This window comes from Culex quinquefasciatus, chromosome 2 (genome assembly GCF_015732765.1).
Source record: "Culex quinquefasciatus strain JHB chromosome 2, VPISU_Cqui_1.0_pri_paternal, whole genome shotgun sequence".
Classification (NCBI taxonomy): Eukaryota; Metazoa; Arthropoda; class Insecta; order Diptera; family Culicidae; genus Culex; species Culex quinquefasciatus.
In genome coordinates this window covers 92,816,362-92,927,730 of record NC_051862.1, presented here as the reverse complement: position 1 = coordinate 92,927,730, position 111,369 = coordinate 92,816,362, and the positions used below count along the sequence as shown (strand labels likewise).

Below are 111,369 nucleotides of genomic sequence, written 5' to 3'. Positions count from 1 at the left end.
TCACACATTTCTGGGTGCGCGCAGCGTTGAGTGTGTGTTAATATGTTAAAAATGTAATTAATAAAGACGACAGCACTCACAGCGCGGTTGTGGCCTGGCCTGGAATTGCGCGTCGCCCCGGTTCAAGTGGTTGTTATTAGCTATACGGCTGGGGCCAAGTTTGCTTACTAACGATAGTACTCTCCAGCTGAGCTCGTTTATCGAATATTTAAAGACGCTTTGAATAAGGAATGGGCTTTGGAGTGTTTACGTTATCACATTTTATGAGACATTTTTCAATTAATTATATTGATAAATCGTTAAGACTCTTTTTCATAACTACAATTTCGTTTGAGGGATGCTTAGTACAACGTATTGTGATCGCTAACATTAATTTTCAATTCTCGGATTGTTTCTGAATTAAAAATAATTTTAAAATAAAAAAAAATATTATGTGTAGCATGTTTAAAACGTTTGCTTGTTGTTTTGTTCAGAATTCTGTTACCGTGTAGAAAATTGAAGAGGAAAACCTACCTGAACTCGCTTAGATGCTGTTCTCCTACATACATTATTTAAATGTTTAAACCATACAATTATGTTAGGCTGGCATGAATTCGAGATTGAAATTGTTCTTTGAGTCATGGCATACGATAAAAAAAAACATTTTTAAATGACATTTTCAAAATTAAACAAAGTTTTTTTTTTTTTGATTCTCTAAGTTACTACAGTTTCATTTAAATTCTTTACAGATGTTTAAAATATTGCAAGTTTCGTATGAAAAAATATGTAAAAAAACAAACAAGTTACCTATTATAAAACTAGTCGCCGTCGTGCTAACTTGTCGCACGTGCATTTTGGGCCAAATTGAGTTAAGTACGCCATTTTGTGCACCTTTTGACCTTCACAGATCTCCAAAATTCGATTCCAATCAATAAAAACCGAAAAAACTCCGTGCATTTTTGTCGCTCTTCATATGAAACAAGTTTCAATCTTGTCGTGCTATCTTGTCACTCCCTGAAAATTGATGTAAGTGCGACAACTTGCCAAAGGGATTTCCGGTCAGAACGCGTTTGACGCACGTACAAGCCAGACTACCGTAAACATTTGTAATTATAACTCGGGACTCCAGCAACCAACTTCAATCAAACTGCGGGACAATGCACAGAATGGTCAGACAAACAAAACGTGTGTGTTGTTGTTTACATTGCGTGCTCTAGTTTTTGTTTATTCAAGGTCAAACATTGAAACGCGTTTTTCTCGGAACGCCGAAATGGCGGGTACGACAAGATAGCACGATGACGTCGAACTGATGTATTTTTTTTTATACAAATCATTTGAATTTGGTTCAAACTTCAGTAAGTTATCTTCAACTATGTTTAATTGCCCATTTACGAGAAACTAAACCCTCCAAATAATAGAAAGAAAAGTAATTAAATTCATATCTCTTTAGTATGGTCATCTAGAGACTAATGTTTGAAGGCTGTTAAAGACAAACTTAATAGAAAAAGCATAGTTCTTTTTCTATTAGCTTTCAACCAAATTAAAAACAAAACAAACACAAATGAAAAAAAAATTAAACTCAAATTATCATGCAAAAACAATTTTGCATTTGGCATTGCTTTTTATTTCGAGTTTTATTAACCCTTATTCTTAAAAAAAACCCAAAAAAAACCTGGGGGCACAAAAGTACAGTTCAGACTCGATTATCCGAAGGTCTTGGAGAAGAATTACTTCGGATAATTGAATTTCCGGATTATCGAATGACAAAAAAAAGTGTTCTTCGTTGTCTGATTCTTGACTGTCGAACTTAAGTATGTCACCTTAACTACGCTAAAGTGATTTAGAATGTTTTAATTCAAGATGGCGGCCAAAGTGTTGGGGTAAAACATTGAAAAAAATGCATTTTGTAATTTAATATGCAACCAACTATTCAAATTTGATTGACACAGAACCCGGGTTTAACATCAAAGTAAGAAAATGAAAAATACGATTTTTTGTTTATAGTTCGATTATTTTAAGTCCCATACAAACTTTCGGATAATCGAACTTCGAATAATCGAGTCTGGACTTTAAACACGAAAATCAAGATTTTCATTGAAAAACTTCCCGAGCAGACGGAAATAACTTGGGAAGGTCAGTTTTTGATATTGTGAGAAGATCAAAATCCGTTATTGGGATGATCGGATTAGTTGTTAAAATAACAAATTTCAATAACAAAGATTTGTTCGAAAAATAACTCAAATTGTTATTGCTCTGTTATTTCAATAACATACTAATAACATAGAATCCAGAACAATAGAATAACAAGATTAGTTATTCTGAGCGACGGATGGGGAGCACCCAAATAACAAAAATCGTTATTTATATGGATTGCTTGCATAACAAAAAGTGTTATTATTTTTTCACATGAAAAGCTATATCCCGAGCAGAAGTTTGTAACCGAAAAATAACATAATTAATGAAGCATAGCACTGTAACTCAGGCTGGTACAAATATGGGTCATATAAGAGTTGTAATAACAGAATTGTATAACAGAAATTACTCCAAGAGAAACAACCAAATATCTGAATCTGATAAAAAAAAATAACATAATTATAACAGCAAAGAAAAACTTAAAAATTCAGAAATAAAACTGATTTTGATTGGCATATTTATTGAGTGAAAACCTTCGGACTAATAGGTTCGAGCAGAAACTTGCAATAGAGACCACAAAAGAATTGAGTGTCGTTAATGTGGTTTGATTTTTTTTTGTTTGAGGGCAGACTGCTGGTTTACAAATCCACATCGGCCCATTTATATTTACTTTTTGGCTTAAATTAATCTGATTTTAAGTCGCATTAGCTATTCCGCTATTTTGACTTCTGACCGTGCTAAAAAAATACACCGATCTCTTCGTTAAAAATGCGTACGTAGTTCACCAAATAAAGTAAACTCTTTTTCCACTTTTGTTCGCACGTGTTACTAAAGGCAGATTTGGCCTGACTTGTAATTTGCTTAGCAGAAAGAAGCCATAACAATGAAGGCATATTTATTGTATAAAAATAACGTTTTTTAATGAATGAATGTTTAGTTTCAATAGTTTGATTTTAATTCTTCTAGCACGTTTTATGTTTTTTTCTGAAAAGTAGTATACTTTGTCTTAGATTGAAATGAATAAATTACTCACCCAAACCAATTTTTGATGTTCTGGTGGAAAGCCTAGTAGACAGCTAGATAATTTTGCTGCTGGCTGAGATATTATCCTCCGTTAAATATTAAATTATCTATAAAAGAAAAAAAATATATCACAAAGTGTCAAGTTCCTTTAAATACATACACTTATCTAAAAGCAAACTCCAACTTCTTCGGCTGCCGCTGTATTTTGTAATTATGATTACGAGCGACTTTGCGGAGCTTTCGAAAATACATGCGGCAGGAGAACATTTATGTTGTCGCTGGACAGTTCAAACTGCAGCTCGAGTTTGGCCGTAGAAAAGAGCTCCAGACTTCGTGCTGGCAAAAACCGTCTGCGTTGTCGACTGACCAAAAGTTCTGCATCCAGCTGACATGGCCGCATTCTGATCTAAAATCGAAAAAAATATTATAAAGATAGTTCGTTTCGTTCACTTTTCAGCAGCTTTGCCGTCGTGACAACTCACCATAAAATTCTTCTTCCTTCTTCGTAGTCGTTCCGCAGGTGGATGCCGCCCGCGAATTCTTTCCAAACAGCAATAAAATTACCTCCGGTGCCCCAAAAAGTTGATGCACTTGGTCCTAGATGTAATCGTCTTCTTCTTAATCGAAGCCTTCGTCCAATGCCAGCTGTCGTCATCGCCCAAAGGCGACTTTTTCAGATTGCGATCAGATTCATTTCATATCTGAAAATCAATTAGAAAAGGCGAAATCATAAACATAAACATTGCAACCAGCAATTTTTTCTGATTTCCGGAAGCGTTCCAGATGCTCAAGTAAACAAAGCTGAAAGAGCTGTAAACCCTTCAAAAAAAAAAAAAAAAGAAGAACCATTGTCTTTTGCAAGAAGAACATTTTCAAGCTTTTCGATACCCTCAGCAAACGTCAAATCAACACCAAATGTTGCCGGATCTCTCCCGGAAAAGATCCGGAAGCATTTTTGTATGGTCTGACGTTTGCGGAGGGTGCCGAAAAAGGTAAACAAATCGCTTCAGGCATCGGCCATTTCAAACTTGAAAGCAATGTTGCCGGAGCTTCCCGTAGAAATTCAAAACACTTGTTATCAAACCGAAAGGAACCTACCTTTAAGTTGAGCAACACCGGCCATCCTTGCAGTTGCCCTCGTCCGGGAAGATGTTCAGGTTTAGCTCGGTAACGTTCTCGGTGTACCGACTCTCCGTTTTCTTAGCCAAATTTATCCACCTGCAACAAATTGTTGATAATTTTTCACACCACTCGATATATTTTTTGTTTTCACTGAAAGTAAACACAAACACAATCGTAATGAAACTCGGTTCTGCACCCGCGATTCGCGACGAATCGAAAAAAAAATGCGACTGATGATAAACAAACCGCGACTCGATCCGCTCGATCGCATTTTCTGTTTTGTTGTGACCGTTTTGACGTTTCGCGCTGGAGAAGCGAATGAAAGAGAGATACTGCGAACAGTGTTGCGCGTTGCAAGCAAAATTATAATGCAGTAAATGTGATTTTATATTTAAAAAAAAATCTGTTATGAATATAATTTTATACAATCACCACTTCAATTCGGTCATAAATTTCAAAAGTTTTTTTTTTATTTAACATTTAAGCTCAATTTTAAGACGCAATCATAAATTACTCAAAATTGGGTAAATGTTTTGCCCATTATATAATATCTGTAGTAATTGTTTAGAAATCTGTAAAAAAAAAAGTTACCGAAATTGCTGAATGCCCTAAGGGAGCGTTCTTTTATTACGTAACGCAAATGGGGGGAGGGGGGGGGGGGGGGTCGATGGCCGTGCTACGCTCCATAAAATATTTATAAAAATTGTATGGAAATTTTGTTACGAGGGGGGGAGGGGGTCGAAAAATCCGATTTTTTGCGTTACGTAATAAAAGAACGCTCCCTAAAAGCATGACAGCGAAAATGTCAAGAAAAAAATAAGATCAAAACAATCCCAGCAGGCCATTCCGTGTTAGTGCTTGAAATTTTTGAGAAACTCGTCAGTGTTAGGTGGAATGTTGCTATTTTGGCTGCTGTCTGGGATAATTCGTGTCAAATGCTGCTGCAGATGCCAGAAGTGAGTTTTTTTTTGCAATGTTGATTTTACAATCACATCACTACATTTTCTACAGGAAAGAAGCCACTAGGTAAGGGTGCCCGGCCCGTGCCGGAGTGGTTCCGGATGGATTGACTGTTGGCGAATCAAAAGTACTGAACGATCCGCGTGCTTCATCCCGAGCGTACACTTCCGCCGGCAAGGTCGAGCTAGAAAAACGCAAACAAGAGCAGGCCAAGTTTGGGGTGTACTTTGACGAAGATTACAACTACCTGCAACATCTGGAATCCGGAAGGAACGTAGTCTACTGGGAACCTGTGCAGCCGGTGAAGACGGCCGGGCGGATAAGGTCAGCACCAAGCTGCCCAGCTCGGTGTTTGCGTCGGAGGTGGAGAGGTTGATGAAGAAGAAGGTACACAGGGCCTGGGCTGTGACCGGATTGGGATTCGGACGTGGTGGCTGGGCTGGACGAGGATTTTGACTTCGAGAACCTGGATAATGCGTTGTAAGATAACTTTATGGAACCTGCCATGGGAGGAAAGGTCTTCCGATTACTTCGGTGAAGGGGAGGAGGGCGAATACAGCGAGTAGATTCGAAAGAGGCCGGAACGTCCGACGAAGACGAGATTTTGACCGCATGCGTTTGACCGGAAGGAGACAAAGTCACGCTTCACGGAATACTCGATGAGTAGTAGCGTGATCTGGAGGAATGAGTTTCATACGAAGTGGCGCAACATCAATTCGAAAACCGGCCTGCCGATGAACGTGCTCGGTGTGACCGTCAGGGTCAAGTTGGGCCAGCACGAGAGTCCGTCGGAACCAGGCGGTCCCAAGTTACTGTGCAACAGCAGTGTAATCTCCACGCTGAGCTTGTCGATCCGGTCGAAAGACAAATCGCCCGAGGAGAAGTGCGAGCGCAAGAAACTGTTGAAGGATGGAGCGGCGGATAGAGCGCAAGGCCAACACGCTCATGTTCAAGGATGAGGAGAAGCAGCAGGAGAAGAGATAACTGAACAGCCGCGTCAACGCGGGAGTAAGGATCGAATTTGTGAAGGACACGAACACACACACAAACACACATACTAAATTGATGGAATACATTGTTAAATCAAACAAATGGTTTTTTACTTTTCTCTTGAAGAACTAATGGAGTGCTTTTGTACAAATTGATTCACCTTCAAAAAAAATCTTACGTAAGAACAAAATCCAAACGCAACGGCTACCGGAGGTAGGGTCCATCCATAAACCACGTGGATACCCTAAGCCCGCTCTCACGCACACTAGCACGCCATTTGTTTTGCTGGCGGGTACAAAATTTAACCTCAATCTTTTTCGTGTACGTACATGCGCACGTAGATAACTCTATTAGTATTCTGATCACGACACGATGTAACGCCACGTCCCTAATACATGTAAGAAATTGCAAAGAAATTGCTCATTTTTAATTTCGTATTTAATCTTTTATTCTTATCTTTTCTTAATCTTTTATTTAAAAATTTACAAGTAATAAGGAAAATGACAAACAAATTACAAAATATGATTTTGATTTAAAATAACAACTGAAGAAAATATTTTGATACTTCCTGATTTTTTTTTCTTAATTCAACAGATTCAGTATTTATGTTGTTACAAAAAAAAACTAAGTGTACCATTTTTTTTGTTAAGGATATGTTACGACGGGATATTCCCAATAAAATATCAAACCGATAACAGTTCCTGTCATTATACAATTAAGTGGAAAAACATAACTTAAACAGTTATTATCATCTTATTTCACATTTCCAATGGAATATCATACCAATAACAGTTCCTGTTATTATGGAATTAGATGCAAAAACATAACTGAAACTGTTATTATCATCTTATTTCACATTTCCAATGGAATATCAAACCAATAACAGTTTCTGTTATTATGGAATTAAATGGAAAATCATAACTTAAACTGTTATTATTATCTTATTCCACATTTCCAATTGAATATCGTCTTAATAACATTGTTTGTTAAAATAACAGAAACTGTTATTATTTTTTCTTCCAAAATTTATTTTCAAGAATATTCAATAACAGTTTCTGTTATTTTAACAAAATCTGTTATTGAAATGACATGAATTTTGTTATTACCGTCTGCCCGGGTTGTCCAATTTTTACATGTTTTTTTTTCAAAGGGCGCATATTGACTTTTTGGCAATTTGAATTTCAGGACCAGAAATCGTAAAAAATGTAGGCCATTGCAAATTTTATTTCAAGTTTCAAACAACTCTTACTAAAAGTTTGATTTTTCATTGAAAAAAACATGTGCAATCCATTGTAAACTGTTAAAGAAAGCTTTGAATACCGTTGATTTTTTTTAAATTTTTTATCAAATAGCAAGGCTTTTTACAAATTTGGAATATTAAAGCATAAAAAAGCACAACTCTTAAGAAAAACAATGTTTTCACGATGCCATTGATATTTTATTTTAAGCAATTTGTAATACTTTTTGCTTAAAAAAAATTAAAATAGGGTTGAAATATGACATTTTGACTTTGAAAAATGCTTTTTTCCAAGATCGATGGCCAAAACATTAAATAAAATTTGTACCATCCTACATTTTAAGAATCAAGTCGTAACGCTTTATGTCATTCAAAATAGTAGTTAGAGCATCGAATTCCTTAAAAATCAAAATTTAGCAATATTTAGACATCCAACAACTTTATGAAAAAAAATGTGTTCTTCGACATATTTGTTTTCAAAGATTTCCAAACAAACTTCATCAACGTGGATTTATAAGTTAATGTTGCCTGATATTGCTTATATTTGGCTCAGAGGCATAGAAAACCTTATAAAAAAATATTCAACTTCAATTTTTTGAATATTTTACCGATTATTATCATTACAGTGTTGGTATTATCGCGCTCTCGCGAGAAAAATTTCTCTCTCTCGAGTTCTCGCCGTGAGTCTCGAGCTGCCGAGAGAAACTCACCGATTGCCCGTGCTCTCCTCCGCTCGCGAACGGGCTTTCTCGCGAGCCAGAATTGCCCGTTCGAGAGAAGTTGAACGTGTTAGAAACGAACAAAAAACAACACAGCGATTGAAGTTACACCTTTATACCATCGGCTTTTCCGTATTCATAAGCCTGATAAACAAATTGCTAACTTGGGACGAACGGATAGCCAGAGGCGCTCGCGAGCGCTCGCGCCGAGAGCGAGAACGCGAACGAAAATGCGAGCGCGAGCGAGAAGAGAAAAGTACTACAAGTTCTCTCCCTCGTTCGCGAGCGAGAAATGCTTTCCTTCTTCTCGCTCGAATTCCAACACTGCGTGATTATTATGCGTCATTGTTTTTAGATTGCTTGCAGTCATTTATTATGATTAATGTTGACCAGGGGCACACCAGAAATGCTCGATTTGCTTTAAAATCAATCGTGTTTTTCCTAAATGTCCTATCTGCAAAGAAAATCCATAAAACATAGGTGGACATGAAAAAAATATCCAAAGATTCTAAATTAAATTCAAACTTATTTTTCTGAGCTCGTCCCTGACCAACCCAAAACCAGAACCGTTATAACAAAAAGAATGTCCCAAAACTTTAGTCAGCACCAGGAAATTCCATAGAAAGGCACACTTCCTAACTTAGAACATACACACTCACTCACGGCGGTACAGCATAACTGACCAGCATGACGCGCCGACGATGTTCGGAGCTCACCCAAAAGGAAGAAGAACAAGGGAATTGCTTCTTTTTTTCATGTGCTGGTGGCACGATTAAATTAAATGCCAAATAAGTCTACAACCGAGGAGACGAATCTGACTCATGTTCTGTTCCTCCTCTGTCTGTATGAATGCACACGTGCGATAGTGCTGTTGATGATAAAGAGAACATTGGGTTCGTGTTCGTTTTTGTGGAAGATCGCTTCTATTTCGCGGTGCATTCTTCCTAACGACGTATTCACACTGTATGAATGGGTGCATCCCAACGTAGTATGCGTGGATCGTTGCTTGAAAGAGTGTGTTTGTGTGCAAGCGGTATCATATTTGTATTGGTGTTGCATGCCACGATGAACGCTGCCGCACCCTTGTGTTGCTTAGCAACATTACGAATGCACCCAAATGAAAGATCTCGAACAGTCAATGAGAATAGTACATGTCACCCAAAAAGCAAAAACTGAAAATTGGTTTATTGGACCTTTAAAAAAAATCCAGATGTTTTTGCATTCATTGACTGCAATTTAACATTATGAATTTTGTTATTTGTGTTGCAACATTCACTATCAAATGCTATATCATTGCTATATCAATCTTGTCTAAGAATTTGCCCTTCTGCATTTGGGTGTACTGCAGTTCATTTCATTTGGAACAAACCCATTCGTATCAAATCGTATTCGTTTAAAATTTTACGCAGCTATAGAAAAATCTGTATTTAACAGACTTGTCATGCTAAGAAAACCACAAATATCTGTAACACAGATTGTTTTAGAGTGTTTATTTTTAAACAAATCGTTGTATTTTTCTTCAACAAACTTGTTTAGTCCCGTTCGAGTTCTAAGGTCTACAATTGGCGCAGAACGATTCTTGGTTTCCAGTTTCATGAACGCTTGTCTACGTTCCATACAAAAAAGATCTCTCTGAGGGTCTGAAATTTAAAAAAAAATGCTAAGGTGTTTAAAAATCAATTAGGAATTATAGTTGTATTGAATTTTTGATGTTTAAAATCTCGTTTTATTCAAAGAAAAGTATTTAAAATAATTCTAACCTTGTTCTTACAAGGTCTTTTAACTCCGACTTTAACATCTCACCTCTCCATATAGGCTCTCTAAAATCGTCATGTTCATGCTATCTTGTCGTTTTTTTACCTTTAATAAACTAAAATGAGGCTTTAACGGTCAAATCGACACTGTCGTGCTCACTTGTCGCACGTCGCTTTATGACGTTCGTTTTAATGTTTGACCTTGAATAAACAAAAAAACGAGAGCACGAAATGTAAACAATAACAAACATGTTTAGTAGAGGTGGCAAAAAAAGAGCGAGCCGCTCAAAGAGCCGGTTCATTAAAAAGAGTGAACGAACCACGGCTCACAAAAAAAGAACCGCGGTTCTTTTTTAAACTCCGGTCTTTGAAAGAACCGTTCCGTTTGATTGAATTTTCAACAAATTGTTGTGTTAAATTTGTTTTTGAGCATTGAAAATATAATTTCAAATATTTCAATACTAATAAAAAGTATCCCAACATTGTTCCTTGGTGTACTTTTTCGAGTACCGTCATCAGGGTCTTTGGGTCTGAAGGGTGCAATTGGGTCATACAAATTTCGACATTTTTGTATGACTCAATCTCACCCCCAGACCAAATGTCACCCCTGATGACGGTACTTTAGGATAAAAATCAGCAGGTTAAAGAGGGGCTATTTCCCGTCATTTTCAGAGCTGAATCGTCATATTTCATCGAAGGTCGATAACAACTTTCTTTTCAATATATAATTGAAGACTCTCAATAGCATTGAAGACAATATTTGAAAACAAGTGAATAGTTTTTAAGCTCATATTTTCAGCTTCCTATTTTTTTTTAAATTCCATTCTAATATATATTCTAAACAAAATGACGATACTTTTCATTTTACTTATCGTACATTAAAGTATTACCCAAATACTAATTTCAGCATTTCAAATAGCTTACCTTGTAAATTAATACCAAAAGTCTACTAAATAGCTTAGAAATTTTGGAAATAAACTAAATCCTCTTGCCCGAATAAACTCATAGACTTTGTAGTTCAAATCAGTAGAAAAAAGATAACAGATTTTTTTCTCTAAATAAAATATCAGCATTAGTTAAATTTTGGCAGAGATAAACGCAATTTTAAAATTAAAAGCAATTTCTCCAAATTTAATTTTGGATGCCATTCAATTATTCGAACGTTTAGGTTCGAGTAGAAATGTTGACAATGAGACCGTTAAGGCCTATGGTTTTCAAGGGCATCTTTTCGTTTTAGTTATTTTTGCCAAATTATTTATATTATTCCAATGTTAAATAGCTTTCAAATCGCACCATGCCTACAAAATTATCACTTTCATCCATATTTTGAAAAAGAGCGAAAGAGCCGTTCAAAAGAGCGGCTCTTTTTAATGAGCGAACGAAAATGAGCGGCTCCTAAAAAAGAACGGTTTTGCCCACCTCTAATGTTTAGTTTGGTTGACCATTCTGTGCATTGTCCTGAACTTTTTTTTTTTGAATTTGGATGCTGCAGTCCTGAGTTATAATTACAAATCGACATCGCGAACTTACATAAATTTTCAGGGTGTGTCAAGATAGCACGACAAGACTGAAACTTCTTTCATATGAAAAGTGACAAAAATGCACGGAGTTTTTTCGGTTTTTATTGAATATCTCAGGATTTAAATCGAATTTTGGTGATCTGTGAAGGTCAAAAGGTGGGGCATTGTGAGCTGCACAAAATGGGCTTCTCAACTAAATTTGTCTCAAAATGAACTTGCGACAAGATAGTAAAAGCCCGACGAAATGCAATTTATACTAATACTGTTCTAAAACAAACTTTAAAGTATCAAACTAAAAGTTGTCAAACCAGCGGGGTTACTTGTTGGTGTATAAGAAGCCAGTTCCAAATGACACCAACAAATGTACCGTTCAATGTATTAGTCCATTGATGATCATCGTATCGTTTCATTCATTCTCCCGCCACCTTATTCCTTCACCCACATACCACAATCAAACACACACACACTCTCACGCGCTCTACACGAGAAAGCTCGCTCTCGAATGAAACTCCCTCTACACAAAGCGGTTTCCCGCACACACACACACTCCCATTACCGCTCTCCGCGTTTTGGTAGTGGTAAAAGGACGCCGTTTCTCTGCCCGTGTGTTGAACGGACTGGCACGAAGCATAGCCAGGCAGAAGCATAGTCGCAGCCGCCTAGATCTGTATCGAGCCAACCGCCCCAGCGTTCACACACAGTGTTCCATTCCAGTTATCTCTCTCTTCTCTGTTGGTTGAGGATTAGTGCCCGCCGAGGAGCCTACTTTGGTCGTAGTGACATCCCCCCTCTTCGTTCGTTCATCGCGCGAAGATCATCGTTCATTCATCGCCGATCATCGACACTGTCTATCGCGGCTTTCTATCGCATCGCATCGCGTTTGGAGTTTCAAACCGCCGTCAAGGGGTGTGCAGTACAGTACCGTCGTTTAACCGTTTAACATCGTGTGTGTCTCTCGTTGTGTTCGTTAGTCTGCCAAGTGACGACCCTAGAGTGAGTGTCCTGAGCTGCCCTAGCCTAGCAACGCCTACCCGGATTTTTCGTCGTGTCCTTTCAGGAGAAAAGTTATTTTCTGAAAGAAATCCTTGGATTAAATCTCGGATAAGTGATTTTGATTGAATCGAAAGTGATTGACAAAAAAAGAAGGAAACCTTCCAAGTGATATTTCCGGCCCATTTTCAACAGGCCGAAATAAAAAAAGAGCGAAGAAGTGAACCCAAAAAGTGCGAAAATTTCAACCGCCGTAACGTTGTGTGCGTGAATTTTCTGCCAGATTTCTGCCCGAGTCCCGAAGAACACATCGCATCCCGAGAGATAAAATGGCCACAGAAGTCGAGAACAAGCCTCTGACCGCCGCCGCCGGCGAGGAGGAGAAGAAGACCGAGCAGCCAGCGGCTGTCGCGGCCGAAAAGAAGGCCGACGATGCTGCTGCGCCCACCGCCGCTGCCGCCGCCGCCACTGCCGAGGGTGGTGACAAAAAGGAGGGTGAGGCCGCGGCCGCCGGAGAAAATCACGCCGCCGGTGGCGGAGACGCTGGCGCGGGTGGCGATGGGGCGGCGGCCGGTTCCGGCACGGAGCAAGCCGCGGCCGCTGCTCCGGCCAAGAAGGAAAAGGAAGTGAAGCCCACCGTGCACAAGGCTAACTTCGAGAAGGACGTCGTGTACCTGTACCAGTTTACGCGCACGCCACTGCTGCCGTCGATGTCGCCGTACTGCCTGAAGGTGGAAACCTGGCTGCGGCTGGCCGGGCTCAAGTATGAGGTAGGTGACGGATGAGTTTGGAATCTTATTTATCAAAATGTATAGAAAGATTGATTTGAACATGATTCCTAATTAAGAAATAAGACCATTTTCAAATGTTATTTTCAATTTTATCGATGTCGTTTTGAAGCAAAATTAAAAGAAAGTTTTTGCCGTCAATTTAATTTTTGAACATTTTGACAACCTTTTTCATACAAACAATCGTTTTTTTCCTTTGAAAATTTATATATCTCGAGTTTTTTTTGAAAAGGTCCTATAAACAAAATTTTCACTTTTTGCTTTTTGGGTGTTTTTGAATACCCCTGACTCAAGGCGGTTCTAAAAACACCCAAAAAGCAAAAATTTAAAATTTTGTTTATAGGACCTTTTCAAAAAAAAACTCTAGATATGTTGAAGCTGATTTCCTTTAATTTTTTTAAATAAGTAAAGATTTTTTTAATTTTATAATCCAGCTTCAAAAAGCTCTGTTACAAAAAATTTTGAGCAGAATTTTGTGAAATTTTGCAGAATCATTATCAACTTAAGGGGTTACATACATGTAAATCGGCAAAAATGTCAGAGGTTTGTCTGAGCACACACTTCAACTTTTTCAAAATCTTTTTTAGGACATTAAATTATACATTTTCATCTATTAACAAAACAAGTTTGAAGACATTTGGTTGTATCATTACCGGGATATAGCTATTTGAAGTTAGCAGTTTCAGAAAACGGGTGCCACGATATCTCAACACTGCCTTGACCAAATCGGCTCAAAATTTTGTTAAAGACTCGTTAAACCGGTCCCGGGTGCATAACGAAGGCCGATTTTCAAAAAGTTTATTTTAAAAAAAGATAAAAATATTTTTGTGTTTTTCGTATAAAAAATCGTCAGTTTTTGATTTTTGTATTTTTTGAAAATTCAAAATTTCAAAATCGGGCTTCGTCATGCACACGGGATATGTCTTTGGGAGTCTTCACCCAAAATTTCAGCCAATTTGGTCCGTCCCATCTCGAGATATCGTGGCACCCGTAAATCAACTCAGTGTTAAGAGAAAAACGCTTACAAAGTTTGACAGTTTGCTTTGCGTATGGCAAAATTCTGAGCTTAAATCGTCTCTAACTCAGTTAAATCATGTAATATCTTCATGAAACTTTCAGGAGTGATTGAAATTTATCTTTTGAATGGATTGAATACATTTTCTGTAATATGAAATTTTGTAATTTTCTACATGTACCCCTTAATTCACGAAGTAAAATGAGAAATATTAATTTTGAAATTTGAGTACAGTGAAACCTCTTTTTACGCGGTGCGTTACGCTTTTCTAATTTGTCGATTTCTCTGGAACGATGCAACATTTTTAAAATCTTTTAAAAGCAATTTGTAGGTTTTGTTCAGATCTACAAAATGCTTTTTGAAGCTTGCAAAAATATTGTATGGTTTTAGAGAAATCAACGAAATAAAAAGCGTAACGCCACAACGTAAAAAGAGGTTTCTCTGTATGTACTTCAAAATAGATTAGGCAAATTTAGAATCAAAGCTTTACAAATCATTCATTATTTATAAGCTAAATGTTATAATATGTTTTTCTTTTCATTTTCCGCATGTTATAATAAATTTCTTTATTTATTTTGAAGAACTTAACAGAGATTTCAAAATAAAATGGCTCACACTGCTTTACGATTTCTTTCATTCAAGCCTTGAATAAAGTTCATTTACATTCAAAATGTTCTTCATGTAGAATAACATGTTTTAAACTTCACATTGTATTGCACAAGATTTGGTTGTGAATGTACAATAAATTATTTTTTGTAAACAACATCTTTAAAACTGATATTATTTGTTTCCTTTAATTCCAACGAAAATTACTTTTATAAATTTTGAAGAATGCTTGCATTTAAAAATATATGTTCAAATGCAATGATGTGCAATTTGACACTAAATTATTTCAAATTACGCGGCATTTCGTGGTATTTTTAATAAAAATTTCATGGCCGAGGGCGAATTCCACGGATAATTTAAAATTTCAAGCCTGGTTGAATAAAGTATCACAATATTCATTTTAACACAGTTATGCTACTGTCACAAATTTGCAAAACATCAACGAATTTATAAAAAAAATCCGATCTGTAGTCCTGAAACAAAAAAAAAATTCAAAGGTTCAAAAAGCATTTATAAGATTGAAATTGTATAATCAATGTTTTCTAATCAGTTTTTTTTAATCAATTGTTTTTCAAAAGTTTTTTTCAATGCAAAACTTAATTCTCATTTTGTTGTGTTTTCCATTCTTTGGCAGACTATTATCAAGCTGACAGCTCTTAGAAAAATCGAACTGGCGCAAAGTTCTGCGTTTGATGGACAATTTTGTTCCACACTTAATAAATCTAGAGTTTTTTTGTTCTAAAAGGTCCTATAAGCTATTCTCTTTCATATGTTTATAGGACCTATTAAAAAAAACTCTTGAAATATTGTTGAGCGATCCACGTAGGTAAATCTTTATAAATTTTTCGGTTTTTATGAAATTCAGATTTGAACATCTGGAGCAAAATTAATTCTAATTATTAAAAAAAATATTTTTCTGGTCAATCTTCAAATCTGGTGGTACCTTAAAATCAATAAGTTTTGGAAATAAATATTGAAAGTTAAATAAAAATTAAGTCTGCCACATCTTTTTAACAGCCTTTTTCAGATCACAAAAAATCTTTGAATTTGAATTTGAAAATCGCTTTGCTAATGCTGTTGTTCTTTCCAAAACCAATGAAACATATCAAAATATAGTGCCAACATGGTTTAAAAGGCTCTTCCAATTTGTCCCGATTCGCCCAAGTAGATGGTAGTCATAATCTAAAAATACATGATTTCGTGCAGCAATTCTGTTGAGTGTAATTCCGTGTATTCCTCGAGCAAATTTTGAATCATCCCTTCAAATCCGTCGTGATGATTCACATCCACAGTACATGTTTGCATTTGTTAACAAAAGAAATAAACATGTCGCATGAATAAACATGTATCGATTTTCCCGTCCTCGCTGGCGATTCAATCCTTTCTTCTAACTCAATTCAGCCAGGATCTGGTTCGGCCTAACTTCGCACCCCATGCTGGCTCAAATAATCTCTGCTGATAAAAGTAGCAGCATATCAGATTTATCCACTTTTCCCCCCATCGAATCTCTTTCACTCTCTCTCTATCGATGTACCACCGACCGAACCGAGACGTGTGGGAGTCTGAGTTGCTGCCGCCGCCGCCGGAAAGCTCGTGTCCTCCCACGCACGCATGTCCCACAGCTTGCCCCAATGTAGTGTCGTCTCGATTTCCAGTTCAGGCAGTTCTTCTTTTAACCCCTCAGAACCGGTCCTTTTTCGAAGCCCCAAAGATGGTCTCTCCGGGAAGACTGCGGCCAGGTAGGGTGTGGTGGCGCGAGGTCGAAAACTGCAACGATCATGTGCAAAAGTGTCCCACACTCTCTATCTCTCTCGATTTCTCGTGTCGCTCTCCGAGTCTCCTGTCCCACCCGAATCCTTCCAGTTCGGTTTCACCGCGGAGTAGTTGTGAGGGTGCAAACTCACCGCGCACCAACACAACAAGGACACCACTCGGACGGTTGTGTTGGTGATGTCCTCGGGCGTACTCCCGCGCCAAAGGACGGTGATGATGATGATGACGGTTGTCCCGACACGTCACCAATACCGATGTCCTGGAACGCGTACGTGTGTACGGACACGTGTACGACATGCTGAAGTGGTCATGTCTCAAAGTGCGTGTGTGTAGGCTTCATGGTGGACGGAGATTCGTGCCTAAAACCGTACACCTGGACTGGAGAGATTGCTCCGACACACACAGCAGATGAGACAAAGGAGAACCCACCAGAGTGACGATAACATAATGAATATGGTGGTTCAAACGGGGGGAACTCCCCGACTATGGAGCGTGACATGCATAAAAGTGCAGTTTCCAGATAAGAACTATTGAATGAGCTTATTGTTCAGGAAAGGATCATGTCTCGATATAACGTTACTTCGAATAGCGTGATTGAAGCATCTAATCATTTCTTGATTTTATATTTTAAAAACTGTTTTAAAATTAAATTGATTTTTTTAATTTAACTGACGCTCTTAAAATATCACTAGAAAGGGTTTTTTTTAAGGACAAGTCATCTGAAAACAATGAAACTGGCAACACGGAACTCAAATTTGGCAAGAAACTCGCAACACTGCTGCTGTCAAAGCATGTAGTAAATACAAACACAATTCGTTGTTGTTGTGCTATCTTGTCGCACTTGCATTCTGGACCAAAGTGAGTTAAGAAAGCCATTTTTGCGGCTCACAATGCCTCACCTTTTGACCTTTACGGAGGCCCAACATTCAATATAAATCCGTGCATTGTTGTCACTCTTCAAGTTTCAATCTTGTCGTGCAATTTTGACACAACCTGAAAACTGATGTAAGTGCAACAACTGGTCAAAGGGACTTCAGGTCAGAACGCGTTTGACACACGTACTTGCCCGACTACCGTAAAGTATTGTAATTATAACTTGGGACTGCGACAACAGGTTTAGCCAAACTTCGGTGGTCAAACAAACAAAAAGTGTTTGTTATTGTTTACATTTCGTGCTCTATGTTTCGTTTATTCAAGGTCAAACATTAAAACGCTTTTTTCTCGAAACGAAAAATTATTGTTTTTGTTTTTAGGGAGCGTTCTTTTATTACGTAACGCAGTAGGGGAGAGGGGTCGGAGTTTGATTAATTATTTATGAAAATAATGTTTTTCATAAAATATATTGAAAACAAGTTAAGTGAATTCAAAGTTGAATCATCACATGCACGCAATTCATAAGATTTTCAGAGAGTTTTTGACACTTGAAGTGTTCAACTTTAACTAAGGATAATGGCACTCAAAAATCTGATTATCTCTTCAAAGATTATCACCATTTAAAACATTGTAATGACTTTGAAACCATAATGGCAAACCCTCCACACACTTGCCTTCCCAACTCCATTAGTCCCACAACGACCCAATTAACCAAAGCCCATGAAAGGACAATTCCGGCGAATATCGCAATCGCGACACCTTCTCACCCATAAATGTGTGGCGAGACATTATCGGGTTCTGAAAATTGCGAATTCCGCTTTCGACGACGATGATGTCATCCGGAAGGACTAACCCCCAACAGGTAATCCCTTCGGTCGGTTCCAGACAGTAACCATTATGAAAATTTAACGACCCCTATAAATTTGCAAGCTAAACGCGGTCGCAAAACCCACCGATTTCATCAGCGTTCCGTCCTCGTCGCGACCGTAAATTGCCGCAAGACGTACGCATCGATTCAACAATCGTCAAAAAACACGAAATGACAAAACGAGAAGAAGAACTAGTTCTCCGGGGGATGGCTCGCAGACAGGTTCTACCTGTTGTTGGCGCGCGTCAGGAAGGTCGTTGTCTGTGGACAAGTCGCGACGCTGGGTCGTATTACAACGAGTTTGCCTTCTTTACACCCTCGAATGATGGCGCGACAAAGTCGCGAGACTAAACTGTTCGTCAAGGACCATGGCTAGATCTTGAACAGGGAACGCCAAAGGCGACAACCAAATTAGCGCGAATTTGTAATGGTTGTAATCTTCTTGATCATTCCACAGATGAAGCCTACTGCAAGGACTAGGGGAAATATACCCTTTCTAATCAAACACCTATCTTCGTCATATAAAGAGTTTGATGCTCGATTAAAGCTCCAAAAATACTATTTAGGCTATAAACTTACCAGCAACAGCACCGCCTCAAGTAAGCACGCAAATTTCACTTGCGCTTACGTTTTCAAAGCGCTTAAGGTACAAAATGGCTTCCAACTACCGTCAACATGTTCTTTTGCACATTAGTTAGTCACTCACTTGAAAAATAATCCCGAAACATGTAAATAATCGGCAAGCGCCATCAAAAAAAAAACAAACGCGCCACGTCTTTTGACGTTTAGTTTTTGACTACCCATTCCAATCGAAGGCTGAAGAAAACCGAGCGAGAAGCGAAGGCAAATAAAGAACAAATGGTGGCCACCAACACCAACAGCAGCGCCTGTTGGAGTGAGCCAGTGATGCCAGGAAATTTTCTCTATAAATGCTACTTTTCGTGAGTGTTCGCTTTAAATTTCATCAATTTTGGCAGCACTAAGCAGACCCAAAAGAGCGCTGGAAGAAAAAAGAACTAAGCTGAAAATAGGAAAATGGGCGTGGCCCAATACATTCGACTGATTAGAATGCATTTGGGAAATATTTTTTTTAAATGCTTGTAAAAGGAATAGCATAACTTTTAATAAAAGTGAAAATAAACAGAAATGTTCACAAAAAGTTGCTCTCCTCGTTGGTGTACTTGGTTTTAGTAAATTTCAAGGAACACTCCAGATTATCCAGCATCATTCAAACACGACCGCTTATTAGGCTTGAAATGGGTATATTTCCCCTAGTTTAATCAAAATGTGGTTTCATATGAAAATTTGATTTAAGAGAAGCTAGAAAGAACTTGTTCTACACGTGTTTTTTCCGTCAGATTTATGAATAGCTACTTATTCTGAAGGGGGTGATTCATGACAACGTTTGAAGTTTGATTGATTCCTTCCGGAAGTTGGCAACTTTCTCGATTGAATCGTTCACATATGCTCAAATATGGACACCCCCAGGGGAAAGAAAATGCCACTTCCCTTTACCAAAATAAAAAGTAGCAATCGGGCGCGATACTCCCCAAAAAATAAACAACAATCCATCAATCAGTGTCGATTTGATTTGGTAGCTCGCACACACATTCGCACAGCAATTAGACAGTGAAATTTCAGCTACCCTGGCTGGAAGTCCTCCTTTACGGCGGCAGTTTATAGCACCCCGGGTTGAATACCGGTGCTAATTGGACCCCGTATTGGAAAGTCTAGCATCTCTCACTGCTCCTCTCCGCGCAATGATAATTTATTTCCTAATTGCTAATTACCTCGGCGGCTGTGATTCGCACTCACCAATGATGGTAAAACACCACCCAATTGTGTGTGTGTGTCTCGTTGTTTATCTCGACTTTTTTTTCGCAATCATCTAAAGATTGCCATCAACTAGCTTAGGCGCTACAGGTTGCTGGGTTTCACCGCCAAGTCCGGACCAGATTTGGAGATAATCATCAACGGGGTTGACCCCGGAGACGGGAGAAATTTGAGGCCTCGGATGATGATCTTCTCGGCACGAGTGTCCAAAATCGGCTTCAATTGGACTCCCGTGGTGGTAATAGGGTTGAGAGCAATTGGAGGGTGACTCCCCTCAGGGTTCGAGGAATGAACTTGTAGTTGCTCGAGTTCATGATTGCTTTTAACAAGAAGTCAGGGAATTCTGAGTTTTTTTTTGCCAGGAATCCAACTGAGAGCAGAGTTCTCTCAATCTCTCAACAGAGTGAGCGAACTGAGAGGATTTTACAGACAAAACAATCAAAAGCGCGAATCGATCCCCCAACCTTTGACCTGTCAAGTCCGTGCTTCTACAGTATCGGCCATCATGACTCGACTAGAAGATTCTCTTCGCCATTAAACTACCAGCTACTGAACAGATGAACTTGGTGTCAGCAGCATTCTCACAACACAAATCGAGATCATTTTACTCTTGGTTTAGGATATTCAATGAAGTTAAAGCTTGCTTTGTCCAAATAAATCGAACTCGCGGGTTAACCCTTCAATCAATCGTTTGGATTCGAATCCTACAAAAGGGTCACTGTCAGCTGACAGCTATGAAAAATAACCATGTGTATCAGTAACGTAATGCACGTCTATCAAAAAAGGAGTCATGCTGGTGGGGTGGGCCGGCCCGGCTCAATTGGATCAATTGAATAATTGAGTAAATTGTATTAGCCCCGGCAGCCAGCCAAATGTTACTCGATATGAGTGGATGCCACTGAAGTTGAAGCCCGCGCTCCCTCGATTTTTCGATACTGTCATTCAATTGAATTAACCGTTCGATATGGGTTTTCAATCGCTGTGAAAAAAGGGTGGCATTTAGCTTGGAATGCTGGTATTAAATCTAGCTTCTCAGCACTAATAGCCATGACGGAATCACAGTTCGGCTGACTTTCTTCGGTGCAATCATCCCGCTCCCGACCACAATTCTCAATGTAATAAATTCATAAAAATATCCCGTTCCGAGGGAGTGCATTCCTTAATTTAAATAATTATCGCGCTCTCGCTAGATTAGACGGGTTCAGCTTTTTCGTCCCAAACACATCACACACAATGTATGAAACTGGCGCGATTGTAACAATTTATAGTGGCCATTAAAGAGCTGGCTGGTGTCATCGTGTCGTGTGGGTTGGCCTTATCAACCCCGGAGACCCAGCGGCAGTGGGACCAATTATGACAGAATGTCACGAGGGTGACCAGATGATGATAGACTGCGACGACCGAGGGGGGAGATAGAGTCGTTGGGACGGACGGTCATCTTCTGGCTATGTTCGGAAATTGGGCCCGGGTCATAAAATTTGTCTTTGCATGCACTAACAAATTAGTGCAGATGAAGGAGTGAGGTCACTTTGGGAGGGTTTGATTGGGTGGAAGGGGCGATGAGAGCTTTGGGGTGAGCGATAAGTATTAATTGGAACGTATTAGCCATGGCGGTGTTTGGATATCATACAGGTCGTCCATAGCCACGTGGTACAAGCGGTACAAACTACTCCATCAAATTCAAAGATTCAAAGATTCAAAGATTCAAAGATTCAAAGATTCAAAGATTCAAAGATTCAAAGATTCAAAGATTCAAAGATTCAAAGATTCAAAGATTCAAAGATTCAAAGATTCAAAGATTCAAAGATTCAAAGATTCAAAGATTCAAAGATTCAAAGATTCAAAGATTCAAAGATTCAAAGATTCAAAGATTCAAAGATTCAAAGATTCAAAGATTCAAAGATTCAAAGATTCAAAGATTCAAAGATTCAAAGATTCAAAGATTCAAAGATTCAAAGATTCAAAGATTCAAAGATTCAAAGATTCAAAGATTCAAAGATTCAAAGATTCAAAGATTCAAAGATTCAAAGATTCAAAGATTCAAAGATTCAAAGATTCAAAGATTCAAAGATTCAAAGATTCAAAGATTCAAAGATTCAAAGATTCAAAGATTCAAAGATTCAAAGATTCAAAGATTCAAAGATTCAAAGATTCAAAGATTCAAAGATTCAAAGATTCAAAGATTCAAAGATTCAAAGATTCAAAGATTCAAAGATTCAAAGATTCAAAGATTCAAAGATTCAAAGATTCAAAGATTCAAAGATTCAAAGATTCAAAGATTCAAAGATTCAAAGATTCAAAGATTCAAAGATTCAAAGATTCAAAGATTCAAAATTCAAAGATTCAAAGATTCAAAGATTCAAAGATTCAAAGATTCAAAGATTCAAAGATTCAAAGATTCAAAGATTCAAAGATTCAAAGATTCAAAGATTCAAAGATTCAAAGATTCAAAGATTCAAAGATTCAAAGATTCAAAGATTCAAAGATTCAAAGATTCAAAGATTCAAAGATTCAAAGATTCAAAAATTCAAAGATTCAAAGATTCAAAAATGTTAAGCTTCAAAGCTTCAATGATTCAAAGATTAAAATATCTAACTAAATTTAAAGATTCTGAGAACGGATCACTTTCACAGAATCTACAGGGTAGGAGAGATGCGTGGACATACCGTAAAAAACGCTTCTAAAATTGATTTAAAGATTCAATGCTTCAAAGATTCAAACGTTCAAATATTCGAAGAGTTCATAAATTCGAGATATTTTGAGATTCAAGATTAACGCTCGATCGTTTTGTTCAAGTGAAAGTTCAACGTTACACGCTGTGAGCAAGTTTTGCACTGTTTCGACACATTATATTATGCATGTTACGTTAGGTCACCACCGCGTCCGCTACAGTTCGCTGAGGAAGCGCGCGCGTTGCATCAACTCCGTCATGACCATTACCCCTGGTTGGAGCACGCCGGACGAAAGCATCAATCCGTCCGTCCAAACGCTCCGCCAAGTTGAGAGTTGGAGTGTGGTATAATAAAACTTTTTTTTTTCCTCTCTGCCTTCAAAGAAAACGAGCGAGCGCGAGCTTGCGAAGGCTTAATTATCAAATTCAATATTAAGGTCGATGAACTGTACTTGGTTCGCTGCTGTTTGGAAGTTGTGCTTGTGTTTTGCTCTGCGTGGATGATGATCTCGATCTCGCGGGGAAGACTCGCGCGAGCTTTCGAGTGTTGGAATTGGCATTTTCTATTTTTCCTCTCGCAAAAGCAACAGCAGCACCCCTAAACACGGCGTGGCCACCGCGCCTCAACTGTCCGTAATCGTTATTATTATCGCCCCGCCAGCATCTCTCTCCGAATCTCTGAAGATGAAGAAGCCGGGCTCGCGCGCGATCGCACGAACTCGTGAAAATTAAGCTTAAGTGCAAACGCGTCTCTCGTCCGTCCGTCATCTTCGACATCCCTTGGACACTCCAAGCTGGACATTCCCAAACCAGCAGCTGCAGCTGATGCAATTTCTGTCTGTGTATTAATCTTCTCATTGAAAAGTGCCGGCGACAAAATTGGGCGAAATGTTCACCGCCCGGAGATCGCGAGTTGGCGCGAGCGAATGAACACCGCGAAAAAAGATTCGGGGGTGCATTGGGGTTAAATGATCATTTCGTCATTCGGTGTAATTAAAAAATAATTATTTTTTCGTAAATATCGTTACTTTGATGCGATGTAATTCATTTTTACAGTAAATTAGGCATTGTTACATCAAATTTGACCTTTCAAACGCACTAGAATGGCCAAATTTTAAAACATCAATGTTTGCCAATTTGACCGTTTTACCCCAATTCCCTTGTAGAACAAAAGAAAAGTTCATCCGCGGTCTGTCAGCAGCGCGCTGTTTTGTTTGCTGGATCAACATTTGGAAATGTCGAACGTTGAAGGAAATCGCTCAAAAAATGGAAATTAATCGATTTCAAATGTTATGGCTGCAAATGAAAGGTAAGGGTGGCTAATTTTTGATTCCGATCTGTAAAACTAGTTCTAGCGAGGGTTCTGGGCACTGCGGCAATCGATTTTACCGGCGGGTTGCTTCCGGTTGCATTTGATTTGAGGAGAAGGTTTTTCAATCCACCAGGGGCTTGTTCGGGGGCAACAGTTTCGGTCATCCGGAACTTCCGGTAAGTTTCATATTTGCAGTGTTTAGCATGAAAAACAAACTTAGACCAATCTTTCAAATGTGCGCTCTTTTTGAGGAGGGGGCGCAAACCGAAGAAGAGCGCAACTCTGGGGAGCGTTATTTCGGGGTTTGAGCGCAAATCGAAGGAGCGTTATTGCAGGGTTTTGGCGGAAAATGAGATTTTCTTTTTTAATTTTATTTACAATTAAACGAAACATTTATATAAGGGGTCATCCACAAAACACTGATAATGGGCCATCCTCAAATCTGGGTATCCAAGAACTCCCGGATGTCATGGCCTAGAAAGCTACCTGATCAACGGAGGTCTCGACGGAGGTCTTTATGGGTGAATTAACCATCTTTATACACTCAAACCCCGATGGTTGGTCACTTTTTCGTTGGACACTTTTTTAGTTTGTACCCCGTTGGTTGGTCAAAGTCAAACTAAAAAGTGACGAACTGTCACTTTTTACACGGCGCTCACGCACACTATCAAAACACACGTTTGGTAGTGTGCGTGAACTCCGTGTAAAAGGGGTGTCAAACTAAAAAGTGACCCCGTTCGTCTGACAACAGTTTGTGTCAAACCATCGGGGTTTGAGTGTAGCTTCAGTGAGCAACGATGGAGACACTGGGGTACGTTGGATTGTTATAAGTCTTCTAAGAACCATGTTGGATTATTATGGGTCCTCCAGGAACTCCCGGGAGTTATGACCTGATGACCCAAGGCTGTATATCATAGGTACTCACGATCTTGCTTTGCATTAGTGTGAGTGCATGACTCCGTGCCACTAAAACCAAAACAATAACAAACGAACAATGAACCGTGCCAGGAAAAGCAAGACATAAACAATGTCAGTGGCAGTGGAGTGAGAGAGTCAGATATAACGATTTTGACAACCGCACTACTACACACTCGCGAGTACCTAAGGTAGAAAGCCATGCTGATGATCTACCTAATCAACGGGGGTCTATATGCACCCAAAGTTAAAGAACGAGGGGAAAGTCCTCCCGAAAATAAACGTGAGGAAAGTACTATTTTGCGTGAGTAAAGACCTCTCGCGAGTTCATTCGTTCATTGACGAGTTCATCCAATTGAGTGGCTTATATGGACAAATGACCACCACTTAGTCACCGAACCATGGTGACCTATACGGCAAAGGCACGGTTCAATAAGCCGAAGGTCTTGGGTTCGAATCTCGGTACCGGTACTTTTTTTTTGATAGATGAACTTTTTTGGAAAATGAACCCATGAGTAAAGTACTCACGGCAATTTCGGGATTTATCCTCTCCGTCCGCATACAGTAGCATTTTACTACCGAATCGTGCTCTTTATCCTCTCGTATACCGATGCTCAGTTCTGGGTGTGGGTGTATTAACCATTGTAACTATAATCTTTTTTAGACTAAAAAAAGTTTTTAATTCAATCCTGGTCATAACTTAAAACTTTGCCAATGGTTGATATTCAGAAAATCTTATCTCAAGATACAGATTTGCGAAAACATTCACAGCACTTGTGTATTTTGTATGAAGAATATGAGGCAATAGTGCACAATAACTATTTTGGTCATAAAAAAACATCAATGGACAAGGTTTCATACAAATCTGAAAATGCAATCAAAAGTCGATTTGCAATAACGAAAGGAATTAAATACTTTGTTGAATCCAAATTAGCGCCTCATTTCTCTGTTTGTTTGTTGTTGTGCAGGTTTGGTTTCAAATATTTCGTTTGATATGTTTGTTTCAATTGGGCCCAAAGGTGAAGCTTACATTTGTGATATTATTGTTCACAACGATAAAGCTTATTTTTCTGAGTACAATGACACTTTGTACGACCGAGAAGGATTTAAAATCGATTTTAAATCAATTTAAAAAAAAATCACAGCTCGTTCTAAGTGGATCTAAGTTGATTCATCAAAAAAATGTTGTCCTGTCCTATTTTTTGCATTTAAATGAAAAAAAAATTATCAAAAATGGGTTTTAATCTTTTTTTTACCGTTGAACATAACAATTGACTCAGGGCTTTAGGACCCTATTGTCTATATGGGTGAATTGATCATCGGTGTGGCTTCAGGTAGCTTCAGTGAACAACGATAGATACTCTGGGGTACGTTGTTATCGATCATCCAAGAATTCTGGGAAGTGATGACCTGATGATCTACCTGATCAACGCGAAACTATACTGCCCATGATCGCATAAATGTCCCATATGCATTTTCGTCACTTTTGAGTTATTGATGCAGTTTGGTTCAAAATCGTGTGCTCTTTCAAAAGAGCCTATAACATCCAATACTTTGTTCTAGAAATCAGGAGGAAATCCAGTTTTTTCGTGAAAACTTAACACGTAGCCTTATGTGTGGGACAAACTTGTTTAGCGTTTTTCTCAGCTTGCTGTTTTTGCATATGGGACATTTATGCGAACATGGGCAGTATATGGGTATATCAACCATCGGTATCGCTTCAAGAAGCTTCAGTGGACCATGATAGACACTTTGCACCATGCTTGATTGTTATGGGTTTCCCAGGAACTCTCGGAAGTCAGGTAAATCATCAGGTCATAACTCCCGGGAGTTCCTGGAGGACCCATAATAATCCAACATGGCGAAGAGTATCCATCGTGGTTCACTAAAGCTATCTGAAGCTATACCGATGGTTAATTCACCCATATAGACCTCCGTTGATCAGGTAGCTATCTAGGCCATGACATCCGGGAGTTCTTGGACACCCAGATTTGAGGATGGCCCATTATCAGTGTTTTGTGGATGACCCCTTATATAAATGTTTCGTTTAATTGTAAATAAAATTAAAAAAGAAAATCCCATTTTACGCCAAAACCCTGCAATAACGCTCCTTCGATTTGCGCTCAAACCCCGAAATAACGCTCCCCCGAGTTGCGCTCTTCTTCGGATGCGCCCCCTCCTCAAAAAGAGCGCACACTTGAAAAATTGGTCTAAGTTTGTTTTTCATGCTAAACACTGCAAATATGAAACTTACCGGAAGTTCCGGATGACCGAAACTGTTGCCCCCGAACAAGCCCCTGGTGGATTGAAAAACCTTCTCCTCAAATCAAATGCAACCGGAAGCAACCCGCCGGTAAAATCGATTGCCGCAGTGCCCAGAACCCTCGCCAGAACTAGTTTTACAGATCGGAATAAAAAATTAGCCACCCTTACCTTTCATTTGCGGCCATAACATTTGAAATCGATTAATTTCCATTTTTTGAGCGATTTCCTTCAACGTTCGACATTTCCAAATGTTGATCCAGCAAACAAAACAGCGCGCTGCTGACAGACCGCGGATGAACTTTTCTTTTGTTCTACAAGGGGAATTGGGGGTAAAACGGTCAAATTGGCAAACATTGATGTTTTAAAATTTGGCCATTCTAGTGCGTTTGAAAGGTCAAATTTGATGTAACAATGCCTAATTTACTGTAAAAATGAATTACATCGCATCAAAGTAGCGATATTTACGAAAAAATAATTATTGTTTAATTAAACCGAATGACGAAATGATCACTTAACCCCAATGCACCCCCGAATCTTTTTTCGCGGTGTTCATTCGCTCGCGCCAACTCGCGATCTCCGGGCGGTGAACTTTTCGCCCAATTTTGTCGCCGGCATCTTTCAATGAGAAGATTAATATTACGATTCATTGTACTAAATTGCGAATTTATCACATCTCCAAGTTTCGCAGAGCAGCGGCGTTACGACCCGCTGTCAACCGATTCAGCTCAACTCATCACTCTCGCCCGGGGCTGCAATTTCTTGTGTCGTGCTTGTGCTCAAGCGGTCACTGATCGGAGGGGGAACCGCACTCGAGAACCACAAAGGATTACTCGGCCTGTAAAGTGGAGGCTGGAGTGCTAAGTGCAGTCGTCTCGCAGAGCTAATCCCCCTAGTGGGGTTCGATGAGCTTCTAGAACCAACCTCTTGAGACGACCAAAACTGCAAGGCAATTACAGCACTATTTTTCGCAAAAAGAATTATGCCAAGAATACGTCTGACAACCTATAACTAATGAGTTATGAGAGCTCGAGGGAAATTTTGCTCGGTTTCACGTCCAAAGTCAACCCGGCATTAAACTCAATTTACAAGTTGTGGTGCGTGGGGGAACCAGCAGTTTGTGCAGATGTCGTCGTTTTATGCTTGGAGGATTGAAAATCTTCTTCGTATAGAATCATGTATACGAGCATTCATCGAGAGCGTCTCTCGATTGTAGTACATCAAATCGAAGTTGTGACGACGTGACTCAGGTCACTGAACCGTGACTTGGTTAGAGGGTTCTAAGTTCGTCATAGTTCAACTGAGTTTAATGATTGAATCATTGAAGAATTGATTTTGGAATCATATAATCTACATTTCGTGATAATTAATTGTAACTTCAAAAAAACTTGTCATAGTATCGATAGAATCATAAAGTTTTCCAAACCTCAAATCTCAACATTTGTGAACTTTTGAATCTTTGTTCATTTCTGAATCATTCCATCTTCGAATCCCTCCATACTTCCATACTTTCACTCTTTGAATCTTTGAATCTTAAAATTTTTGAATCTTTGCATCTTTGAATTTTTAATTTTTGCATCTATGCATTTTGAGTTAAGAATTTTTGAATCAATCTTTAGATTTTTTGGTACGGTATGTCCACGCATCCGTCCTCTCCTAGAGATTTTGTGAAATGTGATCCATTCCGGGAGTTCTCTCTGCGTAAAACACAACTCAATAGGGCTGGCCGCTTTAATTTTAGTTATACATTGTCGGTTATTCTCGGATGTTTTCCGCAATTAATCTAATCCTAAAACTTTCCATCATGATTTCATTATGCGTCTGTATTAAATTAGATTTGAATCGTGGAATCTTGAATCTTTGAATCTTGAAATCTTTAAATCTTGAAATCTTTAAATCTCTAAATCCTAAAATCTTTTAATCTTTTAATTCGTGTATCTTGAAAAACCTTCCAAATCAATGATAGAAACCTATCACTTTACACCAACCTTTCAAGCGAAACCGTTAACCGTGTGCTCAACTCAACAACAACAACAACAACTGTCAAAGCTTTCACAGATGAACGAGCAAAACTTTTTCTCGCCGCCAAAGGAAAGCAAACTCTCCGCGAATAGTTGTGTTTCACGTGGAAACCGATCGGCGCAGACGAAAAATTTGCAAGCTTTTCCCCGCCATTTCCAATGTTTACCAATCTTCACTAAACATGCACTGAAACAAAAAAAAAACGCCACCATGTCTGAAGTTTCCAACTGTGTTTCGAACAGAAAAAAAAGATAAATGTGTATGACAACTAACCGAGCAACACCCACAAACAAACGCACACACACATACGTGTTAACAAATACGCCGGAGATTCGTCCGGGTTATCAGAGCGTGAAAAAGCGAGGGATGAAAAAAACGCTGAACGCATTTTTCCAGTGCAGCTCTGTCTACACATACATGCTCTAGACCAGGTTTTGGATTTGGACAACAACGACAGCGATTCGAGTCGTGTTCGTGAGTTAGTATCCCAAGTAATGCTCGGATTTGATTGATTGATACACGGAGAAAAAAGCGTTCCGAAAATCGTGAACAATGTGCCACGAAATCTGGAACAAGGTGATATTCCACGGTACGAAAACGTACCATGAACAATTTCCATGAACAAAAAGCAAATCGTGAACAGGTGTTCACGAAAAATCGTAACGCCAGCAGCATAACGCTTAGCTTGTTATCGAAATCATGAACACTGTTCACGATTTCAGGGAACAACGTGGGAATGTGTTCACGATTTAAAGAACTCTTTTTAAATGTGAAAAAAAAATATTTGGAGCTGATAAAAATGTTAAGTTTTCTGGATTGTGTGTTGAAAGTTTTAAGCATATCGAACAGCCGTAGTGGGCAAAATACAGTTTTTAACTAATAATGTTGGTAAGAAGCCGTTACTCACTGTGACGGCGGCTTAGGGATTGGCCTTTATTTTTTTTTAGAGAACCCCATATTTAAATGGCTGTACAACCTGCACAATAATAAGATTATTATGTTTAAAAACGTAACGTAACGCTTCTTTACAATCGTGAACTTTAGTTCATGATTTTTATCATTTCTGTTCATGAAAACGTAGTTTTTTGTTCATACAATCGTGCACGAGTTCACGATTACATGAACAAATATTTTACGCAAAAACATGCACATTTGTTCACGATTTTCGGAACGCTTTTTTCTCCGTGTAGCTCTCAAAAGATCATCAAAGAGTAATAGTAGTTTATGCAACAAGTTGCAAAATGAGGATTTTTTCAGCACGAGTCGTACATTTATCCAACGAGGTTCACCGAGTTGGATAAATACGAAGAGTGCTGAAAAAAACAAGTTTTGCAACGAGTTCCATACAACATTTTTTACAATTCCGAAAAACACCCATTGAGTGAAATTTCAAGTGAAATTTTCATGTATTTCGTCAATAAATCGTTTAAATCAAAAATTTTTTGAAAAGTGTTACTTTTCGAAACAAGTGCTGAAAAGTTCAACTTTTCAGCACCCATTTCAGTGCTGAAAAGTAGAACTTTTCAGCATTTATTTTGAAAAGTGTTGCTATTCGATTCTGTTATGTTTTGTACAGAAAAGTAGGCTATTTCGTCGTTCAAGAATGACAGGAAAAGTAAGTAGTTTCACGACGGAATTGCAAAAATGATATTTTTATGATTATCTTGATTTTTTTCGGCATTCATTTAACAGATATTTTGTGCAAGGGAACAGAGCTAGTTTGCTTCGGTAAATGAACCCTTCATTACGGAAATTGCAGGCTAAAACCTGCAAAACTGCCTACTTCGACGTTTGCGTTTTGACGTTTTTTTTACCATTTTACAAGCAAAAAGTTCACTAAAAACACCAAAATCTACGCGGATGTTCGGCGTGGGCAACCCTTCCCATAGCCTAAGCCATCGCCACTTTTCGCGTATGTAATAAATAAATAAAAATCAACACACAGTTAAAAGTGGGCCAACTTTCGCCTTCAAGAATGATCCGCTCGGCGCGGCAAAAAGAAAGTTTTTTTTTCCTTCTCTATCTCTCTGCCCGGCCAACTCCAAGTAGGCGGCGCGGAAAAACCTCAAGAAAAGCCTACACGCCTGCTCTGTGCAGCAAGTCTCCGCTGAGCTGACTCATCAGCCGATTGCCACTGGTGGTGGCACAAATTGAGGCTGTAATGAAACAAATCGCTGACGATGCTGCTGCTATCTCGACGAGTGATATTTTCCTCTTCATTGCACAAATATGGAGGATGGAAGTCGTCGTCGTCGGATTCAGCGACAACGCAGTGGCACGTTTCTTCGTAATACTGTAATGCCCTGAAACGGGGTGCTGGACTATTATAGACATCGGCCGGACCCGATGCCGGTTCTTGCTTCTTGACTGGTTGAGCTATTTAGGCGTAAAAGGGAACGATTTAGTGGCACTTCACCTGCCTGCCTGGGGGAGACGGGGAATTGAGGGCTCTGTTGCACCCAGCAAGTACCCGTTGTTGAATCGATACCCTATCAACTTGGTGCGCAAGTTGATGGTTATTGTTCGCAACTGGTAGAGAAAAGTGCGAAACGTGCTCGATAGGATTCTGAAGCGAACTTACTTCTGGCCTCAATTATGTCCACACGAAAAACTATTTGTTTTAGATTTGCAAAAAGAACTTGAAAAATAATCAAAGAACGAATTTTAAAAATGCTCAATGTTTGATCTGGAGTTTTTTTTTAAAGCATTTTGAATATCTTAAAGCAAGTTTTCATTACCGAATTTATGACCGATCATATCTTAAAACCTGCAACCTGCAAAAACCTTGACGTCGCAAATGAACACAGAGAACTCAGTGTTCATTTTGTGAGTGACTTTGGGTGGTTTGACAGCAGACATTGCCGCTGTCATTGAAATCTTTTTCCGGAAAAAGTTTTTTCTTGTTTCTCAGCAACCAGTGTGATAATTTGCACAGATTGTGTACAGAGGAGAAAATCGTGACGTCAGAAATGAACTCAAATCACTCAAAGTTCATTTTGTGTGTGACTTTAACAGTTTGGCCTAGTTTGACAGCTACATTGTCCCCAGTTTTCTGTGGGAGAGAAAAGGAGGCGAATACACTCAAACCCCGATGGTTTGACACCAACTGTTGTCAAACGAACGGGGTCACTTTTTAGTTTGACACCCCATTTACACGGAGTTCACACGCACTACCAAACGTTTGTTTGATAGTGTGCGTGAGCACCGTGTAAAAAGTGACAGTTCGTCACTTTTTAGTTTGACTTTGACCAACCAACGGGGTACAAACTAAAAAAGTGTCAAACGAAAAAGTGACCAATTACCGGGGGTTGAGTGTACTTTATGAAAATAATACCTGTCGAAATTCCTAGCCTCAAAATTTTGTCGTGAGTTGCTTTTCTCTTCTATCGGAAGAGAGAATTTTGTTGCGAATTGTTTTGGAATTCTTTTTATGGAAAACGTTTTTTTTCGTATATTCCAACAAAACATGTGATAATTTACACAAACCGTGTGACGGAAGTGTTGCTGGTTCTATGATTGTATTAAAATAAATCCGGTTTTGTAAACTTGATTTAAGATTTTTTAGTTACCTCGAAAAATCTAACAAAAATTAGAAATACCAAAATTTCTAACCCACAAATTTTGTTGCGAGGTGGTTTTTCTTTGACTGAAATATAATTCAGAAGTTTTTTTTTGAGTTTCTAACGACCAGGTAAAGGTCTGAGTGCTGAATAGTGGTTCGAAAAACGGCCTCAATTTTGAACTGTCAAAGTTGAACCAATTAACTGTTCGCCAAATGTAGATAGTATTGTTATCGATTATTAAAAATTGTTTTTTTTTTGCAAGAATGAAAAATGTGTGGCTTTTGTGGACCTGGAGTTGAAGTCAATAAATCTTAAGAAAGTTGAAAACGAGATCGTATTTTTTTATAATTATGAACGGAAGTTGTTCGTTCTTCGTCACCCGTATAAAAGAAAAATCTCTTCTAACCGATCGAAACGCGACAATTTTCTAGCAATTGCGACCAGTGCGACAATTTAACAAAATGTAAAAGTTGCTTACAAAATGAACTTTGTGTTGTTTTAGCTTATTTCTTACGTCACGATTTTCTTGCTTATTAGTCATTATTTTTTTTCGAGTTTTGTAAACTCGTTAAAAAGTTTTGCCAATATTTTTTTTCTAAGAAGGGTCTTTTAAAAACCCCTTTTCAATTACGGAAAAAATTAAAAGTGGAATTTATTTTTTCAGCGAAACAAAAAAGCTGGTTGCTATAAATTCTCATAAAAATCCCTAAAAGATTTTCATTTCTGAACAACCTCATGACTCATAAAGTTTAATAACTTGGCAACACTGCCATAAAGTACAGACTCTGATTGGAATTTATAAATAATTGTTGAGGCTGAATGTTTTTTTTTATTTTGATGAAAACACTATCAAAATCATCTTAATTTGGTGGAAAGGTTTGAAAATTTTGTTTTAAAAATGTTTGAGATCATTCTTTTTGTAATCCCGAAAAAAGCAAATAATGACTCTGAACTTGCGAACCTTTTAAGCTAAAGACCATAAAATCAATTCAATCTAGAATTTCAACGAAAAAAAAAAATCCCCAGGTAATCAACAAGTCAACCCAAGTACACTCATTATAATTACAATTGATTAACCTCTCCGTAATGGTGTACGCGACTCGTAATGGCCATAGCTATCCAGTCGTCTTAAGGTACCCCCTATTCGAATTAAGGCATGGGGCCCCCTCCCCGTATGCGGGGTGGAGACATTAGTGACCGCTTGACACGCCACTGACTGGCAGCACTGGTGCGCTCCAACTTGGTTAGTTGGACGGCTAATTTTGATGAGCGTAAATAAACTTTTGTTCGCCACTTCCTCTGTTGGCTGATGGCTTTGTATGCATATTATGATGGCGCGAAGGTGTGTGATTATTGTATTAAGTAATCTGAGAGTTCGTAAACCGGAGGATTGTTGCATACGCGGAGGATCGTTAGTGGAGGTAATGACGCGTGTTGGCTGATGGTTTATGAGAAATGTGATGTATGAATAAGAACAATTACTAACTTTGATTTTTTCTTCTTTGTTTTCTTTCAGGTAAGCAACGCATTTTTCAAAACGAATTCTTCTGTGGTAAAAGGTAAAATAGAAAAGTGACATCTTTTGTCGCTTCGGACAAGTTGTTAGTAAGGACATTCACCAGCAGGTTCGATTTACACTGCAGAAAAACGAACCAGATAGTATTGTTGGAAAAATATTAGATCTATAATCTAAATTTGTTTTCGTTATCATCGAATAACTCACGACATCTTGCCCTCAAGATGTCAACACATTTCTCGGTTCAATTGCTTCTCCGCTTCTTATTCGGCTATTTATAGTCACACAAACGCGCAATAAACCCTCGGATGCGTTCTGAACCTGAACCACCCTCGTAGCGCAGAAGGTTCTTCACCACTGACCCCGAAAATTGAACTGCTTCCCCGAACATCACTCAATCAGTGGCGGGGCGGGAGAACCGTTCAATCTTTATCGCCGCCCACCCGGAGCGGATATGGTCACTGGCCAACTCAACTTCCCTTCGTTGGCCAAGTACACGATAAACAACCGCTGCTGCTCCGTGGCCAATGGCGTTTCCAGCAATCGTCCGGGCGATTGAGATAAGGACGAAAAGCGAACGGAACGAAAAAAAAAAACAGCTCGGAAAATCCCTTCCAGCTGTTGGTCCGGGACCGCTTGGGTTGTTGGGTAGTTGACTTTGAGTGCCTCGGAAGCTATTTTTGGCTCTATCATAAGGTACTTATTTTGATTGATAACCAAACTTTACCGTGCTGCCCCGGCTGCTGCCCTTTGGTTCAACGGCCATGTTGGGAGGGTAAGGTAAAAGGTTTTGAACTTGGAATTTTGCAGTTTTTATAGTCGTTTTTCAATCTACACGGAGAAAAAAGCGTTCCGAAAATCGTGAACAATGTGCCACGAAATCTGGAACAAGGTGATATTCCACGGTACGAAAACGTACCATGAACAATTTCCATGAACAAAAAGCAAATCGTGAACAGGTGTTCACGAAAAATCGTAACGCCAGCAGCATAACGCTTAGCTTGTTATCGAAATCATGAACACTGTTCACGATTTCAGGGAACAACGTGGGAATGTGTTCACGATTTAAAGAACTCTTTTAAATGTGAAAAAAATATTTGGAGCTGATAAAAATGTTAAGTTTTCTGGATTGTGTGTTGAAAGTTTTAAGCATATCGAACAGCCGTAGTGGGCAAAATACAGTTTTTAACTAATAATGTTGGTAAGAAGCCGTTACTCACTGTGACGGCGGCTTAGGGATTGGCCTTTATTTTTTTTTAGAGAACCCCATATTTAAATGGCTGTACAACCTGCACAATAATAAGATTATTATGTTTAAAAACGTAACGTAACGCTTCTTTACAATCGTGAACTTTAGTTCATGATTTTTATCATTTCTGTTCATGAAAACGTAGTTTTTTGTTCATACAATCGTGCACGAGTTCACGATTACATGAACAAATATTTTACGCAAAAACATGCACATTTGTTCACGATTTTCGGAACGCTTTTTTCTCCGTGTATCACATAATCTGTACATGGACAACAATTTCGAATTAGGCCAGTTTTTATTTAGTTAGTTATTAAGTTTTACTAATTATTTTAAATTTTAAATATTAATTGAAAGCGTTTCGCTTAGAATTGTTGTATTTTATTTAATACTGAAATCAGAGCAAAAAGATTGATTCTAGGGGAAAGTGGGGCAAGTGTAACAAGCTAAGGAAATGATCGTTGTAACCCATTAAAAACGTTAAAAATCTGTCGGATTTTATAATAATCATCTTATTCCAGGTCTCGACTAAGACTTTGATAGAACAAGTTTTCAAAAAATCATGTTTTTTAATGCAAAAAAATGATTTTAATTTTTTTTATTTTCCGTATGTTCTACTCAACTAGTGGGGCAAGACGAACAACCCGTTGGGGCAAGAGGAACAATGCATGAAAAAACATGTTAATTTGCTGACAATTGAACTGTTATCACTTAGATACATCAGATTAGGATGTATTTGAAACGTTTCATTCATTTTTAGATTAAAGAGAATATTATTTTACTAAAAATTTGATAGTTTTTACGAAAAAGATTATTACTTAGATGAAAAAAAAGGAAATTTTCATAATATCACTATATTTTGTATGGACATTTTTTTAAACAATTGTTTATCAGTTATTAAGTACGTTTATGTATTTATTTCCCAATAAAATATGTTGCTGCAGCAATTCGTATTTTTTTTTCATACTAAAAATCCATATGGTACACTTGCCCCACCTGAACATTTTTTTTCAAAAGCTCTCAACAAATATAACCAAAAGCCTTAAAACGAACCCAAAGTCTTATTTTGTACTTTCCAAATATTATAAGAAAACAAAGGTTTCGGAAAAAACTTCATTAAATCTTATGCCCCGTGGCGTTTACGTCATTTTGGCGGTTATGGGGTAGTAGAATCAGCTAATTGCATTGCTAGCAACATTTCCTCATACTGGAAATAATCAAAATTGTAAAAATTACGGCCGTACGAGCGATTGTACCTCTTGCCCCATATGGTCGTCTTGCCCCACCTTCCCCTATAAGAAAATGAATACTTTACAATTTTGTTAGATGGTTAAAATCGGTACAACTTGATTTGACTTTGAAAATGCATTTTTGTAAGTAAATAAGTTTCAATAATTTCAACTTCAAGTATCAATGGGTCAATCTTTACTGAATTTGGCATAATTTGGCACACTGAATATTTCTTAAGTATTTTTTCTTTAATTTGTTGTATTTTATTGCATATTTTATTATTTTATTTCGTAAGTTTGAAAATGTCAATACAGAGCAAAAAGATCGACTCTTACAGGAAATTCAATTCTATCAAATTTTGTGTTACTAAAACGGCATTTTTGAATGGAAAAAAATTGTTCACTAAATTCAAATTCAATCACAGTATAAATAAGTTAACTTGTATTGAATTTGCCAAGGAGTTTACTCACATTTAGTCAAAATTAACCGAAATTCAAATACAAAGTGGATTGGTGATAAAAAAAATGATACGAAAAATATTAAAAATGCCATAGACTGTTCGTACGAATTATAAACAAGTATTTTCTTGCAGAAGGCTTAAAAGTAGAAAAGCAGGGTGTATAATAGGGTGCCCAGAAAAAATGACCCCCTGCTCCACAAACGGAAAACGGTTTATTGGGTTATTTTAAGCATCTGTGCAAATTTTGAGCGAAATTGGTGGAGATTAACCCATTGATACCCGAGCCTGAAGTTGGTGAAAAAATGGTTTTTCATACAAAAATGACATTATTGAATCGCTAATAACTTTTCAGGATCGAGTTTCACAGATTTGGTATGTTCTACAAAGTTGTAGAGCGTTAAATTTCCAATAAGAATCTCACTTTAGAGACTATTTGGATGGAAATAGCGCTCCATCCAGACCAAACAACAACAAAATTGTTTTTTTCATACATTTTTTCGATTTTTTCCATACAAACTTCACCCCCGAGTATCAATGGGTAAATGTTGACCAATTTTGCTCATATTTGGCTCAGAGTCCTAAAATAGCTCAAGGAACAATATTCAGCTTGTGGAGCGAGGTTTTGAGAAAAAGTCCCATATTCTGGGCACCCTAGTGTATAATAATCAGAAAAATGATGACTATTTGTTGAAATTCGATTAACTACAAATATAAAAATATCTCAGAATTATTGAACAAACTTTCAAGAAATCACGTAAGTTTATTCAAATTTGCCTAAAAGTTTTTAAAATAAACATTTTTAACATTTTTTTTTCCAATTTTGATATGATTGATTTTTTTGAATCTACTTTATGAAATATGATAAAATAAGAATTAAGGAATGTTTAATTTTTTCAAAAAGTTTAGAAATTCCATTTGTATCAGTTATAATAACTTTTGTTCTGGATTTCGAAAAATAATTTCAAAATCCATCATCACCAAAATACCAAATATTTCTTGTATTTTACTAGCGTTCTAGGAAAAACATTCAACACATTACTTCAACAAGTTTAATTTGTATCAGTTTTTGTAACTTTTGTTCTAGATTCCAGAAAATAATTTCATGATAAATTGAAATAAAGTTCCGTTAACACCAAAATACCAAATCTTCTTGTAACGTCATGATTCGAAATCCGGACACTTAGTAGCATATCATTTTTGTTATAGCTGGCAAAAAATCATGTAATAAGTTGGAAATGTAGAAATATCATCAGGATGTAGTATAAACAGTCAGTTTCAAGAAAATGCATGCAAAATATGTAATTTCTAACAATATTTCATCAGAATTTTAAAATTAAAATGACTTGTTGTGCTTCGAATCCCGGACACTGATAAAAGCTGATTCGAAATCCGGACACTTTTGCTTCGAATTCCGGACACTCGATTTTACTTATGAATCGCACAAATTTGGACTGAAATGTTAGTGAAAGGCATTCTTTAGGTCTAATAAGCTGTTAACATCAAAACAATCGATAGTTAATATAAAAATTTGCTAGAATTTAAGGAAATCAAAACCATAAATTTCTGCTTTGCCTTCCCGGTGCTTCGAACGCCTATGAAATATTTCAAGTGAAATGTTTCGCATTTTTGGTAAACTTATAATTTTATTGTATTTAATTGTTTGGCATTAACTACAGCGTTCAAACAAACTTTAAATGAAAGTTGATGTTGGAATTCATCAAATAACACAGTTTTGACATCCGTAATGCGAACTTATATCCAAATAATTGATAAAACAAGATGAAGTGTCCGGGTTTCGAAGCGTCCGGGAATTCGAATCATGACGTTATTTTCCTCACGTTCTATGAAACATGTTCAACGCATAATAATTATTTTAACATAGAGATTTGTTATTAAAATAACTCCAGCTGCTGTGTTTTGCGTTTTCTTTCATTCGAATGACGTTTTTTCACAACCTTTTGGATTTTTTTTTGTAATGAAGCAAATTTGCCGATCAAATTTCAAACAATATTGCAAAGTATCACTTTTCTATACAAGTGCTGAAAAATTCATCTTTTCAGTGCCCATTTCAGTGCTTAAAAGTGTAACTTTTATCGACCCGTATTAATTTCCGATTTTTTTTATTCAAAAAAATATTGAAAAAAAATACTTTTTGATACATGTGTTGAAAAATTTAACTTTTCAGTTTTGAAAAGTATAACTTTCTAGCCCATGTATGGAAAAGTCTTACTTTTCGATTCTTTTAATTTTGGCAGCGAAAAGTAGGCCGTTTCGTCGTTCGAGAGTTGCAGGAAATATAAGTAGTTTCACGACGGAATTGGATTTTTTTTCTTTATATTTATGTATTATCAAATCATCAAAAAGCATGAAGCATGATTTATCAATCTCAAAAAATCTATCTGAGTCTAAAAAATCGATTTATGCTGCAGATTCTTACTTTTTTTCCTAATAATTCTGATCTGAACTGTTCTCACCCAGCATTGCTTGCAGATTAAGGGCACCGATAACTCCAATTTCGACACTCCCACCCTATCAAGCCACGGGCGGCAACGCCGGTCACCCTCCCCCTCGAGCTCATCTGCTTCGATTTCGAAAGATGATAATGTTTTCACTTTCTATTTTCCAACGAGTGCTCAACGGTGGAGGAGGGGTGTTGTTTTGCTTTCCAGCAGACTGATTTTCACAACTTTTTCCCCTCTCCTCACTTTTGGGTGTTGTTGTTCCAACCACCCATACACCACTCGGGGCCGATGTCCAGCGAGATCGCCTTTTTTCGGGGCTTTTCCTCTCCACCATCATCATCATCAGCGAACATCGTCGAAGCGTTTCGAAACATTTGCAATTCATAAAGTTTAGCCACCGGCGCCCAGCCCAACAGCAGATTCGGGCAACTGTTGCGTTGTCTGTACGTGCTTGAAATGCCTGGGGGGAAGTTTTTCGGGCAAGTCAGTGGCCAGCGAAAAAAGTCGAGCTTTTCTTTTGTGGGGGGTAAGATTGGTGGGGTGACTTTTCCTACGTGACTCCGGGGTGGAAATCTCGGAGCGCGGGGTCATTGGCGGGGGTTGGTTGGACAGGGCGAGTGATATAAGTAAGATTAATTTGACAGCTAATGTGGCGTGAATATTTTGAAATATTGTTGCTTTTATTTGGCTGCGGAACTTTGATTTGGAGATTAATCTATTTGTGTTAGAAGATTAATCATTCAACATTGAAAAGAGATCGATTTATTATAAATTATAGCAAGACATTTGGGACTGAAATAACCTTTGTCAGCATACTCCAAGTCTGATAAAAATTATACTTTCTCATAATTTCGCTGCCGGCCATCAAATCTTTGAATCGATTTAGGAAAACGAGATCGAGAATTCAATTTTGAATTTTATGATTCAACAAGTACTTTCCATTTAACTTTGACTACACATCAAATTTAAATCCTTCTTATGTAAGAGACTTGTAAGAGACGTGCCTATTTCGCGCGTGGTTTAACCCCCCAAATTAAGACCCTTTCTCGGACAACCACGTGCAACCTCCAACGGTCAGCGCGCAACGAACACGTCTCAATTATTTCCGAACAAGTTGGAGGAGGAAGCACACCCCTCCAGTAATGATCAGTTTCAAGCGGACATGGTGCAAGCAAAAAAGTGCTCACACTTTTGGCGCGCTGAAAGAACCTCTATTGAAACATTTATTTACACTTGTTTATTTGTCACCGTCTTCGGCATTATGCCGCACAGACTGTATATACTTATAAACTAAACGTATAAACAGATATACTGCCCATGATCGCATAAATGTCCCATATGCATTTTCAACGATTTCGAGTTATTGATGCAGTTTGGTTCAAAATTGTGTGCTCTTTCAAAAGAGCCTATAACATCCAGTACTTTGTTCTAGAAATCAGGAGGAAATCCAGTTTTTCCGCGAAAACTTAACCCGTAGCCTTATGTATGGGACAAACTTCAAATGCGTTTTTCTCAGCTTGCTGTTTTTGCATATGGGACATTTATGCGAACATGGGCAGTATAAAACATTAAAAACATAAAGGTACGTCACAACACGTTTCTAATTTTAGTTTTAAATAGTTCTTTTGTCATGTCGAAATTAAAAAAGCACCAAACTGGGTTGAAATAACGGCAGCAGCGATCGATCGGGTGGTTTTGTCCGTAAACGGTAGTGTGCCTAGCGATCCTAAACGGCAGGTAGGTTCTCAGCGCACGTTGGGGCTCGTGAAGGCTCATTTTCTGACGGATCTCCGGGCAGTCTACTCGGTTTGTAAGAACGTCAAACACAAACAGACGTTGCAGGAAAATCCGGCGATGTTCTAGAGATTCTAATTGTAGTAATCTTCGGCGGTCATCGTAACTTGTTAGGTACGCAGGGTTCCTCCAGGGCAGGCGACGTAGAGCGTATAGTGTAAAGCTTTTCTGCACTTTCTCCAAGCGGTCACACAGAACTGCGTAATGCGGTGCCCAGACTTGCACAGCATACTCGAGAATACTTCGTACCAGAGAGATGTACAGCGTTTTAAGTGCCCGAATGTTCTCGAAGTCCACCGTGTTACGTCGAAGGAATCCCAGCGTTGCAAAGGCCTTAGCGGAAGTGACAGCGACATGCTTGTCGAAGGTGAGCTTGTGGTCCATCATTACGCCGAGGTCTTTGATGCAGTCGACACGAGTTAACAAGTGTGAATTCATCTCATATCGGTAGTGAATCGTGTCCTGTTTCTTAGAGAAGCTGATGACGTTGCATTTCTCTTCATTCACCTTCATCCCGTTCCTAACACACCATTCGTTAATAGCGCAGATATCCTGCTGCAGGGCGACGCAATCGATGGCAGAGGAAACGACACGAAACACTTTGAGGTCATCTGCATACAGCAACTTTTGGGATTTGAGGTGAGTGCAAATGTCGTTGACGAACAGTAAAAGATCAATGGGCCGAGGTGGCTTCCTGCGGCACTCCGGATGTCACGGCAAACTGGAGCGATCGTGAGCTTCCTATGCGAACAAACCCTGTTCTGCCGGTCAGATAGGAAGAGAGCCATACCGTGAGCCAGCGAGGGAATCCCATACGTCTCAGCTTTTCAATTGCCAAGTTATGAGGCACCTTATCAAAGGCTTTGGCAAAGTCCACGTACACGGAATCAACCTGGCACCGTTTCTCAAGGCTGGAATTTATCGAGCTAACGTACAGCATCAAGTTCGAGACTGTGGATCGTTTCTTCACGAACCCATGCTGAAACTCCGATATGATGGGGACTGCGGCAGCGTACATTCTTTTGTGAATCAGTTGTTCTAGAACTTTTGGCAGGTAGGATAGTATTGAGATCGGTCTGTAGTTTTGAACATCTTTCCTTCGTCCAGATTTATGAATTGGCGTAATGGCAGCAACTTTCCACACATCTGGGAACTGACCATTTGTAAGCGATCGGTTGAAGACTAAGCTTACAGGGTGTGCCAACGATCCAGCGCACATTTTAATGAAAGAAGGTGGCAGCTTATCAGGACCAGGGCCTTTTGAAGAGTCAACTGCAGCCAAAGCTTCTAGAACTTCTGCTTCAGAAAGAACCGGAAATGGCATGTCAATGTTGTGGGAGGGAATTTCGTCGAGATAATCTGCTGGAGCGGTGTGCAAGCCATGGTTGAACACGCCTTTGAAAAAGTCGGCAAATAAATTAGCTGCTTCTTCAGGACTGTTTGAGCTACGATCACCCGAATCGACCACGGAAGGAATGCCATCAGTTCGCTTCCTGCTCTTAACGTAACTCCAAAACGACGAAGGGTCATCCGTTAAGCGGGTTTGAATGTTGTCGAGGTACTCACGGTACAGTGTTTCGTTCAGCAGCTCGTACTCCGTTTCCAGTCGCTCGACACAAACGTTATCCTCCGGTGATTTCGACCGAAACAGTCGTTTCCTTGCTTTGCGCAGAATGTTCCGCTTATGCCGTAACTCAGCATTCCACCATGGTTGTTTGATTGATCGATCTCTTGCTATCCGTTTCCTCGGCACGAGCTGTTGAATCACGTCAAATACTACGCTGTAGAACTGTGATGCTTGAGTGTTGGCGTCTTCCGAGTTCAGCACGTTGTCCCAGTCGATTTGATTCAATGCATCCGTAACAGCAACATGGTCACATCGGTTGAAGTCAAAATCAGCAACGTCAGCAGAGTGTTGGCTAACTTGGTCGGGATTGTGGTGGATGTCAACCTTCAGTACAAACTGTTTGTGATGTCGGTCGGGTTTGAGAATAGCCGACGGAGGTTCGATCAGGTCAACTCTATCTGCGTCGTTCACGAAAGCTAGGTCAAGTATGTTGCCTCTAGCATTGGAGAGATTACAAACCTGCTGCATTCCGGACGTCAGTAAGGATTCCATAAGGTCAAGTTCAATTTCGGTCGAGGCATTGTTGGGAATGAATGCGTTCACGTCGTCGTCAAACGTCCAGCGCAGACCAGGCAAGTTGTAGTCTCCAACTACAATCACTAAGTCGTTTACGCCAGCTTTCGATAACACTTCACGGACAGCTGCGTAGTGCGAAAGGTAGATATCGTTCGGGCTGTTCGGTCTTATGTAGATGCAGCACAAAAATACATTTTGCCGCCGAACTTTGACACGAATTATGGTCTGCTCCAGATGATCATAGCCGGCGAGTTTCACAAGAGTTGCGTCGAGTCCATTCTTCACGGCAACAAGGCAACCACCTCCTCGCCTCAGTTCACTCGTAGCAGGACTACGATCTTTTCGAAAAATTGATAGTTGGATGAGAGCTCTGAATCCAGAATACCATCACGAAGCCACGTTTCAGACACCGCTATCACATGGTAATCGCTGCTGGCTAGGGCCAAGTTAAACTGGTTAGTTTTGGTTCGAATACCACCTGCGTTCTGGTAATAAACGAGGAGACTGGAAGGGACAAGCTTTCGATTCGGTCGGCGTTGGCGTCGAGGTAATAACACTGAATGAGTCGGTTGAGTTGAAGCAGCAATTTGTGGAGAGTTGGATGTGGCAGCAGTTTCTACTCGGTAGTCTCCATTGCGACATCGGCCGGAGTTGGATGGTTGGCAGGTGAAACGGTCTGTTGTACAGGCACCGTCAGCGTCTGGGTCTGCACGGGATCCAACGGCTGCTGCTCTTCGATCATCTGGGACTGCTCTGTAGCTGGCGCCTGAGGTCTGTCCGGATCGAACCCCGACTGCGAGTTATAGTCCTCGAACTCACGGCACAAAATCAGCGAAGGCCAAGTGTCTTTGCAGAGGGCTACGTCCTTCAGGTCAACCGGCAAACCCACTTTGAAAGACACAAACGAGAGTTCGCTCACGTCTCTGCCTTTGGGTACCAGTTTTCGAACTTTGATGTCGCTGGTTCCGAGCTTTGACTGAACCCATTCAGAAACCCTCTCAGGGGTGATGTTCGGACGGAAACCTCTCATGTACAACCAAAAAACGGGAGAACCGCTGGCTGCGAACGTAGAGTCTGTCGGGAACAAATCTGCCTCATTTTCTGCTTGCTGTGCTGTGCCACGCACGTTGATGGCAGCTTTCTTCAGGGCGCTCGCATAGCTTGAGTCGTTACTCTCATCTTCACGCGCACGTTTGGATGAGCTGACTTGCGAGGATGCTGCCTTGCACGTTTTGAACCCTTCCCGGATTTCCTTCCGTATTTCTGTTCTTATTTCCGCCAGAATACTGTCTTTGATCTCCGTTTTGAGGGAATCCGTGACAGTCATGTTGGCGGTGTCGACAGAAACCAACGAATTCGAGAATCGAGCCTTGTTGACGAGGCCTTTGCACGCGGTGCAGATCCATATGCAGTGGGCACTTCCCCGTATTACGGACAGCATTGCAGCGGACATACCCGAGCATCTCAGGCAAACTTCCGCCGAGCAGAACGCGCCACAGCGGATTACTTCGCCCTTGACCTCGTTTGCACATTTCACACAAATGCCTTGAACCATTTTGGACAACTCAGCAGTGGTCACGCGAGGGTTCAAAATTAGGCTTCTGGTGTGAGAATGGAGATGGCGCTGTACGAAACGAAGTTGATGTGGGGTGCTGTGTCGGTTTCCAACAACTGTTCCACACTATTATCGAATCGTACTTACACAAAGCGCAATCGCAGCTGTCTCTGTTCTTCTAACACGTAGGCGTAGACTGGACCACGAAGATGATGATTGGTGGAAAGAGACAGATGTTGTCGAACGGGGCAGTACTGGATTCGGATGATGCGCAGCGGCAAATAAAAACAACAGCAGGCGACGTTTCGTTTATTGGGTCCTTCAGCGAGTTTACAATGATTGTACAGGTGTTATCAAGTAAACTAGGCTGTTGATTTTGTGTGGCGGGTTGAATTATGATGACGTGGCGGTTTGGGAGGTTGTTGCAGCAAGGACACGAACCATGGAAGGAGGAGGGAATTGGCGAGGTGGGTAGCGCAGGTGGGCGGCCTGCGACCTTCCACAATCGGGCCGGATAAATTTTCAACGGCGATTTTCCTGTCCTACCTTCAGATGGTTGCTGGATAACAGGTGTCGATGATGCAGGTGGCGATTATGGGCGGATTGGTGCGAAATTTGGGCGGGTTTTGTGGTTTTTGCAGCGGTAATTAGCTAAAAGTATTGGCTTAGAAGTGGACACAATGTAAACAATCACAAAGGTACACGGAAAAAAAAAGCCACGCCAAAACGAGCTTGGCTCAAATCCAGCCTCAAGCGAAGGAGGATTCCTGCTTTCCTTTCTCGAGTGTTGCGCCGGGTGATCTCTGCTATGCTCATTAGTGGATGGTACTTTCTCAGTGGCACAACACAACTAACACAGTTTATGTTGAAATTCAGACAACAGTTTCGAGATGCGAAATGGCTTTTTCCTTAACCCTCAACAGAGGAACCACAAATTTCAACGTTTAAAAGGTTTTTTTTTTGCAATTCCGTGCTTATCGCCACACGGAGAAAAAAGAGTTCCCAAAATCGGTAACAAGCGTTCAAGAAAATGGGAACCACGAACAAAGTGTTTGAATTCCATGGTACGTTTTTCAAAATCGTACTATCAGATTTGAATACTTTGTTCGTGGTTCCCAATTTCATGAACGCTTGTTCACGATTTTGGGAACTCTTTTTTTCCGTGCACTAGAACTAACAATGCTGAAAAGTTCACTTTTCAACACTTGTTTCGAAAGGTAATACTTTTCACCACTGTTTTTGGTTTTCAGTTCCCCACCTAAAAATATATATTAATTTTTTTCGGAATTCAAAAAAAAAAAAGATTTATGCTATTCGTTACAAGCATGATCTACTCCTGAATTTCAATCAAAGAAGACAATAAGTTAAGAATCAAAAAAGTTTCAGGCAGAAAGACCGCAAAAGTTATCCAGTTAAGGGTTAACACACAATGCCTTGTGCTGAAAATTGACATCACACGCTGGTACATTCGCTGCTGCTGTTGATGTTTCTGTTGTAATTTTCTGTTTTTGTGGACCACATTTCAAAACTCCTCCCAAAGTGCTTTCCTTTTTTTTGCTGCTTCTACCATCAACATCATCTTCTTCTCTCTGTCTCCACATGGACCCCTTTCGGTGCTGATCTCCTTCACATTCATCATCTCCTTCTTCTTGGTTTTTCCTCCCCTCTTAACTCTCGATGTGTCGGTTAGATAATTTATTTCTTCTTTTATTTTATCATCATTGCCATCCTCATCGTCGCCGTTCGTCATCAACCAACCATTCATTACTTTCATCCGCGGGCATTTCCCCACAAAATCACACACACACACACACACACACTCTGCTACTAATTTTTATTATTTATTTATTTCGATTCGAATTGCCTGGCTTATGTTACGCGTTTTTTTCTCTCTCCAGTTTTTAACCGCCACAGCTGCAGAGCTCTATTTTGGCTGATCTCTCAATTTTGGGTTGATTTTAAACTCTGCTCAATTTGGAGATCTTTCACTGCCGGGGTAATTTTTGCGGCACCGCTCGTGCGATATTTTAAATTGTTATTGCAGCAGATTGGATTGACTTATTTGCCAGCTTTATTATGACAGCTCACATAGTTGGAGATTATTGAGGTTTTTGATTAGTGAAATTAATAGTTATATGATTTTATTCATTGCTGAAGCAGTGCTATCTTTTCTAGAACGTGACTAAAATTTTAAGGCACGTCAAGTTAAACTTTTAGATATTATTTTAAAAGCGTACACAGTAAAAAATTGTGTTAATTTGGAAGGTGTAAATTTGGAAGGTTTATTCTTTTATTATGTAATTTGATCTCAATTTAGACTGAAAAAGTGACATTACACCAGAAAAGTGGTAAAATTACACATTTTCAGAGGTAAAATTTCACAGTTTTTTTAACAGAAAAGATGTACCCCTTCCCAGATGTAATATTACCATGATTTTTTTTTACTGTGTACACAGTAGTACTGTGTACTGAATAATTGAACTTATCAGCACTCTTATTTAGGGTGATGAAAAGCAAGCCGTTTCCTTTTATCAGAAGGCAGCAAAAATTAGTGTTTTTCACAATGCAATTGCGAAAAGTTAGATAGAAAATCGTCGCCATCGTGCTAACTTGTCGTACGTGCATTTTGGGCCAAATTTAGTTAAGAACGCCATTTTGTGCAGCTCACAATGCCTCACCTTTTGACCTTCACAGATCCCCAAAATTCGATTTCAATCTTGAGATATTCAACAAAAACCGAAAAAACTCCGTGCATTTTTGTCACTTTATATATGAAAGTAGTTTCAATCTTGTCGTGCTATTTTGTCACTCCCTGAAAATTGATGTAAGTGCGACAATTGGCCAAAGGGATTTCAGGTCAGAACGCGTTTGACGCACGTACAAGTTAGACTACCGTAAACATTTGTAATTATAACTCGGGACTCCAGCAACCAATTTCCAAACTTCGAGACAATGCACAGAATGGTCAGCCAAACAAAACGTGTTTGTTATTGTTTACATTGCGTGCTCTAGTTTTCGTTTATTCAAGGTCAAACATTAAAACGCGTTTTTTTCGAAACGTTGAAATGGCGGGTGCGACAAGATAGCACGACGACGTCGAAACGAGTTTTTTTTCATGTACTTATTTTTCTGAACATATTTATCGATGATACCAATCAATCAGACCAACCAATCAGAAAATTGCTTCTCAATACAACAATTTTTCATCTTAATATAATAAAAAATACAAAGAAAAATATTGTTTATCCTAGAAAATAACAATGCTAGAGCTAAATAGGTTGTTTTGATTAGTTTTCTACTAATTTTTCACAGAACAATGATACATAATAGGAAACCTAACAAAGGGTTATCAAAGATTATTTTTAATTGACCCTCTTCAAGTCGGCGTGCCAACCAAGTAATTATACTATGGAGTGGGCTTGATCCACATCTTAACATTACATGGTATTTTGAAAAGCTACCAATTAGAGGATAACGAGTCAAATAATGTTACAATATATTACTCTGCAGCTCATTCGGTTACTGTTATTGTGCATCATTTCAGATCAATTTGTGATGTTCATCAAAAGTTCATAAGAGTCACTCTAGAAAAGATTTTTGTCCTTCACTGGAATCAAAACCCCAAACTAACCCTCAATCAACGAGTCCAAAAAAGTCGCCGAAATCAAACTCAAACACAATCGGCTGTAAATAATATCTTCCCAAAGAGTAGTTTTCCCCTTCTCGTTCGCGGTCACATCCATTACCAAACAAAAAAGGGAACCATTTCCGGTGACACAAACAAACAAACAAAAAAATATCGTTGATGGACTGTAATAAGCCGTCTTCAACTTCAGCTGTCCTCTCCGGAGACCCCTCCGTGAACCCTCCAGAGGCCGGGAACGGGGCGTCATCGCCGAATGTCGTCGTCGTCGCATGTCTCTAGAATTTTGATATGTAGACACGCAACATCGGGTCCCGCCTCTTCCTCCTCTTCGTTGACGTCGTCTTCAAGACGCGAATCACGCAACTCTCCGGGTTCTGAACCCCAATCTCTTTCGGCAAGGCCGGCCAGGGCGTGCTAAAGACAGTTTATCGTCGAAATGAGCAGTTTCCCCCCTCCCCGGCAACATGAAATCATAAATATTTCATTGTTGGGTTAAATCGTCTCGAGAACCCTGCCTTGAAGTGCTTTGGAGGGAGTTCTATCTCAATCTCTACATGGTGAGGAATAATTTCAGATAATACCAGACTCCGAAGAACCATGCGAGACCTCAAGTGCGCGCTCGGAAACGGGAATCGATAAAGATGCGTGAAGAAGTCCGGGTTGGTCCGTAATCACCCAACTTGACACAAGTCGCGTTTGTTTCACCCCAAGTCTCGCGGAGGCCGCGGGTTATCTCGAGCGGTGGCAATTAAAGCGATTAAATCCTATAGGAGAAAAAAAGAGATTAATTTCCTGACGCTTTCCACGTCTGTCGACTGAGCCCCGTTGTTGTAGGACAAAGTTGCTCCAAATTTGTTCATTTTTTTTCGAGCTGTTGTCTTCCGAGGAAGGATGGGCCCCAATTAAGGGGCTAGAGATGACCCTCCTCGGCCGGCGGCGACTAGTCGGGGCTGATTGCATTTTTGGCACACCGCGGGAAGCTCCGTGACAAATTGGAAGAGAGCTTTGATTAATTTGGTATTCTGTTGGGTTCGGCTGGTGACTAATACAGGAAGCGACGTGATTCATTTTCGTTTGGTGACTACGAATCGGTACTTGGAAGTGGGGTATTGAAAAGACGTTGAGATAACATTGACTGGAATTCGATGATCTTGAGTATGTCGTGTAGAGCGCTTCCATGTGTTTCAATAAGTCACATAATTAAGTTCTGAATTTGCTATGCAGAGTGTTCAGTTTCAACATGTGAAATACATTCTTTTTATGATGTGAGCTCATTACGGAACTGATGATAAACGTATGGCAGTTGATGATTCGATAACACTTAATGGTTGCTATTAACGTGTCACTTATCACATGGAAAGTCATTTGATGTTCAGTTGCTGCACTGTATGAAACATAAGAACCTGTAAACAAAGCTATTTGTTGACTGAACTGAAAAAAACAAGCTGAAAATTAATCAGTCAAAGGCGAAAAAATTCCTCAAAATTTTATCTTGAATATTTTAAAATGTTCAATTTCATAAGAGTCATTATCAAATGGATTTCACTGAGCCTGCACGAATTATCGATGATTTTAAATTTTAGTAGTATTGGAATCTCATAACTTCAATATTGACCTCTCGAAAATGATTTCTTCTCGTGAAACCGTTATGCTCAACAATCGTCATTATGTTATACAACAGAGAACTTTTGAATCCCCTTCGCAGTTTGCTCGATGAAGAATTTGTATCAATTTTTTCAAGTGTTTTTGTCAAGTGGCGGATCTTTCAACTCGCCTAGCAAGGTCAATCTTTAGAGTGTGTTCTCACGAGATGTCTTCAAGTGTTATGTTGAGATGGGAATATTTTGAACGTCATTGAAATCAGCTGCACGTTAATTTTGGAAAACAGTACAAGTTGTCCAATTCAAGAAAACAAATTGCTTCAAACCCCATGTCCAATCCCATCTATTACCACAAAAACAATTAAAGATAGCGGAAAGGAGAGCCGAGAAAAACTAATAATCATGAATAATAACACAGTGCTGCCCAACCAACGACCACGAACCGCCCGCCGCCGTATATCAATAACATCGTTTCCGAACGCGGGTTTGTTCGGAACCCTTTCAATTTCATAGACACACGTTACGCCTCCCAACTTTCTCCGTCCGAACGTAATATATGACGGTCAGTCAGCCCTCCGTTGGTGCTCTCCGGGGCATGGAACTGCAGACGTTGACATTCAATTCAGTCCGATTCGCTGCGGCACGCCGGGGTCTTACAATCGTCAATTGACCTCGCACTGTTAAACCCCCTTTGGGACGCCACGCCGGTCTTCACAGCAATTGACGCAATTCTCCCATGGTCCAAAGGCTGGGGACACTGACCGCGGCGAGATAAAACTGAAGGAATTTATCGTAGCGTTTCGTGACGTATTTTAAAAGGCCGAAGAGATACTCCAAACTATTCTCAATTAGCCAACTTTGCGCCACGAAAGTTTAGCTATAAACCGCTCAATTTCATGGCTCGTGTGCCACATCTGCGCCGTTCCAGATTCCCCCCAAGATAATAAATCGTTTAACAAGCAAAGTTCTTCGTTCTTCAAATCTCGTTATACACAAGGAGAAACTTTTCCCAGCCCCAAAAACTTTCCACAACAATATGACCGTGAACGGTACTGACAGGTACCGAACCAACTCTTCGGAGTCCGGAATGCTGCTGCTGGTCATATGTAGTTCAGTGGGGACTCTACCCAGAATCCCAAACTTTGTCAGACTCTGTCTAGAGTAAACTTTTTTTTCTCTATCAACTCAACTTTTCTAACTGAAAAATTCAAAAGTTTTCTTTACTGGAATTCCTCTTTCTTTTATCCTTAAAAATCTCTTTTTGTTGGAATTTGAAATGTGTTTTAGGTATCGATTTTGGATGATTTAGTGTCGCTACGAAGTCCAGTCCTGTTTCTTGTTACCTTATCCACGGTAAGAAGTGATTTATTATCATTTTTTGTTGTTTTCTAAGGTTTACTCTGCGACAACGATGCCACCTTAATCTTGATCATAATCTTAGCTTAAAAGATGCAAAGCATTGAATGCTCCAAACAATTCTTTATGAAATATTCTATAGAATTCCTTTCAAATATATGGCTTAAATTTGAAAAAAAAATATTTCAAGATACTCTTGTTAACCAAGCTCGTAAATGTAATATAAAGTGGTATTCCCTCAAGGTGCTAATAAATTTTCCCACGATCTGTATTCTTTGTTGCGCTCTCGAACAAAGAACAACACACAACGTAAAATACTTTATTTACCATGTGCAAATAAGTATACTTATCTCGCTGAATTGCTCCATTTACGTGACTCATAAAACCCACAGTGACTGTACGCAAATAAGACTTGTTAAATTAAGTGTTGATAATGTTGATTCAGATGTAGAGCAGTTTTTTTTTGTTTAAAAATTATGAGTTTTTTCAACTTGGTCATCTCGCTCAACCCAGCAAGCAATTACTCTCCATTTCTAATCGCTAATCCCCTTCGGAACTAGAATAATCAAAGCGCGCCAAGACGATCGTAGCAGGCCGCGGTGAGTCACGTACATCGATCATGCCGCCGCAGATGTGTCGACTTCCCGGCGATCAACGTGCTGAATTACACGTTATCAGCTGGTGCTGTCTCAAGAAATTACTATTTAGTTGCAATGTTTTTTCGCTTTCCGCACCACTGAGCAAATCCGACGTTTGCAATTAGAATATGATTACCGGTTATTCATAGCCGTTCGATCGAGGGAATCGATTTATATGTAAAATAAAGCCATGTTTACTGTTTCGAACTGCTCTCCTGTGATAGCTGGTGGAGCGCAAACGCGGGAACGAGAGCGAATGAACATTCCATTCCTGACCTTTCCACTGGACCTGAACGCTGACTGCAATCGCCAAGAATAAACGAATTAGGCGGCTGGCAGATAACAATCCCAGTAGCCGTACCGTTGAATAATTGTATGAAATGGTCGCGGAATTTGTCGTCGAGACGACGCTTGCTGTGACCACTCAGGGGGACTGACCTGCGGTGTCCGCGGCGACGGCGTCCAGATATCTATCTCGGGAGGCTAATTGCTTCGGAGTTGTAGATCAGCAGCGCGGTGTCACCCCCGATCTCCGTTGAAATAGGCCAGATAATTGGTGAGGTTAGGTGAGATAGCATGGTATTTTGGACCAAATTGTGCGTGGGTTGAACATTCAGGGACAGCTGCGCGCCCTGTCATAATTACTTTAATTGGTGCCAATTTCACTGAAATTTGAAGAATGAAGATCACCCCGATTAGAACCAATTACGACCCATTTGTCATAGATCGCGATCCAGTTTGGTCAAAGTCGCGGCAACCTTCCAGCTCGCAGAGTTCAGTCACCCTTTCATCCCGAACGGCAAGTGAAAGTGAAATATTACCATTCCCCTGTCCAGCTGTCACGTTCTCCCCTCCTTGTGCCATCTGTTCTAGAACTAGCACCGAGGATTGGTTTCAAAATTTACGAACCGCGAGCGCGCGCGCGCTCAGCATGACCGCACAATCTCTCGACATGTCGTGAAACATTCCAGGATTCCGGCGGTCGACGACTGGGACTAGGCCTCTGTAGATTCTGGCGAGAGTAGAAATATGATCGGGTGATCCCCAGGCCGGGTCGTATGCTTAGAGAGGATTTGGGGATTACCGTGAAGATGATTGAGATTGATCGTTGATTTACGGTTCAAAGATTCTAGAAATTGCGGTATGCGTGATTTTTCTTTGGGATTTAATCATTCTGAATTCAGTGCAAAAATATATAAATATTCCATGAATTCAAGGATTCTGGGATTTAATTTAAAGATCAATGTTCAAGCTTGATATATTCAGTGATAGATGATTTCAAAGATTTAAGGTTTAAAAAGGATTATATAAATCAGAGATTTGATATATATTCCATATTTTCAAGGGATTGTAAATTTTTAAAGATGTTTGGTATTCAAGGAACTCCGTAATTCAAAGATTTAAGGGATTCAAGGTATTCATGGATTCAAAACCATAAAGTCTGAAGTATCTAAATCAACTCCACCTCACGGTACCTCTACTCCAGGGACCGCTCGACCACTCAAGTGGTCTCCCACTTTTCAGAACCGCACGCGTATTTCGGCAGGTTTTCCGCAAACCCAGAACACAGAGGGGTGTTCCCGAAGGGAACCCGCGATGATCTTTACACGCGCTTAGTCATTATCACGCACCAGAGCTGACGCAGTCAGCAGCGGTGTGGTCTTCCAGTCTTTCCACTCTAGAAGAAGAAATCTTAAAAATAGACTCTTTTCAAGGTTGGAGAAGCGGTTGTTTGGAGTTTGGAGTGTTTAGTTGCCAGGCACGGTCAGGGTTCAAGTGTGTGGTGAAGATGAGTAATCGGATATCGCGCAGTTCGAAAGCTGAGAAAAGTTTCACTTTCGTTTGATCCTCTTGGTAACGGTTTTTCTTTTTTCGGGGGTTTTGTAGAGGGAAGGTACACTCGTACGGAGAATGAATGGCTTGTTGTTATCTTGCTATGTCTCGTGATGAACGATCGCGGACCAACGGTTTTGAAGTGGTTTTATGGTGAAGGGGGTGGCTTGCGTTGATTTCATAAACTGATTTATTGGTAACATAAGTTTATGAGTGTTGTGTGAAACTTGATCTATACAAAGTTGTTGGTTTTTCTTATAAATTATGTTATACAGTAAGCTACATTTGCATTTTTAATCGCTCAAAACTAATCAATATTTATTTTTCTTCTATTTTTCAGGTAAGCAACAAACAACAGGATCACTTATTATTAGATAAGAAAATCTGACTGTTTTCAGTAAGTACATGCAAATTTGTTTAAAAGTATTTGAAATTTAAAGGAATTATTATTGAAATTCAACTTTTTCTAAATATTCAATTTCTTTTCAACGTCCCCAATGTCTTTTTTAAACACTTTTCCCAATCAAACGCAAAACTACCACGCTAGGAAAATTTATAGCAAAAAGGGGTCCCCACATTTCTTGGAAACCAAATCGAAACTGGGTTTGTGTTCTTTCATTTATGTATGCTAGCTTGTCGTAAAAAGCTGTGACAAGAGTCCCTACCATTTGCACACACTCCCACCCAAGATCTTGATTCTGATGGTCGCTTTGAAAGCCCACATCACTGCCCTCCCCCCTCTAATAAAAAAAATCGCCCCTTCAATGTCACTGGTTGGTCGGTTGCGACTTCCAAGAACGAATAAAAGGAATCAATTATTAAAACCTCCTCGGTAAGAACCCCGGAGTGACTGTTAATGGGGGAGGCAAGTCTTTCGCTGCGTTTGGCACTTAACGAACCGGGAAATGCTCCGATGAAAATGTTGCTCCCTACTTGACAGCGAAAAATCGAGCTCTCTGAATGAAGTGGCTCAGACCGCAATGAATGGAAACGGTTTGTAAAACGCAGCTTTTCGAAACGAAGAATTTCCGGACGACCGCGGCGGAGAACAACGATCGGCATTCATTCAGCTCAAACTGCATCGTACGTGCGTACCAACGCTCACTTTACAAATTGGAGAAAGGACTGCGTTGAGTGCAGGGCACAAACCCATATTTCATTCCTAATAACTCATTAGACGTTCGAACTTTTACGCGTTCAGTAAATCTCCACTTGAGAGTGCGCGATTCGTTGCATTTGCTGGGGATTTGAGTGCGGTACAAACTGCGACATACTCGTCGGAGCGATGCGGTTGGGACTTGAGAGGAGGAGGGAGGGCACAAGTCGCGATCGACAATTAAACGATGGAATGTGAATATAATGATCGAGTCTGGTCATGCAGCACAACAAACCAGCCAGCAACACACACTCGTACATCTTCATTAATACTGATTAAAGAATTCATTCGCAAGAGTCGTAAATTAATTGAATGTATCAACCATGCAAAAGTGTGCGAGCGTGTGTTTGTGAAAGAGTGTATTTGTAAGAGTGTCTTTTTTACTCACACGGGATATATGGTCAATTACGTATGTTGCATTCTGTAAAATGCAGTTTTTTTTCGCTGCTTCCTCTCATTTAGAGCGTAACTCGGGATTGCTATAGGGCATCAGACCTTTGCGATCGCGTTGAGGTTATTGATTCATAATAGTGATATGGACCCAGAGTATCTCTCCCAGACATTTTATTTTTTTTATTGCTTTAAACTTCAACAATTCGGGAAAAAGGGGCGCAGATTGTCACATTTCAACACTAAAAATTGTTTTTAGCTCAAAAATTATTTTAATTTTTGATGTGTTTTAGGGAAAAAGGATGCAAGTTGGAATTGTTAAAAAACGTTACATTATTCATATTTAGATGACTGGTGCCTTTTTGTCACGAAAATACAGAAACCACCTTTGAAGAAAAACTACACGGTTTTTTCGTGGCGGTTATTTGAGGTTATGTTGAAAATCATCCTTTTTGAAGTCTTCTAAAAAGTTTTTTATCATAACTTGTAAACGACTTACCCCTCTACTGCCCAAATTTTTTTTCGAAAATATTTATTTTTCCCGTATTCAGGAGGTCATTTTGAGCAATTTTGTTCTACGAAAAACTTTACTTCTCTTGTTTTATATTTTTCTTGTTTTATTTTTAGTATTTTAATTTGCATTTATCTTGTTTAGTTTATGTTTGTTTTTAGTAGTATTTGGCCTATTCTACCACCTAATATAATTACATTTTGCCAATCTAATTTTTACACGTTTTTACAGTCACTTTTTTCAATTTTTTGCATGTATTTCACATTTTCAGATATAGAATGGCACCATCATCATTTAGATTGCAAAAAAAAATGCGTAGAGGCATAGTCTGGGACACTAGAAAAATTACTGCATACTGTTTTTTACTGAAAATATAGGAAATATAGGAAATGTTGGTAAGGGAGTTTTCCGTGCATACGAAACGGGTCGGTTTGCTCGTTTAGAGCTCTTTATTTCGATTCGATTTTTTCAATGTTTTCGAGACATTGCAGTATTATTTTAGTGTTTAGCTTTGAGTTTGTGATTCATACTTTATGAATCAAGTGAAGTTTTTGCCCAGTATTACGATTAATCCTAAGAATAAGTGGTTTTTTGGTGAATGTTTTCATTTTAATTTTCATTCTTTTGACATTCGATGCGGTGGCGTTTCAGTTTCCCTCGTTCCAAATACAATTTTTTCAATGGGCATGAGTTGCACAGAAGTTTTTGTCATAACTTGGATGCAAGTTGAAGCGACGCGATCTTGTTTCGGTACAGGGGGTCGCTATTCCTGTTTTTTTTTGTGAAATTCGATAGGTTGAATGTTTTGCAATCAATAGAAAAGCGTGAGAAATAACGAAGCTTAGCACTGTTGAGCTAATTTCTCGGTGGTGCAACATAGTGCTCAGTATCATTGAAGGATCATCATCATGGAACTCGGTGAGGACTTTCCAATTACATATTTTTATATTATATTATATATTTTATTTATTGTATTATTATATATCATCACACTTGACACATTCTACACAACTAATGCAATCATAAATTGGAGCGTTTGGTACGGTATGTCCACGCATCCTTCCTCCCCTGTAGATTCTGTGAAATGTGATCCGTTCTCAGAATCCTCTCTGCGGTAAACACAACGCAGTAGGGCTGGCCGCTTTAATTTTTGCAATACATTTTCGGGTGTTCTCGGATGTACTGCAATTATTAATACTGACAAGAAAAGTGCTTGGGGCGTAATCTAATCGCAAGACTTTCCAGCATGCTTTCATCGGACTGGCTGCGTTTGTGTTAGATTAGATTAGATTAGATTAGAAAATATAGGAAATGTTGGTAAAAAACACAGCCAAAGTTGACTCCTAAAAAAATTACATATTTAAAAACATTGGCAAAGTCACATAAAACAAGTTACACTTCCAACCCTTAAATTTTCTAAAATTTCAAGAGTTCTTCTTTCCAATGCTTTTTTAAAGATCAAAAATCGGTTGAAAAATTGATTTTTGGCGATTTTTTTAGATCGAAGCCCGTCTTAAGGCGGGGTTAGGTTGCAGAGGGTTAATAAAATTTTACAATTTTCAATATCAAGCTGTGGGACCTAAAACTGGACCGTAAAGACCAATTGATTCGTTTTATCCCCAAAATTGCCCAAGTTAAAAACATTTTTTTTGAAAAGTTAAAAAAATCTCTAAATTTGTCTAAGAAATTTTGAAGATTTCTTAATATGTTGGGTTTCTATGTGAAATTATCATATGAACCTGAAATATGATCAACAATCGATATTTTGACACTTAGGCTCAATTCTGAAGGCAGATTCGGATTCAGCGGACAAAATTACTCATATCTGGACAAATTTTGAATTTCGTTAGGGTGGTCCCATACACTTTTCCCTTGAAAATTAGACATTTTCAAACGAAGATATCTCGAGAAAAAAAACCCTGCATTTTTTTCAGCGTTTGCAGTGGTAGTTCTACTCTTTTGAATGCAACTCTCTTTTGAATGGCGCTTAAAATTTTACCTGCGCCTTTTTCGAGATATTTGAGTTTAAAATTTGCATCTTGTTAACCTAAAAATGGCGCTAACTTTTGACCCTTAAGTCCAAATCGACTTGTCAAAAAATGAAAATGTTTGATTTGTAGAGCTCTAAACGTGCCTCAAACATCACTTTTCTCTTAAACTTAACCCTGAATTCTACGTCCAAAAAACTGATTTTTGAAGGTTTGCTCAGATGCTTTTTATAAATTTGATATAAGAAGGCGTAGATTGCGAGATAAAATGTTGGTATCTTGGACAAAATTGCTTGGATTGGCAAGCCTAACAACTTTCTAGAAGACTAAAAAATCCCAAAATATTCCTAAAAAGTAAGATGTTTAGAATCACCCTAATCGTGAACCATCCTTATCTTTTTTATGTTATTTATATTTCAAACTGTCTAGAAGAAGTCAACTCGCTACGACGTTAGACTTTTTTGATAAATAAACAAAACATTTTTTTTCATAAACACGCTTACCTAAATTACAAAAATGGCACAACCCCCCCCCCCCCCCCTTATTGTTGCCAGCGCTTTTCTGCACTTTTGGTGCAATAAAAAAAACATACCTAGCAACAATGCCAGGCGATTCGAAGAAGAAGATCAACAGTAACAAAACGCGCAGTATGGGATTTGACAGCGCGCATTTGCCTAAATTGCGGTGCGTCGTTTCGAGGCTGGTTTCGCCGCGTGTCTTTTTCGGGAATACGCGCAATATAATGATTTGCCAAATTTACACAAACACACCACACTTAACTGATTCGGAGCGGTATGTCCACGCATCCTTCCTCCCCTGTTGATTCTGTGAGATGTGGCCCGTTCACAGAATCTGTCTCTGCGGTTAATTTTTATTTTTTTATTTGGTTACCAAGCTTCATCATCAGCATAATTTGCTTATGTGCTATCATCTAGTTATGAACCTTTTTTATTGATTCATATAAAATTACTACTAAACGTTAAGATCTCGATCGAGGGGAAAGCTGCCATCAGAGAGCACTTTCAAGGCCGTAAAACGGCGCCATATAAACAATATCCCATTAGCGATTGATTACCTCCGGATCGATCGGATCGATCCAAGGGAGTCCAACCTCCAAGCGAGAGATGATCGATTTTATTAGGTCATTCCAAAACCACAACTCTGCGTATATTTAATATAGAATTACTCGCTTGAAGACGTAGTGTAATCGAATTTCACTTGAGCTGTCTCGTGGAGTTAAGCTGGATTCGATTAGCCGGAAGCTGTCATTAAACTCGACGATCGTGTTGAAATTAATATTTGAAATGTTCAACGATTGCTGCGCGCCGGAAGCGATCTAAATCGACGTTGCTTCTCTCTCGCTGACCTCGCAATTAATGTTTAATTTGTTAATCGAAAGTCCCTCTTTTGCGTAAAAGCAGCCATTCCGGCACGTTTCCAAGAAAAAGGAGCGAAAGTTTCCCACCTAATTACAATCTTGTCTCGTTCGGCACGTCCTCCCCAAAAACAGATCCATTCAGTCAGTCAGTCAGTCCCCGAGAGGAATTACTTCTAATGAGATTGAGGCTCTTGCGAGGCTGTTCTTTCTTATTAGCAAAAAATCTCAAATGAATGCAAATTTATTTTGTGAGTGACTTTTTTCTGTGTGAAAATTTTGAAAATCCTTTATGGATCTTTCATTTCAGTGATATTTTTCGAAGGAGTAAAGAGTGATTCGTTTTCTTTCGATTTTTCGTGAATTTTATTTCAAAAATAGCTTCTTGCTCATCTAATCTAATCTTTCACAATCGCAGCCAGTTCGATGAAAGCAAGCTGGATAGTCTTGTGAGAGAGGGAACACCCAAAAATGTATTACAAAAATTAAAGCGGCCAGCCCTACTGCGTTGTGTTTACCGCAGAGAGGATTCTATGAACGGATCTCATTTCACAGATTCTACAGGGAAGGAGGGATGCGTGGACATACCGTAACACACGAAACAAACGAAATTCATTCTAAAATTAATATTGTGAAGGAAAAACTAGATAGTTTTGGGCGCTGGAACTGGCCACCTGAAGTAGCTGTTTTGTCAAAAACTGTCAAAGTTTATAAATTTATCGTTTGATCGTGCCCCTGAGTGTACAATCAAAAATATCTCACCGGTGTTCAAGCCGCCGAAAGGAGCCAACCTCTTCGGGGTCTTTCCCATTCAACAAGGGGCCTCACCGCGTCGTATAATTAAGGCTGATGAGGTTTTTTTTGAGTTACACTTTTTCCCATTTCTTCCAACCCGCCAGCAAACCCCTCAGATGTTAACACCAAGAGAGGGGTATGTGTTTAGCATAGATTTGAATAAATTAGTGAGTGATTGAAAGATTTATTAGTTTGCGAACCTCGGGCCTGTCAACAGCGGTTGATCCGAATCGGCGGATGAAGCTTCCGAAAATCGACCCCCTGACGGTTGAGGTTATGTCGCGCGACATTGTGAAAAGAAGGCAAACTACTAATTTCTCAGACTTGATTATAGTCGGTGAACACCTTCCAGCACATTCAATTGAGTTTTAAGTGAGGGTCATAATTAAGGCGAGGGGTTTTTTGTTGCTCGTGGAAAGTATTTTCTTTGAGGTGGTGCAAGATCAATTGTTCTGAAAAAAAAAACTAAGGGGAAGAGAGTTGAAGAAAGGATGAGTTTTTGCTGCAGCCACTCCTCAAAGTGGTGTGGTTAATTGATAATTGTTAATAATTTCGAGGGCAATTTCGCGGTACTTGGAACGACTCGGCGGACTGTGGTGTGAAAAGTTCTCATGCCATTCAAGGCTAATTGAGCGCAAATATTTACTTCCGAACGGTGTGGCGGTTCCGGGGCAATGTACCTTTGGAAGAGGGTGATAACGGTGATGGAGTTGGATGAGTCAATTTCTAGAAATGGTAATTGCTTTAAAATTATTTTAAAGTTACCGTTTTTTTTCTAGATGGCAATATAGTAAAAAACAGAAAAATACAAAAAAAAGAAGAAAAGTCTAGCAAAAAAGATATCAAAGAAATGTTGTAGTTTGATACATTCGTGTTTTTATTGACAGTAATCAAAATTGTTCATGTTCTATTTGTTTCACAATTCAATTATTTCTAACGTCGAATACTGATAAGGAACGTTTAAGAGCGAGTTTTTCACCGATGTGAAACAGGTCGTATCGAGGTGCTCCGATTTGGATGAAACTTTCAGGGTTTGTTTGTCTATACATGAGATGAACTCATGCCAAATATGAGCCCTCTACGACAAAGGGAAGTGGGGTAAAACGGGCATTGAAGTTTGAGGTCCAAAAAACATGAAAAATCTTAAAATTGCTCGCATTTCCGTAAAATTTCATCAATTCCAACTCTCTTAGATGCATTCGAATGGTCTTTTGAAGCCCTTCAAAATGTGCTGTAGACATCCAGGATTGGTTTGACTTTTTCTCATAGCTTTTGCAAATTACTGTTAAAAATGGATTTTTTTGAAACCTTAATAACTTTTCCCAACAGCCTCCAACACCCATACTCCCATAGGTCAAAAGTTAGGGAATTTCATGGACTATAAGCCTACGGTATTAACTTTTTGGCCAATCGCAATTTTTCTCATAGTTATACGATTTTTCTATAACAAACATTTTACAATGATAGTTTTTGCCCTGTAGGCCGCCATAGCGTCACTTTTTGGTCTCAATTTTGACATATTCGGAATCCTCAGAAAATTTTACATTAAATTGAGGTGTTGTAATTTTGAATTTGATTGTAAAAAATGCCATTTAGAATTAATTAAAATATTATTTAGCATTTTGTCGGATTAAGGGTAAAACAAGTTTTCGCCTACTTGATACAGCATTTGACGTATTGATCATAGGGTAAATAAGATCTATTTCTTTTTTCAAAAATGTTTTATTTGATTATTTTTTAAAGCAATATTACAACTCCAATACTTCTAACTTACGTGAAATTGTCCGAGGATTCCGAATATGACAAAATTGAGACCAAAAAGTGCCGCTATGGAGGCCTACAGGGCAAAAACTAACGTTGTAAAATGTTTGTTCTAGAAAAATCGTCAAACTATGAGAAAAACTGCGATTGGCCAAAAGTTAATACCGTAGGCTTATAGTCCATGAAATTCCTATCTTTTGACCTATGGGAGTATGGGTGTTGGAGGCTGTTGGGAAAAGTTATCAAGGTTTTAAAAATCAATTTTTAACAGTAATTTGCAAAAGCTATGAGAAAAGTCAAACCAATCCTGGATGTCTATAGCACATTTTGAAGGGCTTCAAAAGACCATTCGAATGCATCTAAGAGAGTTGGAATTGATGAAGTTTTACGGAAATGCGAGCAATTTTAAGATTTTTCATGTTTTTTGGACCTCAAACTTCAATGCCCGTTTTACCCCACTTCCCTTTGTCGTAGAGGGCTCATATTTGGCATGAGTTCATCTCATGTATAGACAAACAAACCCTGAAAGCTTCATCCAAATCGGAGCACCTCGATACGACCTTTAGAACAAACCGAGCAGAATCTACAAATACTTCCTCTTAAACTTTTTTCTAAGAATGTTTGCCAGTCCCAAATTCTTCGTTCATGTCAATTCAGCCAAACAGAAGTCACGAAGTCTCTTGCACGCAAAGAATCTTCAAAATTAAAAATTGTGCGCCCCCTTTCTAGACGTCAACTCGTTCCAAGAAGCCACACCCGTTTTGCTACATTTTTTCCTCTTCGGGTCTGGGCTCAAAACAGGTCAATTCCCTTTGATGTCTCGATAACTCGTACCGTCTCCATCGAAACTCCCACGCAGCGAAGAAAAATAATTAAATTCCGCCACGCCACACCCCGGTTGATTAATATGTTGTCAGGTCCGGTCATACCTTAGTTTGGGCCCCGGACGAAGGTCAACCCGGGTTTGGCCAATTTTGTTTTGCAAGGTTTCACCCGTGGTGAACCGCACAAATCCTGTCCAGGACCGCTTGTTGTGTGGTTTCAAGGAGGGTAAAAACAGCTTGAAATTACTCATCATCTTCTTTTACACGCGCGGGCCAGGAAATTGTCTGTCCGGTCGAGGGAAGACGATACACAATTAAGCCACACAGTTGGACGGACACACCCGACCCTGCCCATATGACTCAATCAGGGAGAGACTTTTTTTGGTGAGTGCCTTTATTTAGTTTGCTATTGTCGTTTGAGGAAATTTGATCTGGAAAAAAGCTTAAGAAATCCACAAGATTGAGACGTTTCAAAGGTTGACCCAATTCGGCAAAACTATCTGAGATTGCAAAAACCCAAAAATCAGCAAATCATCTCGATTCGAAAACATGTTGTCAATCTATATGTTAATCGAGACGGCCTTCGACCTCGGCGTAAAAGCTCCAAAGTTCTAAGCTAAAGCTATACAGAAGAAGTTTATCCCCACAGGATGACCCAGTTTCCACGGTCCCTTTGAACGAATTGATGCTGTGTGCCACGCAACATCAACTTTCATGAAGGAATTTAATTTATTCATAAATGAGTCCCTGTGTGTATTACTGCTGCTGCTGCTGCTGATGATGTCGCCGACTTCGTCCTCGAACTCAACCTCTATGCTCAGTTTGGATGAAGGGAATGAAAAAATGTGGGGAGCAATTTTGAGATGAAATATGAAGATGAAATCAACTGTTCCGAGGAGTTTTTATCCCATGAATGATAAAGTACAATTATGAACCAGTCAAATCTGGAGTCAAAACTTCAATACATGGAGTCCTGACTCGATTTCCGAAGTTTCGATTATCCGAAGGTTTCTTTGAAACTTCGGATAACCAAATCATGATCAAAAACTATACATTTTTATTTTTAAATGTTTAGAATCAAACCTGAGTTTTGTGACTTAATTTTATTCAAGTTTGTGTGCATTAGGGTGCCCAGAATATGGGACTTTTTTTTCAAAACCTCGCTCCACAAGCTGAATATTGATCCTTGACTCTGGCCCAAATATCAGAAAAATCGGTCATCATTTATCCATTGATACTCGGAGGTGAATTTGTATGGAAAAAAATCGAAAAAAATGTATGGAAAACCCAAGTTTCTTACGGTTTGGTCTGCATGGTATGCCACTTCCATCCAAATATTCCCAAAAGTGAGATTCTTATTGAAAATTTAATTCTCTACAACTTTGTAGAACATACCAAAGCTGTAAAACTCGATCCTGAAAAGTTATTAGCGATTTAAAAATGTCATTTTTGTATGAAAAACATTTTTATAGCCAATATTATGTTCAATGGGTTAATCTCATCCAATTTCGCTTAAAATTTACACAGATTTACCGTTTTCCGCTTGTGGAGCAGGGGTATTTTTTTTGGGCACCCTAGTGTGCATACATCACGAAACAAATTTTTTGCAATTCCGTCGTGAAAATACTTACATTTCCTGTCATTCTAGATCGACTAAACAGCCTACTTTCCTCTACCAATTATAACAGATTCGAATAGAAACACTTTTCAAAACAATTGCTGAAAAGTCCTACTTTTCAGCACTGAAATGGATGCTGAAAAGTTGAACTTTTCAGAACCTGGTTCGAAAAGTAATACTTTTCATCATTGTTTTGATTTAAACGGTGGATTGACTAAATACATGAATATTAAACTTACATTTCCATTCAAAGGGTGTTTCTTGGAATTGCAAAAAAATGTTGTATGGAACTGGTTGCAAAGCTTGTTTTTTTTCAGCACTTGACATATTTATCCAACTCGGCGAACCTCGTAGGATAAATGTACGACTAGAGCTTAATTTTTTTTTTTTTTTTTGCAAATTGTTGCATAAAATACTATTTTGCCATTCCGCAGAGAAGATTTCAACTTTTTCTTGCTTCGAGAGATTCAAAATGGCCTCTTCTTTTCCATTTTTTATACGTTTCAGGGTTCTAAAAAGACATCTTTTGAGCGAGTACGAAATGGTCCAAAACCCGGTTTAGGAGTTATGAATTTTTGAATAAAATCATATTTTTGGTAAAATATCGAAATCTAGGACAAAAATTACTAAAAATCATTTTTATATGCCAAATCGAATTTGCAATAGAAAAGTACTCAACATATTTTTTGTATAAAATGTACTGTTTTTAAGTTTACCTTTTTTTAGGTTGTTTTTGTTAAAAAATAACTCTTGAAAGAAAGCACCAGTGATTTTTAGTTTTATTGTAAATATCAGAAAATATATTCATTGTGAATTCTTCAAGAGGTTGTATCTCGAAAATTAATAGCCGAATTAACAAAGTTCACGAGAGCGAACATTTTGTTTTTTTTTAACTCAAAACTGATAAAAAAAAATAAAACAATCGGATTTTTTCCATGTACCTATTTTTTCAAAGCCCTTATCATAACCTACAACTTTGCCGAAGACACCAAATCAATCAGAAAATCTATTCTTAAGATACAGAATTTTATACATTTACATGCCCATTTTATATGACCAGTCCCCAAAATTGTATGGAGACTTGCATGGATAAAATGATGCAAAAAGGTTTCTTTTGACATAGATAAAGTGAGCATGGACAAAGTTTCATAAAAATAATTCAAAGAAAAGTCGATTTGCGAAATCGTAGAGAACTCCCTATAAGAAATTTAATTTGATTTACAACATTAATTCAAAAATCCTTCTTTTTTAAAGTTTGACAACAAATTCTGCATTTCAACCATAAAACGCAAACTTTCACCGCTGAACCTTGCTTGAAGCATCATTACATGGTGGTTCGAGAAGGCGCGTGTACAATCACAAGTGATCAAACAGAAAGTTATCAAAACAGTAATCATAGTGTTTAGCCGAACAAATGCACCTCTAAATGACGTCGGTTCGACCAGACAAACTAATGGTCGAAGTTTGTGGCAAGTGGTGTTATTCCAAGGGGAAAGCAACACCTTTTCAACTTTTCGTCTGTCCTGAATGAATGACCGACCAGCAACAACAACAACTACACACGAGAAATGATAATATTACACGCCGGGTCACTATTTAATCAACATAAACATGAAATAACTTAAGGTTTATTTTATCTCGGATTAAGTTGAATGGTTTGAGCGTTGAAGGGAGAAGGGTTCAAGCGGGGGAAGCACTTTTTCCCACGATTTACTGAATTATGCCATCGAGCCCATTGTAAACGAAATTACATTTGTCTTTTCGCGCCATTTTTCGACCCGCTTTCCCACAAACATGGCGTTCGTGGGTGGCGGCGGCGTGTGCCCCCTGTGACATCATCTGGTTATTGCGAGCGATTAATAAAACGTCGTTTAGCAGTGAATAATCGTTTGTCATTCAATTAGCTCTGTCGGCACACATTAATTGATCGAGCCGCCGCGCGGCTTGTGAACCTCCTCCTCGTCGATCTTCCCGGCGTCAGCAGCTGTGTGTTTTATTGCCATAACCGAATTGTTCTCCATCAATCATTTACTGTTGTGTGTTGTTTTTTCCCGCTACTACGTCACCAGTCTGGTCTCGCTAATGGAAATCATCGTGTCCCAAACTGTCCCCAATTTGGGAGCCAGGACTTGTTGACTTGGGATCCTACGAAGGCCGGCGCCGTCCAGCACTAATCAAAGCTATAAATTACGACCCTTTATCATGGTTATTAACTTTCACTTTACCGCGGAGCTTCACCGTTCTGCTTCCGCTACTTTTTTGTTTCTACCTTCCGTCCCAGTTGTTTTTTTTTTTTGCTGTTTCCTTGGGTTCACAAGCGAAAAGCATACATCGTCCTTTCTTCAGGTGTTCGCACTTGGTAGGACACGTGTCACGTGGTGGGAGGTAGTGAGGTAGAGGTGAATAATGCTTAATGGCCACCCAAGCGCCGTTGAGACCTTTGGAAGGATCCATTTTCACGTTGGTTTCTATGATACCAGATAGGAGACCAGTCGAGTTTTGTAATTTAATGTGAAATGACCTTTTTTTAACTTTACTTTTCAACACAATAAAATTAAATTGCTTAAAAAACGCGTTAAACAATATTTTTGGAGTTTGCCCGGGTCGAAAAAGAAATGGTTGAAAAAATTTGACTTTATTTTTTGAAGTAAAAGCGTGTTTGCAATCAAAAATGCAACATTTTTTGAAGAAATACAACTACACCCTGGATATTGTGTACCGTAAAACGGAGTGACTTTGATAGGTTTGCGATTTTTCAGCAAAATGAAGAGTACAATTAAAATACGTACGGAATGGTTTGGAATTATACTGACCATGGTAGAGAAGTACTCAAAGTACCTCAAGAAGAACTTTTCATAACATTTTGAAATGTATAAAAAGTTAGTTAACTAATGTTGATGAAAGGCATTATTTCAAACTTCTCAAAGTGTCATGATTTTTTCAATGAACATGATTTTGAATCGGAAAACGGAATACATTTTCGGATTCTTTGGACAATTTTCCACTAGGAGAAGGTAAACTAATTTTGTAAATATTAAATAATATGTGTTTTTGAAACATGATTAAATTTTTTTTCCAAATTTATAGGCAATTTCAGTGGAACAAATTTCATATAAAATGTGAAAACTTGTGATTTGTGCTTTGAATTTAGTTTAAAATGTAATATAAATCGATAATTTTATGAACAATACTAGATTTAACGAATTTCAGGCAATATTCCGACTTTTTAACAATTTTACCTAAAATTTATATGTATTTTGTTGAAGGCCTAAAAACTTAGTTAACTAAATATAAACATTGATTTTTTTCTTGAAAACTATATCATCAACCTTAGTGGTGGTTCATTTAACGTAAAAATAAAGTTTGAACACCTTTAATCTGATTTTAACAAGAAAAACTATGACTATCAAAGTCACCCCGGAATTAAAAATGAGAATTTTTAACGTAACTATTTTTTTGAATATAGTAGAAATTTTTTTTCAGAAATAGTGCATGGACTTTGTGTGGCCTACCCCAGTACATGTTTTAAAATCAATAATCTTGAGAAAAACCTTTCCAGTTGGGAAATATTCCAAAACTAAATTGAAATCCTATCAAAGTCACCCCTGTTTACGGTACTCTTAAGTAAAATTTCCTAAAAATTTAAGTTTTTGCATAAATTTGTAGTTGATTTTAAGAGGTGGAGACCATATTTTGTATCACTTTGAAATTGAAAAGCCATTTCCCCCGTGACATCGGTATTCATGCCACCACCAGCCTGATCCGTTCGTGCTCCTCGTGGTGATGGAAGCATAATTGCGAACGCACAACTTCAATCAATCAAAAGCAAAATTCCACCCGCGCACACGTAGCTCTCAGGAGAGGTACGTGCAGCTATGATGTTTTGCTAAAATAGTTGCAACCCGCACATATTTTTGCGCGTCCGGAGGTGAGGCAGGAAAAAGGTGGTGCGAGTTGGAATCGGATTCAAACCGCAAAAGCTATTGACGAAACGATGAAAACCACACTCAGTTCGCACACTCGAGTGCGTCTGCTGCTAAGCTCTCTTTTCTATGCAGCCAGCAAACACGTTTTGTTATTGATTTTCTAAACATATTTCATTCCAAACCAATTTTCCAATCTTGTTTACAATATTTAATTTTCTCCGGCTCCTACACACATCTCGTCTGATATCGATACAGCTGCTTGGCAATTCTTTGGAAAAATGCAATTTTAATTTTTTAAATTTATATTTTTGGTCGGTCATAGAAATTGATCTAAGAAGTTGTAGATTTCAATATAAAGTTTACCAAGAAACAAATATAAATCAACTAAATTTTCAAAACAAAACATTTCACAATTTCCAAAGAATCGGTCTGCAACTTAGTTCAACGTCATCAGTTTCCAGCAGCCTTTTTAATGGGTCTGATGCGTGATTTGATCTGCTATAAAGTACTACCTACTCGGAATCTGAATCACTGCTCCAATCCAGAGAAAGAGTATTTCACGGTTGTCGCCGGGCGCGCAAATCAAACAAAAAAGCAAGTTGGCTCTCTCTCGAGTACCATTTTGGCACGGAGATTGGTCGCGTGTCGAATGAATTTATTACACCATAATTGAGTGTGACAAATCATGCATTAAGTGTGTTACACATTTGATTCGCCGGCCAAACCGACCACTAGTACAGTCGTTCTATCTTGTCGCAAGTCACCTCACTATTTGTGACAATCTTGGAAAAATATGACTTATAAGCTGCGTTTCGTATCCAATTTCCGATGGCCGGCAGTGAAATTATAGGAAAATCTAATTTGTATTGTTTGTTATAACTTATTTTAAAAACAACTTTTGTCAATTTGAGATTCTCAAACTCTATTTCTTTCAAAAAATCGACTTGTGACAAGCCAGCACAACCCTGCTCAAACCCGTACTACTCTATAGGTCTAGTCTGGAGTCGATGTTTTATTCATGTCGACAAACAAACGCTTTTGGCGGCCTGGCGAGACTGATAGTGCCTTCTGTAGATAGGTAAATCCGCTCTAAGCGACAATACTACTTAGAGTGCTTAGTGCGCGGCGTTCTGAAAAGAGTCCGTCGTCGTCTAGGCAAACTGGGATGACAAATGAGCACAAACTGTTTGATACAATAACGGCAACAACAATTGGTAGAATAGGTGACAGAGCGTCGACAGTCAGAGGTGATTTACGATGTGAAACCGTGACTGCTCAAATGGGATTGAATTGTGGGATGCTGCGCGGAATGGAATTGGTTATTGATATTTTATGGACATTTTAGGCGCCGTTCTGATACAATTCAAGAGATGTTTACAACGATTTGAAAAGTTACTTTAATATTTAAAAAAAATCCTAAAAATTAAGCTTTCTTATTCATTTTACACAAATATACAAAACAATGAATCTAAAAATGTGGACAGATTTTGCGTCAAAGCAAGACACCATTTAAAAAAAGTGTTATCTTTTTTCACATAAATTTAGATAAAATTTCCATTTTAAAAACATGCAATTTTACACCTTAGTGGTTTTCTACGCTTTCACAAATCGTTTTTTTTTTTATTATTTGAGTTGGATTGAACTTTGTCATTGCGTTCCCTAAGCCAAAATAAGTCATTATGCATCATTATTTTTCCATACAAATCTCAATACAATTGTGGGGGCTGGTCGTACAAAATGGGTAAAAAGGGTGAGAAAAGATTTTCTAATTGATTTGGTGTCTTCGGCAAAATTGTAGGTTATGATTAAGAAAAATGGGTACTCGGAAAAATCCAATTTTTTATTTAACTTTTCTCACTTAAAGTTGAATTCCCAAAATATGTATTTTTACAATTTTATAAAAATATACTCATTGAAAAAAATGTGTTTTATACAAAATATCGAAAATCTTGACAGAAATATGATTTAAAATCATTTTAACGCAAAAAAAAATTTCAATCGAAAAGTACTTAAACATCTTTTTATGAAATGTAACGTTTTCAGGTTATAGCTACTATAAGCTATAAATTTTCGTTTTTTAATTTTTTTTTAGCTTAAAAAAATCTTGAAACAAAAACACCTCTGAACAATATTTTTGAAAAGCTGAGATTTTTTTTTGTAATTTTCTCTCTGGAACTTTGGAACAGCCTCACCAAGTTCCTTCTAATTAGAGTGTAATTTTCATCTGACGATGTCTAGGAAACTATTTGTCTAATTTTCAATGTAAAAAAAATATTTTTTTGCGAAATTTGCAAATCTTTTCAATAAAAAAACCTTTTTTATTTGGTCTGAAATAAGAAACAAGGGAATTATCTATTTTCAGACCTTTCCAATTAAAGCGTCCAATTTCCCGGGGTTACAAATTTCCCGGGAAACGAGAAATTTTAAACCAATTTCCCGGGAATTCCCGGGAAATTTTAAATTTATTGAAAATTGTCATGATCTTGTTTTTAATTAATATTATGCAACAAAATTTTATAGGACATCAACATTAATGGTGTAAATAAGTGGGAAGATCAATTAACAGCTTGACTGCATGTAAAATCATTCAACTACAAGAAAATGTATTTTGGTATTTTTCATGAGAAATTTTAAGCTTGCCTCTGTGACCAGTATATTGAAATGAGAAAAAAAAACATGCAGAAATTATGTTTTTCATGACAAATACTGGTTTCAGCTCTTGAACAAATGGTAAACATTTTGAGTGTTGATTTTTCTTCAAACAACCCAATGTTTTCAAATATTTGAAGCAAGCTTTGAATATATTTTTGTATTTTTTTAGAACAAACAATAGAAAGTAATTTTTCAATGATTTATTTTGTATTATTATGCAACATGATTTAAATTATACGATAAATTAACATCATTCTACAAAAAGTCTTCTATGTTTACACATTCAACCCTCTAACACCTGTAGTTGCACCAGTGCTCCATAATTCTTTTACTTCAAATTGTAATTTCTTTAGTACTAGGTTGAATTAATTCTTTTTGCGCAAATTCGATTTTCATCTCTTTTGATCATGGTGAACAAAAACGAAATAAAATCTCAACTTTAATTTGGAGGTTAGGAGTTAATATTGTTTTGATAAAATAACATCAATCTGTTAAAAGCTTACCTAATTGTAATAGTTTAAATACTCATTAAGCAAGATCTATTCCCACTTGCTTCAAAAGTTAATATTATCAGAAATAATTCGGATATCATAATTTCTGATAAACTGATTAATTATATATAAACCAAACAGTACATTTAATTGAACAAAATCATGTTGAGTTTGTTCATTTATTATTTTTTCAGACCATTAAAAAAAAATAGTTTCAAAAATTTGAGTAAATTTATCCTTCTGCTTGAATAAATACGGGAAATATTTTTTTTCGGGAAATCCCGGGAATTCCCGGGAATTTTTTTCCCGGGACGGGAAATTGGACGCTCTATTTCCAATAGTTAAGCTCTGAAGATAAAACTAACAGATAATGATACAGTCTCTGAACAGAAAAATTGAGGTTTTCTGAATGTGAAAAAAGTCACAATATTAAGATTTCGATATCTCACGGGCCACATGGAAAAGAGTCAATTCTCGAAATCGTGAATTGTGTTCATGAATATGAGAACCTCGGAGGAATATATTCATGTTTATAATGCAAAAGCACCATACTAATGAATACATTCCTTCGTGATCTAAAATTCATGAACACAATTCACGATTACGGGAATTGATTTTTTGCTGTGTATGCCGAAAAATAAATTATTTGTGATATTTTCTGTACTAATTTAAAAAAAAAACCCTTGTAAAAACAAAAAATGATTTTTATTTTAAAGGTATTTTAAGTTTATTTGTCTCAGTCCACGGTTTGATTAGCTTATCTAACTTTTGTTTATTTTTCTCTTTCTAGGTACGTAACTGATTACCCAATCCCTACAAGCAATGAGTTGTCGTTGAGTGAGTAATGTCTAAGATATTTATTTCTATATAAAACATATGAAGCTTCCTAACATTACGAAACAATCACATTTGAAGGTCAAATTCACTGAAAAACAGATTAGTTTCCGCAGGCAAAATATTAGTCAAAATTCTTTTCTTTCGCCTTTGACTAAACCTAAACGCGAAGCACATATTTCCAGCCATTAGCTGAAGCGGTTTTCTATTTCTAATGATTTATGATGCCCATTTCCTTTCAACTCCGCGCGCTTGGTGTGGCGATGGTTGCCAATCGTAAAAACTCCGTCCCATGACTGGACACTGACTGTTGCTGTTGTTGCCGGTTTCCGAGCAATAATGGCGAAATGTATCATTTCTAAGCTCGCGATGTTTATACATTCCAGTCAAAATATTGGAGCACACAAACTATCCGTCTGTCTGTCCGAACTCAAGTTGAGCTTAAAGCGATTTTACCCCACGTTTTAATTTGTTAGTTTTGCGTTTAAACACTCGCGCCAAACAATGATTGATGTCTGCGATGGAAAAGCTGGGTCCAGCTGCTCTACCAACGATGCACCCATCCAACTCAGCGTCAATTAAGACACTAATTTGTCTCCGCGCCATGGGACGTCCCGTGGACATGACGAGGAGATGCATGCATGCCGCTGCCTCGGCCGTTGATGGAGATAATTAATTTACACGCCTGATCTGACTAGCTGCTGCTACTAAACTACTTTTACCCCGCGAGCGTGTGCCGTTTCTAATCATCGTTTAGCACTTGCTCGGGGCCTGGGAAAGATGCTGGGAGATGCTATTTCTGCATCGTACAGAGCCAAACAAGTGCGTTCAGATGGTCTGTTTGTTTTTCCATCATAAACGATTTACGAGGGTGCACCGCTCTTCTGGTTTAACACCTTTCAAAAGATATTGTGTTCAAGTTTTTAATCCAATCTGGCGTGCATGATTTGTGGTTGTACTGCGGTTCAGTAAAGGATTAGAAACTTCATGAAAATAGAAATGTATTCGCCAATTGGACGTGGATTTGTGGTTCGTCGCGGACCAGAGGATTCGAAATGTTCGTAAGTGCAACCGCCAGATGAAATCGAAAAGAAAGACAGCTTTGTAAGCATTGAAAAGCTAAAAGAGCTGTAATTGTGGAAATGGACGATTGGGATGTCAAAAAAGTTATCTATCTACTTTGAAGTTTATTTTTTTAATTTGTCCTTTGCAGTCCAGACTCGATCCGAAGTTCATTTTTTTTTATTTTCTTACTTTTAACATCAAATTCGAATTCTGCGATCCCATTTTAGTCAAATTTGAATGGTTTATTGCCAGTAAAATAAAAAAAAAAATGCATTTTTTCAATATTTCATCATCGCAATTTTGGCTGCCATCTTGAATCTAAAATTTCTAAATCACTTTAGAGTAGCTGAAGCGTCATACTAAAGCTCATCAATCAAAAATAAGACAACCCGAGCCGAACCAGCGTCTATGGCTGAAAGGCTCGTTAATAAAGACAACTAACTAACTAACTAATCAATTTCTTGATAATCCGGAGTGACATTTTGCCAAGGCCTTCGGATAATCGAGTCTGGACTGTATTGAGAAACTTATTTTGAACAATTTTCGTTATAAGAAAGCCTCCTCTTATTTTTTAAATATATTTATTTTGTTCATTTTTCAGATAGGCCAATTTTACAACTTTCTATCATTGTCAGTTATGCAGTTCAGTTTTTCTAGAGATCCAATTTTAATTTTTTAATTTTTTTAAATTTTTAGTAGGGGAACTATACCCTTTTTCAGCCTATTTCTATTATCGGCCTATCAGCACTTTGATCATGAACTACAGCTTTCATAAAGTGTTTTTGATTGTTCCAAAGTAATAAATAGCTCAAATGAAAGTGAGCAAGCAACTCTCCATTGTTGATGTATCTAAAAATATTGATTTAATAGCGGAAAACAGCAAAAGTGATGAGAATTGGTCGAACGGCTTAGTGTGGTTAAAATGGGTATATTTCCCCTATATTTAGTTTTTTTTCACTTTTTTCAAAAGAAATTAAACCAATAGCTTTTATGTCGCAAAAAGTGCGTTTTTTAATTCATAGTCTAAGACTAATGTCGCAATTTTTTGAGAATTTGCAATAACCTAAACAGGAATTTCTAACATTTTTAAGCAAGGTCAATTATGTATTTTTGTAATTTAGCTTTTGCAGTTCAATAATCTGACAAATTTTGCTATATAAAAAAAAGTTTAAGAACTTCCATAAACCACGTAGACAAATAGAGGGGGGGGGGTTGTGATTGTCCACACTCGATACAAAAAAATTTGTTTTGTATGGAAATTGTCCACGAGGAGAGGAGAGGGGTACCAAATGGTATGAAATTACAAATGGTCTAAAATTACAAAAAAATGTTCACGTGGTTTATGGATGGTCCCTTTTCAGTTTTTGTCATTCAAACCAGTATTTCGAAGCTAATTTATGCACAAATTACAAGTTAATTTTTGATATTTTTTTTCGGTAAAGATCTCATTTGTCAGCAAAATACCGGATTTTCAAATACTCAAAAACTGTTTGATTAAATAAAGGCAAACTTGAAATGAATTTTCAATAAACCATCATTTTTAAAACAATGTTCGATTTTTTCCCCGAAAAAACTATATTTTTCTAGAAATGCTGCAGTTCAAATCGCAAGTTTGGAAATAAATATCTTAATTGTTTAGTTAAGTTATTTATTTCCAAACGTTTTAACAACAGTATAGCAAAAGAAATCATAACCATCATTAAAATTTCCTTGCAAAATTTTGCTTCGAATATCTCATTTTTTGAACTTCAATTTCTTCAATGTTTTTTAACGAATCGAAAGGTTTTTTTTTTTTCTCATCTTTTATTAAAAAATATATTTACAGAAATCGGCCCTAATTTAAAAAAAACGAAATTTTTGAAGTACTTTTCGTTTGCAGATTCGATTTTTCATCAAAAATTATGTACATTTTTTACTTGAAATTCGATTTAAAAATAATAAACATTACTTCAAAAAATGTAAACTCAGAATATTCCTACCCAATACCCATAACTTTGCTCAAGACAACAAAAAATCTAAAAATTCCTTTCCAACGCACAGATTTTCGAATATTCACATACCATTTTAGTATCTATACCAGCTGCCAAAATTGTAGGGCTTATTAGGGCAAACCAATAACGCAAAATGGCTTCATTGGTCAGGGGAAACCTCCGCAAATTTTAAGTCGAATTGACAAAAAAAATGTAACGAAAATGGTCATGGAATCGACCGATTTCGTGGAGAATTGCAAAATATCACTACTGCTTAAAATATTCTAAACGTAAATTCCATAAAAATTCTTTAAATCAAATGCGCCAACTGCGGAAGTAATCACACAAACAACTAAGATGGATGCGTCGCACGGAAATTTTTGACATATGCGTTATGACAAATACAAAACTTTATTTCTGAAATAAGATTCCAATGAAATATTTTTTTAAACTTATTGAATAAAAATTTAATAAATATGACAGAAATTACAAAAAAAAATCATATTTCTTTGAATATTCTTCATTGATGTTTTTTTAAATTTGTGTAATAAGTTTAATCTTCTTAAAACACTTTGTTACTTGTTTATACTTATTACTTATTGTTGACATCCCAAATTGTCGCTTATTTTGACTTTTCTGCTCAAACTCTTCCAGCTTAACATCTTTGTTTCAAAAAATCAAAAAAAAAATCAAACCATCCACATTAACGACCCCCGGGTCTTTTGTGGTCTCTATTGCAAGTTTCTGCTCGAACCTAGGAGTCCGAAGGCTTGAATGGGGAGAGCACCCAAACCTCTTTTTACTCCAAGGAACCTTCCACCCCAGTGTTTGAACTGACGACCTTCAGATTGCGAGTCCAACCGCCGCCAGCGATTCCACCGGAGTAGGCTTGGTTTGGTGTGTTGTTTGTACTTATGGCATGGAGACGACTCCTACACCTGGAATGACTTAACGGCCTAATAACCAAGGCCAGGACCAACATTTTACTTCCTCATCCGATGGAAGGTTGGAGCAGATGGGAATCGAACCTAGAATCATCCGCTTACAAAGCGGACAGCGTAACCATTCGGCCACGCACTGCATCTTTGTTTCAAGGAGGTGTGGAATTGCTTTCACCTCCTCTCCTCAATCATTTTTGTACTATTTGTGTTAAAATCAGTCGAATTTTTGTTTCACTCTCTTTCCCTCCCCCTCACTCTTTCTCAATTCATGTTGTTTTAATTGGGATATTAGCCATCGATAATTGATCGGATCAGCCAGCCGACAGTCTCTCTCAGGAGACTGCGGTAGGGAGGTTGAGGTATCAGTTACGCTGTAGAAGTGGTACAAATTCGTCGGATTCGGTCCTCGGAGGGCTGAGCTTTCTTTATGCTCGAAAGGGTGATCGCTCGAGTGTGACGCTGAGTTCACATGGCTTAAACGGGTTTCACTTTCGGATTAAACCATGCTGTTGTTGTTTCTTGTTGTTGCTTGGTTTGACTGGAACAACAACAATTCGTAATCCATATTGACAAGAAAACGGCCATGATCAAATTGATTCTTTGCTCGGTTTGTTACCATTTTAGGGCTGACAATCGATAGTCTAAGGTCATGAAATGTTCCGTGTTCTATAACTTTGACTTTATCAAATTGAGTTACAATGTTTTCGGTTAATCAAACTAACAAGAGCTTCAGCGCAAAAGACAACCTGGTAGCATATCATTGAAATTAACAAGCTAAAGTGTGGCTCACTCTTTGAAAGCATTACAAGAGCGCCTCATTTGCGACCTTGTTTCAAAAATCAGGATTAAATTTGCTGACTTGTTGTGAACTGCCCCCTCGAGAGTTTCCCGTTACATTTCGGGACGAATCCTCTGGTCAAATGTATTCAACCCCCGACATTACCAGCAAAAAAAGAAAGAAAAGTTTCACGTCAAGGGTCATCATCCAAAAGCCCGAAAAAAAGGCCAGTCTCAAGAACGCTGCTGCAGCAGGGGATTCTTTTCAAAAAACACTCAACAAACTGATAAATTGGAGAACGCTGCGCTGGCAGCGTCAAGCCGACAGGCGCAACAAAAATGAGGATATAATGAATGAGAACCAGCCGCAACCTCCCATCGGGAGACTCTCTGGGTTGGATTTTTCGAAGTCTAAGTTGTGGAAGACTTATAAACTCTGGCTGAACGTTGGAATGCAGCACAGTGACGTTGATGATGATGATGATGATGCTACAAAACATTTTTCCCGGTTCTCAACTCTGACAACAATCAGCTCAGTGGAAACTTGAAGGAATCGGGGTGTCGAGAGGGGGTGGGTTAACCTACGATCATTAGCGCGGGTTAGAGCGGAAACCGGTTCTGGTGGTCGTGGCGACCGCAGCCCCTAGAACCGGTTCAACGTATATTATTGTTTTGTTACACAGAGGAATATGATGGGAAGAAGCCTTCGACGAAGTCGTTGCACACGCGATTAGCATCTAAGACGGGACGGACCGGGGTAGAACAAAGAAACGGCCTGCCCGTGGGTGTCCTTGGTTCCGTGTCCAATGTTGAACGATTCTCCCCAGGGCTATGTTTCGGTGGATTAGATGATTATGAATGTGAAGTTTGGTGGTATTTATTGACATGAACTGTTACAAATCACAGTAAATCCCTGAAAATACCACCAAGATATCTCTGGAATGAATAAAGCATATAAATGTTTTTAAAGTAGCAGTTTCAAAAAAGTAACATGGAATTTGAACACTTTGTTCGTGGTTACGAATTTCATGAACGCTTGTTCACGATTTTTTTTAACTTTTTTGAAATTGTGGTGACAAATGCTAATTTCTTATGCTTTTGGTGACAATATTACTATCGCACAACGCGTATAACCATATTGTCTATGTAGAATTTACTAAGCAATAAATTTAAATCTCAAATGTTCCAGCTTTTGTGACAAGATTAACATCGAACAAGTGTGTCGGTTACTGTTAGCTTCACAAAAGAGGCAAAAAAAGAATACACTAATCTAGGTCACCTGTCACCCCCACCAAACCGTAGTACTACTAGCAGACTGTGTACCGAAATCAAGAGCCAATCTTAATTGTTTAATTGATTTATGCTGCTGATGCGGCGATCCCCCCTCCGGTTTAGTATTTCTCACTCTGGTATATCCACGGTAAACCACACGGGGGTACCAAACACTAATTAGCTATTCGGTCCAAAGTGACAGTTTCACGGTGGAACTCTCTTCCCGTTTGTTCCGCCCAGCGCTTGTGCCATAAATCAGCACCTCATTTGTACGCCATTGGATGAGATTTGGAACATTTTTTTTCATTCAAAACTTTTTTTATAGTCAACGGAAGTTTGTTGACAATCGAGGCAATGTTGGCAGTCCAAAAAAGACTTACGTTACTAACCGGTATAGCACGGCGACAGCGCACAACCCCGGAATAGATTCAACCGATTGACGGACTTCCTTTCCCGGCGTAACGTTCTCGTTCTCTCGGAGCTAAACGACCCATTAAGGCACTTGCCGAGGGTTTTGTTTCACTTCCCACAAAGGGGAAGGTGGAACAAATTACCGCTCGACTCTTGGTTTATGTTACTCGAGAATCTTGGAACTACTCTGGAGAATTTTCCATCAACCCGGGAAAATACTTCAAATTTGTAACGAAATTATTTCACTAGTCACTTCTGATCAACAGTTCTAGCTAGACGTTAAACCAACTTCTTGCAGGTGCACGATTTCCATTTGTGCACGGTAGCAGTGCTCGACAGGTGACCTGAACAAACAAATTGCTCGCATTCCATTCGGTGTAATCATCCTATAGTTGCAAATGGCAAACTCGTGAGTAGTTGCAATTCCAGAGCAGTGTGAACGAAGCTAATGAAAAAAAGATGGTGTATTTAAAGACAAATTGTAGTTAAAATTTATCGATCTTTAAAGAGTTTTTTTTCATACAAAGATTTGAAATTTTTTAAGGATTGAAAATCATTTTTTAAAACAGTCATTTTTTTTATTGCAACATATTAATTCAAATAAAACTGAGTTCTAAAAAAGGTCGTCATTGTTTCTGTAGTTCAAATGATTTTTTTAGTTAGACCGAGCAATATTAGATGTTTTGATGAAGACGCCAAATTAGGAAAAGTAGTATTTTGCGACCCAGAATCGATACAAAACTCTTCAAAAGAAATGGAATTTTTTAGGGTCCCTATTTTGGGCCTACTAAGCAGAGCGTAGTTTTAATTTGATGTATGCTCAAAGGCTGCTATAGGCAACCTAGCTTATAATACATGAATAAGTTGGTTTGTTAATGCTAATGCTCGTACTTAATCAAATATTTGATAAAAATATCATTTATCGCTGTTTATGGCCGAAAAACAAAAACATTTTTTGTCCCTATTTTGGGTCTATTGCTTCTAGGATCCGACCTTCAATGTGCATATTTTCGACCTACCTTCTGATTTGTTGAAATCTCGAAGCATGTAGCGAGAATTTTTGACGTACGGCTCAGCCCAGCTCTAGCAGTACAGCCGCACAAGTTCGGTCGACAAAAATGCTAAATAATTATGCCACAAATCAACAGGTTCGGCAAAATGCACAATTTCTTTGATTTAGGTTTGGTAGACCCAATATAGGTACTAGGCCCAAAACAGGGACAAATACTTAATGTTGTAATTTTGGGTAGAGATAATTAAGGATTTTTTCAATCAAAAAATCCTGATTTTCTGTCAAAAAGCACAAATCATTTGCTCAGTACCGATCGAATCACTTGAATAGCAGTTTTATTTCAAAGGTTATTTTTGCATATTTTTTTTGCTTCTCTGTCCAAATCGTTCTCCTTAGTACCAGTAAACTCTCTCCTCATTTCGAGCAAATCAGCTGTTGAAAGGTAGTCCATATCTCAGCTCAGGATAACAACTGCACCAATGTAATTGTTAAAGCATCCTAATAAAATGGAATGCAAACATGAATAGCAGTCATTTGGTCGATCGCACTTCACACAGCTACTCAAATCCTTCGTGAATTGCTTGGCCTACTCCGCTCGTTGGAGACTCAAGAACGTGCTCAGAGAGCATCAAACCTAACAAAATATTACCTCGGCACTCGTTTGGCAGTGCGTGGCCGAATGGTTACGCTGTCCGCTATGTAAGCGGATGATTCTGGGTTCGATTCCCATCTGCTCCAACCTTCCATCGGATGAGGAAGTAAAATGTCGGTCCCGGCCTTGGTTGTTGTTAGGCCGTTAAGCACATATGTGGAACTTTAGGTTCAAAAACGAGGACAGGACAGGTGCTGCCTCTCGCGGTGGAGAGCTGCAACTTTTCTACCAGTTTTTATGGCAGTTTTGCACACCGATGGTTCGTCCATAGTGCGTGTAGTAAGAATATTTTGAATTATATAAAATTATTAAAAGTAGCAAGTTATGTATTTTTAGTTTTGGATAACAGCATGTATTTCCATCCAGCACATGATGTTGACTCAACGGCACTTCGGCGTGCAATTTAACTTTTTGACTAAACCCTTCCTACTTACTTACTTAAAACCAAATTTTAATTTTCTAGTAAGTTTCCTTATATTCAACATTTTTAAAAGTTACTCAAACGACAACATCCCATTTTTCGTTCAATTTTTTAATTAGGCCGTTGCAAATATTTTTTGAAGTTTATGTTCCTCGACTCTGACCAACGTCGAGGAGGAGGGGGCAAAAAATAAAAAAGTATAAAAATTGAAAAAAAAAACGAGCCATGGTTTCAACATTTTAATGAAAAAAGTGTTTTGAAATGTATTTTACATCTGTCCAGTTGTTTTGCAATCATTAGTTCCCAAAATATCTAAGTATTCACGAAAATTTTATTTTTTGCGAAAAATTAAATTTTTGCGTTGCTGTACATTGCAATTTCATAAAAATTCAAAACATTTTTAAACAAGCCCAAACATGCTAAATATGATTATCATTGCAGAATAATGCATTTTAGATTGTTTTCAGTTGATTAGCCTTCTAATTTCATGTAAATTTTGAAGTTTTTTGCAAAAATATTTTTTTTTGCCCCCTGATTTTTCAGACCAATTCAATTGGGGGGGGGGAGGGTTTGAAGGGGGGAGCGACATAAACTTTGAAAAATATTTGCAACGGCCTTATTAATTTTGGTTTATTTGTAGAATGTCATTTAATCGTAAACAGATACCGGCTACATGAAATATGCATTGACCCCTCATCCGATCAAAACTGGTATACTGAGAAGATGCCTCAAGTAAACAAAATCGCAGCATGCCATGATTTGAATTTTCATTTATCTTCTCGCGCGCCTCGCGTATCAGCCGTTTGTTTTGCAGTTTATTTACTTTTCATGCTCCAAAATGCCGGAAAAAGCTGTGCAGTTAAAAATTGCTTGTTCAATAATCATGGCTCATCATTCTATTCGTTTGGGAACAGGTATTTTGCTAGTGCCGGTAAAATGGCTTGAATTCTGTGACATCGAACAAAAATATGGTAGATCGTCTTCCTCCCATCCTCCATTCGCAACTTCAAAATCTGCTCCTTTCATGTTTAAATTGTTTAAAACCACGATTTTATCAACCCATCAGTGAAATCACGCGGGTGAGCATGCTTAAACTGTTGAAGAAGAGCATAAATAATGAATTGTTGGCAAAGAAATCGCGTCACTAAAGCTACATAATCTCCACAAATCGATCATGTTTGAAAACATTACTTGAATTACGCAGAATTGGTAGATAAAACAAAAACAAGGTCTCTCTGTCGATCTGCGAGTGGTATAAGAGATTCAAATTTGAGAGTTGTTTATGCTGAGTAGGCTGTGACTAGCTTGGACAAATTTACACTATACCAGCGACAGAACTCAACAATCGTCACACTTTTTGGGCTAAGAGGATGTATGGAGTTCCAACCATGTGCGTTAAGTCATTCCAGGTGTAGGAGTCGTCTCCATGCCATAAGTACAAACAACACACCAAACCAAGCCTACTCCGGTGGAATCGCTGGCGGCGGTGGAAGGTTCCTTGGAGTAAAAAGAGGTTTGGGTGCTCTCCCCATTCAAGCCTTCGGACTCCTAGGTTCGAGCAGAAACTTGCAATAGAGACCACAAAAGACCCGGGGGTCGTTAATGTGGATGGTTTGGCGAATCAAATAATTTAATACAACCGATCGCAGACGATCCGGCCTGTGCCTACAATATTCTCTCTTATTGCACGGAAAAAAGTGTGCGAGAAATCATGAATTTCGATTCACGAATTCGTGAATAGTTTGATTCACGATTTCGTGATACTTTTCATGATTTCGTGATACTTTTCATGATTTCATGAAATCATGCATAAAAATCCATGTATTTATGGTTTTTATTCATGGCTCAAATTCCATTCGGTTTTATTGGTGAATAATCAAGATACAATAAGTTCTTTTACAGTTCATAACAGAGTTTTGGAGTTTCATTCAGCTGTGTGTTGCATCATAATCCATTTTGGAACAGATATATCTTTGACTAAAGCACTAACAAGAGTAAGAAAAATTTAAAAAAAAAATTGCAAAGATCATGGCTCAAATATTTTTACGAATATTCATATGAATTTTCATTCATGAAATCATGAATATCACTTTATTCATGATTTCATGACTGATTTTCATGAAATCATGACTAAACTTCATGAATTCATGAAAAATCTTCATCATCACGGTACGAGAATCGAACTCACGACCTCTGGATTGGAAACCCAGCACGCCGCTAGTCGAAACCCATCCCCTACCGGTCAGTATTCCCAGTGAGCAGATTTGCTCTTTTAAGGGATCTGACGTTGCCGAGCCAGACGGGAATCGAACCCATCACCTTCCGCTTACAAGGCGAAACCCGTAACCTCACGGCCACGGTAGCTCATGATTTTACGATTTTTTATCCATGCAGAAATTTTACATTGTAAAATTTTATTCGTGAATCATGCTTTTCATCAATTTTCACATTTTCATGAATAAAATGCATAAATTCGTGCAAAACATTTTTGGGTTTATGAATTTTTGTTCATGTTTATGACGAGTATTCGTGATCGAGCAAGAACAGTTTCGCTCGAACTGTCAGGTTTTTTTCGCTTGCCAGTCAATCGCGTTGTGCGTCCTGTTGTGTTAAAAATGTTAGAGAAAGAGAGAGTTTTCTGTAGTGATTGGTGTAGTGACAAACGTTATGAATTAATCGTTGCGTCGCATCCGATTTGTTTTTGCGTGCGAAGGGGAGCATTTTCAGCAATCAGGACCCTCTTTTCAAACTTGATATCACACAATTTTGTCTGCATAACAAGCAACAATCGTTTCAAGCATGAAGTAAACCTTTTTATGTCCAAATATTCTACAATTTTCCACCTTCATGGTTCACGAATAGACAAAAATAGTCACACCTCGCTCCCCCCAGAGTAAACACTCAGATGCATCTTCGAAAATTGTTTTTATTTGTTCAAGTTTACTATCAACTTGTTTACCAAACAATACCAAATCTGCCCCACCGTTCCTCGTAGCTCTTTACACGATGACAAAGGGGCATATTCTGAATCAAGTTTTTTTTTCGGGGTGAAAGAAAGAAACAACAAAAGTGTGTGCTCAAGAACTCATCCATCCATAAACACAATCAAGAAGACGCACGAGTACAATGAGTTTATTAAAAGGTGTCTTAGGGTGGTCCCTTTTTCGACCGCTCAATGCTGACTCATTGCGCTCTTACACGTGTGTGCATCTAATTTGTGTTCATTCCGAATAGTTAGCGCCATCGTAACAATTTTTACGTGCTCAAGAAAGGAGCCGGAGGAGGAGCAGGAGGGACAAACAAAAGGGAAAATTAAAATATTTTCCTGCTCGATTTAGTGAAGCCAGCGCGTGAGCAAGACATTAAGCTCAATGTGCAAGAAAACAACAACAAACCCGAGTGGATAAACAAACAGAACCGCGCTCCCCGAAGAGCAGGCACTCTGGATGTCTAGAATCTGAAGAAGACCTTAACGAGAACCAGCCGGCTCGTATCGGAGACCGAGTCACGCCGACGTGGTCATGAAAAGGAAAGTTCGGAAGCCGGCTGAGCATAACCAAACTAAACAAGTGAAGCCGTTTCGAGTTTGAGGAGAACCTGATGGGTTCATTCATAAATTGCGTGAAATGTCACACCCGTGCGAGAAGAATGTGGGAAGTTTTTTTTGGGGATTTGGGGCTTCCCAGGGTGAAGAGTTGATCCAAAATCATCCAGTAGGATCTAAAACAGATTCCTTAAACATCAAAGTTTGTTGATTTATTAACAAGAGATGTTTTCCATAATTTCACAGCCGGCTGTATTATTGATAAAACGTGGTCATGTAACTCTTTCAATTCAAATTTAAAGTAAATTTCAAAAAGTCATCCCTCAAATGGTTGGCGTCATCTTTAAACCAATCTACTATCTGTAGGCCGGCTATAAAATTATGGGAAAGTATTACCTATAAAAAATCAGCAAATTCAGTCAAAATCTTATAAATTATAGATTTGGAACCTGCTGACTAGTTGTGGAAATGCTGTTAACCTCATGAAATTCTACTTCTTGGTAGAACTTGGCCAACAGGAAGCAGTCAACTGTCGCGCGTCACATCAAAAGTCACCAATCGCTACTACCATATCTAGTCAATGGCGGTTGTTCGGCAACGCGACTAGAATGCCAAATTAGACCTCATTTGCCTGTCAAAGCCACTACTGGGTTATGTCAACTTCACCGTTCGCGACACAACTATTAAAAGGCAAGCAACAATTGTAATTTTCCACTAGCATTTGTTGTCATATGGCAGCCTCAACAGGTTATGAGGCTCATTTTTTTACATAACAATCATTAAAAAGCTATTCCCAGCCAGAATTTGTGAGAATGCACCAAAGAATCACAAATGAGCTGACTCTGGTGTTTACACATTCTATGGCCAAGATTACACGAGCATTAAAAATGTTTACGGCCCGTCATCCGCGCGGTCGGAATTGTTTTGCAAACAAATCAAACTCTTCTTGCACCAAACAACACCCTCAGCAGATGCTGACAAGCTTGACCACCTCCAGAAAGCAACAAACTTCGTGCACATCGCAATTGAATTGATAAGCCCATCAGGCAAACAATATTTCCGCATGCACATTCCAGGATTAAGTCATCGCCGAGAATAGGTAATTAAATTATCGCATACATTACACCACCCAGAGAGAGGAGTGGTGCAGGAATATCAAGTGGGGTTCTGGACGGGAAGAAAAAACAGCAGCAGCAAGTCGCTGCAAGTGATTGATGGGGAGGTGATCTTGTTCAGCATGTTGTGTACCTAGCTGTTTGAAATCATAACTTCATCATTTAAGCTCGGTTAGTTGTCGGTAGAAACTACAGAATGCTAATTGATGGATTGTTATGTAGAATGTGCTAATTCATCGTGTTTTGCATGCATTTGGATGTTTAGAGACAATTAGTAGTGGGATTGTGTGGTCAGAACATGGTGGGCTGACAGTGAAAAACAAGAGCGTTTAGCGGAGCAAAGCGCAACTAAAGTGTGCAAACTGACAGGGCGCAGTGGCACACAGTTTCTAATAATTAGCGGATTCGAGCTGATTGTTGAAAATATTGGATATTCTTCTTCATAAATTTGCTAAATCAACTATTCAAAATACATTATGTAATGTTAAGGTTTGTATGTTAGTAGAATTGGGATTTTAGTTTTTTTTTTTGCGAATTTTGAATTTTAGGACCATAGCTTGGAAAAAGACATAACAGTTCAGATTTTTTTTCATAAGGCCGATGCAAAGATTTTTCAATGTTTTTGTCCCTCGGCTCTAGCCGGGGACAAAAAAAAAATAAAAAAATACAAATATTGAAATAACAAGCCATAGTTTCTACATTTGCATGGAAAAAGTGTTTTAAAATGCATTTTACACTAGTTCAGTTGTTTTGCAATCATTAGCTTTCAAAAAATTTAAGACTTGACGAAAACAAAAATTTTAGCGAAAAATTTTTTTTTGCGATTATAAACATTGACAATTTTTAAAAAAAATTGTACCAGCCTAAATTGGGTCCTAAAATCGAGTTTAGATTATGGATTTTATTTCACACATTAATTATAATGACAGCTCGTTGTATGAGGTCACACAGTGCCTCAGTTGATTTTATTTTTAGCAAAATAGAAAATTAAATAAAATCATCAAAAAGTGATAAGTATAAAGCAATTTGTAATACTTTTTACTTAAAATTTCTGAAAAATGGGCTTGCAATTTATTTTCCACTATTATTTTTTGCTCAGCTTCCTAAAGTGGACATTTTGTGAAAAAATAGGTTTTCTCTGTGTCATCTTACTAGCCGCATTTTTCAACAGACGATATCTCAGGAACTATTGTTCGGATATTCAATGCATAAAAATGACTTATGTTAAATTTTCTTTTAACAATAATAATTCTAAATCAAGCCTAACATTATAAGAGGGCTAAAAACTTTTATTAAAAATTTGTTGGCTGTTATTCTTGATTTAAAATTTTTAATTAATTTGCATTGAACAGAATTTTTGCAAAAGTTGAATTTTCTAGCATTGATTATCGAGCCAATAAAGGCTAGTCAGTTGACAATGAAAAAAATTAAACGATTTTCCACGTTTTTTCATAAATTTAAAAGAAAATTGTAGGAAATCTCAGCTTTTCGAAAATATTTTTGGCAAAGGCTCTTTTCGGACATGAAAGTCCGTTTCAAATTTTCGAAAATTTTATCTTAATAATTATATTAGCTTGAAAAAACGGTGCACCCTACCAAAATGTATTACTTTACATCTGAAAATATATCGATTTTTGTATGACGATTTATTTGATTTTTTTTTCCAAATACCAGATCAAACATTTATAATTACGATACCAGATTAAATTTAAAAATTATAAATATTCCGAAAAATACGTATTTTGGACAGTGCAATAAAAATCGGGTGTTTTCGTGTACCCATTTTTCTAAACAGTCCAAATTCGGTCCAAATCAAATCAAACAAATTTGTCGAATTTTGTTTTCGAATATCTGGAGCAACATTTGAAAGGGGCGGTACGACATTGCTCTTACGGCCTTTCAGAATTAGTGATGAATTAGTGAGAAAATGTGTAGTACATTTGAGAAAATTAGGTTTTACTAACACTTAAACTCTAAAGCGTGCGGAATACTAGGTTTGCTCTATATCAAAAGTTTTCCGCGTGCTTGGTAGTTTGAGTGCTAATATAAGTTAAGTGAAATTGAATTACTCCATCATCAAGTGAACTTTACAGTGTACTCCACAATGTAATGAATTCAATTCAATTCATTATCAGCTATTTTATGTTCAGTTATAGTTTTTAAAATTGGTTTTAAACTGATATCGAGTTATAAAAATCACAATAGAAAGTGAAAAAGAAAGTTTCTAACAAATTTGTGTTAAAAGTGAGACACAGCAAATAGGAAAGAAATAGGACCGACTCCTTAACCTGCTAAATATAAGATTTTTTCCCTATACAATACATGAAAAGAAAAAAAAAGATTTGATTAAGGAAATGATTTTGATAATCTGGCAACACTATTTAATAGTTATGAGTTTTTTGAGTACTTAACCTTCCTACGGTGTTGGGGTCCTTTTCGGCCCTTTTGAAAATTAAATTCGCCATAACTTTTGCTATATATATGATAGAGCCTTGAAATTTTCTGACATTAAATTTATAGTATAAATACACATTTCACAAAACAAATAAACCTCGGACGACCCCTAGGGGAGCGTCCATAACAAAAGTTACTTTAAAGGTATTGGGGTCCTTTTCGACCCCAAACTTAAAAAAATCGGCAAAAATCCAGTTTTTGACCGATTCCGGTTCTTGTGGTCACAAATGAAAGCATAGAACGTCCCCTTTCCGAAACCGACCTGGAAAACCGGATTTGGTCACTGTGGCCACCGGGAATCGGCTACAACCGAAAAAAGGCATAACCTTCCATTTACGGCAATTTTTATAAAAATGATTTCCGCAATTACCTTCATCGCAACCTACATCGTTGAATAGGTAACAAAACAATTTTCCGACTCGATATTAGGGTTGTCAATTGGCAAAGAGGTATTGAGATTTGGGCGACTTAAGTGAAAATTGATAAGCTCTTGGTTGTTATAATTTTGTTTAAATCTTACAAAATGTTTAGTGAATTGGCATCCGCAGAATAAAGCTGCAATAATGTGGGCGTTCGAAAATTGTCTCCCATCCAAATGCTCATAATCATCTTCAAACATCTGTCTATCATCACCTCGTCAACCTCGCAACTCGTCACAGTTCCACGCAGCTATTAAGTATTACCCAATTTTGCGCCAAAATAACACCTCAATGGTCGGATTATGCGCGTCCATCTGTACCCAACTCACCTGTCTCCAATGTATCTCCTCCACCTTGCCAGTGTTATCGAACACAACTCCAAAAAATGCTTTGACTCCATCTACTGCATAATACCACACCACGAAGGCATGCCAGGAATGTCATTCGACTGGTTTTCACCAAAATGCTTTGGCCAGCAGAGAGACCCCCACAACAAGTGGCCGCCACGCTTTCGGTGTGTTTTTGTGTAGGTTGGCCCCCGGGGGCCAATGTACGACCGACGACGACGATGCCAAAAATTCCATTCATTCCGAGTGGTTGGAAGTTTGTTCGAAAAACTATACGGTCTCTGTCACTTTCATTTCTCGGGGGGTCCCATTCAATTTGTTTCCAATACAAAGTTGGGGCTACCTTCCAGAAATTAATTTGGATTCCGACCCCCTTCAACCGGTTTCTTTCGGATTAAAATGATTCACATTTCATAATCAAAGCGCGTGCGAACATTTGCATAATTGAGCGTCTTTTTTTTTGTTGTTCGTTTCTTCGCTCTGGGTTATCACAAAGCCATATTGTGTGGACGACCCGCGGAAATGGGTCTTCGACGAGGTGATTAACGACACCCAGAAAAGCTGTGCGTGTCGCACGATTTTCCGTTACCACCCCCGAAACGCACCTGACCGCAACATCTGGGCTTAAAGGGCGTCAAGTGGCGGTGACGTCAAAGAAAGCAATTAAAATTCACTCAGAGCCAATCCCGCGGAAGGATTTGGCGGTTGTGTTGTGCACACAGGACGATCAACAGGAACTGGGTGTGGGTCAACCGGCCGGCTGGTCACGCTAGCCCTGTTTTGAAGCCCCATCAATCTTATCAGATGGTGGTGAGCGTTCAAGCAAAGCAGATGTTGACCAACTTGTTAGGCTTTCACGAGGATTCTCGGAGTTTTTCTGGGTTGTGACTAGAGGGTGACGATTCTCGAGATTTTCAATTTCCCGGGAATCGAGAGTTGAACTTGGCAATTTCCCGGGAATTCCCGGGACCCGGGAGTTTTTTTACTACGCACGCAGAAAAATGTTTTGTAGAATCAGCCTGTGCGAGGTTTGAATCAACAAATTTTTTGTTGAATATAATCAACGCCGATTTTGCGTTGAAACAAACCTTGATTTTCTCAATTCCACAAAAGTCTTTTGTTGTTTCGAAAAAGCTGCTTTGACGTTAAGCGTTGATTCAACAAAAATAATGATTTTCAAATCAACAAAACGTTTTGTTGATTCAAATATGCCTTATTTTTCTGCGTGCGCCAACAGTGTCAAAAATTTAAAATGAAAAGTAATAAATTTGTTTCTTTTAAATGAATTCAGTTACTGTTAATTCATACTAATTCTATGAAACGTTAATTTGAACAGCCTCATTGTTTTGAGGAACTATATAAAACTTTTGATTATTTTTTTTTCTGGATCTGCAAAAACAAAATCGTTTCTTGAGTTTTTTAAGACTCAAAATTGTAGTTTAAAATATTTACGAATCTTAACTCGCACTGAGTGATTGTGAAACTTGTTATTAGATTTTTGTTTAAAAAATAACTAATATAGCTTATATATATTTTCCCAATATCGGGTATTTTGCAATATGATAAACAACGACTCAAAACAACAATTTAAATTGTTATTTTTTTAATTTTTTTAGTTCAACATTAAATATTCATTGAAAAAAATATTTACAGTTATCAGGAAACCCCAAATGATCACAAAAACCTAGATTGGATTGCTATGCTCAAGAGAAGATGTGGAAATTGAACTTAAGTTGGAAAAGCTTTTCCCTTTTACAAATAATTCGAAAAAATAATATTTGAAAATAAAACATTTGATTTCATACTTGGGGTGTAACCGCTAAATAATTTTTAAGGAAAATTTTTGGGTCCACCTTTTTTTGGCTTCTCTAAATTATAGTTATTGGAATTTTCGACAAGTTAAAATTTACACTTTCTGAATAAGAAGATTAGAGAAACATTGGTTTATTCGAACTTGAACATCAAACATTGGACATTCAATGTTCTAAACAATTTTGAATTTTTTAAAGGTTTTTTCTGATTAGTTTACATAATTTTGCTTCGATATTTATAAGTTTAAATTTCCCGGGAGTCTCGACCGAATTTCCCGGGAATCGAGAGGTCCAAAAATGGTCAATTTCCCGGGAAATTTTTCCCGGGAATTCCCGCTCGTCACCCTCTAGTTGTGACGCCTTAAATCAATTTTTTGACAATTTTTTTTTGGTCTAATCAAAAACTAAAAAGTTTTTAAAATTTGAGTTAGAACAAATTGTAGCAATTTGAAAGGAAATGGATTAACCCTCTACTGACCAACTTTTCTTCGGAAAATGTCTAGTCTTTGAGCATCTTTTGATCTTTTTCAATTTTTTGCAGTAGAACGATAGCATTATAATTGAAATTGTAAAAAAATGCTAAGAAAAATGTCATTTTTTAAACATTGCCACCACATCAACTTAAGGAGTTCTTGTTTCCAATGCTTTTTATAGATCAAAATTGGTTAAAAAAATAATTTTTTGGCCAATTTTTGATCGAAAAAAATATGGAAAAAGTCAGAACAAAAAAGCAAAAATCATAAACATCTTGGAAAATTAAAAAAATAACAAAAATCAGGTTTATTATGATGGTTTGAGTTTAGCGTGGTTCACGGATATATGAAAAGACAAAAGTGTTTAATTTCGTTTGCATCAACCGGAATTTTCAAGTTTTATGACCCCAGAAAATTTGAGCTTATTTGGTTAAGGTTTAGTTGCTCCAGTTTTGATTTGAAGTTAGAATGGAATTTCAATAAATTAAATTGATTTATTTTTCATTTTTAAACTCTTCTTCTAAAAAGTTTTTCTCGACCCGAAAAAAATATAAACATCTAAGAGATTTCTTAAAGGTTTTGATCCGGGGAACAATCGCAAAGATGTAGTAATTGATACTGAAAAGGTACAGACTAATTTTTTGAGCCAAGAAATTACAAATAAGGAGACGTCAAGTTATTCATAGTGCAAAGATACTCTAGTGCGGAAAATTTAAGTATTTCCGCAAAAAATGTGAGGAGGATGGTGTCAGGATTGATTTGAGCAGTGAAATTTGTTTGTATAAGCAACATCATCGAAAAACACTACATTTCCGCCAAAAGTCAAGTAAATAAATAACTTACCAATCTAAATTGGAACGATTTTTGCAGTGTAAAAAACACTTTAAAAAAAATTGGAGACAGAAACTTGAAAAAAAAATCATATAAAAATATTTAAATATCTGCAACACTGGAATACCACAGCACATATTTTTTTGGGTTTTATTTTTGCAATGATCTGAAAATTTCGCAAAAGTTTAAATTTTTAACATTGAAAATTGAACATCAATAGTTCCCGAGATATCGTCAGTTGAAAATTTCAGGCTAATTAGGTGACACTAAAACAAATTCATTTTCATAGATTCAAATTCTTATTGAGACTGTTCCTAAGAAATAATTGCCGACCTTTAAAAAAAAAAAACTTCATCATCATCCCGGTACGAGAATTGAACTCACGACCTCTGGATTGGAAACCCAGCATGCCGCTAGTCGAAACCCATCCCCTACCGGTCAGTATTCCCAGTGAGCATATTTACTCTTTTAAGGGATCTGACTTTGCCGAGCCAGACAGGAATCGAACCCATCACCTTCCGCTTACAAGGCGAAACCCGTAACCTCACGGCCACGGATGCTTGGCAAACCGGCCGGACCTTCAATGGTCCAGAGAAAAAAATAGCATAAAATAGTTTGTAAATATTAGTTTTTATTCATATTTTCGATATTTTACAAAGAACACATTTTTTCAAAAATTCATATCTCCTAAACCCAGTGTTGGTATTCTCGCGCTCTCGCGAGAAAAAATTCACTCTCTCTCGAGTTCTCGCCGCGAGTCTCGAGCTGCCGAGAGAAACTCACCGATTGCCCGTGCTCTCCTCCGCTCGCGAACGGGCTTTCTCGCGAGCCAGAATTGCCCGTTCGCGAGAAGTTGAACGTGTTAGAAACGAACAAAAAACAACACAGCAATTGTAGTTACACTTCTATACGATCGCCTGGTTCACATTCATAAGCCTGATAAATAAATTGCTAGCTTGGGACGAACGGCTAGCACGAGGAGCTCGCGAGCGACAAGTCGAACGAAAATGCGAGCGCGAGCGAGAAGAGAAAAGTACCACAAGTTCTCTACCTCGCTCGCGAGCGAGAAATGCCATACTTCTTCTCGCTCGAATTCCAACACTGCCTAAACTAGATTTTGCACAATCATCTTTTTGAAAATACTCCAATTTGCTTAATTTTCAATATGGATATTAAAAGACGCAAAGTTTGACACAAAATTGACCCAAACATGTACTTAAATTACCATAATTTTTAATATGGTCAAATGACGTGAAATTCGGTTTTAATTTTCACTGTTTGAGATTTTTTTAGCAAAATCTTATCTAGTGACATCATGTAAACTCAAAGACAATTTCAATCCGTTTTGGCAGCCTTTCAATGGCTTTGACGTAATTGTAAACAAACAGTATGTACACGGAAAAAAGTCAATTCTCGAAATCGTGAATTGTGTTCATGAATTTGAAAACCACGAAGGAATATATTCACGTTTATTAGTGCATATGCACCATACTCATGAATAAATTCCTTCGTTCATGAACACAATTCACGATTTCAAGAATTGACTTTTTCCGTGTACTATTTATTTGAAATTACAACAAAGTCATTGAAAGGCTGCCAAAACGGATTGAAATTGTCTTTGAGTTTACATGATGTCACTACATAAGATTTTACTAAGAAATATCAAACAGTGAAAATTTATACCAAATTTCACGCCATTTGACAACATTAAAAATTATGTTAATTTAAGTACATGTTTGGGCCATTTTTGTGTAATTTTTTTCTGTGTACACGATGTTTTCATTGAACTTAGTGTATTCAAATTATTTAGAATTTCTGATATGCAAATGTAATTCACTCAAATCACAAAACAATGTACACTCTCTTTCATTTAAAATTACCCTCAATTCATAAAAGGTTCACCCAGCCTTTTTAAAAGCCATTCCAGCCAAAAGTGTACACATTATCTCGATCCTCGCGTAATGTCTCAATTTAATTACGGTTAGAAGGGGGTACAAATGAGCAAGTCAATATTGGGCATGGGCCCTCGACCTCCCTCCCTCACTCTTCCTTCTTTTTGGTGAAAATGGGCTCGGCACCAAAGTGCTCGCCAAAAGAAGGGGCGTCGGCAAACAAATGCTGCTCTACAAAAATTCCAACCGGAAAACCATGGCAGGCGGGGGTTGAATTAAGGAAAAATGCTGTTGGGTGGAAATAAAGTGTAATTGTGCGGGGTTGGAAAAGTGTCAGTGGGAATTTAAGTTTTTTAGGTTAATTTTAAAAGTATTTGATAATTGAGAAACAATTTTTTGATTCTGAAAATACTCCGCAAAATTGTTCTTAATTAAAACAAACGGAAAAAGCATTGCTACATTTTAGCAAATTGCGGCTTCCTTTGATTTTCCAAAAACTAGGAGCGGTCGAAAAAAAGCGCGGCAAAACTTTCTTCCGCTCGGAAAAGCGGCGCGCTGTTGCTAGGGGTAACTCACACAAACGAAACTAGGACGAAATCGATAACAGTCGGCAGAGCTATGTGTGTTAGTACGGTCGCCGCCACCAACCCAATACATGCGCAGTAGGCCGCGCCTTCATTGTGGTAGTCACCACACTCCCGGCCTACCTGGATTTTTTTCCAAAACGTGAACCATTTGTTCAGTAAATCGAGAAAACATCAATCAAAGTGTGTTCCCTGTTTGGATTGAATTATAAAACAAATTATCTCTCACTCAAACGGATCCTTCTGTCAGAAAAGTTGTCAAAACTGTCACGTAGGCGTTTGGCAAAAGGGGCGCCCTCACTAACACACCTGCAAACACACAACTTTTGTTCACCCACACAAACACCACCCCAAACTGTCATCAACGCAAAAAACGGGAAATTTTCAGTCCATAAATAGCGGTTTGTATCAGATTTCCGTGGCGCCTTTCCTTGCCGCGCCCTTCCCTGCCCCGCCGGTTTTGACAGTTTGGCGCGGTGATTCCGCGCGCGCCTGTTTGTATGCAATGTCCGAGGAAGGACTTTGAAACGAGAAAGGTGGGTGGCGCAGTAGGCCAGGATCCCTCCTGGACGGGGGATCCTTCGGTAATGGCCGTTTCAGGAGGGAAGGGTTGTAATCGGAGACTTTTCTGGTGCGACTAACGGAAATGGGATGTGTTTGCCTTTTTTGTCGAGCGAGAGCGGGACGGAACAAACATTTACTTTTAAGTTGTTGTTTATTCATCGGATCAACTGTCGGTAATACTTAATGGATATGTCGGAAAAAGTACTGTAAATAAAAACTATTGCATTAACTCTTCACTCCAAACAGTATTGCAGTTTTAACTGTATTGGGGGAGGATTATAATTTTGACCAACACAAGACTTTTATACAGCTGCGTTAATTACAAAATTAAAGCAGTGGCAGCTATAATTTAGCTGTTTAAGAAAAAATCATTGCATTCTTGAATATATAAAATTTCTAAATGATATCGTTGAATATCTGACTAATTCCTATCTCTTTCTGTTTCTTTCCAGGTATTATCACAACCAAACAAATGCATTCTTACAATAATATAAGGCTAAGTATAATAAAGGAGTAAATTTAGCTTGAAACGAATTCAGTTGCATATAAAAGGCCTCGACGTAAAAAAAATTGCATTATTTTTATTTGATAGTACACGCAGAAATATGCTACATATTTTTCCCCATTTGTAGTGGGTTATTGGACGAGCTTTCCGGTAAAAATACTTTCGAGACTGAAAAATCAAGTCGATCCCGCGATTGGTTTCTGAGAATTATGATGTTTAGACCACTTCTCAAAAAAAAGTTTTGATAAATGATTTTTGCATTTTTCGTGGGGCTTCTTGCAACATCTTTGACTATATCCACAAAAATCATGGGCTCGCCATTAATTTTGACTTTTAAATTTAAAAGCTAAAAATCTCATAAAGATGGCAATTTTAGTATATTTTTTCAGAAACCCGTCAAATTTCCTACAAGTTTGTCTTTGACCACTTTTTGATACGATGTAACGACTTCGAGATACAGCAATATTTGAAAACACAAAAATAATTAAATAATATATGCCCTTATCAAATGTCATTTTCGAGTGCATTTGGCTCCATAAACACAACATTGACTATTATAAGTCTAGGATAACATGTTTACAAAGTTTTATTGATATCGGGGAGGCCCAAATCAAATGTGAAATTTTCATGGAAAATTTCCTGTTTTGGTCTGGAATTGCTATATGAATTTAAGAAAATATTTTATTTTTCGTAAACACTTATCAAAACTATAGTCACCAAATTTAATTTTCGTTGAAATAATCGTCAAAGTCTTTTGATTCAATAAAAAATACCCAAATAAGCGGCATACAATACATACAATCTGTTTAAATAACAATCGATTATAAAAGTTTAGGCCTAATTTAGGCATTATTTTTTACATTTTTTTTTCCAATTTTTACAGTATACTCAGGGTTACCAGGACAAAATTAGAAAAAAAATCTGGTAAAATCTGACAGACGAAAATCTAACAATTCTGAATGGTGAAGGGAGGGAAAATATGAAGTAATTCAAAAGTTTGTAGAACTCAGATAGTTTAACTGATTTAATGGTCTCCAATTTGATGAATTTTCGTAATGAAAAAATACATTCTGAATTTTATTTTTTTTAATTAGGCCGTTGCAAATATTTTTCAAAGTTTATGCGGCCCCCCCTTTTCAAAGTTGGCCTGAATAATCAGGGGGCAAAAAAAAATTTTTTTTCGAAAAACTTAAAAATTTTAATGAAAATTAAAGTATAATCAACAGAAAACCAGTTAAAATGTATTTTCCCGCGTTTATAATCATATTTAGCATGTTTGAACTTCTTTCAAAACATTTTAAATTTTCATAAAATAGCAATGTACAGTCCCACGAAAAGTTTTTTTTTGCGAAAAAAAACAATCCGTCAATACCTACCTCGATATTTTTAAAACTAATGATTGAAAAGCAATTGTACGCCTGTATAATGCATTTAAAAACACTTTTTTCATCCAAATGTTTAAACCTTGGCTTGTAATTTCAATTTTTATATTTTTTATTTTTTGCCCCCTCGACTTTGGTCAGAGCCGAGGGACATAAACTTCAAAAAATATTTGCAACGGCCTTAAGTTCGATCATTCATAAGATATTGTTGTTCAATATGGACATAAATAAAAAAAAATCTGTCAATATCTGGTAACCCTGAGTATAAAAATTTGACATCAGGGATACCCCCTGATTCGATTATTTAGGCAAAAAAAGTGACTATGAAAATTTGGAGCGAAATTGGTTGAGGTTTAAGGGTCGCTTTTTATCGTTGAAGTTGATTAAAAATACATCTTTTCATACAAAAACGTCTTCTATAAATCGTTAGGGTTAACTCGGATCGTTTTGCGGTCTTCGACAAAGTTGTTTGTCATAATATTTTACATCCCATACAAACTTCAACGATTAAAAGTGACCTTTAACCCTTAACCGATTTGGCTCAAGGCACAGTTACTTATTTTTACCTAAAGAATTGAGCCCAAGGGTTATCTCTTTCGATTTTCCAAAATTTTAATTTTTTCTTGTCACCCTACTACACATACAATTGTCATCACAATTGAAAAAAAATGATTGCAAAAAATTTAATTTTCCTCAACTGTTATTTGATAAAATCAAAAGACTAAAATATTTATTATCCTTTAACCCTCTAGTGCCCAGTTTTTGGTAATTTTGACGAGCTTCTGTGATTTAGTTTTCATCGCTCATTTTATTTTTTTCAAATTTCTTTTTTTTCTGCTGTAAAATTTCCGTGTAGCTTAGACATTTTTTTTACTTTCTTTATGCTTTTGACCACAGTTTGAAAACAAACATAAAGTTTGATTAAAATATTTTACATTTTTCTTTTTTCGAAGACAAACATGGCCGACTAGGAATTATAGCTTTTACTGCTTTAATGTCTTATGCAGAGAAAAAAACAAGAGAAGTCACATTTCCATATAGCTTGTTTTGGGTCGTAAACCTTCATGCAGTCATAACCATAACTTTTTTTTCAAATCAAAACATTTTTTTTAATTGTTTGAAAATTCATCCGTAGTCTGAACATTTTGTTATAACTTATTTTAATTTTCGATAAAACATCAATCCAAAATCTTTTTTCACATCGGGAGCAGAGCTTTTTCCAGAAAACAAAAAAACATTTTCCACAAAGCTCTCCACCAAATCAAAAGCATTTACGTTGTCTTCTCCATCAATCAGCCCCGGTTTGGTGCATTAGAACGCCTTTCGCTATGCAACCGCTTAAACCGCGCTACATGCTAGTAGTTGATGATACCCATAGCTCACCGGGACGGGCCTTGTGTTGTAAAACTGGTCGTCATCCACTTGAAACCGCGCCCGGCGCGACTCGTCCGAAGAGCCCATCAACAACAACCCTCGACAATAATGCCCTCTTGCACTAATAACGTGAAAAGCGAGAGAACGGGTCAAGGGGTAGGGTGATGTGGGGGTACCTCCACTGTAGACTACACCTCCCTTCCCCTACAAGTTTTCAGTCCATCAAGCGGATTGTTCCTGTGTTGTAGTGCAGACACATTGTTCATTGGGGTAGACCCGGCATTATGTAGTGCACTGGTACTAATCGACGGCGCTCACGAACACATCGTTGTTGAGTTCCGACGTCGGGCAGGAAAAAAGAGTCCCGGGCCGGCATTTCCTTCTAGTTGTTCTTCTTCGTTACGAGGCGACTGACTTCCGTTTCCCGGCACCAATACAAAGTCACCGCTCTCTCTTTGGTTGAGAATCTCCCTCTCTCTTCTGAATCGACTTCCCTTCGAAAGAGTAAGTCTCTCAACCACACCCCTGTAAACCGATCGTCATCGCAGGAAAAAGAAAGAGTCTCCATCAACAACGCAGACTCCCACCCCTCACAGTCATCGTCATCATTAGCGTCGGTGGAGTGAGGACCAACTTCATCTTCCCATCCCAGGGAGTGCGACCCATGACCAACAAGCAGCAGCAGCAGCCGTGGTCCAAAATGTAGGGCATCCGAGTAACGACAAACACGCGCGCCGTTTGCCGCGACGTCTGCCTTTATCGATCCAGAAGAGCTTTTTTTTTTCTTCCTAAATCCGAGTCCTGGTGCGTAGTGCTTCTGCTGTACCACCTTCTTAGGCCGGAGTAGTAGAGGGCGGAAAATAAGGCTCATGGCTTCATGGTTCATTTGAGCACAAACTTTTTTTTTTTTTGGGGGGGTTGGACCCCGGAAATGAGCTCCTTGGACCGTATCGCATGGACACAAGCTGTTGGATGGACAGCATGACTTCGAGATAAGGCCAGGATATTGGAAGCTAATCGAAATTGATGAACAACTAAATTGAACCAAACAAAATTTGATTGGCAGTTTGGGAAGATGGTTTAAATATAATTTAAATTGCAAGCAAAAGCTGCTGAGGGAAGATTCATCGAGAGACGATACCCATATTGAACATAGTTAGTTCAATCAAATCCCTCTCATACTGTAATAATTACATGAATTTATGTAATTATGTGGTAATTTTACCTATAATTTTGATATAAAAAATATAAAAATACAGCAATTCACCACGAAAACAGCATGATTCGAAAAAAAGTTCTCCGATCGGGCTCAAAATTTTTCTGGGGGTTCCTTGGCCAAAATAATTAGACCCGTATTTTTTTGTTTGGCCATTAGGGTGACCTACGCCGTGTTAGGGTGGTCCGAAAAATTGCCATTTTCGTAATTTTTCGCAAAAGCCACTTTTTTCAAAAAACCATATCTCAATCCGATTTTAGCTGTCTTTGGGAAAAATAGTAAGAAGTTTCAAAAATCTAGCTTAACATTTGAAAAGGTCGTATGAATGCTTAAAATGCTGTTGAAGGTCTCGGTACCAAAGAGCCTATGTCTGAAAATATTTTTATCTGATTCTTCGGAAAATTTTACATAACATATCAAAAAATGGTGATGTTATGTTTTTAATTTTCTGAGTTACGATTTAAAAAAAAAATAAAAAAAACTGGGTTTTTCGACGCGTCACGCGCAAAAATGGAAGAAAGACGAAAACGGCAAAAAATCGACTTTTTTCGCTAAAACTGCGATAACTTGAAAATTTCAGCGATGACCTATACATGTCGGTACCAAAATTTTCGTAATTGAAATACGCAACTTTTTTATTTATTTAAAACTGCATAATCAAACGTTATAAGATGTATTATAGTTTAGAATCGAATCAACAAATTTTTCAATGAAAATTCAGTTTTTTTTGGCCGTAATTTTGTTTTTTTTTTCATTGAGCAGTTTTCTACGATTTTGCAATTTTTAAATTTTGATTTAGATGAAAGTTTGTCCATCCCTATTTCAAATGAAATCATTCTGTATCATTCGTTTTTCCATAAAATTTTGGAGCTTGTCATACGAACTGGGTATGTAAATGTATGAAACTCTGTGTCTTGAGAAGGGATTTTTTGATCGATTTGGTGTCTTCGGTAAAGTTGTACTTTTCGAAAAAAAATAAGAACACGTAAAAAATCGTTTTTTAATTATTTTTTATAACTTGAAGTTGAGTTCTCATAACAAGTTTTTTTTATTTTTCAATTCAATTCAATTCATTTTATTTACCGAAATAACAATTTTACAACTTGTGTGAATGGCTGATTCATAGAGATTTGGTGTTCCTTGCAACTATTTCCTTTTCATTAACCGCTTGGTAACAGAAGGTTCTTCAAATGCAATTAAACACAAACTAGGGAAATTTTGGCCAAAAAACCTAGTGAGATCGAAGTTTTTTTTTAATTTCAGAGATATTTTGATATGTTTCAAAGTAATAAAACGACATCTTTAGCGTGAGCATGAGCATGAGCATGAGAGACCACCCATGGTTGCCCTTCTCCGTTGCTGAACAGGACCGTAATATTCTATCAATACAACCGGTCATATGCTTCAACGATCTAATGGTGTTTCCCTTATCAACAGCATGTATGAATGCGCTGAATAGATAAAACATCAAGATCATTAAAACTAGATCTGAAGCAAATAGGTAACAGTCATTGGCCACCAACGGCGCCCGCCATGTCAGTTTGTAGATCTCGGGGGATTGGGAAGGGAATGTTAGTTAGCACAGGTTGCTACCAAAGGTGGGTTCTATACGATATCCACACCCCCACGTGTGCCGGAAAAACTACTTCTACTTGGGATTTTGTTAGTGGGAAAGGGTAATGGCCAGGATTCATCATAGAGGATGATGATGCGACCCAATAATCAATAAATTTTGTTTAATAGTGTGATGGATTATGAATTCTCAGGGCAAACAGTCGGATGATGCGGATGAGACTATTCCCGGTTATTTGGTGTTGATTTAGAATAAATGATTCAATCTTAGACAGCCGACTGTGGAAAGATAAAACCAAATAATATTCTAAAAAGCGAAAACGCGAAACCGCCCGGATAGAAAAACAAACACAATCGGGAGGGGGGGGGGGGGGCAACAAAGACGGAAACGGCAACGAAAATCTTGCGTGATGACCGCGACGTGCACCGTTCAACTTCACGAACGCAACTCTTAATATAGTATTAATTCGACCGCGATTCTCCAGAAATTCTCCGTCGGCGTGCCTTCCGATCAACGGTGATATAGGAAGGGCTTGAAATTCCGATCAACGGTGAGCTTCCGATCAACGGTGATGTATAAGGGCTTGAAATGATTTTATATCATTAGCCTTAAAAAATATTCGACGGCGTGCCTTCCAATCATCGATGATATAGAAAGGACTTAATCCAGCAATACGACTTGCTAGTCTCAAAAAATAGGTACGTTTTAATAGAAAACTATAAAAAGAGAACAACACAAAAAAACTCATCGGCCAACGAACGCGAGTGAGGAAAACAATGAAAAAAAGAAGAAGGTAAAAAAACAGAACTGCGCGTCCCGAAAAGCACCACACTACTGATGCCAATATTTAATTATAATGGCCAATCACCCCATGCACTCGAACAGCGACACAAGAGAGGAAAATAACACGAAAAAACAAGACTGCGCGTCCATACAGGCACCGCACTCAATAAAACGACATCTTTAGCGTGATGATCCAAACTCTGGTTTAAATGATATGCATATCTGGAAAAAAAATGTTTTTTGGATAATATCGAAAAAATGGACAAAAGAATGACTAAAAATCATGTTTTAAAGAAAAATCAAATTTGCTATCGAAAAGTACTTAATTTTTTTTTCTCTTCTGATACCGTTCTCTACTTTTGAGTATTTATTTTCGATTTATTTTCGTTTTTTGCATTTTAAAAATACTTCATGGAAGAAAAACACCTCCGAAAAAATATTTTTGAAAAGCTAAGAAAATTTTCTACAATTTTCTTGCTGAATTGAAATTTGAACTAAACAATCAGTTTCTAAGAAACAAACTCACAAAGAATTCGTATCGAGGAAAACTAGTGTCATTTAATTAGCCTGTAATTTCCAACTGAAGATATCTTGGAAATTATGGATCAGATTTTCAATGTCGTAATTGAAACTTTTGTGGATTTTTCTGATCTTTTCCATAAAAAGTTTAGGAACAAAATAATACATTTCAAATTTCAAACCCAACTTTCTAAATTTTTAAGGAAAATTATCACAAAATGCTTATAACATAATAACAGTTGTGCTATTACCAAAAAAAAATGCTAAATTTCGATGAATTCATAAAAATATTTCTTTTCTAAAGTTTTATGCCTTTTCCGATCTTTGATCTAAAATTTGTTAAAAGTTAAAAGTTCCATTTTCGATGAAAATTTAAAAAAAAACCTTCAATAGTTCACCATCAATTGTACAAGATTTTTTTCAAAATTTCAATATAAGCAAGAATTATTTTTGATAAATTTTCGAAGGGAAGATAAATTTGCATTGGTCTAATCTATTAAATTTAAATTATTAAAAAAATCAAAAACTAAACCCTTCGGAAAAGCTGTAGAAAATTTTTTTCTCAAAAAATCAATTTCCCAAAATAAATATTTTTTATTTTTTGTAATTTTCTGATATGATTTAGAGGTAAAAAACTGCTTCTGTTTTTAATTTACCGTTTGATATTTTCCGATCGTAGATTAAAATTATTAAATTTTCACAAATTGTATGATAAATAAGGCCTTTTTGAAAAAAATCAAATAGGACGTAGTAAATTACATTTTAGGTCCTTGAAACGTGATTCTTTTTTAATTGAATATTGATTTATCCTTCCTTCTTGGTTCCTTTTTAATTGAAAAAAAGTTGAGCAGAATTCAAATCTTCTGAAAATAGGTGTCACCCCTGATCAAATCAGGACATTTCAAACATGGCAATGCATTGTTTTCAAATGAATCTAAAAATTTGACTTTTAAACAAATTGGTTGAAAAATAAAGGTTTTAATGTTATTGAAACAATTAAATTAAACAAGTATGCTTGCAAATATGGAGTTTAGATTTTATTAAGTGATGACATTAAATATAAAACCTGTTTTTTTAAATATTCCAGTCACATTTTTCAAAATAAATACGTGTATGAATGTGATTTGTGTGTTTGAAAGAAAAGTTTGAAAAATGTTGTAAATCTCGATAACATTTGACTTGCCATTTTACTATTTAAAATTAAGGTGTCCTTTAAATGTCACGAACTACTTATTCAAAATTATTTAAAACAGATAATCCACCCGCGTGCAACCCGTGGCACAATAATCCCAACACGAAGCCTTCCCAGAACCATTTGGGCCTTTCAAATATTAACTCAAATCCCAAATCCTCAGCTCAAGGATTTCCCAGAGTTTTTTTTTCTTTCGCAATTTTCTTCGATTTCGGGCGCCTCTTTTCACCTCATTTTATGGGTGTCCATTAGGGTGCCCAGAATATGGGACTTTTTCTCAAAACCTCGCTCCACAAGCTGATTTTTGTTCCATGAGCTATTTTAGGACTCTGGGCCAAATATGAGCAAAATTGGTCAACATTTACCCATTGATACTCGAAGGGGAAGTTTGTATGGGAAAAATTGAAAAAATGTATGGAAAACTCAACTTTCTTACGGTTTCATCTGCATGGTGCGCTACTTCCATTCAAATATTCCCAAAAGTGAGATTCTTATTGAAAATTTAATGCTCTACAACTTTGTAGAACATACCAAAGCTGTAAAACTTGATCCTGAAAAGTTATTAGCGATTTAAAAAAGTCATTTTTGTATGAAAAACATTTTTTTCACCAACTTTAGGCTCGGGTATCAATGGGTTAATCTCAACCAATTTCGCTCAAAATTGACACAGATGCTTAAAATAACCCAAAAAACCGTTTTCCGCTTGTGGAGCAGGGGGTCATTTTTTCTGGGCACCCTAGTGTCCATGAGTGTGTGTTTTCTTGTACCCAAAATATCCTTTGCAGGTGCGATGCGTGCTGAATAAATTATGCTCGTCGTGGTGTAATAAGATAATCCGAGGCTCGAGAGTTGGATTTGCTGTTTTAGAAATCTGAATAAATATGTAACGTGAATCTCTCTAAAGAAAGGATGCTAACTTGATTCGGAACAAAGAAGAGGAGCTTGTTTGGTACATTTGCATCATTGAAGCTTATGGGTGGCACGTGTGCTATGTAGCACTCTGGCGGTCGGTTTTGTAACTGATTGGCATTCTCACCACTAGGAGCGCTGCTGTTTTCCAGGAGATATACTAACTATTGTTCTCTTCTCCGTCTTTTCAGAACATTGACCACAAGCTGAAGCTGCGCTCCAAGAAGGGACAGCTGCCGTTCGTTGAGGTGAACGGAGAGGAGATCGCCGACTCGACCATCATCATCAAGGAGCTCGGCCAGCGCTACGAGAAGGATCTGGACGCGGCCTTGACCCAGGAGCAGCGCAACATTGCCCACGCGATGATCTCGATGCTGGAGAACCACCTGAACTGGGTGCTGCTGTTCTGGCGCAGCAAGAACCCCGAGCACATGATCAAGGGCTACAAGGTGAACCTGCAGCACGCCCTCGGAAGCCGTCTGCCGAACGCGCTGCTCAACTTCTTCTTCAAGTTCCAGTACGGACGCAAGGTAACTTGAGCGTTTTGAATTGTACTTTTTTTGTTCTGTTCTCAATTCTTTCTTTGGTTCTTTGTACACGAGGCAATCCGGACTATCCCACAAATTCTCTGTATGCATGATGTTTTTCTAAAAAAAAAATCACCCAAATTTCATCACACACAAGCCTCCTCCTGGTCCACAAACGATACAGAGTACAAACCAAAACCAAGAACTGCATGAACTTATCGCTCTCTTTCTGTAGTGTGCACCCGTTTTTAATCCACCACCGTGTCCACCCTCTAACAAAACAAGTATTTACAGGGCAGCAAAAAGGTGAAGGCCCAGGGTCTCGGCGTCCACAAGCCCGAGGAGATTGAGGAGTTTGGCAAGCAGGACCTGAAGGTGCTTTCCGAGCTGCTGGCCGATAAGCCGTTCTTCTTCGGCGATGAGCCCACCATTGTAAGTCACACCCATCTAACTATCTCAGAACAATCCGACTGACCACAGTCATCTTTTTTCTTCCCCAAACAATAGCTGGACTGCGTGGCGTTCTCCGTGCTGGCCCAGATCCACTTCATCTCGGACGAGGTCAAGTACACGCTGAAGGAGTTCATGCAGGAGAACTGCCCGAACCTGGTGGGGCACGTGTCCCGGATCAAGGAGCGCTGCTTCCCCGACTGGGACGACATCTGCACCAAGCTGGACCTGAACGCGCACCTGCCGAAGCCGGAGTGAGTATACTTTTTGCGATTTTTTACGACTAGCTATCGAATGTGAGAAATTTTGAGCTTGATTCAGTCAAGAATTGAACAAAATACCTTGATTATATCACTTGCCTAGGGGCGAATCCTAGTAATTTACTTTTGCTTAAACATTGTGTCGTTACTTTTAATTAAATTATCCTTCTGCTAGAATTCAAAAACAAACAAAAATCAATTCAAAGAACTTTAAACAGTTTAGAGTAAATGTTTATTCTCAGCAGTCTAAGCGGTGTTGTTTGAAAAATACTCGATAATATGGGGTTTTCCTTGAAATTTGCTTTAACCATGTACTTCAACTCTAAGAGCAGCTTGTTGTGAACATTTCTGTATGTTTTGATCATTTCGAGAGTTATTCCTTTTCTTTTTACAAACATATTTACAAAATATTTCCAAAGCCTATTTTAAACATGCGAAAAGTCTTTATGTATCACGCAAATTGTATTCTTGGCTGATAGGTGCTGACAGTTCATGGCATTTGTGACGAACTTTTAAACTTGTCCACACAAAAAGTTGTATTTTTAGAAAAAAAAATCATTGCATCACTTGCTCGCTTAGATCAGTGATTATAATAGGTAAAAAAGTCAAATGACTGGATGTCGCTGAAATTTCGATAGTTTTTGCTGATAAATTACTTGTTTCGGGATATTTTTCCAAGTCAATAGCTTGAACGTGTTCCAAAGAAGATATTGTAGGAAGTTGAGAACAGTTTGTATGAAAGCACTGTAAAAACGTAGTCAGAATGTGTTCAACAAACAAACAAATTCAACAAAATAAAAATAATTTCTTGATGTAATTTTTTTTCTAGATTAATGTTTTGTTGTAGATTGATTTTTTAAGCAAACCAATTTTGAAACCTCATTTATTTAAAAAATAAAATATAGTAAAATTTGGAATATGATAATTTTGTATTTCGCTGATTAGAAAAAAGGAGACATTTACAAATTTAACTATCCCCTTTTAACTCTGACAGGAATTGATGCGAAAAGGACGATAAAATAATTACACATCTCTGTTTTCATCGAATCAATAAAATAAATAAAAATAAATAAATAAATTAAAATTAAAATTCAAAATAATTGATTTTTTTTTTCATTTCATGTAGAACATAAAATCTGGAATTAAAAACAGTAGAATGGTTTTAGGACTCATTTATATACAGTGTTATCCCGTTTTTAGCAGACGAAGGTCAATTTTTTGATTGTATATCATTGTGTGAAGATTTAGGCTGAGTTTCGATCAACAATTTAGATCAACAATCAACAATCAAGTTAGTCTCATTCATCAGTCATTTTTTACGAGAGGAAATAAATATTCGTGTTGCCAAAAAGGGTATGGCACTGTAATAAGAAAAAATAAACGTTTTAAAAATTTAATGAATTTTTTTTCCATTTATTTACTTTCGACTAATTAAAAGTTGAAAATAAACTTTGTAATATGTATTTTTACTAGTTTACAAGCGATTGTACAATTTTTTTTAAATCACTCGAAAAATGAACTTATAAACATAAACATTTATTGTGACTCACAATTTGTGACCTTATCAAAATTTTTGAAAACTTCTATCAAATGTTGACAGTTTTAAGACTATAAAAACGAAAAAAAATGCAAAAAAACATATTAGGAAAATTTTGAACACGGAGAAACAAAAAACAGCAAATTTCAAATGGCAATAAAGAGCAAATTATTCAATCATTATTTTTTATTAGAAAAAACAATGTTTTAGTTCTTCGTAAAACATTATTCTAATGCTTAAAATGTCGAAATTGTTAGCATTTGAGAAAACTTTTGAAAAGTTTATTGTAGTTTTTAATGGAAATCATTTTTTTATAAGATTATATCTAAAATTAATATATTAAGCATGGAATGCTTTGTTAAAAACAACAGTATTAACAACTGCAAAAATTACTTGAAAAACCAAAATTAAATTAAATTGATATTTTTAAAATTATGAATCTTTTTGCATTCTGATCCTCGGTCCTAACCTGGTCGTAGATCCTAAAAAGACCTAATAAAAAAAAGTTATGAATAAAAAAAAATCTTTTTGCATTTTCTATGATTTTATTTTTATTTTTTGTTTCTTAAATATTTTGTTTATTTGACCACATAACATTTTTAAACATTAGAAAATGTTTTTTTTCTTTTTTTTATTATACTTGTACGATTTCAGAAAATGATATGTTTGTGAAATTTTGTTATTAATTCTTCTTTATTAAACTTCAAACATTTAAATACATAGTATTGCGCAAATGGCACTAGCATTTGGATAATGGTTGGCGTAAGACTGTAAGCAAGAGCCAAGAGATCAACTCTCTTTTCTATAGAGTAAAAGAAAGCTGGTGCAGAGCAAAGAAAACGAGAGGCATATGAGGAAAAGAGAGTTGCTCTTTTGCTCACTTTCTAAGATTTCATCCCTCTCGTACAACCTTCTAAGAAGAGGATACGCTCTATGCAAGTGATGTGACCAATTAAGATTTTGTCTTGCTGTTTTATTCTAATTTGAAAGAGGATAACTTTTTTTTAAATAACCTGCTAACAATTTGTCTCTTTTTTTTCCTCCCGCCAGGCCGGAAACCAAGGAAAACAAGGAGGGCGCCGACACGGAGAAGACCGCCGAGCAGGACAAGAACGAGTCGGAGAAGGAGCTCGAGAAGGACAACGCGACCGAGAAGACGGAGAAGAAGGAGGGCGCGGACGCGGACAACAAGCCGGAAAAGGCGGCGGTGGAAGAAAACAAAGAGAAAGAGGAAGCTGCCGCTAAATAAGTTGGAGGATTAAATTTATGTGTCTAATTTACATTATTTTTTTTTTGAATTTGGTTTTTATTTTCTCCGCAAAAAAAACAAACAAACACACACCGATAAACAGACTCTCTCTCCCCCTATGTTAGTAATGACAGCAGCAACAACAACAATAACAGCTATTTGCGAGAAAGTTTTAGTTGGTTTTCTTCCGAGTTAGCAACACACACACACACCCTCACAAATGTTTCGGTTCATAATGAGAGAGAGAGCGAGAGTGGGTAAGAGAAAGAGCGTTGCGAACGGGATGAGAGCGAGAGCGAGAGAGAGAGCGAGAGCATCGCGTGAGCGAGCGAGAGATTAGATAGAAAGAGAGCATTTTTTTCGTGCAAAGTTAGTGGCTTCCCTTTAAGCACACAGATAAAGAAAAAACACTCAAATTTGACGACAATTTTCGTGACAACAAAAAAAACTACTTTTTGATCTGTTTTCTGTTATTTTTTAAGTTGAGGCAGAGATTGGAGAAAGAGAGAGCGAGGGGAGAAATGTGAGAGCGAGAGATTGGATCCACCAGGAGTGAAGAGCAGAGAGTGCGCGAAGAGTTCGAATGAGAGAATATTGTTCATTGCTAGAGAAATTGATACGAGCCAGGACAGGACAGGAGGGAATTTCAAATTTACTTTTAGTGCTAGGACATCAGTAAAATACTCAAAAATAATGAAAATCACAACATCGCGAGTCTGGCGAGAGGGTTTCCCGATCAGTGTGACGCCGTTTGTCGTCACAGGAAAAGGGAGCTCGATCGCCGACGGAAAAGATCAGTTTTGTTCGTTCTGCACTTTTTTTAAAGTAATGCTATCTTTTTGTAGTAATACAATTCTGAAGAACGCCCGCGTGTAATAATGGTTTATTATTACATTTATATATTTTATATATTATATTTTCGTATATATTTATAGTATTTTATATCAATTTTATGTATAGTACAGTCTCTACTTCTCTTTATATTAGTTTAAGGGTAATACAAAAGAACAAGAAGAAGATCGATTATTTCCAAATTTGTGTTTTGTACAAAATTTTGCCAAGTGAACGAGTTTCCCATTACTTCTCAGAACGTTTTTATTCTTCAGATTGAAGCTAAAGAGTAAAAACCAGGCAGAGGGAAATTATCATTCAGAGAGAGAAAAGTATAGCGTTTTCTTTTTTGTTTGTTTGGATCTGTAAGTGTAAACACGTTAAGAAACGACAAGAGCAAGTAAAACGAAACGGTTGCAATTCACGTATAGAGCAAATAATGCAAAAACGCCCCCGAATCAACAACTTACTCTTCGTTCTATTCGACCTCTCTTCGGAACACAAAACACGTTCTTCATCAAAGTCAATAGGCAAAAACCCAACAAACACACACACTACTTTCTAAGGTCCTATTCCTTCGTTTTCACGCGAAAAAAGATAAGAAAAATCATACAGTAATGAAAGAGTCTAGAAAATAAGCGAACAATCTCTCCATTTCACAAAACTCACAAAAAAAACGAAAAATCCACGCGCCACATTCAAGAAAGAAAAAAACAAAATTTAAGAAAAAAATCCAACAGCCAACGGAAAGTTTCGTTTAATTAGGTTTAAAAACTCTGCATAATAAAGAAAATAAAACAGTGATAATAAAAACAAAAAAAAACGAAACTGGAGTTGCACTTTTTTCGCGTTGAACAACACACAGAACGCGCGAACGCAAAGATCACCCCCGAGTGAGGAGGTCCGACGAAAGGTTTCTTTCAAATGTAACGAAACACTGCCAAATCGCGAATCAAACTACCCTCCGGAAGGTTCGTCCGTTGTGGGAAGAAAAGGTGCGGAAGGCTCTTTCAACTCTGCTCTCTGCTTGTCGTTTTTGGTTTTTCGTTTCGTTTCGTTTCGTTTGGTTTCTTCTCGTTTTTGGTTGACTGTTTTTGAAAATGGTAAGTTTATTTTATAAGTTTAACAAATCTCAACATTTATTTTTCCGATTTTCAGCAAAGCTCAATTTTAAATCGTTTGTTATTAGGCTGCATTTGCAATCATGAAAAAGTTATCAAAAAGCGATACTTGCATTGCTATATCCAATTTTCCTATTTTACCTTGTGTAGCATAAAAAAAAATGGCTTCTAAAAAGAAGCAGTTTTTATTCAGAAGGTAGCAAGGAAGGTAGAGTTGATTTGAAAATCAGTTTTGAAATTCTCAATACTGACATATGGCCAGCAATGCATAAAAAATGATTGACAAATTGAGAAATAAGCTTTGAATGTTGAAAACTTTCTGTAACGTTGAAGACTTTCTTGAAATTCAACCTGATTTTTCATTTAATAAACTTGAAAAAGTTTCAAAAAATTCTTTGAGCCAACTGTCAAATCATGGGATTTTAAGCTACGATGTTTGAGACGAAAAACTTTTCATTATAAAACTCAAAAATGAATATTTCGAAAACCTCGTGCTGAAGTTTGAAACTTTTTGAATCTATTGCAGTTCTCCCTAAAGATCAAAAATAATTGTTATTTCCAAATTTTTGATGATATAAAGTTTTTCATTTGAAAAATTGTTGGAAAGACAATTGTCATAAATATATGACGAATTAAATAAAAATAAGTTTCCTA

General features: G+C 37.7%; 1 protein-coding gene, 1 long non-coding RNA gene and 1 pseudogene across 3 annotated transcripts; 2 read left to right on the top strand and 1 right to left on the bottom strand.

Annotated features, from left to right (window-relative positions):
* Nucleotides 1-3,317: 3,317 nt before the first annotated feature.
* LOC119767129 lies at nt 3,318-4,483 on the bottom strand. The gene is made up of 3 exons (XR_005277341.1): nt 4,234-4,483; nt 3,618-3,836; nt 3,318-3,541 (listed from the first exon to the last, which is right to left on the bottom strand). It is a non-coding gene; the product is annotated as an uncharacterized LOC119767129 (long non-coding RNA).
* Nucleotides 4,484-5,192: 709 nt separating this feature from the next.
* Nucleotides 5,193-6,339, top strand: LOC119766107 (annotated as a pseudogene).
* Nucleotides 6,340-12,084: 5,745 nt separating this feature from the next.
* LOC6036907 (failed axon connections) lies at nt 12,085-110,042 on the top strand. 2 transcript variants are annotated; one of them, XM_038252180.1, is made up of 5 exons: nt 12,085-13,197; nt 104,932-105,270; nt 105,553-105,699; nt 105,775-105,971; nt 108,565-110,042. In XM_038252180.1, exons 1-5 carry the CDS (start codon nt 12,757-12,759, stop codon nt 108,761-108,763), a joined length of 1,323 nt encoding a protein of 440 aa, XP_038108108.1. In that variant the 5' UTR covers nt 12,085-12,756; the 3' UTR covers nt 108,764-110,042. The 2 variants fall into 2 exon arrangements, with proteins under 2 accessions (XP_038108108.1, XP_038108109.1); XM_038252181.1 differs by having other exon boundaries at nt 12,086-13,197; nt 105,562-105,699.
* The last annotated feature ends 1,327 nt before the right edge of the window (nt 110,043-111,369 follow it).

What these genes read in the sequence shown, in the direction of transcription:
- LOC6036907 (XM_038252180.1), top strand. Translation starts at nt 12,757, where the DNA reads ATGGCCACAGAAGTCGAGAACAAGCCTCTGACCGCCGCCGCCGGCGAG. An exon ending in AGTTCCAGTACGGACGCAAG is followed by an intron (nt 105,271 to 105,552) that starts GTAACTTGAGCG and finishes TAACAAAACAAG; the next exon opens with TATTTACAGGGCAGCAAAAA. An exon ending in TCGGCGATGAGCCCACCATT is followed by an intron (nt 105,700 to 105,774) that starts GTAAGTCACACC and finishes CCCAAACAATAG; the next exon opens with CTGGACTGCGTGGCGTTCTC.